Source organism: Homo sapiens, chromosome 2 (assembly GCF_000001405.40).
Source record: "Homo sapiens chromosome 2, GRCh38.p14 Primary Assembly".
NCBI lineage: Eukaryota > Metazoa > Chordata > Mammalia > Primates > Hominidae > Homo > Homo sapiens.
In genome coordinates this window covers 177,058,756-177,202,934 of record NC_000002.12, presented here as the reverse complement: position 1 = coordinate 177,202,934, position 144,179 = coordinate 177,058,756, and the positions used below count along the sequence as shown (strand labels likewise).

General features: G+C 39.3%; 1 long non-coding RNA gene and 3 pseudogenes across 3 annotated transcripts, besides 8 other annotated features; 1 reads left to right on the top strand and 3 right to left on the bottom strand.

Moving 5' to 3' along the window:
* On the bottom strand, positions 4,190-4,948 carry KRT8P40 (keratin 8 pseudogene 40; annotated as a pseudogene).
* Positions 4,359-4,896: an enhancer, noted in NCBI's record as "H3K27ac-H3K4me1 hESC enhancer chr2:178062767-178063304 (GRCh37/hg19 assembly coordinates)". NCBI's record gives its function as "activates a minimal SCP1, AML or CMV promoter by ChIP-STARR-seq in primed H9 embryonic stem cells {active_cell/tissue: H9 hESC(primed)}" and the evidence as "EXISTENCE:reporter gene assay evidence [ECO:0000049][PMID:30033119]".
* Positions 14,710-15,909: an enhancer, noted in NCBI's record as "BRD4-independent group 4 enhancer chr2:178051754-178052953 (GRCh37/hg19 assembly coordinates)". NCBI's record gives its function as "activates an origin of replication core promoter dependent on BRD2, P300/CBP, MED14 and CDK7 cofactors, and independent of BRD4, by STARR-seq in HCT116 cells {active_cell/tissue: HCT116}" and the evidence as "EXISTENCE:reporter gene assay evidence [ECO:0000049][PMID:35650434]".
* STUB1P1 (STUB1 pseudogene 1) lies at positions 24,477-25,238 on the bottom strand (annotated as a pseudogene).
* Positions 32,236-33,435: an enhancer, noted in NCBI's record as "MED14-independent group 3 enhancer chr2:178034228-178035427 (GRCh37/hg19 assembly coordinates)". NCBI's record gives its function as "activates an origin of replication core promoter dependent on BRD2, BRD4, P300/CBP and CDK7 cofactors, and independent of MED14, by STARR-seq in HCT116 cells {active_cell/tissue: HCT116}" and the evidence as "EXISTENCE:reporter gene assay evidence [ECO:0000049][PMID:35650434]".
* Positions 32,488-32,657: an enhancer, noted in NCBI's record as "active region_16795". NCBI's record gives its function as "activates an Ori minimal core promoter by ATAC-STARR-seq in GM12878 lymphoblastoid cells {active_cell/tissue: GM12878}" and the evidence as "EXISTENCE:reporter gene assay evidence [ECO:0000049][PMID:35858748]".
* Positions 34,320-34,614: an enhancer, noted in NCBI's record as "tiled region #4751; HepG2 Activating DNase unmatched - State 5:Enh". NCBI's record gives its function as "activates a minimal TATA promoter and a strong SV40 promoter by Sharpr-MPRA in HepG2 cells {active_cell/tissue: HepG2}" and the evidence as "EXISTENCE:reporter gene assay evidence [ECO:0000049][PMID:27701403]".
* Positions 35,616-36,134: an enhancer, noted in NCBI's record as "H3K4me1 hESC enhancer chr2:178031529-178032047 (GRCh37/hg19 assembly coordinates)". NCBI's record gives its function as "activates a minimal SCP1, AML or CMV promoter by ChIP-STARR-seq in naive H9 embryonic stem cells {active_cell/tissue: H9 hESC(naive)}" and the evidence as "EXISTENCE:reporter gene assay evidence [ECO:0000049][PMID:30033119]".
* On the top strand, positions 37,425-138,681 carry LOC105373760 (uncharacterized). Of its 3 annotated transcripts, none has more exons than XR_001739795.1 (6): positions 37,425-38,587; positions 105,766-105,912; positions 108,307-108,360; positions 112,668-112,784; positions 138,161-138,228; positions 138,458-138,681. It is a non-coding gene; the product is annotated as an uncharacterized LOC105373760 (long non-coding RNA). The 3 variants fall into 3 exon arrangements; XR_923622.2 differs by lacking the exon at positions 37,425-38,587 and adding an exon at positions 99,146-99,184; XR_001739796.1 differs by lacking the exons at positions 37,425-38,587; positions 105,766-105,912 and adding an exon at positions 85,313-85,521.
* Positions 53,837-54,560: an enhancer, noted in NCBI's record as "NANOG hESC enhancer chr2:178013103-178013826 (GRCh37/hg19 assembly coordinates)". NCBI's record gives its function as "activates a minimal SCP1, AML or CMV promoter by ChIP-STARR-seq in naive H9 embryonic stem cells {active_cell/tissue: H9 hESC(naive)}" and the evidence as "EXISTENCE:reporter gene assay evidence [ECO:0000049][PMID:30033119]".
* RNA5SP112 (RNA, 5S ribosomal pseudogene 112) lies at positions 64,138-64,236 on the bottom strand (annotated as a pseudogene).
* Positions 140,845-141,025: a silencer, noted in NCBI's record as "fragment chr2:177926638-177926818 (GRCh37/hg19 assembly coordinates)". NCBI's record gives its function as "represses an EF-1alpha promoter that drives an FKBP-Casp9 reporter gene in an ReSE screen in K562 erythroleukemia cells {active_cell/tissue: K562}" and the evidence as "EXISTENCE:reporter gene assay evidence [ECO:0000049][PMID:32094911]".

The following is a 144,179-nucleotide window of genomic DNA, read 5'->3' as shown; positions in this document are numbered from 1 at the left end:
CTGTCACCCAGGCTGCAGTGTAGTAGGATAATCTTGGCTTACTGCATACTCTGCCTCCCAGGTTCAAGTGCTTCTCGTGCCTCAGCCTCCCGGGTAGCTGGGATTACAGGTGCCCACCACCACACCCAGCTGATTTTTGCATTTTTAGTAGAGAACTGGGTTTCACCATATTGGCCAGGCTGGTCCCGACCTCCTGGCCTCAAGTGATCCTCCTGTCTTGGCCTCCCAAAGTACTGAGATTACAGGAGTGAACCACTGCCCCTGGTCTCCAAGTAAAGTGCTTTTATTTGTAATTATTCAGCTAAGCAAACAAATATTCTGGTTACTATTACAGCATATATTAGACACGTTCTGCAGCCTCCAAAAGCTTTCATAAAAATTAGAATAAGTCGGTATAGGAATAGACAGAGATGATTAAAGGGTTTTGGGATAGGCATCTTTTCCTGTATTCTTTTAAGAGGCTTTTTTTCTAGCTTTTATCTATTTTGTGGTAAAAATATATAATATTAAGTGTGCCATTTTAAGTATTTTAGAATTACAATTGTCATTAATTGTAGTCACAATATTGTCTAACTATCACTACTCTCTATTTCCAAAACCTTTCCATCATTGCAAACAGAAACTTTGTACCCACTAAGTAATAATTCTCCATTCTTTTTCTCTCAGCCCTAGTAACCTCTATTCTGCTTTCTGTTTCTACAAATTTGTCAGCCGTTTTAAAAAGATGAGCTTTGGCAGCTGTGTAGATGGGAAATGGCCTAAGGCAGGGTCCCCAACACCTAGGCCATGAACCAGTATTGGTCCATGGCATGTTAGCAACCAAACTGCACAGCAGGAGGTTCATCTGTATTTGACTGAATTATTATTTCAGAGAGAGAGAGTGGAGCTTCATCTATATTTACAGCTGCTCCCCGTTGCTTGCATTACCACTGGAGCTCCGCCTCCTGTCAGATCAGCAGAAGCAGCAGTGGCATTAGATTCTCATAGGAGGCTGAACCTTATTGTGAACTGCACATGCAAGGGACCTAGGTTGCATGCTCCTTATGAGAATCTAATGCCTGATGATCTGTCACTGTCTCCCATCACCCCCATATGGGACGATCTAGTTGTAGGAAAACAAGCTCAGGGCTCCCACTGATTCTACATTAAGGTGATTTATGTCATTATTTCATTATATATTACAATATAATAATAGAAATAAAGTGCACAATAAATGTAGTGTGCTTGAATAGTCCTGATAACCATCCCCCCACCCACTGTCCCAGTCCATGGAAAGATTGTCTTTTATGAAACCCATCGCTGGTACCATAATGATTGGGGACTGTTGGCCTAAGGAATGCAAAGGAATGAAACTCTTTTCCTTCAGGTAATTGTAACAACATAATGTTTTGAAAACCATTCTTGTTAGTTTCTTTTTTGCTTTTCTCAGAGCCCAATCTTTGCTCTAGTTGGCAGAGATGTTGATCAGGCTGGCAGAACTGGGATATGGAAAGGATACAAAAAGAAAATGTTACATGGTATTCAGCTTCTGAAAACAAAATAGTATTATGCATGTCAGTAGCCTTGCAAGCAAGCTGAGTTTTCCTTTTTTTTCTTTTCTTTTCTTTTTTTTTTTTTTTTGAGGTCTCACCATGTTACCCAGGCTGCAGCCCATGTCGCCCAGGCTGCAGCCCAGCGGCCCAATCACAGCTCACTGTAGCCTTGACCTCCTGGGGTCAAGCTGTTCTCCCACCTCAGCCTCCTAAGTAGCTGGGACTACAGATGTGCACCACCACACTCAGCTAATTTTTTAAAATTATTATTTGCAGAGATGAGGTCTCACTATATTGCCCAGGCTGATCTTGGATTCCTGGGCTCAAGCGATCCTCCCTCCTCAGCCTCCCAAAGTGCTGGAATTATAGGCATGAGCCACCTCACCTGGCCACAAGCTGAGTTTTTATCTTAAGATATGATTTTTTCTAAATTCCTTTTCCCCCTTTAATATATCACTTGCTGAATCAGGAGGGACCGACTCAAAAGTTTCGTGTTATTGAGAGGATATTCTTCTGTTTATGTTAGCAAAGCCACAAGTCTTGCTGATCAATGGTAGAAAGAGGCCTGACACGGTGGCTCATACCTATAATCTAAGCACTTTGGGAGGCCGAGGCAGGAGGATCACTTTAGCCCAGGAATTCGAGACCAGCCTGGGCAACATGATGAAATCCAATCTCTACAAAAAATATGAAAATTAGCTGGGTATGGTGGTGCACGCCTGTAGTTCCAGCTACTCCGGAGGCTGAGGTGGGAGGATCCCTTGAGCCCAGGAGGTCAAGGTTGCAGCAAGCCGTTATGGCGCCACCGCACTCCAGCCTGGGTGACAAAGTGAGACCCTGTCACACACACACACACACTAGAGGGCAAATAGGCTAAGTATGCCTGCAAGTAACAAAAATACTGCAGATAATAGTAGCCTCAAGGTAAGAGTTTGTTTCTTTGCCATATTCCAGAATTCATTAAAATAACTGAAGTCTGCTGGGCACGTTAAATTTGCCTGCAAGTAACAAAAATACTACAGGATGATAGTAGCCTCAAGGTACAAGTTTGTTTCTTTGCCATATTCCAGAATTCATTAAAATAAGTGAAGTTGGCTGGGCACATTAAATTTGCCTGCAAGTAACAAAAACACTACAGGATAATAGTGGCCTCAAGGTACAAGTTTGTTTCTCTGCCATATTCCAGAATTCATTAAAATAACTGAAGTTGGCCGGGCGCAGTGGCTCACGCCTGTAATCCTAGCACTTTGGGAGGCCGAGGCGGGGGGATCACTTGAGGTCAGGAGTTCGAGACCAGCCTGGCCAACATGGTGAAACCCTGTCTCTACTAAAAATACAAAAATTAGCCAGGAGTGATGGTGCACACCTGTAATCCCAGCTACCCGGGAGGCTGAGGCAGGAGAATCGCTGGAACCTGAGAGGCCGAGGCTGCAGTGAGCCGAGATTGTGCCACTGCACTCTAGCCTGGGTTAACAGAGTGAGACTCTATCACAAAAAAAAAAAAAAAAAAAGGAAAAAAAAGAGTAGGTTAGGCTTTGAGTACATCAAGAGGCTGGGAAATGGGTTTTGCTAGCTAAGAAAGTAACAAAGACATTTTCTCTTTTCTGTGACTGTGGCTAAGACTAGTCCTGTCCTGTCTTTGCCATAAACTATGTGGGAAATGGCTTTCCTTCACAAAATGAGTCCCTAAAGAGAAGGGAGACTGATGGCCATCTCTCTCCATGTGGCCTGAAGAGCCAGGAGGTAGGAATAAGGGGAGTCAAGCAAGGCCTTAACCAGACTCTAATACGCAAGCTGGCCCTGTTGCCTTGGGAAGAATGTGGCTCCGGTGAGTAGCAGCAGGTAGAGGTGTATAATCTGGGATATGTGCAGCTCTGATGCCTTCCGTTTTAGAAAGGACTCTGCTTTGCTCTGGCCTTTAATTTATGCCACATAGGCACAGGGGCTACATAACATAGTGGTTTACAGCAAGGATTTGGGATCCAGACTGGCCAGATTTGAACTCCAGCACTATTCCTTGATACCTCTGAAACTTGGGACAAGTAACTTAGTCACTATGTATGAAAAGAGATAATAATACTAGTACCTTCCTCATACTACAAGACTACAAGATGTGGTCAAGACCAGAAATATATAAGCACTGTAAAAACAATGTAAAACCAAATGAAAATTCTTCATTTGTATCTTCCAAAAATAAAAAAATAGCTATTTGGGATTCTTGTCTACTTTGTCCCTGTAGTCCTATATATTGTTTCTCTTATGTCAGATTTCTAACTAGTGGTTCTGTTTTGTTTTTTTACAAAATTTTAATAAGGTTTTTTTTTTTTTTTTGGCAGAGCTAGCTGAGGTTTTATTTTGGACAAAAAAAAAAAAAGCCAGGTATGGTGGCTCACGCCTGTAATCCCAGCATTTTGGGAGGCCGAGGCAGACCAATCATGAGGTCAGGAGTTCAAGACCAGCCTGGCCAATATGTTGAAACCCCATCTCTACTAAAAATACAAAAATTAGCTGGGCGTGGTGGCGTGTGCCTGTACTCCTAGCTACTCGGGAGGCTGAGGCAGAAGAATCACTTGATCCCAGGAGGCAGAGGTTGCAGTGAGCCGAGGTCATGCCACTGCACTCCAGCCTGGGCGACAGAGCGAGACTCCGTCTCAAAAAAAAAAAAAAAGCAATTGAATTGTTTTGTAGCTGGAGGCATGGGGCAAAGGGGGTCCCCCGCGGTGGGCTGAGGGTTGGGGCTGAGCCTCGGGTGGGTTTCCTGTTGCCTGTGCTCCCCTGCACAGTGGCCTCCCTCCCGGGCTCTGGGGCAGCCGCAGGAGGGGCACGCTGGGAGGGGCTGCCGCAGCTGTTCACTTGCGCAGGACGTCAGAAGACTCGGACACCAGCTTCCCATTGCGGGTCTGTATCTTCTTCACAACCACGGCCCTGGTGGAGCTGCTGTGGCTGAAGGAGCTGGAGCCCACGCCAGAGCCAAAGCTGGAGCCCAGGCCGTAGCTGAGGCTGGGGCTTGTGAGGCCCCCATAGGCCGAGCTCAGACCACCTGCATAGCTGCTGGTGGTCTTCGTATGGATACTCATGTTCTGCATCCCAGACTCCAGCCGGCTGTCCTTGCCCTCCAGCAGCTTCCTGTAGGTGGCGATCTCCATATCCAGGGCCAGCTTGATGTTCATCAGCTCCTGGTACTCATGCAACTGCCATGCCATGTCTTGCTTGGCCCGCTGCAGGGCCGCCTCCAGCTCGGACAGCTTGGCGTTGGCATCCTTAATGGCCAGCTCCCCACGCTGCTCAGCATCTGCGACGGCGGCCTCCAGGGAAGCCTTCTGGCCTTTGAGACCCTCAATCTCAGCCTGGAGCCAGCTGATGTTCCGGTTCATCTCGGAGATCTCAGTCGTTGTATGCCGCAGGTCATCGCTGTGTGGTTTTTTTTTTTTGTTTTTTTTTTTTTTTTTTTTTTGAGATGGAGTCTCGCTCTGTTGCCCAGGCTGGAGTGCAATGGTGCAATTTCAGCTCACTGCAACCTCCACCTCCCAGGTTCAAGTGATTCTCTGTCCTCAGCCTCCCAAGTAGCAGAGATTACAGGCACCTGCCACCACACCCGGATATATTATTATTATTTTTGAGATGGAGTCTTGCTCTGCTGCACAGGCTGGAGTGCAGTGGCATAATCTCAGCTCACTGCAACCTCCGCCTCCTAGGTTCAAGACATTCTCCTGTCTCAGCCTCCTGAGTAGCTGGGATTACAGGCACACGCCACCATGCCCAGCTAATTTTTATATTTTTAATAGAGATGGGGTTTTGCCATGTTGGCCAGGCTGGTCTTGAACTCCTGACCTCAGGTGTTCTGCCTGCCTCGGCCTCCTGAAGTGCTGGGATTACAGGCGTAAGCCACCGTGCCCAGCCTTTTTTTGTATTTTTAGTAGAGATGGGGTTTCACCATGTTGGCCAGGCTGGTCTCGAACTCCTGACCTCAAGTGATCTGCCTGCCCCAGCCTCCCAAAGTGCTGGGATTACAGGCATGAACCACCGCGCCCAGCTTGTTTTCCTTTTTGAAAAACACAGGCAAACAATCTTCATTTGGTAGGATTAACCATGCTGAATTTACAATAACACATTTCTGGCCTTGTTTACATCCTGTAGCTTATTTGTAGAGCATACTAACTAGCATATGTTGTGTGTTTACTTCAAGCTTATAATATCAGCTGTGAATTTTGTTCAGTTCAATACTATCATAGTCTTTTGAAGATATAAAGATATATTATCTTAAACATTATAGGGTATACAAGTGAAGCCAGAGTAATTTGTTTCAGTCCAAATTTCTTCAATTTTTTTTTTTTTTTGAGATGGAGTCTCACTGTATGGCCCAGGCTAGTGTGTAGTGGCATGATCTCAGCTCACTGAAATCTCCGCCTCCTGGTTCAAGCAATTCTCATGTGTCAACCTCCCAAGTAGCTGGAACTACAGGCACCCACCACCACACCTGGCTAATTTTTTTTTTCCTTTTTTTTTTTTTCTTTTTTGAGACGGAGTCTCACACTGTCTCCCGGGCTAGAGTGCAATGGCATGATCACAGCTCACTGCAAGCTCTGCCTCCAAGTTCACACCATTCTCCTGCCTCAGCCTCTTGAGTAGCTGGGATTATAGGTGCACACCACCACACCCGACTAATTTTTGTATTTTTAGTAGAGATGGGGTTTCACTATGTTGGCCAGACTGGTCTCAGATTCCTGCCCTCATGATCCGCCCACCTCGGCCTCCTAAAGTGTTGGGATTACAGGTGTGAGCCACCGTGCCTAGCATTTTTTGTATTTCAGTAAAGACAGGGTTTTACCATGCTGGCCTGGCTAGCCTCGAACTCCTGAGCTCAGGCAATCCTCCCGCCTTGGCTTCTCAAAGTGCTGGGATTAATTTTTATTATTTTAATTATCTACATGTTGTAGCTGTATTCCTACTATACTTTTTCCAGCAGATTATTTCTTGGTGAAATGTCCCTTAAATCAGATATGAACCATGTGAAAATAATCATTATAAATATTCTAATATGCAGTTATTTATTTTTTAAAAATATGGGTACATAGTAGGTGTACTGATTTAGATTTAAAGCAATTTTAGTTCTGGAAATATGTTATTCCTCTATTCATACTATTTTAAATTTGAACTTGTCTTAAGCATTAACTGTTATTAGGTACAAGACAATTGCAAAAGCTGAAAATACTATTATTAAATAATAAAGCAATAAAAATGTTTTTTGTTGGGGGGAGAGGAGAAGGAAAGTTCAAATACACCTAGTCAGGGACCCAAGCATCCTAATAAAAAATCATTTAGCATCGAGTCTCTCAGAGTGTGCTCACATGTTCAGAACATTCAAAACACTTGATTCCATGTATCTGAGGGAGAGTTATCACACATTTTGTTCCTCCAAATTGAAATAATATTTTATATATTTTTTGAGACAGAGTCTCACTCTGTTGCCCAGGCTGGAGTGGAGTGGCGCAATCTTGGCTCACTGCAACCTCCATCTCCCAGGTTCAAGCAATTCTCCTGCCTCAGCCTTCTGAGTAGCTGGGACTACAGGTGCATGCCGCTATGCCTGGCTAATTTTTATATTTTTAGTAGAGACAGGATTTCACCATATTGGCCAGGCTGGTCTCGGACACCTGACCTCAAGTGATCTACCCACCTCGGCCTCCCAAAGTGCTAGGATTACAGGCGTCAGCCACTGTGCTGGCCTCAAATGGAAACTTTGAGTTTTTTCTCTTTTTGGCTGACAAATGACTTTGATTTATCAGTTTTGAAATTACACATTCCTTAATCTAGAGCTAATAAGTAACAAACTGACCCCATGGTATAACTTGAAATTAGGACTGTATCATAAAACAGATATCATATTATCAGTTAATATGAGTTAAGTTTCTAAAATTTAGAAAACTGACTTTCTTTCAATGAGTACTGCTATTTACTGAAGGGTAAAATAAGAGTTACATGGTGTAGTTGATGGAGTGTGTTAGCACACCTCCAGCAGGTGGGTGCCTACTACTGCACTGAATCAGAGCCTCCAATGCCCCTGGGTTTCCCATTTGCCTCTCATGAAGCGTTTTAGGTTGATTAATTCCAGGATAGGCACTAATATCATTGTTCCCAGTAATCTAGCAACATAAAGCCTTGTAAACCAAGACCTTAGACATTTCCATGAAGTCTTTTCAAGTGCTGCTTTCTACTCGCTGGCTGTCATAGATCATTGCAGCTCTACAGGCAATCTTTGGAATATATTTCCAGCCATTTTAGTCTCAGCTCTTTTTTTTTTTTTTTTTAAAGACTAGTGAAATACAATAGTCAGATGAGGGGAAAGAGTAGAACAAGGAGGTTGATCTGTAACTGACTGTGACCCATCAACTGAGGTAACTCACTTCCTTCGGACCAGCCTCAGCTCTTTTTGTGAGTAAGGAATAGAAATCTACCCACATTAGTTCAAATAAAGGAGATGGGGATATACAATAATTTTGGTAATTAAAATCAAATACTGTCAGCCTTCATGAGAAATAAGCCTGTACACTGAAGTTGTCAGGGACCAAGAAATCTGTATTCTCCCTTTTTTTGTCTTTCTGGGGCCAACTGGTGTCTCCTTTTCCTTTCTCTTAGCACATTTACTCCATTTTCCTCTTTCATTTAGTTGGCAGATTGAGGCACTGTTTTTAAAATGGCAAACAGACTGCAAGTCTTTGTGACCCTTTAGCATAACTACCTTCAGGCTTTAGGTATCTGTTTAAAATCTTGAGAAAGAGGGACAGCGGGAGAAGGAGACTGGGAGAGTGGAGGAAGATGGAGAGAATATGATTTCATGTGGGAAAGCCAGTAACGGACTTTGTTTTACTTCAAGTATCTATCTTTGATTCAGTCAACCTTGGTTGTAGGGCTGTTAAAGATCAATCTTGTTCATCAACAACAAAGAAATGAAAGATAAAAAACAATCATTATATTTTTACACTCCCTGATATTTTCTCTTAGAAGGTTAGCTGGATTTTATGATATTCAGTTGGCAAGAGCTTAAAATAAACAATTTGGCGGAGCAATATTGCAATGTGGATGGAGTTGAGAAATAGACTATCACTTTCTCATACTATGTGCCTGTTTCTATGTGTATCTTTTTCTTTATTTTCACTAATCAAATATAAGCACTGAATTTCTAATTATAGTCCTAGATCTGCTAGAGAGGCATTTGATAAACCAAAACTTTTGAAAATATTTAGAACTTTCAAAAGGATCAAAACCTCATTAGTGGTGATGAGAGTGTTTTAAAGCTCATAGGGGCTTTATAGCTTCATTTAGTTCAATTCCATAATTTTACAGATAAATGAAGAACAGACAAGGGAAGTAAGTGATGCAAGGCCACACAGCTCACTGGAGATGGAGCTGGACTCCACTTTCTGTCATTATGTTTCTTAATTCACTGTCATTATGCTTCTAATTAAAAAATACTACTTAGCAAACAATTCACATTAACAGAAGGGATAATTAAAATCTAGTAAAGTTATTAAAGGTTTTTCTCTCTTGATATGTGATCATTTTAACAAATTAGTACTAGATTGAGATGTAACCTTGAGTGTGTTGCTTATTCTCTAGGGATCTCCAGTTCTTTTGATTTACTATAATTCCCTTTACAATAATGAAGTTCCATGCCTGATTGGATTATCAGAAAGGATTCTACCCCTCAGGCGTTTCAATTAGTTCATTGTTGCTGTGATTATATTTTTCTCCTCTCTATGTATTATTTATGAAATTTTATTATAATAGAATTTAAAATATTAGACCTCGAGGAAACCTTAGGAATTACATAGTCCAGAACTCCCTCATTAACTTATACCATATTTTATTTTATTCTTCTAATTATTGATAAACTACGGAGGTGGCAAAAAGAATCTGGGACGATGAATATGAAGCACTTTCTGGATGACTACTTTTGACCTCTGAAGAGAAAATGAAACTCAAATGAGGCCTCATCTTTGTCAATGAAGGCTTATTTACTTACACCATAATTATTTCTTGACTGTTTTTACAGAATAGATTTTTGTTTTAACTTGCATTAACCGAATCATAATATTCACAGATATAAAATAAGAAAGTGGCCATGTTTATGTTTTTATTGCATGAAATAAAACCAAGTTCTAGGTCATTCTCCTATATTGATAATTAGTAGAGCATAAAATATACATAGACATTAAATATGTCATTGATGTTAAGGTTTTTCTACAAGAGACTTTCTCTTGTAGAAAATCTCATAAAAGATCTTAAGTTTTATGATACATTTTGAACATTATCTATAATATATTCATTAAATATTTACAGTGCTCTCATGAACAAAGCACCATCTCAGATATAAGGAATAGGTGTTCTGAAGTCCTCAAGCCTAAAGTTCTCTGTCAAACATTTCGGTTTTGTTTATGTTTTAGTGATGACACACCTTTAAGAACTGGACAGAAACTAGGCTACTTTTACTTGCCAAGAACATCACATTCTAGCCAATACATTTTTTTACATGATAGTGTGAGCCAAGTCCCAGGTGTCATTAAAGTATCCCTTAATGTGTGGAGCAAAGATTGTTTCTAAAAATTGTTCAAAGAGCCAAATTCCTAAATAGTAAAAGATTTTAAAAGTATATATAAAAGTAGATATCTAAAATTTAAAAAATTTCTTCTCATTCCTTTAAAAACCTATTTCTATTTCTCAGGTAAGAACAGCGCAGCCTTCTTCCCATTCCTGGCTCTCTATCAATTTCAGTATTAGATTCTGTGCTATTTCCTGTACTGTGAGTTTGAATTTCTAAGCAACAAAGATGAACAAGGTAGGAACAGTGTGTCTTCCCATTTTCATCTATATGTAAAAGGTAGGAAGTGAGACCGCACGCAGTGGCTCATGCCTGTAATCCCAGCACTTTGGGAGGCCGAGGTAGGTGGATCACCTGAGGTCAGGAGTTTGAGACCAGCCTGGCCAACATGGCGAAACCGCGAATCTACTAAAAATACAAAAAATTAGCTGGGCGTGGTGGCAGGCTCCTGTAATCCCAGCTACTCAGAAGGCTGAGGCAGGAGAAATGCTTGAACCTGGGAGGCAGAGGTTGCAGTGAGCCAAGATCGTGCCATTGCACTCCAGACTGGGTGACAAGAGTGAAACTCTGTCACAAAATAAATAAATAAATAAATAAATAAATAAATAAAGTAATCCCAGCACTTTGGGAGGCCGAGGCAGGTGGATCACGAGGTCAGGAGTTCAAGACTAGCCTGGCCAACATGGTGAAACCCTGTCTCTACTGAAAATACAAAAATTAGGCCGGGCGCGGTGGCTCACGCCTGTAATCCCAGCACTTTGGGAGGTCGAAGCGGGTGGATCACGAGGTCAGGAAATCGAGACCATCCTGGCTAACATGGTGAAACCCCGTCTCTACTAAAAAATAGAAAAAAATTGGCCAGGCATGGTGGCAGGCGCCTGTAGTCCCAACTACTTGGGAGACTGAGGCAGGAGAATGGCGTGAACCCGGGAAGCGGAGCTTGCAGTGAGCCAAGATGATGCCACTGCACTCCAGCCTGGGCTACAGAGCGAGACTCTGTCTCAAAAAAAAAAAAAAAAAAAAGAAGGTAAGAGGTGGTGTGGAAACTTAGATTAGATTAAGAGCCCACTAGCTGCCAAAAGTGTTTACATACATTGTTTCAATTAATTACTTTATAGACCACAGGTAGGCTTATTAACTCCACTAAGAGACCAGGACACTCTGGGTAAGAGAAGTTAAGTAATTTGCCTAAGATCATATGGCTAATAAAAGACTGGAAGAGAATGCTGGGTCTGGCCAGAGACAGAGATTGTGGGAGATAAACATCTCACTCTGTAAGCAACTAACCTGTGGTGTTTTTATTTATTTATTACTGATACATATTAATTATTCATATTTATGAGGTACAATGTGATGTTTTGATCCATGTATATCTTGTATAATGATCAAATCAGGGTACTTAAGATATTTTTCACCTTAAACATTTACCATTTTTTTGTGATGAGAACATTCAAAAACCTGTCTTCTAGCTATCCTCAAACATACATTATTGTTAATGCTAGTCTCCCTACTATGCAATAGAATACCAGAACTTATTCCTCATATCTAACTGAAGCTTTGTACTTGTTGACCAATCTCTTCCCCTTCTGGCCTTGTCCGTCTTCTTCTTTCTCTTCTTCTTTTTTTATAGAGAGATGGGGTCTTACTATGTTGCCCAGGCTGGAGTACAGTGATGTGATCATAGCTCACTGCAGCCTTGAACTCCTGGGCTCAGGGATCCTCCTACCTCATCCTCAGCTGGGACTATAGGTGCCTGCCACCACACCTGGCCTCCTTTTATTTTCTATTTAATTTTTAGTAAAATTCTCCAAATGGAGTTGCCACTGCTTAAGATGGCAATGCTGGGCACCTGTAGAAGAGCTGCTTTCTCTTCTGGTGACCTTGAATAAGTCTTATAGATTTATTATTGTGCCCTTTTCCTGTTTGGTTCTTTCAATTAATGGACAATTCTTTTAAGACTCAGAACTGAAAGTCAGGCGCCATGGCTCATGCCTGTAATCACACCAGTTTGGGAGGCTGAGGTGGGTGGATTGCCTAAGCTCAGGAGTTTGAGACCAGCCTGGGCAACATGGCGAAATCCTGTCTCTACTAAAAATACAAAAAATTAGCTGGGCGTGGTGGTGAGTGCCTGTAATCCCAGTTACTCAGGAGGCTGAGGCATGAGAATTACTTGAACCCAGGAAGCAGAGGTTGCAGTGAGCAGAGATCATGCCACTGCACTCCAGCCTGGGCAACAGGGCAAGACTATGTCTCACAAAAAAAAAAAAAAAAAATTGGCTGGGTGCGGTGGCTCACACCTGTAATCCCAGCACTTTGGGAGGCCGAGACAGGTGGATCACGAGGTCGGGAGATTGAGACCATCCTGGCTAACATGGTGAAACCCTGCCTCTACTAAAAATACAAAAAATTAGCCGGGCATGGTGGCGGGCGCCTGTAGTCCCAACTACTCGGGAGGCTGAGGCAGGAGAATGGCATGAACCCGGGAGGCAGAGCTTGCAGTGAGCCGAGATCATGCCACTGCACTCCAGCCTGGGCGACAGAGCAAGACTCCGTCTCAAAAAAAAAAAAAAGACTCAGAACTGGCTTTCAGCAAAGATTTTTTTTCTTTCCAAATTGGTGTGAAATAGGCTGGGCACGGTGGTTCACGCCTGTGATCCCAGCACTTTGGGAGGCCGAGGCAGGCAGATCCCCTGAGGTCAGGAGTTCGAGACCAGCCTGACCAACAGGGAGAAATCCCGTCTCTACTAAAAATACAAAATTAGCCGGGCATGGTGGCGCATGCCTATAATCCCAGTTACTCAGGAGGCTGAGGCAGGAGAATCACGTGAACCCAGGAGGCAGAGGTTGCGGTGAGCCAAGATCACACCATTGCACTCCAGCCTGGGCAAGAAGAGTGAAACTCCGTCTCAAAAAAAAAAAAAAAAAAAGGTGTGAAATTTAGATATTAATTGTGTTTTGTTCATCTAATTAGATGTGTGAGTTAAGGAGTATAAAATAAGCCACTAGCTACTTTCTCACAAGATACAATAAATCTATCAGACTGAAGAGCAAAACAGCATCAGTTGTAATCAAAATAATATATGATATCATGTCATGATGTCAGAAGAATACATTACGTTATTTCCAAGGGCTCTCCTCAGAAATTAGATTGGGAGATTGGCTAAATCCTCAGATCCTACCTGTCCCTCCACAAGAAAAGCTAAGCAGGTATCTTGCAATACACAATTTAAGGTGAAGCCATAATGATTACCTAGTTATCTCTCACTGTACAATTCGTAACATCTTTTTTTTTTTTTTGAGACAGAGTCCCACTCTGTCACCCAGGCTGGAGTACAGTGGTGCAATCTCGGCTCACTGCCACCTCCACCTCCCAAGTTCAAGCAGTTCTCTGCCTCAGCCTCCCAAGTAGCTGGGATCACAGGCGCCCACCACCACGCCTGGCTAATTTTTGTATTTTTGTTAGTGACAGGGTTTCACCATCTTGGCCAGGCTGGTCTCGAACTCCTGACCTCATGATCTACCCGCCTCAGCCTCCCAAAGTGCTGGAATTATAGGCATGAGTCACAGTGCTTGGCCAATTTCTAACATCTTTACACCATTCGATTTTATCTTTTCTCTGCTCAAAATAAGCACTGCAGTATAAGCTATTGAATGTCAATAATCAATTCCTTGGCAAGATTACCTGATAGAATAACAAAAATTGCTCTACAACAAACAAAACCTTTGATCTCTCATAAGAGATATATGCAGCCACTCACTTCCAAACATCAGTATGTCATCAGTAATCAACAAGCAATATTGACAATGTCCCTAGAAACTCATGGAAAGGCCTCTAGGCCTAAACAGAGTATAGTCAGTCCATTGCCCTCAACTGCCTACAGCAAGATATGCAATTCTGTGATTTTTATTAGGATAATCCCCTTGTAGACATTGTTGTGGCTTTTTGGGACTCCCGAATTCTTTGCCCAGTGTGGAACATGCATCAGAACCTTCAGTATCCCTTTCCAATATCTGTCCTCCCTAAGGTGCACCCCTCCCATTATGTGCACACCCCTTAGATGGATGTGCAGGAGTGTCCTCACAAATATTTGAGAGGCCCCTTCTGGTGTGTGGGTGAGCAGGAGGTCAAAAGAGAAGGTGGAGCCAGCCTGTAGGCAGTGGCTTCCTTTTGTACTTATGCCCCAGGTCCTGTAAATATTACCTGTTTCCCTGGATGGAACTGGAGTGGGCCCCACAAGGGGCTAGGCCTAGAATAGAAAGTTGTCACTGCATAGAGAAACTGAAATGTGTTGTTCTTTTTTAGGGTTCATGTAAGGATCAATTTGCCACTAGCCTACTTCCTTGTGGAAGCTGCATATTTGAATCTTCTGGTAAATTTATATGATTGCCATAGAATAAATTTTTATTTAAACCATAGGTTATTTATATATCGTGTCTTACATAGAATTTAGAAAATCTATTTCCAACTGTTACCCTTATATGAGATAGATGGACAGACTGAATGTCTCTCTATCTCAGACATACTATAATCTAATTCCATTTTAGGGAGCAAAGATTCTTGTTATACGCACACAGAATGAAAGTTGGGGTGTTCCATTTGATTACTATAATTAACGTATCACACTGCTTTTGAGAATTCAAGGAAAGCACTCTCCTCAGAGAAAATGAGAGATGGCCTTTCTGTTCTCCAAACTTTATGACAGGCATATATTTATCAGAGACATCGTCTACATTTCCTGAGATTCCCTCTGCCCTCACAGGACTAGCTGCTGTCTCAGCCATGCGCTCAGCTATCTGACCACTTTGGGACCTGCATGGTTTTGCTGTGAGGGGCTGACCAGTTGCTTATCCAGGATGTTGGCCCTTCTTGGCTGCTGCCATGCCAGTCAGGCATTTCGAGTTTCTGTCTCCTTTCATCACTTGAGACTTGGATGAAACACCACACTAGAGAGCATGGTATCTGGCTTCCCAAATGACTGCTGAGGGATCCGGATGATGCAATGCAGAAAGCTGGGTGTTAACCACACTCGGGATGAACTTTGGCCTGTAGAAATAGGAGATGCTGGGAGTGTGACAGATCAATTACCCCACTTCCTCCTCGTTGCCTGACTGCCTTCTCCTTAACAGTTTTTTCATGTAGCCTACCCATGCATTGCTTCCCATCCTTTCCTGCCACATCTCCCTTTTTCTCACTCTCACATTCCCAGGCTTACCCCTAAACAAATAAAGCAGTAGCACCCAATCTCCCTCAGAATTTGTTTTCTAGTAAACTGGGCAAAAAGGCTCACTATATGAATTGAGAAAGATAAAATTCTGAGACTGTAAGGTACAAACTCAAGTAGCCTTAGGAATAACTGATAAAGACCTATTTTTAAATCAGTATCTTCAAGTGGCATGTATAATAATAATTGTTTCAATATTATTTTGGAGGCACTATAGTGCTTGGATATAAATTTCATTTCTTTTCCCTTTGACTCCTAAGACTCTCCCGTATATCATAATTAATCAAGTATAGGTGCAGCAATATGCAAAGCCTTGAAAACACTAAAAGGGGTTATGACATTTTCTCTGTCCCCTGTCCTCATAATATAGTTATTAGAGGGAGACCACATATAAGTAATGACTTGCATGGTTTACATTAAAGTGCTGTGCTGCAGAGAAATGGGGAAATAAATGAAGGTCTCAAGTATCTAGGAAGACTTCATGATGGAGATGAAACTTTCAAAGGGAGTTTTAAAGGATGAATAATACCTGAATTGGTAGAGGGGAAACAGAAAGGTGCTCCTGGTGAGTTTCAAGTCCAAGTGAAGATGTGGAAATGAAATTGCGTATGGTACTTGTGATGGACTCACTATTTCTGGATTCTTCGTAACGGCATCCCACAGGGCTGCAGATCCTCTAAATCTCATTTATAGAACCTAGGTTAATCTATATGATATAAAGAAGATTCATAATCTGATCACTTTCTTTTTCTTTCTTTTTTTTTTTTTTCAGACAGAGTCTTACTCTGTCACCCAGGCTGCAGTGCCGTGGCACAATCTCAGCTCATTGCAACCTCAGCCTCCTGGTTTCAAGTGATTCTCCTGCCTCAGCCTCCCAAGTAGCTGAGATTACAGGCACATGCCACCAGGCCCCACTAATTTTTTGTATTTTTAGTAGAGATGGGGTTTCACCATGTTGGTCAGGCTGATTTCAAACACCTGACCTCAGGTGATCCACCTGCCTAGGCTTCCCAAAGTGCTGGGATTACAGGCATGAGCCACGGCTCCCAGCCACAATCTGATCATTTTCTTAAAACAGCAACAATGTTCCAGTATATAATCTGTGAAGTTTTGTTGGTCTGTGATTTGGTTTGGCTGTGTCCCCACCCAAATCTCATCTTGAATTCCCACTTGTGGGAGAGACCCTGTGCGAGGTAATTGAATCATGGGGGCAGGTTTTTCCCCTGCTGTTCTCATGATAGTGAATAAGTCTCACGAGATCTGATGGTTTTAAAAAGGGAAGCTTCCCTGCACAAGCTCTCTTATCTGCTGCCATGTGAGACATGCCTTTCACCTCTCGTCATGATTGTGAGGCCTCCCCAGCCACGTGGAACTGTAAGTCCATTAAACCTCTTTCTTTTGTAAATTGCCCAATCTCGGGTATGTCCTTATTAGCAGCGTGAAAACAGACTAATACAGTTTGGGAGTAAAATTAGAGAATTTAATTTTGGCTGGGCATGATGGCTCACACCTGTAATCCCAGCACTTTGGGAGGTCGAGGTGGGCAGAATGCGTGAGTTTAGGAGTTTGAGACAAGCCTGGGCAACATGGCGAAGCCCTGTCTCCACAAAAAATACAAAAATTAGCTGGTTTTGTTCCTGCATGCTTGTAGTCCCAGTCACTCAGGATGCTTGAGGCAGGGAGGTTGAGGCTGCAGTGAGCCGAGATTGTTTAACTGCACTCTAGTCTGAATGACAAAGCGAGACCCTGTCTCAAAAAACTTTTTTAAAATTTTATTTGAGGACAGCTTATTTGAGAACTCCCAATTCAGCATAAAAAGCTTTACTTGGCCAGGTGCAGTGACTCATGCCTGTAATCCCAGCGCTTTGGGAACCTGAGGCAGGCGGATCATGAGGTCAGGAGATCGAGACCATCCTGGCTAACACGGTGAAATTCCATTTCTACTAAAAACACAAAAAATTGGCCGGGCGTGATGGCGGGCAACTGTAGTCTCAGCTACTCAGGAGGCTGAGGCAGGAGAATGGCGTGAACCCGGGAGGTGGAGCTTGCAGTGAGCCGAGATGGCGCCACTGCACTCCAGCCTGGGCGACAGAGTGAGACTCTGTCTCAAAAAAAAAAAAAAAAGTTTTACTTGAATTTAAATCATTGATTTCAGTACAATTGTGAAACTTAAAAGAGCAATTTATGAAGGGAAGGAAAATAGAACACTTAAAAAAAATTCCTAAAGATTCCATGAAAAACTCTTATTGTTAAGGGGGTAGATTGTGTTCCCAGACTATCAGCTACAAATTTCTCCTCTCTTTTCCTGAATGCAACTAAAATTTCAAAAAGTCAGTACATGAGGTATGTACTGGATGGAAGAATTTGCCTCAGTATACTCCGAGAAAAAAAGCTGGGAAGGGAGTGGACAGGAGAAGGAATATAGGTGATAGGTAATAGAGGTTCATTAGTCTCTTTCTTTTGTACATACTTGAATTTTTTATAATATAAAATTCTTATAAACTCCTACATTGTTTCTGTAGATGACAACTGATAAATCAGGTCTAAAGTTTCTGGTTTTAGCTGGGTGCAGTGGCACATGACTGTAATCCTAGTACTTTGGGAAGTTGAGGAAGGCAGATGACTTGAGTCCAGGAATTCAAGACCATCCTGGGCAATAAGGCAATACCCCATCTCTACAAAAAATACAAGAAATTAGCTCCACATGGTGGCAAGTGCCTGTAGTCCCAGATACTCCACAGGCTGAGATGGGAGGATCACTTGAGTCCAGGAGGTCAAGGCCACACTTTGCTGACATCGTGCCACTGCATTCCCACCTGGACAAGAGAGAGAGACCCTGTCTCAAAAAAATAAATAAATAAATAAATAAATAAATCTGTTTTCATCAAGAAGTTTATAAATATACATTAATAATTTCATTTTGGTTATACATGCCCCATTATTGGGGGTGGGGAGTGGGATAGGGATAGATTTGGCAGGAGGACTGGTGGGGGCAGAGTCGTTAGATGTAGGGAAAAATAAGAAACAGAAGCTTTCAGAGAAAGAGTTTACAGGAGTCAACCACTGATTGCATAAAGAGAGGTAAGAGTTGAAGTTTCTGCAAGTGAGTGGATAATGGCGCCATTACAGATGAGGATGTAGGAATAAGAAGATGTCCTTCCTTTAAATGGGTTTGTGTGCAGTCTTCCCATGGACAGCCTCAGAAAGACTCAGGGACCCCTGGCTAACATCACGTTGCTGAGGAAACATTGTTAACTTTTTCAGATTAAGAAACATTTCATTTACATATAATCACAAAAACAAAAATTAAAACTACTAAATCTTGATCACATTGGTATCTGGCAACAGGGTACTTTACAACCAGTTATTATCATTTCCTCCCAACTCAGTCATAATTGCTGTCCTTGTTGTGGATTGAGTAATTTGACCAATGCTAGCTGCTAAACACAGGCAAAGTCCAAGTTAAAACTCTGCATGTTTTTTCCTTATCCCATTTACTTTATCTGTCAAAAAATCTCCACAGCTGTTACAAAATAATAACATATCCATGAAAGCAGCATATTCTTGCACATAGTGTTTCTCAGCTAAGCTCCATGTGACAGAGATCAGCTGTCCCTACCCCTCCCATGTACCTTCATGGAGTTTTTCCAGTAACAGAATGTCCATCTCTGCTTATTTCCCTTCAGTTCACTAGTCCATCATCTTGCAGGTTAAATGAAGGAATTTCAGTAGATTATTTTTATGTATCTATATATGTATGGTGGCTTCCTCTCCATTCTCAGCACAAATTGCCAGCACTAACCATGCACCTTTTCTGCCTTCCTTACAGAGAAAGATTTTTGTGAATATTTGCTTTGTTATTACTAGGTAAAATAGAAAATTTTACTTTTCTGGTTGATTTGGCTGTTTTTAGTCTTTACTGGGTTTTTTATAAGTTACTTTACTGCTGCCCTAAAGAGGTCATTCCTAAAATAAAGATAGTTCTTTTGTTTTCCCCACTTTGGCAGTTGTTTAGCCTTAGGTCCTTCTCCTGACACCTCTGGTTAAGGGCCCAATTAAAGCTAAGGAAGTTTAGATTCTTTTGAGGTTGTGGACAATTCTGGCTTTGAGATCTTATCTGATTGGCCACATGAAAGAAGATAATGAGAGAGAGATGCCTGGGAACCTGAATTAGGCTCCTGATTGATCTAGTGTCATGGGAAAGAGAGAGAGGAGCATCATCTTAACCACACAGTGAATCTGCTTGACAGCAAACTGGGCCTAATTCAATGTCTCTGGCTTAGACCAATCATCAACACTTTTCTTTGGGGGTTAGGTTGGGCACAGGCAAGAAATGAAATTAGGAGAAAGAAGCAGAGACCCTCAACTCACCTACACCTAAGGAAACAGAATGCGAGATGGTTTTGGTGAGGGTGGAAGCCTCTAGGTGACAGTATCAGGGATAAAGTTGGAATGACAAACCTGGGTAGGGCAATTCCTGAACATCAAGAAGAAGCTTGGGGAAAGGGAGCTCTGGTGGAAACGGGTGCTAAAGGGAAAAAAGGGGGTACCAAAGACAAGTGTTCCTAGGATCTTACCTAGGGCAGGTCCTAAAACAATCATTAGCTTTGGCATAAATAATACATGCCAATGTAAGATATGCATTACTCCACTGACATTTTGAGTTTCTATAAAATTTAATTATAAAATAATCAGGAAGCAAAACAGAACAAATCAAGTTACATTTTATTCTATTTGATGCCTTAACTTTTTCTTTTTAGTGAGCCAGGATACTGGGACGTTTGAGGATAAACTTTTAAAGGAGAAATGTAAATGATCTGTGGGATAAAAGAGCAATTTTGTATATGATCTACTATAAGGTATGGATCAATCAAACAAGTATTTATTGAGTTCCTTCTCTGAGTTAACAAGGTGGGTATATGGATCAGACTTCACAGCAATTCTTGCCTCAATAATAATTCTGAGCGAATGATCAAATTTTTTTTGGAAATGCTCACAAATCATCTGTTTAACTAATTGTGCTGTTGACCTTTGCCCAGAATTTGTATAAAAATCATAGATCTTTAGCATTGATTACCCTTAAATTTTTTTCTCTTCACACTCTCCTGGTTTTAATCTATCTTTCTAAAGATCTGATTTTCTTTTTTTCTTTTTTTTTTTGAGACAGAGTCTCTTGTGCTTGTCATCCAGGCTGGAGTGCAGTGTTGTCATCTCAGCTCACTGCAAGCTCCAACTCTCGGGTTCATGCCATTCTCCTGCCTCAGCCTCCCAAGTAGCTGGGACTACAGGTGCCTGCCACCACACCCGGCTAATTTTTTGTGTTTTTTAGTAGAGATGGGGTTTCGCTGTGTTAGCCAGGATGGTCTCGATCTCCTGACCTTGTGATCCGACTGCCTCAGCCTCCCAAAGTGCTGGTATTACAGGCGTGAGCCACCACACCCAGCCTCTAAAGATCTGATTTTCAAGCAATTGACGATTTCTTCTCTTTTCTGACTTGGAAATTTTCTGATTTCCTTATTTAAATTCAGGAAAATTAGATTTATTACAAAACATATAATTTTGGAAGTAGAATAATATCTTTTGACAAGTTAAGACTTTAATTTTGAACTTGGCTAACCTATGAATCAATAACAATATCATCCTAATAAATACATGATTCTCCATCCTTTAAAACAACTTAGTGTTATATTTTAAGTCCTTTGCACAGCTTCATAGATATGTAAGTTGTTTGTTCCATAGCCTATATTTTGAGAACTGTCTCTCCCTTGCTCTGAGTGATTATGGTTGGCCAGTCATGGTACCCTACTCTTTTGGAAACAGAGATTGATCTAAGAATGAGCTTGTGACCATGGACAGGGCCAACCATGTTTTCGGCAGCTGATACAGATGTTCAAAGAGGGACCCTATAAGAGCTCTGTGAACTGCAGGGGCCACATTTCCCATCATACGCAGAAAACCTGCCTGAGAATAAAGCTAATAAGGAAAGCATGCAGGAAGGGAAGCTAGAGAGAGAGAGCGAGTGAGATAGAGAGAGAGAGAGAAAGTATTCCTGAGGACATCATTTGAGCATCTGGAAAGAGCTATGCTGAAGCCAGCTTGGAAACTGGAATTTTATTTTATTATTATTTTTTTGAAACAGGGTCTCACTCCATTACCCAGGCTGGAGTGCAGTAGCGCAATCTGGGCTCACTGCCATCTCTGCCTTCCTGGCTCAAGTGATCTTCCCACCTCAGCCTCCAGAGTAGCTGGGACTATAGGTGTGTGCCACCACACCTAGCTAATTTTTGTATTTTTTGTAGAGATGGGGTTTCGCCATGTTGCCCAGCCTAGTCTTGAACTCCTGGACTCAAGCAATCTGCCCGCCTTAGCCTCCCAAAGTGCTAGGATTATGGGCCTGAGTCACTGCACATGGCCAGAAACTGGAATTTTATATGTATCTAGTTTTGTGAGCAAAAAACATTTTCCTTATTTGCCTAAAATAAGCGGAGTGGGGTTTCTGTCATTTGCAACCAAGAGTCCTGACAATATACACAGGACTACACAGTCTTAATAATCATCATGATTTTAAAATATTTGATTTTCTATGCAAAGACCTTATTTACAGCAAGAGTAATAAATTTGGCCAAAACTGTAAAAAGGGATTCATACTAGAATTTGTGAAATGCTCACCCATTGATTTTCCATAACATATCCCCTTCCATGTATTCTAACTAAACATTTACTAACCGATTACTCACCTTGTGTCAGTCAGTAGTGCTAAGTGCTGCACATACAACATTGAGTAAAACACATTTGGGTCCCTGCCTTTGTGGAACTTAGGATCTCACTGACTTTATTCTCCCGAATTGTACAATATAGCATTGGTGTTTTAGCATTCTTTTATGTTCTATTTTGAGTCATAAATGGAAATGCTTTTTCAAGCCTCAGGTCATATTAATATACTAACACTCTTTTTAAAGGCCTTTCATGATCCTGAGATCATTTATAGTAATGTAGGCGTTAACCAAACAGCATAAGTCAAATAACTAGAAGCCTTTGAAATTGATGAATGTTATAAATATTTATGACACTATATATATAACCTGTTGACTTTTTTCGCTTTCGAAATATACATGCCTTAAGTTCTGCTTTTATTGGTGTCTCCTAGACAACAAATCATTTCTCACATATTAAGTACAACAGTAATAAAACTGGTACACAGAGAAATGCCACAGGTACAGTGTATCTGGAGAGTGGGAATAAGTACAGTGAACTTTATTCAAAGAAGAAAATTTTCCCAAGGTTTTTGCATTCACCCTTAGAACAATGTATAATCATTTGAAAATGTTTTGACAAACAAGCAATGGGGAAAGGATTCCCTATTTAATAAATGGTGCTGGGAAAACTGGCTAGCCGTATATAGAAAGCTGAAACTGGATCCCTTCCTTACACCTTATACAAAAATCAATTCAAGATGGATTAAAGACTTAAACGTTAGACCTAAAACCATAAAAACCCTAGAAGAAAACCTAGGCATTACCATTCAGGACATAGGCATGGGCAAGGACTTCATGTCTAAAACACCAAAAGCAATGGCAACCAAAGCCAAAATTGACAAATGGGATCTAATTAAACTAAAGAGCTTCTGCTGTCTTGCTCTGTCACTCAGGCTGGAGTGCAGTGGCATGATCATGGCTCACTGCACCCTGGACATCTCTGGCTCAATCAATCCTTCCACTTCAGCTTCCTGAGTAGCTGGGGCTACAGATGCACCCCACCATGCCTGGCTAACTTTTATATTTTTTGTAGCAGTCTCACTGTGTTGTCCAGGCTGGTTGTGAACTCCTGGGTTCAAGCAATTTTCCTGCCTCAGCCTCCCAAAGTGTTGGGAGAGATTACAGGTGCCTGGTCTCAGTAAATTTCTCTTGTTAGGAAGGCTACCAATCGAGGACTGGTTCGGGTGAGTTTACAGAGGCTGCACAACTTGAGTGTCTTTATGTCCTGACAAGACCTTTTGATGCATAGGTCCTAATTGTAATACATTTAAATGTTAAGTCTCCACCCCAAGGTAAACATGGGTCATCTGTAACATGCATATTTGTTCAGTAGGCATGCATCAGGACTATCTTCATGAATATTCATAGCTCATCCTACAACCGATTGAATATGTGTGTTCGGCCACTCAATAAACTTAAATTCCTGTCTTACCTCTCACTCCCTCTGAATGTTTGTCTCTGGTCTTTGCTGGAGGCTGTGCTTCCCAGCCTGCAGGATGGCCACTTTGCAGGCTGTCACTCTTTACAAAAAATAAAGCCTCCTTTCTAAATTTATATATCTTGTGATTTTTTTAAAGTTAACATTGTTCTGTAATTATTCTTTTCATTCTTCTTGGGTCATGTTTACACATATCTACTGGATCGTGGTTGTGTGTGTGTGTGTGTGTGTGTGTGTGTGTAATGAGACAAAACATCAATTTTGAGGATAGTTCTGGAGAAAGTGCTACCTTTACCTGCCTTAGGTTACTTTGTGTTTCCACCAAAACAGGAATCAAAATGGGGGATCCATGACTCAAACTGCCCCAGGCTTTTTCACCAGCCTGTAAGGGAAGAGAATATTGAGATCAGTTTGCCACCTGGGAGGGAGCTTTCTAACAGAAATGCAAATAAAGTTAAGGGCTTTACTAAGTGGACTTCATCCCACCCCCAACACTAGGTGAGGAATTAGGTAAAGGTCTCCATCATACCTTAAGTCTTCCCTGAGAATGCCTTTACCTTTAAACACCCTCAAAAAAGGAGCAATTTAAAGGAGATATATATATATATATATATATATATATATCCTTTATATATATATATCCTTTATATATATTATATATATCCTTTATATATATATTATATATATATCCTTTATATATATTATATATATATATCCTTTATATATATTATATATATCCTTTATATATATATTATATATATATCCTTTATATATATATTATATATATCCTTTATATATATAATATATATTTTATATATATTATATATTATATATAATATATATAATATATATATTTATATATATGTTTGAATGCTCACGGATTTTATTAGACAGTGGTGGCAGTGGCCCCAGCCCAGCCCACCCTCACCTGCTTTTCCAGCCCAGAACAGGGGACGGGGAGGATCACGGCCTAGCAAGAGCTATGCAGAGAGGGGAACAGTCCTGAGCCCAACAGCAGAACTTGGGGGGAAGCGGGCGGGGTGGCCAGGGACACAAACTGTGTACAGGGGCTGGGGGCTTCTGCCCAGGGCCCTCCTGGACCAGGACGCCCGACAGGGCTGGGTGCCTCAGTAGTCCTCAACCCAGCCGTTCTCAGAGATGAATGCGTCAATGACCTCCTTCATGGCCAGGTTGGGGATGAACTGTTTCTGGGTTAGGGGGCTCCAGGTCACAGGGTCAAAATGATCCACGCGCTGCAGGTGCTCCTCGATGTCCTTGCGGTCATAGGAGATGCCAGTGGGCGTGATGCATAGCTCCCGCATCAGCTCAAAACTGATCTTACAGCACAGGTATTTGGGGATGTCGTACTTCTTCCTCTTCTCGTCCACCTGAGAGAAGAGCTCATCCATGTCCGCCATGTATTTGTCATGTGGGCGGGGGGCACCCTCACGTGCTTGGCCTCATTGCAGGCCTGCTGGGCCCGGACCTGGCTGTCGTCTTCATCACCCTTATGGTTCCGTTGGCACTCTTCGAGCTCCCTCTCACGCTCTGCCGCAATGAGCCTCGAGAGGTAGGAGTGCAGCTCGCTCTCCTGGTGGATGCGCCCTTCCTCGATGCTGTTTCAGCGCTGCTTCGCGATTCGAAGAGCGCTGGGAATGTCGTCCCCAAAGTTCAGCCAATGCTTGTAGGCCAAATATTTTTTTATCATTAAACTAAATATATATACACACATATATATACATATATATACATATATATATACATATATACATATATACACATATATACATATATACATATATATACACATATATACATATATATGTATATATACGTATATATACATATATACGTATATATATACACGTATATATATATGTGTGTGTGTGTGTGTATATATATATATATATATGTATGTATTTTTTTTTTAAGACGGAGTCTCTGTCACCAGGCTGGAGTGCAGTGGCGCTATTTCGGTTCACTGCAACCTCTGCCTCCCGGGTTCAAGCGATTCTCCTGCCTCAGCCTCCCAAGTAGCTGGGACTACAGGCTCGAGCCACCACGCTCAGCTAATTTTTGTATTTTTAGTAAAGATGGGGTTTCACCATGTTGGCCAGGATGGTCTTGATCTCTTGACCTCGTGATCCACTTGCCTTGGCTTCCCAAAGTGCTGGGATTACAGGCATGAGCCACTGCATTGGGCCACGTATTTTCTATAAAGACTACTTCAGAACTAGCAGGCCTTTGATCCAACATGGCCCTGCTCCCAAATCCACTCCCTGCCCAATACACATATGGACTTTTTGTAAAAATTCACATATTCTAACTACAAGAAAAATTGTGATTATGATTTAGAAAGTCCATGGAGCTTTAGTTCACTATCACTGACTTTCATCCTTTTTACAGGATTTCTGTATTTCAGTGTAGAGCCACAAGGGAGCATGAACTTTCCTATCAGAAGGATCTAGATTTAAATCTCTGCCACTTATTTACTCTGACTACAGCTAATTTTTTTAACTTTTCAGTGCCTACTTTTCTTCATCTTAAAATAGGTGCAGGGTTATTATAGCAACATTGCAATTACCTGTGAAGTTTTTGGTACATGATGAGTAATCAGTAATAGATAGTGTTTAAAATTAAAGTCAATGTATTTTTTTTTAAACCTGAGGTTTTGTTTTGTTTTGAGGCAGGGTCTCACTCTGTCCACCTAGGCTGCAGTGCAGTGGCGAAATCTTGGCTTATTGCATCCTTCACCTCCTGGGTTCAAGCGATTCTTGTGCCTCTGTCTCCCAAGTAGCTGGAACTGCAGGTGTGCACCACCACACCTGGCTAAAACTTGAGGGCTTTTATTTATTTTGCGTTCTCCAGTAATAATTTGTGACCATGAAGTTCTTGCACTTAACTGTAAATTCCAGGAATTCCTATCATCTAGCCTAAGGCCTGGAAGAGGGAGGTGACCAGTAAGTATTTGCCAAATCAATGTATATGTTGGTTGTTGTACATTGTGCTCAGAATCTGTCGTGTGAACAAATGCCTTTGCTATATATGAAAGAATCTCAGAGCACAATATACTGATGGATGAGGTAAATTGTAAGAATACAATTTCATGTTACTCACTAGGAAACATTAACTTGTTCTTCCCAGTTTTGGTCTGTATGCTGCTTCTTTGGGTTATGTGATAGGATGCTTCTTAAGCTCATGAGCTTCGTGGTTTTGCACCCAGACTACGTTACTTACCAGCTGTATATGCTTGGTTTCTCAGTTTTTTCTTCTGTAAAAGGGGATGCTAATAACCTCCATGGCACAGAGCTGTTGCTGGTGGTTAAACAAGCGAACACATGAAAGTGTTTAGAATCATACCTGGCACATGGTGTGAATGTTAGCTCTTCCAGCCTGTCCCCTTAGTCTCCCCTGCTGGTTACTGTGGCATTCTTCTATTCCCAGGTTTAGGATGAATTGGCTCTTTTGGCTCTTTTGTTCCTGGTTAAGTGGGCTTTTGCCTGAGTGCTCTAGTGCACCAGATTTCCTTTCCAGTATTGACACTGCTCTTTCCCCAGCCACCTGACTGGCACATCACCGGCATATCTTGGGCTCTAGTAACTGGAATTGCTTTCTGTCCTCTCCTATGTTTGCTCCTTGTTGGAACCCTCCTTTCCTAAATTAGCACATTCTAGAACCTCTCCTATGGTTCCTGTTGAAAGTCTTTAGCCCTTTAGAAGCCCCTCTCCCCAAGTCCTCAATATACCCAGCCTGATTCAGAAGACACATTCCGCTTCCTCCCTTGTCTGCTTTCTCTTCCTAGAGCCACTACCTGCCCCCCAGGCAGAGGGCACAGTCTCAGATAAGTCCCTGCTTGGTGAAGGCAGGGTGTGGTATTGTTTTTTTTTAAGACAGAGTTTTGCTCTTGTTGCCTAGGCTGGAGTGCAATGGTGCGATCTCGGCTCGCTACAACCTCCGCCTCCTGGGTTCAAGCGATTCTCCTGCCTCAGCCTCCCGAGTAGCTGGGATTATAGGTGCCCACCACGACATCTGGCTAATTTTTGTATTTTTAGTAGAGACGGGGTTTCATCATGTTGGCCAGGCTGGTCTTGAACTCCTAACCTCAGGTGATCCACCCCCTCCTCGGCCTCCCAAAGTGCTGGGATTACAGGCACGAGCCACCATGCCCGGCCAGGGTGTGGTATCTAAATATTGTCTGGAATGAGAATAGATCATTTGGCTCCTTGCTTTCACAAAAACAAACAAACAAACAAACAAACAAACAAACAAACAAACAAACTGTAAACTGAGGGCAGCCTGGGGCTGCAGGCTAGGAAGGATAGCCTAGGGCTCTGCTCTTAACTGCAGTTTGGGCTTCCCACCTTTGGTTAGCTTGGTTAGCTCAATCTGACCTGCAAGTATTTCACCGTTGATTCATAGCATGTGTGAGGAAATGTTTATTTCCAATTCCCTGAGAGCATAATCTATAATATTACAAACAAAAACAAAAACAAAACCCAAAACCCAAGAAGTTGGCTACAGAGAGTCCTGAAAAGAAGAAAAAAAAACCCCAACAGAGTGGTTATTTGCTAACAAGAGAGCAAACACGTAAAAGGAGGGAAAAAAAACATAGCTATTGCCAAGAAGTGGCAAAAACTGGGTTTCCTAATCAGTTCCTCCTTTTATCCTTTTGAGGATTATTCCCATATGTGACTGTCATGCTTTTCCTCAGCATTCTCAGACTGGGCATTTGTCTGTCATGTGACCGTAGCAGACCATTCCGACTCCCTGGGCTTTCTCAGACACAAACAGTAGAAGGAGGGTCACTTGCTTCTGGCCTTCTCTCTAGACTCCCCCAAGTCAAAAGGCCCGTATCTTTCAATTCTAAGGCTGGGAATGATAAAGGCTTGAAATTCACTCTGCTTCCTCGTTCAACAAGGCTGAACTTCTCCAAATTTATTATAACTTTCAGAGAGAGACAGTGAAGGAAAGGGAGGGAGAAAGATGAGAGAAAAAGAAGGAAAAGGAGACAGAGGAAGAGGGTAGGGACTAAGATGTCTGTGTGCCCCTATATAATTTTAAAAGCAAATTTCTAAGAATTAGTTTATGTGCCCTTTTTAGAATTCCATACAACATTAAATTTGAGGAAAAAATATGTCTAAAGTATATATTGGGAATGTCATGGCATGAAGGTCAAAAGGTTATTTAAATGAGCATGAAAAATCTTCTATTGGTGTACTAAATTCCTACTGTGTATTTTATAAGATCTTCATTAAAATCATAAGACTAGGAAAACAGTATTTCCAACTATCGATAAGCAGCAATTTATCAATTTTAGAGATAACCATCAAAGAGATACCCTGCACAAAGTTATCTTACAATGAGTTTTCAAACTGTGCCCCTTGGGGCATTAAGATAGCAGGGGGAAAGAGTTCTGAGGGTGCTGGTCTGCGTGGAGGTGTGCCACTTACAATACTAGAATGTATGCTTCCTTTCCTGACTCTGCACTGTGTAATGGTCATGGTGGGAGCATTTACACCATAGAAAGCAGCAAACTTCCAAATCCATTTCTCTTAGAGAGCTCCTTGTTAAACATTTACCAGCAAAACTGATGCTTTTATTTGTATTTCTAGGGAATTATTATTTCTAGGGAATTATTACCAGATCTGCTTTTATTGCTTTTATTTGTATTTCTAGGGAATGTCTGTGTAAAGCATAGCTTTTTTTTTTTTTTTTGAGACGGAATCTCACTCTGTTGCCCAGGCTGGAGTGCAGTGGCAGTTCATCAGTGAGCAATCTCAGCTCACTGCAACCTCCGCCTCCTGGGTTCAAGTGATTCTCCTGCCTCAGCCTCCTGAGTATCTGGGATTACAGGCATATGCCACCACGCCAGGCTAATTTTTGTATTTTTGGTAGAGATGGGGTTTCACCATGTTGGCCAGGCTGGTCTCGTACTCCTGACCTCAAGTGATCCACCCTCTTGGCCTCCCAAAGTGCTGGGATTACAAACACGAGACACCACACCCAGCCAAGCATAGTTTTTGAAAAAGGTTTTATGGATACAAAAAAGTTTGAAAACCATTTCCCAGTTGGATATTTTCCTTTTTTCCAAGTTAACATACATAGTGAATATTATAATTTGAAGAACAATGAATCATTTTACATCACTATTTAAGAGACTGCATTAATTTTATTATTTATTAAAACTATAGCATTACATATACTACATAAACTAAAACTATTACATTACATACCACTAGCATTCTAATAACTATATAAAATGACAGTTTAAAGTACTTTAAAATGTTCTAAGATACCTCAGAAGAAAGAAAAACTCTTGGTTGTAAACTTGGAGTTTAGTAAATTTAGCCGTATTGGATTAGTCAGTTAAGTAATTATAGAAATGGATTTGTTCCAGAAAAAATGCTACTCCTCTATATTTTATGGACCAGAGAGCAAGGTCAATATTTAAGTTCTTGCTAACATTTTTGTTCCTTTTGGGTTCTGGTATTGGAATACTGTATTGACTTATCCCACATTACTTTTGGTTTTCTGATATTTTCTTCACCTGCTTAGTGTAGTGGCTCCCTAAAATTGCATTTTGAGAACTCACCATCAACTATGTTATAATAAAGTGTTGGTGATTTAATCATTAAATCACTCTTCCTTAGGTCACCACCCCACCCTTCCCAGCTCCTTTATCAGGCTTTGCCAGGTCAGATTTCAGGTCACAATATAGCTATTTTTTACTTTCTTCTCTTATCCCAAGAGGCTAACTGGTGTAGGAAGATGCCAAAACTGGGCTTGGGCTTAAGGGGAGGGAGAGAACCCCTTTAGAGTATAAATTGTGTACTTTGGCCTATTAGCCAGAGATCTCTGTATTGGGATTTTAGGTGTATGGTTCTGGCTTAGTCAGCTAGGGATGCCATAACAAAATACCACAGGCTGGGTGACTTAGACAATAGGAATTTGTTTCTCACAATTCTGGAGGCTGGGATAGCCAAGCCATCAAGGAGACAGCTGATTTGGTTCCCTGGTGAGGGCTCTTTTCCTGTCTAGTGCAAAGCCACCTTCTCCCTGTACCCTTACATGGGGGCTGGGGTGGGGTGGGGAGGAAGCAAGTTCTCTGCTGTTCCCTCATAAGGGCACTTATCCCATTATGAGGGCCCCACTATCATGACATCATCTAAACCCTCATCACCTCTGCCAAAAGACAAAGTTACAACAAATTTAGTTTGAAGATCAGATTGGCTTTTATTAGCAATTCACAAATAAGAGAGCATCTCATTTAACAATTTAGAAAAGGCACTCTGCTGGGCATGACAGAGCAGTTTATTTTTGTAAGGTGGGAACAAGGAAACAATGATTTAAAAAAATTTTAAATATACTTTTCAAAAAATAATAAAGACAGAGTTTCGTGCTGTTGCTCAGGCTGGTCTCAAATTCCTGCAGTCAAGTGATCCTCCAACCTTGGCCTCCCAAAGTGCTGGGATTACAGGCATCAGTCGCTGCGCCCAGCCAAACAAGAATTTTTAAGAAAGAGGAATGGTTAACATCAGGTTACTTCATCAGGTTACCTTTCCTTGTAAGGGTTAAAGTAGAGGGAACTTCCTTTTCTTGCCAGCTCAGGTTGACTGGGGCCTTTCTGATTGGTAGCTGTGAACCTTCTGTTTTCGGGATAACACTCTGTTTGGGGTTTTCCCTGCTTCCTTAAAGTTTTAGTTTGATTATGTGGCATGAGTGACTCCATTTTGGTCTAGCCTTTTGGGGCCTGGCATAGAAGCTGTCTGTTACTGGGGCAGCCCTGATGAAATAACTGGGAAAGTTCCTCTTTTAAATGCTTTCCTTTAGTCGCTTTATTTATAGGCACAGCTGCTTAAAGAAACCAGACAGGCCAGAATGGCGCCAGAGCTTTTTGACCCCTGGCAAGATACCAGAAGGAGATAAGACCTGCTAACCAGCGCAAACTGCAACAGTGATCCCTAGTTGCCTTCAGATCATTAACATATCATTATAATGCTAAAATCCCTCCCCTAAAAGAAAAATCTCTTCCATTTTCTGTACATGCATTGTATGAAGATGTATGTTTTTGAATTAAGCCTGTGTGTCTGGAGTCCCACCCTGCACATGCTAACATCCCTCTCCCTCCCTATACCCAGTCCCTAAAGTACCCATAACTTCTACTGTTCAGGGAGAAGGGGCGTTTAGAGCGAGAGCCTCCCCTTCTTCCTTCTTGGCCAGTGAATAAAACCTGATTGCCTTTTCCAACTGGACATTCTTCCTTTGCCATCAATACAAAGTGGGGAAAAAACTCAGTTTACTGGCAACAAGTCCAAACCAATGGCCTCATGTAAATTTTATTTAATACCTCCCAAAGGTCACCTCTCCAAATACCATCACACTGGGGTTCGGGCTTCAAGATATGCATTTTGGAGGGGATACAATTCAGTCCATAGCAGGTTCTTTGATTTCCCATTTCTCATTGATTCTGAGTATCTTTCCCAGGTAACTGCTGGGAGGAGAGGTGCCTAGGTCAATGCAGGAGTTAAATACTTTTGGTCGCTTGTCTTAACAGCATGAATTTCAAGCAGAGCTTCTAGGAGTGGCTGCTCAGTTTTGGACTGCAGTTACCTGCCCCCATCTCTCCCTTGGCCGGGCTCTAATGCAGGGCATCTTTTCCTAACGTATACAAAGGCTTGTTTCTGGCTTGTTTTTTGAACGGATTCCAAATCTTACAAGTGTAACAGTAACGATCCCATTAGATACGCAGATTCTGACCCAATTTCCTAGGACTGAAAAAAAAAAAAAAAGAATGATTTTGAAAGGTGAAAATAAATCAGTCCTCATGTCATGCAGCTGAGGTTCTCCCTCTTCCCCAAGAGTGATTTTTTTTTTTGTTGGGACACTTTTCCACATCTCACACATACCCTGTTCCTCCACTCCCTACTCATTTGCCTGACTTGTCTGGATATGTTTAAGTAGCACACCCAGTCTGAGTCCATTGTCAAGGGCCCCTCGAGGCCTCTGCAAGGCCTGCCCTGCCAGTTTGACAAACATGCCCAGGCATGCTTGAACTCCAGCAATGGACAACAGATTTTCCACTATACAAATAAAGGGAGGAAGCAGGCAAAGAAGTATTGCAGAGGTCCAGGAAAAGAGAGGGAGAGCACAGTGCCACTGTGCCACTGCCTGCCTCAGGTTCTCTTTTGATTTGCATTTTTAATGGTAAATTTTGGTACAAAAGTTGCCATATACTCAGCGGTCAGCCTTTCTCCTCTCCACATCTTGGGCCATAAGTCCTTGGCGTGTCGGATTCTATTTCCTTCCTGGTCTATGTGTAGTGCTCACCAAAAATGCTTAAGACCCATGCTTGATGATGAAAAAAAATTCTATTTAAGGAATGGTGACCAAAAATGAACTTAGATGTGAAACTAAAACAAACAAAAAGCTTTTCACTTTGCTTTGAACTGGGCACACTCTTTTAACAGTAGGGCACTTCCTGCGTGTAATGTAGCTCTGCTGTGACCAGTTTCACCACGTCTGTTCAATGACTGCCTTGGGAACCAGATCAATCGTGGTCTACCCTTTAAAGGTAGCAGCACTAATTCCTGCTGCCAGCCTCAGCTCAGACACAATGGAGAAACAATTCCCCAATGTTAGACTTAATCACATTGATCTATTTTTCTGTAGCTCTGGTCTTTGCAAGAAACAATGAATGTACAGCCAAACTCACTTAAATGTGATTATGTCAGCCGTTCTATTATCTCTGTATCTTGTATTTTGGGGGCTGTTAATGATATATCATAGCAGATAATAGAAATTTGAATTTGTTTCTTTAAAAGTAGCCAGATGAGCAAGTACATGAAATGACTACAAAGAGTCCATTTCAAATCTTGTTGAAGGTCATAATGAAGATGGTTGTCTTATAATCTCTTACCAACGGAGGTGTTGGGGAAGAAAAAAATCCCCCTTCCAACAACTAAATTAGTTAGGGTGGCCTCAATCTCTCATCATCCACATTGATCAATATTCTCACTACTTCTTTATTTTTATGAAAAATGGGGAGGGACAGTGCAATCCTATCATCTCCACATTTATACAAGGAGTTCTTGAGAGTTAAGGCAGAATGCAGTCCTCCGGGTCCCTTTATGTGGTCAAATAACCCACAATTTTTGGCTGGCCTCACCCAGTCTTCGTTGATTCCCTTTCCCTTGCAACTATAGGTGCAGCCATGGGACCAAGTTCTGGCCAAAGGTTTCCAAGTGGAAGAGAGCTTCTGGGAGCCTTCCTTGACGTGCAGCACACCCTTTGCCTCTCCATGCCTTCCTGCTTCCTGCTGCTTAAAGCTTGAGTGCTGTAACCATGAAGCATGAGCATGCCAAGCACAGCTGAACAGCAAGACAGAGGACCTTGGGTCCCTCAAACCATGAATCACTGTATCAGTCCTAGCCCCACCACTCAGACTTTTGTGTGAGAAAGAAATTTAACCCGTGACTCAAAACAACAAGTTTATTCTATTTTTTTTTTTGAGATGGAGTCTCACTCTGCTGCCCAGGCTGGAGTGCAGTAGTGTGATCTCAGCTCACTGCAACCTCCTCCAAGTGATTCTCCTGCCTCAGCCTCCTGAGTAGCTGGGATTACAGGCACGCGCCACCACACCTGGCTAATTTTTGTATATTTAGTAGAGATGGGGTTTCATCATGTTGGTTAGGCCGGTCTCGAACTCCTGACCTTGTGATCTGCCTGCCTTGGACTCCCAAAGTGCTGGGATTACAGGCGTGAGCCACCATGCCCAGCGCAAGTTTATTCTTGATCACACCACATGTCCATTGCTGGTCAGCAGGGGGACTCTGCTCATTGTGGGTACTCAGAAAGCCAGGCTGACAGTGTCCATGTCAACCAATGCTTCCACCATTGCTGACAAAGACAAAAGGAATGTAGTGAATTGTATACTGATAAGGCTTGGAACTGAAAATAACACATGCCATTTTGCTGACTAATGCAAGTCACATACCATATCTAACTTCAAAAAGGTAGGCAAGTAGTCTATTTGCCCTAAAAGCAGGAGAACCAGAATGTGTGGATAATCCCAATAATGACTATAATTTCTATCTTACCTAAGCCACTGTTATTTTGGGTTTTCAGCCAATTGCATCTGCACTGAATCCTAATTAAGAGAGGAATGATCACATCAATGCTGTGATAACTATGTCCTGTGAGGAAGGCTGTCACTGGGTGTACACCTTATACTCGGAAGGATTTGCAGGGGTCACTCCCTGTGGCTTTTCTGAGAAAGAAGAAGCCACATCTTTCTTAAGATCCTCAGTCATCCTTCAGTCATTGACATCTACTACACTGCAGGCAAATCACTAAGAATTCCTATTCCTAAAGTTCAGGCTACCACCTCTAGCTCCTTCTAAGTCTACGAAATATTCCCTATTCTTTTGAAAACACAACTCTAGTCTTTTTCTATTCTGCTTTGTTCCGGCATTCAAATCTTAGTCCTTGAGATCTGTCATCTTTCCCAGAGGCTCTAAATATGTCCTTACCTCCTTCAATTTGGCAAATATCTTCACTCGACCCTATGACATTTTCCAAATCTATAGACAAATGAGTCGTTCTATACCTATTGTCTTTTTGTTTTCCTTTTCTGAAACCCCTGTGATGAGGCTTCTGTTTGTACCATTCTACTTAAACTGTCTAAAAAGCCATTAATGGCTTTTATCAAGAAGCGTTTGTCTAAAACTCTGGAATTTCCTGGAAACATGCTTTCGTATATTTCATATAGTGGGATGGATAACAGCAGATAAAAACAGTCATAGGTTTAGTAAAACATAGTAGAGCCCTTTCTGCATTTGGGTAGTATGGGAATGCCTTCTGATCTGCTACAGGTAAAATCATATGTCTGTCTGCTCCTGCCCTAAAACACAGGAGCCATCTGCAGTACAAGGCTGACATATTTATTTATTTTGCAACACACACATTCGATCTTTTTTTTTTTTTTTTTTTTTTTTGAGACGGAGTCTCGCTCTGTGGCCCAGGCTGGAGTGCAGTGGCGCCATCTCGGCTCACTGCAAGCTCCGCCTCCCGGGTTCACGCCGTTCTCCTGCCTCAGCCTCCGGAGTAGCTGGGACTACAGGCGCCCGCCACCACGCCGGGCTAATTTTTTTGTATTTTTAGTAGAGACGGGGTTTCACTGTGTTAGCCAGGATGGTCTCGATCTCCTGACCTCGTGATCCGCCCGCCTGTGCCTCCCAAAGTGCTGGGATTACAGGCATGAGCCACTGCGCCCGGCCACATTCGATCTTTAATCCAGTGTTTTAGTGGGTGTAGGTGTGACTTAGAAGCAGGCACAGTTCATTAAAAAACAAAAAACACCAAAACCTTTTACAGGTTATTCTCACAGATAAAAATTCTATAGGCTACCAACAGAGGAAGTCTTTATTGTTCCTGGGCGCTAGACCATACACAGAAGGACCATACTTGCTCTTTGCAGTCTCATTCAGAAGCAGGAAAAAGGGGCTGTATTGGATTTGAATATGAAGGACAAAAGAAGCTCTGGAAACACCAAGTAATAGTCTATGTTACAGGTTTAACACACCCATTTAATCTCATTGGAAAAAATAATGAAACTGGTGAAAAGCATTTATGGAACTGGAGGAGAGCATATTTTGCTGGTTTTACTTTTATGTTTGAAGTTTTGGGTATAGCTATGCCCATAAATACTGAAATGCCTAGCATAAAGAACGCAGCCTGGGGCATACCCCATAAAACGTACAGTGCAATTAAATGAGCAATTTCCACTGGAAATAAAACGGGCATGTTGAGTGGAATATGAATTAAACTGCATATGACTCAGGCCTGCACTAGGCTTTAGAGAGAGATCTGCTGGTTTCAGTAGCACCTGATGCCGTCCATCTAAAGGTCAAGGCCAGTAAGTAACAAAAGAAAACTGTAGTTAGCATGAAGATTAGGGCATACCAAATTGTGGTTAATGTAGTTTCCCTGTCATGATGTCTCCTGAAAGGGACCAGCAAAATTACGACTGATAACAAAGGATTAAACCTGACCTTTCTTTACAATGCAGACACATTGAGCTTCTGCGTCATTTGCTATGCAGCATTTTTGACTTCCTCAAACTTCATTTTCACTTTCTGAATGTTCTCTCCCAGACCAAAGTCACCCAGGTGCCATAATAAAAGAATTTCTAAGGGAGATTTCAACTAGAAAACCAAAAGGCCATCAAAACAAACATTGATTTGCATTCCAGATCACTTTCTGCTCTTGTTCATTTCTGGGATCTTATTTGGAGATTAAAGGGTAATGATTCACTGATATCCTGTGGGAAAACCAGTTCAGGAGCAGCCTTTGACAAACCACATGTAGAAATCTGGCTGATACAGGGAGAAAACAAGTTTCAATCTTATTTTTAGTGTAGGGTAAAGGAAGTCCACCCAAGATAAAGCTTAGCATTCTTTCTTTGAGGAATTAGGGTAAGGGTGAAGAAAAGAAAGCTTGATATTTTTCTGCCTATGAAAGCCAGAAGAAGGCTCAGAGAAGCCCGTTCCTTCTTTTCCTCTTTTTCCAAGTGCCAGACCTCCGCAGCTCCCAGAGGAAATGAGGGCATGGGGTGGGTAATAGGGCATGTGATTTGAATGAGTATTCCCAGCCATTTAATATATTCACAAGTCAAACTATAAAGTATTTCTTTAAAAAAATTATAGTATTTCACTGAAGTTTGAATGTACTTTCTCTTGCCAAAATAATCAGAGTCTTTCATTTTTCTAATGATAAAAATGTGCTACATGTGTAGGAAAATTTCCCAAATGAAAAATAACATTTTCTATGGCAGCACATACAGTGCTTGAATTTTTCACCTTAGATTTTATTCTAGCCAGACCTAAACTCTGTCTTACTTGCATAATGATAATTCATGTCGTCAAACCAAACGCACTGTTTGCTGCTCGTTTGTCCAGGAGCCATCTTTTCCTAAAGTGAGCAATATTACGTGCATTTTGTCTGGCTGGCCGAGGGCTCCTCCCTACAGCTTCTGCAGCCATGGAAGAGTCTGGAAGGACAGTGTTCGCTTGTACAAGAAGAGGGAAGGATAGGATGAGAAAAGCAAAATCTTGGAGAGTCTGTGGTCGGAAGAAGAAAGCTGAAGCTGGTTAGGAGGAAGGAGTGTGTGAGTGAATTAGGAGCTGAAGCAGTAAAGTAGCTTTCCCTGTGACCCTGATGTGTCGGGCATTTCTGTCTTAGACTAAAAGCATAATAAAAAAGGCACTTTGTTTAGGTTAACAGAGCATTATATAACTGGAAAGTTTTACAGTTTTATATATATAGTGAATAGTTTGTAGAGGATAAAAAGACTTCCCTTTGGTTTATTATTTGGGTAAAATAAAAACCCACGAATCATTTAAGGATGCATTTCTTTTTCTTTTTTCTGCCTTTTTTTTTTTAAGACAAAAGCTTGAAGGCATAAAATGGAGTTATTTTCATCGGGATATCACCCTCGATGCTGCTGCTTTACTACATGTTCATAGTCAAAATTATTTCATGTTTCCCTTGAATAACTACGATCAGTTTGAAAACAGCTTTGTTAATTAGTAAGAGATGACGCAATATATCACTGCATCTTTAGGGCTCTGGCGCCAGCTAGTGGTAGGAGAGGGGAGCCGCCCTGTCGCTCTCAAATCTGGGAAGGCGTCGGTCTTCTCGCGTCCCCTTATCCCTCATCCTCCTCATTTTTTTTTTCCATCAGCATAATGGGGGAATCATTGCAGTGTGGCCAGAGAGGAGCAGACGAGATTATAGATGAAAGTAGAGAAAAACGGTGGGCAGGGGCAGGGAGAGGAAAGGCCAGACAAATGCAATCATTTCTCCAAAGGATTTGAGAAGAGATCATTTATTTGAAATATTCCTGCCATGTTGATGGAGCAGCTCAATCTTTTGCCAGTGAATCTTTAGCGTTTTGTTTTTCATTTGTAGATATGGTTGAACATATACTTAGGACACGTAATAACTATGGAACTTCATCACAAACACAGCACTGAGGACATGTTGTAAGTGTAAATTTGTGTTCATTTTTAAGTAGCAAATATTTCTACTGTGAAGAGGCTCTGTTACCTCCTCACACGTATGACTCTGAGATGAATAACTCTCAAATGGTTAATAAAGGAGAAACCTCTTAAGATGGTATTTGTAGATGGTACACTATGAAAAAAATACAAAATTTCCAGGCAAAAGAGACTTTATTTGGGAGGTATGAAGTAGATGTAGGTTTGGAGCCCTATCTATTCTCAAATAGAAATAGGCTGTGATGATTTGCAGGAAAACAGAAAACATACAGTATTTATTTTAAGAACAAAGAATCTTTGGCAGGCCATCTTTCTCATTTAATTAAGCCATAACTGATCTTACTAGGGTTATGGAGGGACTTCAAATGCTAATAAATAAAACCTGAAGCTGAGACATTTCTTTCACTAAACAGCTGGAGCTGTTTATAACTCTATTACTTATTGCTAAAATCAATTATTATTACTAATATTCCCGGTGGAATTTATTATGAAAACAAGCTGAAGGTTATAAAGAAGAACTTTTCTTTTTAAATGTCATTCATATATCTATATTTATGTCAGTTATAGAGAATAAGGATAATCTGAACCAAGACTCTTGTAATAATATTTTTGGAAGGTAGATCTAATTTAAGAGGAGGTTTCAGGAAGGAAGAAATTGTCATAGTCTTACCTCAGTCTAATTTATATTACTATGCTGTTGGAGAAATAACATTTAAAACCTTGTCTATGTGAGACATTAGATAGTAAAATAGCTGGTCATGGTGTTGGTGTGTGAGATTTACATAGACTACTATTTTGAGCATATTTTAAACTTTTGCTAAAGCCTGCATATTTGATATAAGAAATTCACCTAACCTTGTTATCAACCAAGTCAAAATGTTGACATTTCCCCCTTGTTTTTAATCATGTTATAACTTTTCATATGTAATAAGGCCCTGGTTAAAAATCTTAAAAATCTTCAGTTGACCTTGTCTCCTCTATGTCTCTTTTATCTGTCTTTTGATATAGAAGCCGAGCTCATACAATTAAGAGTTTCAAATCAGTACCTGAAAAGGGGTATTGTTACTGTTTTTTTTGTTTTAGAAAAAGCAAATTAACTTTAGTAAGGCTCAATCAATGACAGTGGATTAATTGAAACACGTGAATGCTAGAGTTGAATTGCCATAAAATTTTGAGAATTACAGCAAAATAAAATAATTTATACTCTTAAAACAGCTTTGTAGTATGTAAGTACCTACTTTAAGTGCTGAGTTTGTAATTAGGTCTATCTTTAAAACTGTTTAATGGTTGCCTTAAAATATTTTGATGCCTACTATAATCCTTATATAATTTTCCATATGCTACCAAGTAAATGCTTTGAAATGTCATTCCATCTTAATTTGAAATTTACTCATTAAGATTTTAAGATTTATCTTTTGAATTTAATTTCTTATTACTTTTTGATATTATAGAATTAGAAAGTAACTCTATATGGCAATGAACACATTTGAAGGAAGGAAGGGAAACATACCTGAACATATTTATAATTTTTCTCTTTAGCAATTGCTCTGATGACTTTGAAATAGTGATATCAGCAAATAAGTAGTTCATTTGATTCAAATCCTCCTTTCATTCGAAATAGTGCATAGGATTTTTGCAAAAGAAATAACCATAGGATATCATACGATGTCCCTGAATGTGAAAACATAAAGACAAACTTACAAATAAGGAAACTCACACATTCATTCTGATATTCACATTTGAAAAGACAAGGCATACTAAAATGTGTATATGCGAATAATTAAATATTTGGCCTCCAGATTACATGCTTGTGAAATAGCACAATCTTCCCTCGCAGAGCGATGCTGGAACCCTCGACAGACCCTCTCCTCAGGAGACATTGGCACAGTATGAGGGGGACACATCTGCCGGCAAAGTACTACAGATGGTTCCCCTCATTAGCCTACAGAACTCCAAGCAGCCATCACGGAGGAGGCTTGGGAATCTCACTTGGGCAAGGTGTTAAGCTAGCCTCCTGTTCAATGTCATTACGGTTTCTCCAAAATAATCTCCTTAGTGTGCTCTGTTGGGCTGGGGCCGGTGTACATGTCGCACTTGCAGAGATTGGAGATGGCAGCACCATATCCAGTTTGCCCAAGGGCATTACATGATTTTTAGATTTGGAAAAGTTTCACAGCAAGTCAGACTTGGAAAACTTCTTAATCTAAATGCAGTGGCAGGACAGCCTTCATGCTCCCTGGAAACTCATTAGCTTTTGGAATCCAAGCACTACTCACCTTCATGTTCACGCTTCCTTATTACAATAAATGCGTTGGCACTCCCATTTCTCCTCTTCCCCTCAACCGCTGATTTATTGACCTAGTGGTATTTTAATTTTGTTTTATTTACCCTTTGTTTATGAATCAGCCTTAAAATCAGGGCACCAAGCCCTGGCAACCGGAAATGTTAGTTAAGTTTACCAGTAGAAACAGCAGGGGGAGCCCATACTGTTTTATGGTCTGCGGTTTCTCTGGCTGGATTATTATAATAATAATTATTATAGTCGTTGTTTTACGTTTATAACATAGATACTTACAATCTGTGTACATGTATAACATACATGTTTAGAACATGGGCAATCACCATGTGCTAGACTGTTGTAGTTTTAAGTCACAGAGGGTCAATTTTTATTCTTTAATTATATGAAATGATCAGGATACCACTAACAATAATTGAGAAGACAAGAACTTGGCAGTAAGAGTTCTTTTCCCTGTTTTTTGAACTAGAGAGAAATCCTGTTTCACATTTCATTATTTCTCAAAAAATAAAATAAGCTAAAATCCCTGTGTAATCTCTGCAGCTGTTTTCTGGCATTTCCAGCGGCAGCTTTTTGTTTTCTGAAGTAAAGAGATGTTAAAATGTACCATCTGATATGTTTTTAAGATTGTGATAGTGAGGAGAGGTTCTACTGCAATCACTGGGTATTCTAATATGAGCCAGACTTAGTTTTCCATTTTAAAGCTAATAAAACGCAGAAGCCCAGTGGCCTTTAATATTGGTTTCTTATGCTTGATGAGATCCTTGGGTCAGTAGGTTTTCAGTAACGTAAAATAATTCAGACAATCTCAATTACATTTTGCTCCCTAAATAAACCATGGTAACATCTCTGAGCATACATTTTATATATTTTGTATTGTAAAAATACAAAAATTAGCCAGGCATGGTGGCAGACGCCTGTAGTTCCAGCTACTTGGGAGGCTGAGACAGGAGAATCACTTGAACCCGGGAGGCAGAAACTTCAGTGAGCCGAGATTTGCACCACTGTACTCCAGCCTGGGCCAGACAGAGCGAGACTCTATCTCAAAAAAAAAAAAATTGAGAATAATTATTATTTTTTCTTTTTTGCCAAAATAGTGTAAGGTTTAAAATTCTATGATGAATCAACAATTCTGTGGATCGACATTTCTGGTTCTTTCCATTTTGAAATTAAAAAATGCAATCTTGGGGTGATCAGAAAACCTTAGGGAGGAATAGCATTTGAAGAGGACTTGAAGGTTGAGAAGAACTTTATGGGGATGGTAGTGGATGGGATGTGTAGTTGTGAGAGGGAAAGATACTTCGGGTAGAAAGAAGATCATAAGCAAAGGGGTAGTATTGGAAAGGGGTCCTAGTGAGACTAAGATATAGGAACCTTGGGTATATACAGAGGAGCAGTGGGCTATCTGTGAAGTTCTGATGTGCAGCTAAGCAGTTAGGACTTTATTCTAGAGGCAGTGGGAGCCAGGGAGGGTTTTAGAGGGAGATATAATAGGAATTACATTCTAGGAAGATTGATTTGGTGCCAGGGTACAGGGTCCTTGAAGACTTAATTCAGTTGATTTAGCAACATCATTAGAAAGCAAAATAAAGAAGATCTAATTTAAAAGTCACTCTCCACATAATTTTAGAATATGATATAAAATGTTTTTATGTCACCTTCCTTGACTAATATAGTCAATGCTAAAATCCAGGAGAATACCCAGCTTTATGGGTCTTTTCTTTCCATGAGTATTGGTAATAGCATCTTACATTTGGGGAGCATAATTTATTCTAAATGCTTATTATTCAAAATAACATAATAAAGACATAATAAGTCTCTCCCCCACCATGATCTCCCTTTGATGGCATATATAAATGTAGATTTAGAGATAAGATGGAAAGTTTAGGTCTGTTTCAGTGTTTCTATGAGTAGTTGAAATTAGGCCGGGCACAGTGGCTCATGCCTGTAATCCTAGCACTTTGGAAGGCTGAGGTGGGTGGATCACCTAAGGTCAGGAGATCAAGACCAACCTGGCCAACATGGTGAAACCCCCGTCTCTACCAAAAATACAAAAAATTAGCTGGGCATGGTGGCAGGCACTTGGAATCCCAACTACTCAGGAGGCTGAGGCAGGAGAATTGCCTGAACTTGGGAGGCAGAGGTTGCAGTGGGCCGAGATCACACTACTGCACTCCAGCCTGGGCAACAAGAGTGAAACTCTGTCTCAAAAAAAAAAAAAAAAAAAAAAAAAGAAAGAAATTATCATTCTATGGCTACTTGTTTTAAATTAGCACTGAATTTCCTTTTGTAGGTGTCTTACACTGTGGTACCATAGTTGACTCAATTATGCACTCATAAAGCACTTTTTTGAGAAAATAGTCAACCAGTTGTGTGTGAGTGTTGTTTAGTAATGTCTTTCTTTCTCTAAAAAGTTTTACAGTTTGCAGATATGATATATTAATGCCGTATTCTATTTGATCCAGAGAGAAAGAGAAAAGGGACAATAACGTGAAGCAAAAGGGGGCCCTAATTACAGAGAAGAGATTTAAATAATTTTAGTAAAATATAATATTTTAAAAATGTTTCAAGAAAATAGTTTATATCAATACATTTTAAAACCATATAGTATACTTTAAAAAGTACCATTGGAGTCGGGAGGAAACCCAATAAGACAGTTCCTTCTAAACCATTTGACAAAAAGCGGGAACTTAGAACAGTTACCTAATGCAGTCCATTTGTTTATCTGTTGAACTAATAGTACCATGTTTCAAGTAACACACGATTTCTGGCTTATGTAGCCAAAATTACCATCTTCGACTTCCACGTCAATGTGTGCTTCCATCTAACTTCGTATAAATATATAGGGCTCTTTAGACTCTGTGTTTGGCATTATCACAATTTTTGCTTGGCTCAGACAGGGCAGGTTGATTATCATTAAAGTGTTATTTATTTCTATTTTATTAAGCCCCTTTTACATTCATGTTACAGGTTAATTTATAATTTTATTTCATGCACTACTTGGCTTTACTGATTAATATGCCCCATGGCATTCAATAAAGTCAGGCAGTGGAGGAAATAAGAGTGGTATTAATTTCTAACATTGCTATAAATTTGCCTTAATAAAACTAGCTCAATAACATTACAGAAGTAATACAATGGATACTTCCAAATTGTTAGCAAAGATGCAACTAAACAATTTTCCTTCCTGAATTTCACATAACACTATTGCCTTTTCTTTGAAGTGTGGAAATGAAACCTGCCATATATTTTTTCTCTTTTTAAAAGGTAATCTAATAGTTGGCATGATAAGACAGTGCACAGCTCTCCATTTGACTTATTCCAATATGCCTTATTCAGACTTTAGGTTACAAACTGTGCAAATTAACACAGGCTCACAGGCTCCTGGGATGGGGGAGTGAAACTTTATTCATGTAAGAGTTTTCATAAATATTAACATTAGGTCTGCAGAATCATTTGTTCTTCTCTAACCTATTAATGTTCAATTCCAATAATAAATATGATTACTACAAAATCTGAAAATACAGAAGGGCTAGTGAAAGTCTGCATGCTAGGTTTTTTTTTCCAGTTAACCCAGCTCTCCCACCCCAATTGTTCAATGAAATAAGATTAGAATTAGGATTTATAGGAATTTGTAAAAACGAGGACCCACTGCCAGCCACTGAATTTTGGCTCACAAAATTTTGATGATAAAGAATGTATTCCATTATTAAGTAACCAAATTCATGTATTAGAACACTTATTCTCTCCTTTTCATTTAATAGATTATAGCCAGGCCAGCCAAAATATTGTTACAAATTGGAAATTTGCCTTTATCTCCATTATTCCAAAAAAGTAAGGGCACTTTACTCTGATGTTTTCCCTTAGCTTTTCAATAATGTCTTTGAATAGCATTTATGGGCTGGAAGGAGATTTGACAGAGAAAAGCAACAAATGGAAATGTGTTCATTTGACAGGTATTTATTTATCAGCCTTTGTACCAGGGTGGGGATAGAACTGTGAAACAGTTTTACCAGTTTGTCCTCTGTTCCCCTAGAATATATAGACTTTTTTGTTGTTGTTGTTGTTGTTTTTTTTTTTTGAAGCAGGGTCTCTCTCTGTAGCCCAGGCTGGAATGCAATGGCGTGATCATGGCTCATTGCAGCCTCAACCTCCCAAGCTCAAGCTATCCTCCCGCCTCAGCTTCACAAGTAGCTGGGACTACAGGCACATGCCACCATGCCTGGCTAATTTTTAAATTTTTTGTAGAGATGGGGTCTTGCTATGTTTCCCAGGCTGGTCTCTAACTCCTGGAGTCAAGCAATCCTCCCACCTTGGCCTCCCAATGTGTTGGGATTACAGGCATGAGCCACCATGCTCGGCCTAGTCTTGCTCTTTTACTTACTTTAATAAATGGTGAAATTTCATACCATTAGTAAGGAAGCTATTTTGGGACAGAATTTTTTTTTTTCTTCTGTTTGTCTTTGAATGGATGAAGAACTTCTGCATTCCTTAAATCCCCCTCATATCATACCAGACAAAGCAGTAGGCACCTTTGCTCACCAAACAGCTCAAGAAATGGTGGTAGGGTGAGTCATTCTTTTTTTTTTTTTGAGACAGAATCTCACTCTGTCGCCCAGGCTGGAGTGCAGTGGCATGATCTTGGCTCACTGCAAGCTCTGCCACCCGGGTTCAAGCTATTTTCCTGCCTCAGCCTCCTGAGTAGCTGGGACTACAGGCACCCACCACCACACCCGGCTAATTTTTCTATTTTTAGTAGAGACAGGGTTTCACCGTATTGGCCAGGCTGGTCTCGAACTCCTGACCTTGTGATCCGCCCTCCTTGGCCTCCCAAAGTGCTGGGATTACAGGTGTGAGCCACTGCGCCCAGCCAGGTGAGTCATTCTTATACCCACTCAGCACTCCGAGCATTTTTTTTTTTTCTTTTGAGACAGAGTCTTGCTCTGTTGTCCAGGATGGAGTGCAGTGGCACGATCTTGGCTCACTGAAACCTCTGCCTCCCCGGTTCAACTGATTCTCCTGCTCAGCCTCCAGAGTAGCTGGGATTACAGGTGCCTGCCACCATGCCTGGCTAATTTTTGTATTTTTCATAGAGACGGGGTTTCACCATCTTGGCCAGGCTGGTCTCGAACTCCTGACCTCAGGTGATCCACCCACATCGGCCTCCCAAAGTGCTGGGATGACAGGCGTGAGCCATGGTGCCCAGCCACTCTGGGCATATTTTGAGACTTCTACCAAATCAGCTTAATAGAATGATTAAACACCTCCTCCTTTGCCCCAGCTCAAATGAATCCAAGCCTATTAGATAAGTGGATTTGATGTTTTCATGTTTTCCTTTGCTCAGCTCTTGGCTAAAATTACATTTTCAGATAACTCACATAAAAAAGATGTGCCTTTTCATGTTAATGTATTTATGCAACTTCCAGCTTTATGAGAAAGTAAAAATTTCATTTTTACTGTTTCTGCTACTAAACCCAAACTGATCTTCTTTGCTTTAAAAAGGAGATATTTAGAATAAACAATTCTAGGCTGGGTGAGGTGGCTCACGCCTGTAGTCCCAATGCTTTGGGAGGCTGTGGCAGAATTTAGTCCAGGAGTTTGAGACCAGCCTGGGCAACAGTGAGACCCCATCTCTAGAAACAAACACAAACAAGCAAGCAAACAACAACAACAACAAAAAGCTGGCTCATGCCTATAATCTAATCCCAGCAGTTTGAGAGGCCAAGGTGAGAGGATCACTTGAGCCCAGGAGTTCAAGACCAGCCTGGGTAACATAGCAACACCCCATCTCTACAAATAATTAAAAAATTAGCTGAGTTTGCTGGCATGTCCCTGTGGTCCCAGGTACTCGGCAGGCTGAGGTGGAAAGATCACTTGAGTCTAGGAAGTTTCAGTGAGCTGTGATCATGCCACTGCACTCCAGCCTGGGTGAAAGAGCAAGGCCCTGTCTCAAAAAAAAAAAAAAAAAAAAAAAAGAAAAGCATTTCTAAATCATTCCTCAAACTAGTTTTTAGTAAAAAGCTATCTTCAAAGTAATAATCTACATCCTGGATCCTGAGAATGATCATTCAAAAGCAAAGCAACAATTTTAGAGACTTGGGAGTCCCATTTTAGAAGATTTGTTTCCAGAGTCCTCCTTATTTCCTGAACTAGAAAATAAGAGACTTCCATTGGCTTATCCATCTTCAGGTAACCATTCACTTATAAACATGCTGATGACTCAGTGAATTGAATCAATCTACACAGGCAGTCATCCATACAAGCCTTTATTTGCTTTAGGAAATCTGTTAGCTAATGAATTTTGATGTGTTTTTATAAATTTTTATGAAGTAGACAGACTAAACTTAGTTTATTATATTTCAGTATGGATTTGACAATGCCTTTGATTGACCTCGCAGCTGCTCATCACACAAAAGTACCTAAAATTGATACACTTCAGTCATTAGGATAAACTCCAGGAAAAGTTTTCCTTTCTTTCCATTTTATTTTATTTTTTGAGACGAAGTCTCACTCTTGTTGCCTAGGCTGGAGTGCAATGGCATGATCTTGGATCACTGCAACCTCTGCCTCCCAAGTTCAAGTGACTCTTCTGCCTCAGCCTCCCAAGTAGCTGGGATTACAGGCATGCGACACCATGCCCGTATTTTTATTTTTAGTAGAGACAGGGTTTTGCCATCTTAGCCAGGCTGTTCTTGAACTCCTGACCTCATGTGATCCTCCCGCCTCGGCCTCCCAAAGTGCTGGGATTATAGGTGTGAGCCAGCATGCTCAGCCAAAAGTTTTCCTTTCTAATCAAATGAGGAAATTTTATTGAGATAAGAATGGGCATGGTGGCTCAGTGCTTAGGGAGGCTGAGGTGGGTGGATCACTTGAGTCTAGGAATTTGAGACCAACCTGGGCAACAAGGCAAAACCCCATCTCTACAAAAAATATAAAAATAAAAAAAAATTAGTTTGTTGTGGTGCTGTGCACCTTTAGTCCCAGCAACTTGCGGGGCTGATGTGGGAGGATCACTTGAGGCTGGGAGGCAGAGAGGTTGCAGTGAGCCTGGATTGCACCACTGCATTCCAGCCTGGGTGACCAGAGCAGGACTCTGTCTCAAAAAAGAAAAAAAAAAAAAAAAAAGAAAGAAAAAGAAGAGATGGGAAAGTCAGACCTGTTGGTGAAATGAGTTAGGCAGTGAATTGAACCAAAATGTAAAGTTCTATGTTTTTAGCTAATAGGAAATAAAATATACTGAGGGTTTGGTAACCTCTTAGGACTTTGAACCCATGTATAATTACATTGCTTGATAGTTTTCCCCCCAATACCATCTAATCTGAAGTTATAGCAAATAAAATACAAATTAAACAATGCTAAAAATATTTTTATCTTAAATCTCTGTTCCATAAGTAAATTTAAAAACTTTAGGAGTCTGCAAAAATGTACTATTTTAATAATTCACTCTTTTTTAATCTTTAAAGTGAAAGCAAGTTTATTAGGAAAGAAAAGGAATAAAAGAATGGCTACCCCATAGACAGAGCAGCCCCAATAATTCATTCTTTGCAAAGCTTTCTGGGGTATGATGATGCTTAACAGACTGGGTCAGTTGCAAAAATAGTTTTGCAAATGTTGGTATAAAAATAAGTAATATATGTAGAAAGCAGATAAAACTTATTTGGTGACAACTAGATTATAATGATGCAATTTTAAGTTTCAGATAGTCTCAACTTAAATCTTTAGTGAAATACATTAGTTTTTCAAATGATCAGAACTCAGCAAAATATATATGAATGTGAGATGAAGGGTGCTAAAATTTCCCCCCCCTGGATTTTTTTTAAAACAACTACATTAAAGAGTTACTACCCTTTGAGAATAAGGATATTATTTTCTTTTTGAAGGGAAACACTGTACTCTATAGAATGACTTGTACTGTCTTTTGTGCCATTATTAATACATTTCCTGTTTAAGGAAATGACTTTTTTTTTTTAACATGATAGTTTAAACTTCAAAATAAGTGCTATTGACTTTTAAAATGTCTTATCTTACTAATGTCATTCTGGGCATGAAGAATAAAGTGTGGAAAATGCTTGTCATAATAATCCTATTGTCATGAGATTCTCCTTTTTGAATAAAATAGCTCACATTTGTTGTTTCTTTTCTGGGGAGTGGCAATTGGGAAAGGGGAAAGTAAGTTTTGTAGATAAAGCAAACAGATCCCTCACTTTTAGATTAGTGAAGGATATGGTGATTTTTAAAAATACAAATATATACTATACCTATAATATATATTAAATGTCAGATATATCTTCCAGAGATCTTGCCTTCTTATTTACAATGGCCATACAAATGTCCTCATATAGTTCTATTTAATTGATTCTGTTTCCTTCATTTCTGTTTTTCTGTTCTTTCCTTTCAGTCAGCTTCCTCAGGTTGAATATTTTTCTGTTCTTATTGCCTTCTTCAAAACCACCATTTAAACTTTAATAAGATTCAAATTGAGATATTAAGCACAGAAAATAGGAAAAGTTTTAACTGAATTTTTTACGTTATATACTTGAAGCATGTTTCATGAATGAATAACATATGATTTACATGCATTTAAAATAGTATGTAGATTGCACGATGAAAATGCTATCATTTACTGAGTGGAATCTATATTTTCATTTAATTTAATATTTTTCACTTATGAAATAAGCAAGGTAGTTATGCAGCATATGTATATATATATATGCATATGTTTTATAAAAGCATACGTTTTAAAGTTTTTCCTTTTGGGAAAAAATACATACTTGAATATAGTTATTGAGGCCTTACTCTTTTTTTTTTTTTTTTGAGGTGGACTCTCACTCCATCACCCAGGCTGGAGTGCAGTGGGACCATGTTGGCTCACTGCAACCTCCATCTCTTGGGCCCAAGCAATTCTCCTGCCTCAGCTTCCCAAGTAGCTGGGATTATAGGTGCTCACTACCATGCCCGGCTAATTTTTTTATGTTTTTAGTAGAGATGGGGTTTCACCATGTTGGCCAGGCTGGTCTCGAACTCCTGACCTCAGGTGATCCACCCGCCTCGGCCTCCCAAAGTGCTGGGATTACAGGCGTGAGCCACCGCGCCTGGCCGAGGCCTTACTCTTAAAACCAAGGTGACCCTTAGTTTTGAAAAGTACAGAGCACTATAATGAATGATTAACAAATTATGCTCTGCAAAACAAAACTTAGTTGTGCATTAATACTAGTAGATACTATTTCTGCATTCTTATTTGTGCTAGGCAATGTGCTAAATGCTTTATGTACATTAACCTCATTTTAGTTCATTTAACTTCACAAGAAAGCCGTTGGTTAGGAATTTTTACCCTCATTTTACAGGTGGGAAAACGGAAACAGAGTTGAGTGACTTACTCAAGGTCTCAGAGTTAGTCAGTGGTAAAGTTAGTATTTGGATTCATGGCTATCCAATTACCCATACAGCATATTGAACAAGATCAAGAGGTTTAAAATACCTGTAAAATTTTTGATTAGTTAAATATGATGTGGAAAAATATAATAATGATGGCAATAAATAACCAATAAATGTTAGAAGACAGAGTTTAAGAGACAAGGATATGATACATAACCCCTTTTCTCCTGTAGAAGTAGATGAGGAAGTTATAGTAGAGGAGATGCGATGATAGTTCTGTAAAACTGTGAAGTAAGCATTGATTATTTGCTTGATTCATTAATTTACTTAACTAGGTTTTTGTTGGCCACTCTGTTGGGTGGTGGTATAGAAAGATCAGTAGGAAAGGTGCCTGCCTTTACAGAGTTGGCAGTCTTTTGAGTATGTAGACCATCCATGGGTAAATAGTGCAGAGGTTCAAGAATGATCATAGATTGTACTGATTACAAAGGAAGGTATATAATGTAGAAAGAGGTGCATGGTGGGTGGGAGGGAGACCTGTCCTGAGTTTTAAAGTTCATTATGTGAGGCAGGTAATATGGTCAAGATTCCAGGTAGAGAAAACAGGTGGTAGAAAGCCAAGAAGGTCCAAATGAGAGTGGGTAGGTTAGTGCAGTAATTGATGAGCCCGAAGACAGACAGATAGAAAGACTAGATCTTCCATGGCTGAACAAGATAGAGGTTGCTATAAGGCTGTGGGGAAGAGGCATGGTGAGATCCACATGTTAGGACAAATGCACTGGCTGCAGTGTGGAGAGAGGGTTGGAAAGGGGCCATGCTGGAGAAAACCAGTTAGGAGGCTGTTGCAGACAGGAGGAAAGTGACAAGGGCCTGATAGTGGGCAATGATGGGGGTTTTAGTGAGAAGGGGACAGCCCAGGTTATCAAAGAAAACGAGAAGAAAAGTTTCAAGGAGGAAGAAAAAGTAAATAGTATCAAATGATGTAGAGAAAAGATATTCATTGGGTTGAATAACAAGATCTCTGGTGACTCTTGCTAGAGAAGCAAGTGTTAGTGGTTCACAGAGAAGCCCATGGGGTGGAGGAGTGACCCAAGGGTGAGTGGGAAGGAAACACAGTGAGTGCCCAGTGTTTTCCTTTGCTACTCCCTGTGCTGATTTCCTCCTCTACTTCCAATCTCGGGAAAGAAAAAAAACACTTATTGGACAATTAGTGAAAACTAGTGCGTGCTGTAAGCCTCAAAATGACCCTATGATGTTGGGCCCACTGTGATCTTTATTTTCTAGGTGGGGAACAAAGAGCTTGAGAGATTTATACCCCAGCCCAAGATCCACAGTCATTAAATGGCAGGGCTCTAGTTCAAATCCAGGTCAGTGTGATTCCAGAGCTCACAGTCTCACCACTACTCTCTTCTAGAATTTACAGTCTTCATGCTTTGCTCTTCTCTCCTTCCCTCTCAAGACTGCAATCATGGAGCTGATAGACTTATTTTCACCAAAACATAAATGATGGGCACAGCTTATTATGTTTTTTTTCTGGATGCATTTTGAAATGACCATTGGATGTACTTCTTTTGCATTTTTATTGTGAAATACAGAACCAGTTTTGGCACTTTATGTAAGTGGAATCATTTGTATTCTTCTGTGTCTTGCTGCTTTTGCTCAAAATTGTATTTTGCGATTCATCCATGTTGAGTGTGGCATTAGTGCATTCATTTTCAATGCTGAATAATATTTCCTTACGTGAATTTACCATGTTATTTGCCATGCTATTTTATTCTTTAGGGACTTGTGGGTTATTTCTAGTGTTGAACAATTGTGACCGATGTTGTCTCTTTTTTTAAAAGTTCATTTTTCTGTTCAAGAAGGTCTAAGAATGTGATTTTAAACATCTTTAAATATTTTAGGAGGTCAGGATCCCTTTCCAATTCCCTTGAAATGAAACCTGACAAGTGGTTCCTGTGGGTTCCTGATTTGCTTACTCATGAGACCAAACCTGAGAAGTCTGAGGAGCATTTCTAAATTAAAATGTTTAAATAGGTCAGGTGAACTGAAAAAACAAAGAAACAGTTATTACCAGATCTCCCATTTCCCCTAGCTCTTCCACTTCATTGTTGCAATCTTAGCGAAATGCAGTCAGCTTGCATATTTTCCTGCATCGGTCCTTTGATCAGTAAAGTAATTTCTTTTCCTTCCTTTGTGCAAATCTTTTGATTATAGTAAGTTCATTCTTTAAAGACCAAACGTGGTAAAAAATATTAACAACTTGAATAATTTTAGCAACTATCTAAAATAACTTATTTTGCAGGGGATAAAACTAGAAATATTTACTTTTATAAAGTGAATCATCAAAATATAATACAACCAGTAATAAGATCATAGTGTATCATATATTTTAATAACAACATATAAGATAGACACAGTGTAGTATAGAAGTTCAGGGTATAGGCTCTGGAGTCAGAAAGACCAGGTTCAAATTTCAGTTCCACTTCTTACTGCCCATGTCAATGTGGTGAATTTCTTAACCTTCTAGAAGTAGCTTTCCTCAATTATAAAATAAGGATAATAGTAGTATCTATTTTAATAGGGCCATTGTGACCATCAAGTAAAAAACCTCAATAAATGTTAGTTGTTGTTGATATATTTAGCACATCCAAAGGGTAGAATAACCAGAGTATTTATTAACAAATCTTGTCAGAGATAGTTATCTGCTTATGTTATAGCTATTTATTCAACATTTAATAGGCTCCTCTTCTGAGGCAGAGGTTGTGGATCAGACAAAAGTACAATTTGTGGAGGTAAGACAATTAGAAAATTATGATCAAGTGGCAATGTTAAATAAAATATATTTGAAAACATAAAGTAGGAAGTGATTGCAGAATGTGGATCAATTGAAGGTACAACTTTCTAGGAATTGTATTTTGAATTTGATCTCAAACGAGGTAATAGCCACAACTTTGCCACGAAGAAAATTGAAGTTCTTTCTTCCAGAAAATGTGTGCATGTAAAGAATAGAAGGAAAAATGAGTACGACCTCTTTTGGGGGATAATAGGAATGGAAACTGTGAATGGAATGGGTGAAGAAGGGAGACATAATTGGTGGAATATTTTATAAACAGCTTTTCTTAAGACTCATATTTATTAGATGGTAGGAAAAATAAAAATTCAGTTCCATTTGGATTGGCTTACTGAATTATAAACTTATTAAGGCAAAATGTGACCAATCTGGCAGATTAAAGAAAAGTGGTAATATTTTGGCAAAATAAACTTTCTATATTTTCCTTTTCTTAATAAAGATATAAATAATAAAGCACTTTGACATTTCAGAGATTTGAAATTTATATTGAAAAACCACTCTTGAAATTCCTGTCAGTCATTTGAATCATTTGCTTCTTTTGTCATCTTCTTGTTACTTTTTTTTTTTTTTTTTTAAAGATAAGACTCCTTCCCTATTGCTTCGACTATAGTTAGTATTTTCTAGGTTGGCTGTAGGGATTGTTCCCTGAAGCTTATATACCTCACCACGCGTTGACGACTCCCCCAGGTCAATAGAATCCACTAGGTGGCGCCCAGGTCTACTGCCGCGTCTCGTCTCCGCTGGGCGCAAATCTTGGAACAGCTGTGGATGTTCGAGGAGTGGTTGGAGAGATCAATATGATCCATGTGGAGCAGCTTCCCTACCGTCTGCTCCAAAAGGCTGTAAGCCTGGTGTCCTTCAAACTGTTACTGTAATGAAATACCCGAATATGGACAATGATGGTGTGGTTTTGAGTACGAGAAAGCCTGCGGTTTTGCTTCGTGAGACTTAAAGACGAGCAGGCAGACAGGCATCCATCCAGCTGCAGTTCATAGCCGATGCCCCCGACAAGTAGCAGGCTGGCGACTGAGAAGCTCCCCAGAAGCTACCTTTAATGCCCAAAGATTGATTTAGGCAATGACACTGCAATGTACGGAAGGGGAAAAAGGGACGAGAGGAAGGTATCAAAAAGAGGGAGATTATTTCAATATTAACTTGAGTGCAGGCATAATTCGCTCTCATTTCTGGCAGGCAATTGAGCACTCTGCTTCATATGCAAAATCGAGGGTACATTCTGATGTAGATTTCAGATAGCGGGAAATGAAGGTATTTTGTTTTTCTTTTAAATTGCATTGGGCAATTTCCTTTCTTATATGAAACGCTGTAGGCTTTGTACAATTATTTTATACGTTATTACCATTCTTCTAAAAAGGGACAGCTTTTTTCTTTCCAATTTAAAGTAGTGGATAATGACTTTGGCAGCATTTTCCTGCCTTTTTCAAGTTTATGGAACCCATTCCTCATCATTAGGCTGAAGATGCAGATAAGAAAGGACGAGCCTTTTTCTGGAGCTTGTCACATCAATGTTGCTTCTTAGGTGATTAAAAAGAAAGCAGCGAGGATCTTGGAGAAAACGTCTGACAAAAGGTAATGGAAACCCAGAAACAGACGAAAACCGGTGATAGATTAGGCAAACCTTCTCTGCTAAGTGCATGTGTGCATTTCAGCTCAGGAACAAAAATAAGACCCTGTTCTACGGAGGCTCTTAAAAAACTGACCTGTGCTGGCCCCACACGCTAAGGTTTATTTGAGGCGCCCGAAGGTGATTAGATCCAGGAGGAGGCGTTTTTCTGCAGTTTAGCTTAGGAACTCAGAGCCAGCCAAATGCTTACTGCAGCTGCTTGTTGGCTGGTTCAAAGGTATAGAGCTGCTTTAATTAAAATCGGCAGGCGCGTTTTGATTTTGGTCAAAATAGATTTTGTTATTTTTAAACTTCCTGTGGAATTAAAAAAAAAGTATTTTTATTCCCTTTTCTTTTGTCCAGCATTCTTATTCCCATTTCCATCCTCTGCTATCATAATAATGGGAGGGGGTTCAGTATGGAATTCTAAAAATCTCCCCAGGTTTATCTCTTCAGGGATACGCGATGGTCCAACAAAAACATCTTTAGCACAAATGTAGCTTGGAGTATATGGAAATTGTGTAGTAGTCACAGAGGTATTTCTTAAAAATATCTTTGCTAATAATTTTGGTAGGCTAGAAGTAGATGAGTGAACATGATATTCAACTATGGAAGGTATTTTGCCTGGTGTTCAGTTGGTTTATTGTTTTGAAGGAGGGAAATTGGCATGCAATTTAATAAAGAAAGTACTTTTTCTAAAACGAAACATTTATTTCTATTTATTAAAATATGGTATTTCAATATGCAACAAAGAAAAAATGATTTCTGGTATGATACTAGAAACAAATCTGGAAGTGAAAAAAAGGATGACTAAAAAACATTGTAGTTAACAATATAAATCTCTAGAAGCAATATACTTTTCACCTCTGGGTGCCACTGTTCAACTGCTTCTCGTTTTTATGACTGTTTGAAAGCCAGATGCTTCTTGTAGATGTATTCTTAAAAGAATCTGTTAAAGAGACATTTTCTCTATCTCTAGTTATCTGCTAAATAACTTTTTTGGCACCTGGAGTAAATTCAGCATGGTTGTGATTTTCCATTTTAATTACCAAATGATGACCAAATAATATTGAAGATTGTTTATATGGGCAATTGGCTAGGTTAAAAGCCTGATTTCATCTCTTATGGAAATGAATTTTGTATTTGCCTTTCTGGTAGGCATTTAACCAGAAAAAGCCTTTAAAACACAAGGGAGTTTTAGGTTAAATTTGTTATCATTTGTAGGTATGATTTTAATTCTGCACAAATGTTTCAATACAAATAAATTTTATAAAAGAGAAGTAATGGGTAGACATTGGAAGGAATTAATCAATGAAAATATAATTTCAAGAACCTAACTTTGTTAACTGAAATATTATTTTTCACTTAATTTTAAAGCTTAATTCCTTTAGCAATTCCATGAAAAAAACCCTACAGGAATTTGTCTACATATTTTCTGAATTCTTCTCAGGTGTGATTATTTTAATAAAAATAACAATATTTGTAATTTTGCAAAATGTATGAGTAATTTTTTTTTTTTTACAAACTAGGCAGTGAATTAGTATTTTGTAACAAGAAACAAATGCACATATTCGGTTGGTTTTTAAATCTCTAATTACTTATTTTAAACTTGGGGCTTATCAGAAATGCGAGAGAAAGTGGTTATAATGCCAAAGTTAATTTTGTTTTGTCATATACAAAGTAGTTAATCTAAAAATTATTGATTGATATTCTCCCTCTTTTAACTCTTTTAGGACTCGATATTTAAAGCAAAACTAATTTATCTAGGTGTTCTACGGCACAAAATTAATTCTCCTGGGACTGGTCCAGGCCAAGCCTCATTATGGAACGGTTCCTCTTGCTGAACTAGTCTAAGCCTGATTCTTACTGGGATACTTTTTTAGAGTTATTTGCAACAAAGAATTTAACCCTTGAGAAGCTACAGAATTGACTTTCAATATTATACATATTAGGCCATTTGAGGGGATCAGGAAGACATTAAAATCAGAGTGTGTTTTTTCCTTGTGGGTGCTTCCTGGGACTTTGAAGTTAGGCAATTGTATTTGTGTATACTGCAGGGATTTTAGTTTTGTAATCATATACCAGAATTGAAGTGTTCATTTAAGACATTTTTTACCCTTCCCTAATCTGCATCACAACAAGCATATTACTGACCCTGTCTTTTTCATTTATATATAAGTGGTGAATTTACCTCTTTGCCTGGGTGCCCAAATAGTTGTTCAGATCATACAGCAAGTTTCACTGACTTTCTTTGCTTAATGTCTAACTGAATCATTTGGTTACTTGGTGTTTTTGTGCATACATAGACCCCAAGATTGTAACTGTTAAACAGCTACAAAAGTAGTTCAGCATCATTCATCAGTTATATTTCCTTTACTGTGTGTGTGTGTGTGTGTGTGTGTGTGCGTGCGTGTGTGTATAATATCTTTGCAAAATATTATTGGCGAATAGATTTTTTAAATGTCAATTTTTGTGTTGACTTTTTGCCTTTTGTGTAGCAGTTAGTTCATAAAGATTAGGCCATTTTCCACTGGAGAATCTCTTGCATTTTAAGGTTCTTTGCTCATTGTGGGCATCTTACCAAATTTTTTCACTGAAGTAGTTTTCCTCATTCAAAATGCCACATTTTCTATTAGAATGTTACTAATCTGGCTCAATATATTTTCCCTTTGTGGCTGGTAAGGAATATTTATTTGATGCTAGTGAGGCGGCCCAATCTACCAGCCAGGTCTTTCACAGAGAACAAGATGGTGGTCAACTTGAGGATGGGTAAGTGTCTTTGTGATGGAAAGCAATAATTTAGTCTTTAGTAGGCTGCTTGCTCTACATGCTAACAAACCGACACCTTTCCTCACTCCCCTTCTCCCAGACAGATTTCTGTTGGATTAGTAGTAGGTTGACTTGTTCCGTCTCACATAGATATACTTCCAGAAGGTGTCGCGGTGATGCTGTGAGACTTAACTTGTCAACCTAAACTCTTTTTATCTGAAATGCAATAACAATTGCCAAGTTTTCCTAATATAAAAATAGTCTAAATCAATTATCCAGGCTATTGTTAAGCCACACTAAATTATGGGATTAATAAGCAAACATTCAGGTAGTTCAGTGGCATTTGATAAGGAAATTTAATTTACTCACATAAGATTACACTTAGAAAATTATTGGCCAGGCGTGGTGGCTCACTCCTGTAATCCCAGAACTTTGGGAGGCTGAGGCGGGGGATCACCTGAGGTCGGGAGTTGGAGACCAGCTTGACCAATATGGAGAAACCCTGTCTCTACTAAATATACAAAATTAGCCAGGCGTGGTGGTGCATGCCTGTAATCACAGCTACTCGGGAGGCTGAGGTAGGAGAATCGCTTGAACCCAGGAGGCAGAGGTTGCAGTGAGCTGAGATCACGCCATTGCTCTCCCAGCCTGGGCAACAAGAGCGAAACTCCAGCTAAAAAAAAAAAAAAAGAAAATTATCCATATAGGTCCCATTGTTTTCAATAAAGTAAAGGTAGGTTTTTAAAGAAAAACTTTGTAAAAACATACTCTGGCCAGTGAATTTAATTTCTCTGTAAAATAATAGCTTTTTTTTTTTTAAAAAGAGTCTTGCTCTGTCACCTAGACTGGAGTGCAGGGGCAGGATCTTGGCTCACCACAATCTCCTCCTCCCAGGTTCAAGTGATTCTCCTGCCTCAGCCTCCTGAGTAGCTGGGATTACAGGTGCGTGCCACCACATCTGGCTAATTTTCGTATTTTTAGTAGAGACGGGTTTCACCATGACGGTCAGGCTGGTCTCGAACTCCTGATGTCATGATCCACCCTCCTTGACCTCCCAAAGTGCTGGGATTACAGGGCGTGACACCGCGCCCGACCTAAAATAATAGTTTTAAGAGAAACTGCTGCCTTGTGAAATTGAATTCTCAGTCTATAATGTGGCGTATGCTTCTGTTTTAAATTCATTATAAAAGGTATTTAAACTTCATAGATTTCTTCCCCCTGTGTATTTTTGTCAGCCTAGACGCACAAAGAAAGAAGAATGCTCTATACCTTGTGGACATTTAATAAAGATTAATTTTTTTAAACTAACAATTTAAGTATAATCTCCAAATGGAAGCATATCTATGTTAGTTTAAATCCTTTCACAATAAATAACAGAATACAGGAAACTTTTAGGAAGGTTTATGATTTTCCATAAGAAAAATGTGCTTAGAGCTTAGAGGGGAACATTTTACAATTTTTTTAAAAAAATCTACATCTTCCTTCTGCAGATATCAATACAATCAATTGACAGTAAATGAAAAAGCCGAAAAAAAAGAATGCCCCCTCTCCAGTCTTCCTTTTTTTTTTTTTTAATTTCAGTTGGAAAATCCCCACTGAATGAATTTTTTTGAAAAAGTAAATGTATCCTGGGAACATGCCGTTCAGGATTTTGGAAAAGGAACTTCAAACGAAATTGGTAAGGGAGGCAAATGCGTAAGTGGAAACTTTGAGGAAACTGGCAATGAGAGACTGGAAATCAGGCAGTCATTTACGTTTTACTTCACCACCCTTTGCTTATGTGAGTACAAAGCAGGGAGCTGGCAAGGCTGTGAGTCAGAACTCTCCTCTCAGGAACTGAGCAGAGAGATTCCCAGCATCTGTTTCCTCAACTATCACCCAGAGGATACTGGTGGTAAATCACAGGGAATAAAAATAGCCTCAGAAGTCTAGTTCCAGACAAATAAGGCATGCTGGATATTCGATAGTGGTTTGGGGTCTCAAAATTCTTCATTAGCTAAATAACAAATATATTATTTTTTACATTAATGAGCATATTCCTTACATTGTTCACCTAAATGTTGAGCACAACCTTGGCATTTCTACTGACGTGAGTTGAAGTATTACCTAAATTACATTATGTTTGATGTTACAGTCTGAACCATTTAGTGTATAAAGGTGGGTCTACAATCAATAATCACAAATGTTAAAGCTTTATTTTAGATACAATAAAACATTTATTTCTAAGATGTTAAAAAAAAACCCATAAGCTTCTTACCATAATGTCAATTGCCAATAGATTGATAAGATCTTTCTGCATTTTGACTGCAGGAAATTTTATGGCTAGAATCTTACAATTTACACAACTTACAGTCTTTTTAGGTTATATTTCACATATAAGAAAGTATTTTTTAGGTCTGCCTAGAAATGTTGTAATTTGATATTAAGTTATAGCTTAGATTTTCAACAAAAACAGCAGCTGTAATAGATGAGATTAGCAAGTGGTGAAAAGTTCAAAGCATTTAATGGAATTGATCTACTAAATTAGCATTGACAATTTTTAGTGGCTATCTTAAATATACATTATTATCATGAAAGAATTAGTCCAATTAAGCCTTTACATTTGGAAGATGCCCAGTCTGACCTTGTTCTACTCAATGTGAAAAGTGAGAGGGTCTTTGGGTTTATTTAAATTTGGTGTTAAATCAATTGGTTTGGGGGACCTTTTACTCCTTTTTGGAATGGAAGAAAAACTCAAAGGCTATTTATAGTGACAAATGGGTTATTAGAACAGTTAATATATTATATTATAATTTATAATTATAAATTATAATTAATATAATATATAACAGTTTTTATATTGCAAATAAAAAATGATGACCAGGAGTTGCTCTGAACCTATTCTGGTTTAGGGAGCTGCCCAGCTAAAAAAAAAAGAAAAAATAATGATTGAAGAATAGAACAAAATAATATTTGATACATAGGTGAGAATCAATTAGAGTGGGATTCTTTTCTCACAATTTCTTACTAAAGCCATATTTACTGGGTATACTGGATGTATTTTGGAACTGAAATAATTATATTGTATTTAATATCAGGTTTTATTTAGAACACTCTCAATTAAGAAATAACCAGCTAATAAAAAAATAGAAATCTATGCAAATATACATGAAGAAATAAGTATGGGATTTTCCAGAAATCTAATTTCTATACATCAATAGTATATTTTATATTCTGTTGATACAGACTTCTATGATAACTTGAACATAAATATCATGAAAATAAAATTGAGTTTTGAATTGTCAGTTTAATTGTGCAAACTCTCTGATGATGGCTGGTTACTCATTTATCATGAAATTGTGGAGTCTTGGCTCTTACGTAAGGGGCTTGGTTGAAAGGCCAGCTTCTTAATTCACAGCGGCTTATACGTGAGTCTTCATTGGAGCTCAGGAGCTAGCTCTTTTGTGAAAGCATTTAGTAAAATATATTTTAGTTGAGGTTTTTTTTTTTTTTCTGTTGTTATCCATTCCAATATTTAATGGTCCATTTCCCTAATCTGGGCTTCTAACCCAGACACTTTTGGACATTTTTAATAGAAAAAGATGTCTTTTGCGTAAGATTTCTTCAAAAAGAAAATTGTAACTAATTTACCCCCCAGCTTTCTCTTCTATAAACGGAAAAATCCAATTCTCATTTATCAACTCCCCACCTTTTTAAGTTCTCCTCTGAATGCTCAGCAAATTATTCATATCCATCTTTAAATATAGCACTCTGAGGGGAGTTTAGTGCTTTATTAAGGTATCTGAGGAAGATGGGAGATGATCTCATTTATTCCTGAGGATGTATTGAAAAATCCTCTCTCTGCCAGACTCTGCTAGGTGCTGGGAATACAGTAAGATTTAACAAAAACCTTGAGGGAGAGAAAGATTTGCCAACAAGTAATGGCAATACAACATGTTAAGTGCTAACATGGGTGTAGACAACATGCATTTGTCTGTCAGTCCTAATTCGGTATTCATTGTCAAAACAGTATTTTAAACTGCTACAGCAATGCCTACTGACAGTCATATTTCTATGCAAACAATTTCTAATTAGCTCCTGTAATTCAGGTGTGTACTTTGAACACATTTTTCCATACTACGTTTAATCTACATTTTGTTTCTTATTTGTACAATTTTATCTTAAATTGTTATTTTACCTTCTAAATTTCATTTTTTGGCCTCTTCTGTCTGTTATTCGGGTTGATATCAAAAACACCATTTGTCGTCTCCTCAATTTGAATGCTTTAGTTAGAACTCCCCAGCCAATCTATAGTTAATGAATCAACAGTTGTCTGTTCCTGGTCTATTTTCCTAGCATGCCTTGTAGGAGAGAATCAAAAGCCTTCCTAAAGTCCAGCTTAGGGTTCATCAGTTAATTTTCTGTGATCCATCAGGCCTTCCACTCTGCTATGTAATAGGATGACTGTCTATTATCTACATAGGACAAGTTCTTTGTGAAGCTATATTGATTATTAATGATTGTGTAATTAGGTACGCTCTCAAGAGTTCTGGTTATTTTGGTCCTTTTTTGAATCTCTAGGCATCTACTCAGTTCTCTGAATATTACACAAAGGTAGGGACAATAATTTTGTACCACTCATTCAGTGTTGTCAAATGGAAACAAATCAGAGCTGGGGCTATCAGAAAAGAAGTGGGCAAGTCATGCATCCTGGTCATCGTCTATCACATGTCAGCATTAGCTTCTGCATAGTGCAGCACTGATCATGGCATGATGCAAGCTTTATTTGGTCACCATGGACAAGTATTCCCCTTTTATTGATTTGTAATACACCATTAAGCTTCATTGTAATAAAATTGGACATGATAGATAGCAAAATGATAAAAACCACCTGTAATTCCCCTAACTAGAGACTAGCATTGTTAGCAGTTTGGTTTACACATGCACGTTGGTGTATGTGGATGTGTGTGTGTAAAATGTGTATAATAAACATACATACTGTTTTGCATCAACCCACCTTTTTCACTCAGTACTACATAGAGTTCATTTTTCTAAGATAATGCACATCATATAACCATAGAAATTCAACTTTTCAGTATTGAATCACAACTGTGTTCTTTTTGTTGTTCAATAATACTTCTCTAACTCCATGAGTAAAAAGAAACCTCTCCTTCACTCATACCTCTCTTATAGCATTATCTCTTTTTAAATTTAGGTAGATTCCTTATTATCTTAGTAATTGCAGTCTCTGAGAGTAGGATCTATACATGATTTATCCTTATGTTTCTTACATTTTAGCTGCATAATAAATATTTATTGAATAAATGAATACATGAATTTTAGTAACGGGAACTGAAATCTTGGAACTTCATGTTTTGCTTTTAGTTCTGTCTCTGATTTCACTTTGTACCTCAGTTTACCCAGGTACAGAAAGGATATAAAGCAATTTGTCACTTACCTGAAATCACCAAGCTATGAAATATACCACGAAGCTAATGTGCCACACAGCTGGAAATAGTTCTTTAATATTAATCATTTTGAATGAAATTTTTCAGATGCACTACATACTTTATTACTATTTTTTAGCAAATGAAAGATATTAATGTAAAACAATTGGAAAATACAAACAAAAAAATTCTACTAGTAATTCTACTACCTAGAAATGAACATTATTATTTTGATGTCTGTACTTCCAACCTTTCTTTTCTATGTATACCCATGTATGTGAAATATAATTTTCACTATAGATTTTTATCAAATTGTGATCCTAAATACTATCATTACTTTTTCTCATTAATATAAACATCTTTACATGACAATAAATTATCCCTAATAATCAATGTTGATGATTATATAGTATTTCATTATGGGAGTATGCCATAATTTACTTAATCGCTCCTCCCCTTATTGAGTATTTAAGTTATTATCTACTTTATATATTATAAATTATAAAAAGCATTGTAATGAATATCCTGGTTTACAAGTCTTTGGACATTTGGCAAGGAAAAGTTTTAAATATCCTCTTTTAAACAATCAAGTTTAGGCAAGTGAAAGTCCCTTTTTCTTCCATCACAAGATTAAACAATAAATATAGCTTATCTGAATAAATTTCTTTAGTGTATGAGATGGACTAAGATTTTTAAAATTATTATAAAATAAGGGCATGCTACCCTGATTGATGATAATGGAATTACTTTCTGTCTCAAGTTGATTCTAGAATACTTGTTTGGCCTCATTTGGTCTTTTGTGGCATGAAAAATGTACTTCTTTATTAGATTCAGTCATATAATGGAAGAAATGAGATTCTAAATGTTCATGTTTCCTGGAAGAAGTTGCTACCTAGCTGTGTCTTTGTATAGTTTCATAAAACTATAGGTTGGGAAGGAGACTGGTTTCTGTGATTAACTCTGTTTCTCAGTTTCCATTTTGTAAGTGGGACAGAACTAATCACTCTAAACATCTAGAAATCTTTTAAAACTTTAAAATCCAAATGCTTTACATTCTGTTCCCCCTGCTTTTGTGGTTGTACTGCAGCAATTCTGTGTTTTGGAGCTAGTTAGTAAGCACTTTGAAAACCACTATCACAGTGTTTACCCATTTTGATGAAGCTTTGAGTATCTCGGCTTTGTTTTTTAAAAGCCTATACATGGCATTTTCAGGTGGTCTCCCATCCAATATTAACTGGACCATTCCTGCTTAGCTTCTGAGGTTAGATGAGATCAGGCAGTATGGCCATATATTGGATATCTATGATTTGGCATAGAGGAAGCACTAAAGTACCATTGTACATTTTGGGGATTGATGAGAAAAGAAAACTTTGCCACTATTTTTGTATAAAATAAATCACTGTTAATTGGAGATTGTGGGATTTTGCGATTGGGAGCTAGAGAGTAAAGAGAGATCATTATTTTTATTTTAAATAAATCAATGCTGTTAATTCAGATATCCTATTCAAAAGCTAAGAAAAATTGGAGATTACTATTTATTTCTATCAAGTAACATGAAATAATATTAATTAAGTTTGGTTGATGGGAGGGTTTTCCTCCAGACAATCTGCTAAAGAGGATGTGGCCCATGTCTTGACATCTTGGAATGAAATCCAGAAACTGATAAAATTTTATCATAGTTTTAGTTACTTGTAAAAATTGTTGTGTTAGTAGAAATAAATCTACAAACGCATCCTGGATTTCCACATAGTAATTCGAAGTATTAAAGTAAAAGTGGTGCATCTGGTTGTTCAGGAATTACACTCTTCAGCAATTGAGTGGTGGTGTGATTGTTGGTGTCGTTTGTCCTCACACACCACAGAAGAATGATCTACAAAGCAGATGCTACAGAGGAAATAGGTAGGAGGCAAGGAGGAAAGAAAAGAAGCGTGGTTTACCAATGCAGTCTGAAGAGAAGGGTGAAAGACATCTGAGCCTTTGGCCAAAGAGTTTTGCCAATTCAGGTCTGGCAAAAAGGCATTGTGGGATGTTTGGGGCCCTACAAAGCTGACAGGGCCTCTGCTTTATAGGTCTCATTGGGATGACGTTCATGCATTAAGTGGTTTTGGACTTGAATTTAATCTGTCTTAGAAGGAGGATACATTAACCTTGCTTGAGTCAATGAACTGATGGCTCCAGAGAGCCAGCTGCGGGAGGATGAATTATGGTGTAGACTTGAAAAGTTATCCGACCCACGGCCCGTGGGCTGCATGCGGCCAGGATGGCTTTGAATGTGACCCAACACAGGTGTGTAAACATTATGATATATATAATATATATATATTATATAGTATTTCATTATGGGACTAGGCCATATATATTAGCTGATGAGCAAATATATATGTTATATTATATATTATATATATTATATATATATTATATGTTATATGTTATATATATGTTATATATAACATTATGTTATATGTTATATATATATGTTATATTATATATATTAGCTCATCAGCTATAGTTAGTATTAGGGTATTTTATGTGTGGCCCAAGACAATTCTTCTTCTTCTAATGTGGCCCAGGGAAGCCAAAAGATTGGACACCCCTAGAGGAAGAACCCAGAAGATGGGGAAAGGGGCTGGCTGGAGTCCTAATGCCAGTGCTGCTGACTGCTGGCTGTGTGGCCTGGGCAAGTTCCTTACTCAATCTGTGCTCACTTGCATGTTATATAAAACAAGGAGCTTGATATTGAACTCTGAAACAGTGATTTTGAGGTCATTCCCAAATTTGGGGCATTCTGGTCTCGGGTAGCCTGGCTCTGCAGGGCTGAAGGTTTTGTTTGTTCTGGATGACTGCAGGTACAGTGGCTACAAGCAAAATTTTGTCCTGAAGCTTATGCTTTATGTCCCTGGAGTTCCCCAGGGAGTGCCTATTGACATTAATGCCAAGATTTTTTTTTAAAGCTTATTTTGATATGTTGGTACATTTTATTCCTTCTTAAATTCTAAAACTGTTCATCTGTGTGTACTAGCAGCACATATTCCCTGTGAACCTACTTATCTTTTGAAACTTTAATAGAAAGGAATGCTATCAGTCAGTATTTGAGGTTGATAGGCATTCTGATAAAAAGGAGTTACTTTTGTTCTTGATCTGATTTTTAAGTAATCAAGAAACAATAAAGTTATGCTAACATAATCATCAGGAAACTATCTATAAATAAACTTTGAAATTTGATTTCATGAAGTATGATTGTTAGGCAACTTTATCCTTTACCTTTTCACCATTGGAATTAAAGTATTTACAATCCCCAGAAAATCATATTCTTTCTATAACAGCGTGATACATTATTTATTAAAAACAAGCCATGCTAGTATAGTATCTAACAGTTCTATTGAAGAGATGCTTATTTATTTGAGAAATTTGGAAAACAGTGTGTCTTTACTTGCTTATGTAAAAATGACTAACTGATTAATCATGGGTTTTTAAACTGGTATAGATCCAGAAATGTTTCTTATGAAAAATTCTAGCTTTGCCTGCAAGTTCTTCTTGATCTAACTCTACATATAGAGGAATGGCCAGAAGCTTGTTCAGACCCCTCAGTGTTCCCAAAAGATATCAATTTTGTATCAGCTCATTTAATCACTGATGCCTATGAATATACTTTAACTACCAATCAGGCATATTTGTGTTTCAGGTCACTGCCTAGAAGTACCTGTTGCTCGATTCTTAAAAACTCTTATCAGTTTGAAACAGAGGTGAGCAAACCTTTTCTGCAAAGGGCCAGGTAGTAAATACTTTTGGCTTTCCCATTCATATGTCCTCTGTTGCAACTATTTGACTCTGTTGTTGTTTAGTACAAAAGCAGCCATAGACAATATGTAAATGAATGAACGTGGCTGTGTTTCAAGAACATTTTATTTATGGAGACTGAAATTTGAATTTCATATGTGTCACAAATCATTATTCTTCTTTTGATTTTTTTAACTATTAAAAAATACCAAAACATTTCTTATTTTGTGGGCAGTATGAAAACAGGTGGTAAGGTAAATCTGGCCTGCAGGCCGTAGTTTGCTAGATCCTTGTTTAGAAAATTGAAATTATAAAGAAATGTTTGAAAGACACAACTGATAATTTGTGGTTGGGTATTAAATGTTCACCTGTTTTCCCCTTTTCCTGGGTACATACCTTTAGATTATACCACCAGTCTCCCTCATAGTTAGGACTGGCCATTTGACCAAGTTCTTTTTTTCTTTTGAGACAGAGTCTTGCTCTGTTGCCCAGGCTGGAGTGCAGTGGTGCGATCTCGGCTCACCACAACCTCTGCCTCCTGGGTTCAAGTGATTTTCCTGCCTTAGCCTCCTGAGTAGCATGTGCCACCATGCCTGGCTAATTTTTGTATTTTTAGTAGAGACAGGGTTTCACTATGTTGGCCAGGCTGGTCTCAAACTCCTCCCAAAGGGCTAGGATTACAGGCTTGAGCCACTGTGCCTGGACTCATCTGACCAAGTTCTAGCCACTGGCATGTGGGCAGAAGTGATGTGTTGTTGCTTCCAGGTCTGGCCTATAAAAACCTCCCATGCATGGTCCTCTATGTTCTGTTCTTGTGTGTAGAATATGGAGGGACCTCAAGAAGGAAGGAGGTTGGTGTTTTGGTTTTACATGAGTGAGAAATAAACTTCTATTGTGTTGAGACACTGAGAGTTTCAGAGTTTTTGGTTAGAGCAGCCAGTGTTATCTTAAATAATATGTCATTACTTTTACCAGATATTTTTGGTTTGATTCTTACACTAAATTGGACTCTCAAAGATTGCATATTTGGATGGACTTGTTTTTCTTCTCCTCTCCTCTTCATTTTCTCCTTTTTCTTTTTCTTTTTTTTTTTTTTTGAAATGGAGTTTCACTCTGTTACCCAGGCTGGAATGCAGTGGTGCGATCTTGGCTCACTTCAACCTCCGCCTCCCAGGTTCAAGCGATTCTCCTGCCTCAGCCTCCTGAGTAGCTGGGATTACAGGCACCCGCCACCAAGCCCAGCTATTTTTTTTTTTTTTTTTGGTGTTTTTAGTAGAGACGCAGTTTCAACATGTTGGTCAGGCTGGTCTTGAACTCCTGACCTCAAATGATCCACCTACCTTGGCCTCCCAATAGCCACCATGGCTGGCCTATTTCCTCCTTTTTCACACTTAACTGGCAGATAATAGACTGGGTTGCCTTCTGTGTTTTAAGCAATTAAAGTTTGGTGGCCATTAGCTTTCACTGAGATGTTACAAGAAACATGAAACATCATTTTTACCCTAGAGATGTTAGTGAGAAAACAGTCACTGACATGAAACCCACCTGAGGAATTCTCTTGGAACTCAGGGCCAGGAAAAACTTATCTTCCCCTGAGAAATTTGTGTTTTCTTATCAACAAAGAGAATATCGTTGAATGTACCTGATTGTATTCCCTTTTCCCTTTTCCCTCTGGTTGCCAAGAAGCTCAGAGCCAAATTTTTGGCTCAACATTAATAACTTCGTAGGACCCTGTGGCCTACATATCTGCATTCTTAGTTTCCTACTGGTCTTGACCTTCTATTCTGCTGTGTTTTCCTTGTTCCTGATTTTTTAAATTTATATTTTTTAATTTTATTGCTTGTTTTTCTTATAAGCTTCCTCAGATCCTTTGTGGAACAAAATGGCGTAAGTTAAAAAAAATGGCTTCAGCTTATTAATAGAATACACCAAAAACATTCCTTAATCACCAATTTAGTGGTGTGGGAATTAGAACTTCAAATTTATTTCTCGGGCTCTCTCCTTAGTCATTATGTCTCACGGTTTGGTGAAGGGTTGGTTTTGCAATTATGAGAACTGAAGGCCTTCACATTTCCCCAGTCTACTTTAAAGGAAAAAAAAAATGTCATTTTACCAAAAGTCCCCATGATTTGCCATGGAAAATGGAGACAGTTCATAAGGAAGTTTAACAGACAAATGATAGACTGGGAAAAGATGTTTGCAATGTTTAAAACAGCAGCAAATTAAAGTAAATAATATACAGTGACCTCCCGCAAATCAAGAAGAAAAAGATAACAAACTCAACAGAGAAATGGTCGAAAGATAGAAATAGGTTATTTTCAGATGCTGAAATTTATCCGTTATCAGAGAACAGCAAATTTAAACAAGTTATCACTCCACACTCATCCAATTGGCAAAAAAATTTCTACTTTATTTTTTTACTCACCATTATACTAATGAAGACAATCAGCAAATATTAAAAGGTGGACAATGGCAAGTATTGGCAGCCTGTGGGTGATGGGAGTCCCCATGCACTGTTGGTGAGTGTCTAGACTGGTACACCTATTAAGGAAAACAGTCTTTCAGTATTTAAACTACATAAATACATTATGACCTCTTCGAGGCATATCTTCTAGATATATTCTTCCTTAAGTTCAGTAGAGGATACACACAAAAAAGTTCATCACAGTCTTGTTTGTGGTAGCAGGATATTTGAGGCATTCTCGTGTCCATCACAAGAGAAATGGGTGAGTAAAATGTAGTGGATGCATGTTTTCCAGTAGTTAGAAGCAATATAGCTTTACAGTAACATCTTATGATTTAAAAAAAAATAGTGTTCAGTGGGCTGGGTGCGGTGGCTCACGCCTATAATCCCAGCACTTTGGGAGGCCGAGGCGGGTGGATCACCTGAGGTCAGGAGTTTGAGACCAGCTTGGCCAACATGGTGAAACCTTGTCTCTACCAAAAATACAAAAATCAGCCGCATGTGGTGGCGTGCGCCTGTAATCCCAGCTACTCAGGAGGCTGAGGCAGGAGAATCGCTTGAACCTGGGAGGTGGAGGTTGCAGTGAGCCGAGGTCTCGCCACTGCACTCCAGCCTGAGTGACAGAGTGAGACTCCATTAAAAAAAAAAAGTTTTCAGTGAAAAATGTATGAAAGATTGATATATTTAGCATAATACCATTTACATAAATTTAACACAGCCATAAAGAAAATAACACAACATGGTTTAAAAGGATTCAGACGAATTAAGTTAATGTATCAAACTCATTGAAGTACCTATGTTTAGGGTGGAGAGGAGTAGGAGGGACAGATGATCATTCACCATGAACTCAACTATTTGTACTGACATGAAAAAAAAGAAGAGTGTGTCATCCTGATAGGAAGTGGGTACTGTAGAGTTGCCTTTATATGTCCTAAGGCATCCACATCTCATATGAGAAGTCACTGGTGGTGGCTGCACAGAATATAAGGGTGGATTCAGACTCACTTGGCTTTGATCTCAGCAACAACTTTGAATTTACTAGCATTTTACAGCAGCTTGAAAGTAAGAACTTTGGAAAAATCTCTATCTCAGTAAAGGAAGTACCTCTGACTTCATTTATTCACTCAGAGCGTAGCGTGGTGGCTGAGAGTGTGAACTCTGGAGACTACTCCTGGCTCTGCCATTACTTACTGTGTGACCCTGGGCAAATTACTTCTTCTGACACGCCTCAGTTTTGATTGGTTTTGAAAGATGGGGTTAGCAATGGTTTTTACTTCATAGGGTTGTTGTGAGGATTAAACAAGTTAATATTTTGAAGCACTTAGAATGGTGCTTGGGTACATAGTAAGAATTATGTAAGTATTCATTAAATAAATAAAGCCATTTAACAAATATCTGAGTACCTAACATGGGCAAGGACTATGCTAGATTCTGGGAATACATATCAGAAAAGAGGATCTTTTTTTGTTTGTTTATTTTTCATTTTTTGAGACAGGGTCTTTCTCTGTCACCAAGGCTGGAGTGCAGTGGTGTGGCCATGGCTCACTGCAGCCTCAACTTCCTGGGCTCAAGCAGTCCTCCTGCTTTGGCCTCCACAAGTGTTGGGGATTACAGGCATGAGCCACTGTGCCTTGCCAGAAAAGAGACTGTTTACTACCTCTCATTCTGCCCTGCCTAGGTTCCAGGGTCATAGTCCTTGCTTCATTGCTTGTGCCCAAGCTCCATCTATTGCTATATCTGTGTCTTTTTTTTCCTTCTGTGTTTGAGTGTCTCTTTATTCTCTGATACATATCCTCATTACTGAAAGATTGGGACCTGGGGAAATGCACTGGTGTTTGAAGCTTCAGTCCAGGCTGCTAGATCCTCTTAATGCTAAATGCAAACCTGGATGTCTGCTCCTGCCAGGCTCCTGGCTCCTCTGACATTCTACCTGGTGGTTCCACTTGCCCCTTCCCCTTTATTGCTGGGTGGTTGCCAGAACACCTCAGCAGGTCTGTTCAAGGACCTTGTCTTTGCTAGTCTTTCCCATTATGGTAAGTGGCTCTCTCCAGAGGTTCAAGCCAGAATCCTAGGAGTTATCCTTGGTTCCTCTTTTTTCCTCCCACCTTATTGAATCCATCAGCAAGTCCTGTTAATTCTACCTTCAAAACATCTCTTGAATCTCACAGGCTTTGTTGATCCTCGCTGTCATCACCCAAGTCCAGCTTCCCACCATCTTGTTCCTGGATCCCCGTAGTCACTTCTGGACTGGTCTGCCTGCTTTCACTTTTGCCACCTGCATTCTATTTGCCACACAGCAACCAGAAGGGTCTTTAAAAAATGCAAATTGGATTACGTTTGAACTCTACTCAAACCCTTCAATGACCTCCCATTGCACTTAGAATTAGTGCTACTAAACCAATGATTTAATTTATAAGAGCAAGTTTTGAAATCAGTGTTTTCTAACCCTTGGGTCAATCTCAGAGCATTTTGCTATGAAATTTTCAAAATTAAAGATTACAATTGCAACACTTAATTGTTTAATTTTCTTCTGTGTTATTAGATATTTTGCTGCTAAAATTAGTTGGAGTTGGGAGGAGGAGCACTGGGGCATAACCGTCAGCAGCTGCAGCTTGGAGAAGCTGGTTCTCTTGTCTTCAAGAAGGCAGATCTCTCCCTAGCCTGCTGAGCCTTCTGTGTTTTGGGGAAGGTTTGTATTCTTTCTTCCTCGGGATTATGGCCCTGAGAAAGTGTCTTCTAGTTCTCATCAGGACCAGGATCGAGGACCAGCCCTGGGTCAAAAACATAGGATGTGGGTGAGCACACAGTGGGGCACTGGGCAGTACGGACTGAGTCACCAGACAGTACCTGAGCCATAGAGGGCTGCTGCTGGGGAGGAAGCAGACAGAGGTGCAATGGAGGTGAATGTGCCACGCTAGAGTCAAGCGCCTTCATCAAGATTTAAGGAGAGGGGGAGTGAAGGACTGGAGTAGAAACCACAGGTACAGACATGGAGAAGGTAAGGCCGTTACAGCCTGAGGAGAACAGCGGAGGTTTTAAACGCCTGGCAGGTCTCAGTGGAACTGCTTCCTCAACTCACAGATTAGCTTCTTTTTACCGACTCAGCTTCCTTTCCTGATAAGCCCAGTTGCCATGTAGACTTTGTCAGAATTTAATGCTCTCTTTAAACCAGTGGGTCTCAATATCATTAGAATCATGTGGGAAGCTTTGTTAAAAAGAAAAAAAAAGATGCCTGGGTTCCACTCACCTAGGTCAACAGAATCAGAATCTCTAGGGAGGTGGAGGTGGCATAGGGTTGGTGGAGTTGGGCCCAGGCATATGTGATTTCTTTAGAAGTTCACCATGTGATTCTGATGCCCAGTGAAGGTCGAGAACCATTGCCTTCAGCACTCTTACTTTGAGTAAACAGGATCATTCCCCGCTTTTGAGATTTAAAATTTTAGAATGCTGCAGCTAGATAATACTTTGTGGCGGTGTTTCTCAAACTTTCATGTGCATGTGAATCACCTGGGGATCCTGTTAAAAAGCAGATTCTGGTTTAGGTGACTGGAAGTGGGGCCTAAGCTGTGGCATTTCTCACTCATGTCCCTGTGACATGGGAGCTGCTGGAGTGAGGACCACCTTGATTGCAGTGGAGCTTTAGATCGAATACAGATGGAATGCTGCCTCTGTGCCAGACCCTGTGCTTAGTGCTGTACATTCAGTGCATTCTCACAGCCTCTGAAAGAGGTACTGTTTATAATTCCATTTTACAGGTACGTAAACTAAGGCCTAGATAAGTTAAGTATCTTGTTCAGGATAATAATGCTGGTAAGTAATAAGAGGCAGAATCTGGATCTAGATGGTCTGATTCCAGAAACTGTGAGCTGAACCACAATGTAATACCACTTCAAAGGCAGGATGGGGCTCAGGGGAGGACCTGCAGTTGGAAGAGGTGTTCAAGGACTTGTACTGAAGCTGTGTTTGTATAACAACAAGGTTTTGTTTTCATTTGAGATAGCCCCTGGAAGAGGCGAATAAAAACAGGTATTACAGAGGAGCTAAAGCACTCTAAGCCACTCCTTGGCCTGTCCCTGTAGGCCATGCCTTCATGTTGCTGGGCAGGAACAGGAGTTCATTGCAAGGTGTATATCGCAATTCAGTGGCAATATATTTCAGGTGTCACTGTATATCTCATAGATAGCCAGGTGGCTTCTGACCTTGTGATGACTTTGTTGTCAGAACTGAGGCCCCTTGGATTGTCATGACCTGGCCCTTGCCTGCTTTTCCCCCTCCTCTTCCACAGCTGCCTCCCTGACTTACCCAATGGCAAGCTCTAGACACATTAACTGCTTTCAGTTCCCTGACGGTATCACAATTTTATACTTCATGAATGTTGTCTTCTCTATTGGATGTCTTTGTTATCCTTTTCTTGCCAGGTTAAATGCTACCTTGTTCAACATCCCGGACAATGTAGTTCTTTCAAAAAGAATTTTCTAACCCTCCCAGCCAGGATTAAGTAATTCCCCTCCTCCTTTGGTCTGTCATAGTCCCCTGTTTCTTTTAATTAGAGCACTTAAGTAATTTACTTTTCTATTTAGTCAGACGGTGAACCTCTCTAGGGCTGTGCTTCATTTATCTTTGCATCCCAGGGCTTAGTATAGTATTCAGTAGGTGGTGAGAAGGCTGACAAGCATGTGTATTGAATGAATGAGTGACCCTTTTATTCCCAGTCCAGTGTTCTTTCCAACTGATGATTTGACTAAACTAGTAGTTTTCAATCCTGACTGTAGGGTTTTTAAAATAATCTGGATCATACCCAAGTCAGCTAAATCACAATCTCTTGGGGGTGAGGCCTAGGCATCTGTGTTTTTAGCAAAGTTCCCCAAGTGATTCTAAGATGTAGCCAGGTTGAGAACCAAGGGATTAACCTTTCAGAGTTACTCTTGCTGTGGTTGGAGCATAATAGTTGAAAGTAACATAGAGGAAAATTGTTGTCTGTCTTCAAAACTGAAAAGGAGAAATAGAAGGAAATATATGGGTAAACTGATCACTTACCTAGGCCTTTTGAAAGTAAATATATAAAACAACAGCATTTTAAGGCTGGGATAAGGAAATGTCATAAAACCCAATAATCAATTACGAAGTATGACACTTCTAAAAAGTTGGGAATCATTTTTCTAAAATTATATTAGTATATCATCCCAATCTGTGCTTTTTTGGCTATTTTTATCCATATATCATTTGCCTTGAGTGCTAGTGAATGATCTTTAAAGGCTTTCAACAAATGACTCACCATTCTCTTACTTTATAATATAGTATGCTAATTGGCAGTCATCTTAGGAGTGTTAAAATATGGCAACAATAACATGAAGTTAATTGTAAAGAAAGGGAGTTGGCTCTTTGTGGCTCTAGATCATTCCAGGTATGAGCAGACTTGTAAATACATCTGTTTATTCATTCTCCATGCAAACATTTGGTACTTATCTTCTCTCGGACAAAGTGCTACATATTGGAGGAAAAAGGGTAATATAAGACACCCTCCCAGAAGTTCTCTGTCTTAAATATGAATAATTAACAGTGCACCATGATATGCACAATGGAGGTCCACTCCAATGAGCACAGGAGGGAAGACGTGTCAGGGAAGGTTCACATGAAGCTCACCTACACGCACATAATATACAGCAGTGGTGTCAGGGCACGGATGACATTTCAGATGGTACTGAAAGGACAGCTCCAGGCACACAGCCCAGGTTGGTGGGATCTTGGCTCATTGCAGCCTTGACCTCCCTAGGCTCAGGTGATCCTCCCACCTCAGCCTCCTGAGGAGCTGGGGCTACAGGTGCCGCACCACGCCTAGCTAATTTGTGATTTTTGGTAGAGAAAGAGTTTCAACATGTTGCCCCGGCTGGTCTCAAACTCCTGGGCTCAAGCAATCTGCCTGCCTCAGCCTCCCAAAGTGCTGGGATTATAGGCATGAGCCATCACGCTCAGCCTGATGTGTTTGTGTTTGATTAAATCCATGGCACAAGATTTAATGTGGCATTACAAATGCTGTAATCTCAGCATTTTGGGAGGCTAGGATGGGAGGCTCAGCATTTTGAGAGGCTGAGATGGGAGGCTCAGCACTTGAGTCCAGGAGTTTGAGATCAGCCTGGACAACATAGCAAAACTCTGTTTCCACCTTAAACAAAAAACAACCATAGCACATCCTAATAGAGTTTTATTGGAGACTCACTCTCAAAAAGAGCCCTAAAAGAATTAAATAATGGTATTTAACTGACAGACACATGAAAAAATCTGGTTTCATATCTCAAAGTAACACTAACAGTTTCTTATGCCAGCAGAGGAAGATCATGTTTTAGAGAGATGGAGGTTTGACCATCTTCAGATAGTGACCTGCCCTTGCAGTACTTCAGAGCTCATCAAAGAGAGGAAGAGAAAAATGGAGTCACAGACTGCCAATTACTGCTTTTGCCTGGAAACAATGCATTTCACTTCCTTTTCTCATTTCATTGGCCAGAAATAATTACATAGCTATGTATAAAATAAGGGGGATGGGGGAATTATAATCTTTGTGTGTCCTGAAGTGGAGAACACTTGAATACGGGGGAATGTTACTAATGTCTACCATAGTCAGTCTCTTCAGCTTCACCCATGTGTGTTGGAAATAGAAGGGTGTGCTCTTCAGACATGAAGAAGAAAAAAATGACTTCATTACTATTGGTTATTATTCTTTTTATATTCTAATATATGTAGGATTGTTGCCAATAAGATTTTTATTTAAGATTGGTAGCAAGACCGGTCTTCATCAATATTAAAACAATTATTTTAAAGCTTTGAAATTAAGTTAAAGGCTATTACTTAAAGCAGCATGAATACGAATTCCAAGTAACAATCAGTATGATGATTGCCTTACTAAAATAACTTCAATTGAATCAATGTGCCCATGTGGAACACCTAGGGATTACAGGAGCAACTTCCATATAGAAGTTACCTCAGTGAGCTGGTTTCAAGCATGAGCCAGCAATGCAAATGCAGGCATATCACTTAAAAAAAAAAAAGAGATGAGGTCTGTCTCTCTCGCCTAGGCTGTAGCACAGTGGCAAAATCACGGCTCACTGCAGCCTAGAACTTGTGGGCTTAAGGGTTCCTCCTGCCTCAGCCTCCCAAGTAGCTGGGACCACAGGTGTGTGCCACCACACCTGGCTAATTAATTTTTTTTTTTTTTTTTTTTTTACAAACAGGGTCTCACCATCTTGCTCAGGCTGGTCTTGAACTCTTGGCCTCAGGTGATCCTCCCACCTTGGCCTCCCAAAGTGCTGGGATTACAGGCATGAGCCACTGTGCCAATGTGCCTGGCCCATTCGAAATACAAGATATATGCATTGTTTTGGTTTTTTAAAATTGCTTTCAAAATCTCTCACACACTACCACTTCTTTCCCCACTGTAGTCAGGAAGGAGGCAAGATTTGGGGAAGAGAAAGGATGGAATCCACTCAGGCTAGTTTTGGTGGAAGTAAAACAGTTTTCTAAGGAAAAAAGGGAACTACACTGTTTCTTTCTTTCCTCCTCCTTGGCTAACGTGTCAAGTGGTTAGGGGACCGTTATTCCCCTCCTTAGCTGGCCCTCTGGAGACTAGCGCTGTCCAATAGACCTTCCTATCCCTGCAATAATGAATATGGTAGCCACTAGGCACAGACGGCTATTGAGTACTGGAAGTGTGGCTACTGCAACTGAGGAACTAAACTCTAATTTTATTGAATTTACTAACTTTAAGTAGCCATGTGAATTCAGGTGATAGGAGAGAGGGAGGTTGTTCTTATTCCTGTTTTCGGTGTAGATTTTTCTGTACATCACAATGATTTTATCTTCCACACAAGATGTTGAAGATGAGCTGAGTCAGTGGGGGATCGGGTGGGAGTGAAGCGTGGACCGAGGCAGAGCCTGCTGCAATGCCTCCCTTCCTAGCCAGTGCAGACCAGGCTCCCTTCATGATCACTGGCGGACAGGACCAAGTGATGCCCAAAGACGGCACAGACACTAAAATGGGGACGATTACATGAATCTCAGACCTGATTTTGTTTTAAAGCCTATGACTTAGGATATGAGAAAAGAAGAAAGAGGCAAATAAACCTAGTGTGGTAACCTTTTAACATAGCATTAGCATCCATTTTTTCATAATATATTTGGATATAAAATCTTTATTGTGCTCAAAATTCTTATTAAAAATGCAGTGAACTGTAGTTTGTACATTTGCAGCCTCTCATTCCTCAAATTGTTCTTTTGTAAGAAATAATTTCTTTGATGGTCATTGTTTAATGAAAGACATGGGCAGTTATAAAAGAAAACTAATGTCATCAAACATTCATCTGGTGACTCCTATGTGCTGGTGCTATGCTAACAATGAATGGCACTTTGCAACACTAATTTTTAGCAAAATAACGACTTCTTAGCTGTAAAGTCCCCATGGGTGTGTGTCCTAGAGGCATATATTCTTTTCTATCTTTGTCTACGGTTCATTTTGGAAAACACCTACTTTTATTACACGATTGTAAAAATTAGTGCTCATATTAAACAATTTAATGAACCGAAGTGCCTCAGTCCTTTCGAAGCCTGACTGGCCTCCTCTAGATCTTTGGGCAGAGGTCAATGTAGAGTGATTTGCTGAAATGCTTGGATTTTATTCTTGAGATTTAACATGAAGGCAAGTGAGTGAAGTGAGGTAGGAAAGCACGTATGATTTCAAGATAATCTGATTTTTTAAAAGATAGAACATTTCACTTTCTGAATTAAAATTATCATCTTAAATAACCTTATCTCAAAGGAAGTCCTATTCCAAACATAATATCTAACAACATCAAATTTTTTTCTACCAGTACATACGTATAAACAGGAAAACTATTTTTTAGCGGAAAGTTAATTGTTGATACCACCATATTTGTACTCAAATGCAAGACCATTTCTAGTTCCACCCTCCCCACCGTACATTCCAGAGCCCACCTTTATTTTACCCTGACATTGTACCAGCATAAAATTCCAATATGCTAATTACTTCTCCAGATCATGCCATAGTTCTGATGCCATAAGACAAATATTAAAGGTTTACTTTTTATGTTCAGAATAATTGGGTAATTGTCGTCATCCTGTGACAGGTTTCCCTTTTTCCTGAGGTCTTTTGACTAATGGTTCTATTGTTATTGTTGGAGTGGCTCATGCCCCATTGTGTCATGACGCAAAACTTGATCTGTGGTAGAAATGCCTTACACATTTATTCCCTCCAGGAAACCAAAGGGCAAGAAAGTAACATTCCAGATTGAGAACCTGGCTTTTTGCACCATGACCTAACCTGTTCCAGGTGAAAAATATTAGGCCAAAAATAGTTTCATGAGAAAATTTTTACGTGAGTTCCTGCAGTGGTTCTCAGTACTAGCTGCTTGTTAATTAGTTAGTTAATTGATGGGCAGCTTAAAGCAATCACTATGTGGGCCCCACCTGAAACTTGTTAAAAAAGACTGATTTCTGGGGGCCCCATTATATGCTGTTGAAATTTAGACTCTCCACAGGAGGGTCCTGGGTATCTGTACTTTAAACAAAACTCTCAGATTATCAAATAAATTTGGTCAACTTGATTTAAGGTATTGATCTTGGGAAAGAGCACTTCATACTTTTTTTGAAATAAACTTAGTGGCCTTCAAGACATATTTCTAATGCCAGTATCTTACTTGTCTTCTTTTACTTATTTGCATATGAATACTATTAAAGAAGGAATATTTAACCATAGAGAAGGTTTGTTTACATTTTTGTCTTCAGCCAAATCAAGCCTTTCATAATTTTATGTATTAAAAATAAAATTTAGATCAGACTCCCATCTCTACAAAAAATGCAAAAATTATTGTAGCCAGGTGCGGTGGTATGTGCCTGTAGTCCCAGCTGCTTGGGTGGCTGAGGAAGGAAGATCGCTTGAGTCCAGGAGTTTGAGGCTGCAGTGAGCTATGATTGCATCACTGCATTGCAGGCTGGGCAACAGAGTGAGAACCTGTCTAAAATAAATTGCATTTTCAAGTTGTACTTTCAGCAGCACCAGATAGTATGCTGGAGCTCAGAGGCCAGGAGAGGAGCACTTTCCCTCTACTTATTATAAGAGGTAACTTAATACTGATGGAGGAGTGTCTTGGGTTCTTACACTTGGAGACCAATTTGTCATTCCATTCAACACAAAATAACAAGGGATTCACTAGTTCATACATTATTTCTATTCAACAAATGTCGTTTGACTGTCTACTGTATGCCATACTGTGTTAGGTATCAGGGATACAAAATAAAGTAAATTGGGATTTTTTTCTTGTTAGAACTGGTAGGTTAGAGCAGATATTCTTAAGGTGTGATCTCTATCCAGCAGCATTGGCATCCCTGGAAACTTGTTAGAATTGCATATTCTCTTGCCTTACCCCAGACCCACTAAATCTGATTCTCCATAAAGCTTGAGAACCACTGGCCTCTAGGAGGAGCGATCAGTTCAGCAGAAAATTAGAGTACCTTGTGGTAGATACAGTGGAGATGGGGAGGAGGCTAGGACTTTAGGAATGTTTCTGGGAGGAAGAGATGCTTGAGCTCTCTAAAATATTTGGTGCAGAGTGGGGGGAGGTGTTCCTAGAGAGGTCAGCAGGAGCCACACAAAAAGCCATGTTGCATTTTACTCTGAATGCAACATGGAATCTTTTGGACCCTATAGTCAGTTCATTTACAATTATCATCAATGTGATCTTTTGACCAGACTTTTAGCTAAGTGGTGCTGGTCTTGAGCTCTGTGTTTCAGGTGCTTCCTCAGATATGGGAAGTTAGAGAAATGCAGGTGTAAAAAATTCCTCTCGCATTAAAATCTAACACAGTAGTGTTAAATAAAGATTTGGTGAATAAACACAAATAAATGAAAGAGTGGATAAAGCTAGGATTTGGGGAAGGTAAGGAAAATGTGTAATGAAAACATAGCAGCATAAGCACTGGTTTTTGAGTGAATTGAAAATCCCATGGCATTCAAAAAATTACACAGACCTTCAGTGGTTTAATCAAAGAAAATAAGTATCTCTCCCATTTTTCAGCAGCCGGAGTTCAAAGGCTCAGAGTCACTACGTAGGACGGAGTGGGAAGAGAAGCAAGGAGAACTCTGTCAGTTCTCCTGGATTGCCTTCCTCCTGTCTTCCTGAACATTTGCGCAGTACGGTTAGTGGGCACTAACTGTGTTCCAGGGACTCTACACATATTATTTATAATACATTCAACACCAATAGAAAGTAGATGTTTTCCTCCCAAGTTTTAAAAGGATCTAAAATTCACAGGGCTCTGGAGTCTGAGGAAGAAAATGGTTTATCTAGAAATTTCTGGGAAAAACATGGCTATTCACTCATGGTCAACTTGAATTGAGGAAATTGGAATACCAAGAGGTTAAGTGACTCGCTCAAAGTCAACATGCTCATAACTAAGGATATCTGGGATTCAACACCAGGTCTGTGTAACAGCAATTTGTTCCAGTGATCTGTGTGACCAGGGGAACCCTGAGTGTCCTACCCCAAGAGATGGCCTGTTAAATGTCCCGGCTCTTCAGGATACCTTATACATTCCTCAATTGACCCCACAAAGCATTTTCCCTTTCCTGGAAAATTCAATTGCCAGAAACACTTACCCCACTATGATCACACATCACTATCTAAACTCATGCAAAAGACACATATTGCCTGTTTTCAAGTACAATGAATATTGAATTTAAGCTTTTACCATATGGTAGCTAACCCAATGATTTATAGAACTTATTTTCACTTTCTGTGTCTAAACAATAAATGATTGTTTTATATTTATAGCAACATAGGAGCAATCTTCACAGATCTCAGTAACAAGTTTTTAATTTTATTGGCCTGGCATTATGTGGCTCTTGAAATGGCCATAAGGTCTAGGCACAAAATGGACTGACTTCTCATGACTAAGGATTTTATAAGTAGAATTTAATTGTTGCCTTTAACTCAATGAATAAATGTTGAAAAAAAAGTATGCATATGTATATAGACCAAAACTTTATTTTATAGCAAATTCTTGTACCTAGCATGAATTATGTACCACATATAGGTTTTTTATCAAAACTGACAGAGAAGGGTAATAAATCACATTTACCTTAAAAACCCAACTCACCCATTTAATTTTGTGTTCTTTCTTCTTATACTTAACAATAAAGTGGTTAATAAACAATAAAAGAGATGGACTTTGGTTTTAAAAAATGAAGCTTTCTATAATTTAAAGAAGTTTTATAGAAGACATGTTTCCTAACTTCCTAGATTTCCCCTCTGGTTTATTAAAAAACATGACATAAAAAACATGATAAAAGCCGAACAATTATTAGTCACTTTCTATCATTTCAGTTGAATTATAAAATTTTTTTTCTCCAGACGCTTGTAAATAATGTCTGTTTTTCTATATTTGTCTACTATAGACGTTGTGGAGAAAATATAATAAAGGGAAAATGAGAATGGGGGGAAAGCAGAAAAAATAACACCACTCTCAAATATGGGAGCAGCTGCTTCTCAGATGTATGGTGGAGTTTCCTTGGAATCAAGCAGAATTTGAGAAAGTCTGCCTCTGTCTCTTGTTACATGGCTCTTGTCATGAAGGATAAACAAAAAATGAACTCAGTGCAGCTCAAGAGAAGAGTTTCCTTTTCTTTTCTTTTCTTATCCTACTTACCTTTTCTGAGTTAAAGCCAGCAGATAGTAACTCAGATTAAAACCCACTCTCTAGATATAAACAACAGTGCTGATTAAATGGATCACTTTGCCAAGGGAGATGCAGCCAGAGTGCCCATTTTTCATTCAAATGTTCCAGGCTTGTAGAAGTAGCTTCCAGCTCTAAATATATTGAATCACCATTAACCTACTGGAGAAAATAGGAATACGAACACACGCTTTCTTATTAGATGAGCATGGCAGGTTTTCTGATAATGCAAACAATTAAATGGAAGAATTTATATCTCTCAGAGTCTTGACAAAATTCCTTCTGTCAGTGAATCACAATTCCTCTCCCTTAGAGCAGCCTAACTGGAATCTTGAGGTGGGAATCCTTTGGAGTTTAGGGATGTGTGCTGATTTGTTTGTTTTGGATATTGGTTAGAGTGCTCAATAAGGAGTAAATGTTACAAGTAGGTCCCTGTCACTCAAAGAATGATCAGAACCACCAGTATCCAGTATTATGTGGCATTTGTTATAGCTGCAGAATCTTGAGTTCCTACTGAACTAGAATCTGAATTTTTAAAGATCCCCAGGTGATTTGTATGCACATTAAAGTTTGAAAAGCACTGTTCTAGCAGTGGTTCTTATACTTTACCATGCATCAGAATCTCTTGAAGGGCTTGTTAAAATGTAGACTGCTGATCCCTATCCATAGAGATTCTGATTCAATAGGTTTGGGGTGGGATTTGTGTTTCTCATATGTTCCCAGGTGATATTGATGCTGCTGGTCTAGAGACTACACTGAGAGCCATTGCTCTAGGGCAATGCTGCCTGATGGAATTATAAGAGCCACATATGCAATTAACAGTTTTCTTTATTTTTCCTTTTTTTTTTTGAGACGGAGTTTTACTCTTGTTTCCCGGGCTGGAGTGTAATGGTGCACTCTAGGCTCGCTGCAACCTCCGCCTCCCGGGTTCAAGCGATTCTTCTGTCTCAGCCTCTGAGTAGCTGGGATTACAGGCATGCGCCACCACGCCTGGCTGATTTTTTGTATTTTTAGTAGAGACAGGGTTTCTCCATGTTGGTCAGGCTGGTCTCGAACTCCTGACCTCAGGTGATCCACCCACCTTGACCTCCCAAAGCAGTTAACAGTTTTCTAGGTTGGCTGCCATGGCTCACGCCTTTACAGCACTTTGGGAGGCTGAGGTGGGCAGATTGCCAGAGCTCAGGAGTTCCAGACTAGCCTGGGCAACATGGTGAAACCCTGTCTCTACCCAAAATACAAAAAATTAGCTGAGCTTGGTGGCACGCGCCTGTGGTCCCAGCTACTTGGGAGGCTGAGATGGGAGGATGGCTTGAGCCCTGGGTGTGGAGGTTGCAGTGAGCCGAGATCGCACCACTGCACTCCAGCCTGGGCAACAGAATGAGACCTTGTCTCAAAAAAAAATTTTTTTTTTCTAATATCTTTTCTTTAACTCTGAATACATAAAATGTTATTTCCACATCTAATCAGTATAAAAATTATTAGTGAAATATATTCTCTTTTTTGGTAATGAGTCTTTTTTTTTTTTTTCTGATTGAGACAGGGTCTCATTCTGTGGCTCAGGCTGGAGTGCAGTGGCGTGATCCGAGCTCATTGCACCTTTGATGCCCTGGGCTCAAATGATCCTCCCGCCTTGACCTCCCCAGTAGCTGGGACTGCAGGCATACTCCACCGCGCATGGCTAATTTTCAGAATCTTTTGTAGGGATGGGGTCTCACTGTGTTGCCCAGACTGGTCTCAAACTCTTGGGCTCAAGCAATCCTCCTGCCTTAGCTTCCTGAAGTGCTGGGATTATAGGCCTGAGCCACCATGCCCTTTGTAGTAAATCTTTAAAATCTAGTGTGTATCTTGCACTTAGAGCAAATCTCCATTTGGACTAGTCATATTTGGAGTGCTCAATAACTACATGTGGCTGGCTGGCTAAGGCTAGTTATCAGAAAGTTTCTAAATGTTACTTCAGAGACATTGTTACTGTTTGTGAAACTGACCTGGGAGAAGTAGAAAAAATAAAGCTAAATTTACTTAATTTAATTGATTTTTTTTTTATTCTGAGATTGCCTCTTGTCTTCCTTTTTGCTCCTGAAATGTCCTCTCTTTAATGCAGTGGTTTTCAAAGTGTGGTTCCAAAGAGCAGTGGCAGCAGCGTCACGTGGGAATTTGTTGGAAATGCACATACTTGGGCTCTGAGACTCACAGAATCAGAAGCTCTGCAGGTGGGCCCCAGCCATCTGTGCCTTAACAAGCCCTCCAGGTGATTCTGACACATGCTAGTTTGAGAACCACTGCTTGAAGGAAATGATGGTAATAAAATAAGTTGTAGAGTTTAATTATTATTTTATAACTGTAATTGGCAAAATAAGAAATTGGCAAAGTTATGCCAGTTCCTTAATTAAAACATTTATTTTTCTATTGGTTATGAAATCTGAAAGCCAGAAAACCAATGTGTTGGAGGTTAGTTAAATAATACTTTGTACTGCTGTGGAGAAAATACAGTTTAAAAAATAGGGAAAGATTGGAAAAATGGTGTGTATATAAGCATTCAAATGAATCCCAGGAAGTCAATGCTTGGTTCTCATTAGTGGCACCTTTATGTACTTACTACTGGAAAATGAATACACTTACTAAACAACACTGACTAAGAAAACTCAGGTTTCTCATGCAAAATACTGAAAATTAATCAGAAGAAAAAATCCCATAAATATTGATGATCTCATTCTCTAGTTCTCTGTTAATTAGTCAATATTTGGCTTTTATTGCTACAAAAGTCGTTCTACAGAAATTTTAATAACTGGTCTTTAAAAAATAAAGAAACAAAACCTTTTGGCAATTGTATATTTCCTCTTGGAAACATTACTAAGTATTTAAGGCCAAGACTCAGCATATTAAATTTGGTTCCTTCAGACAACTAAGGGGTGGGAGAATATTGAAATGAAGTAGAGTGGGTGAAATATGAAATAATATAAGGAATTAACTGTGAATGATTGGAACCAAAAGAAAATCTAATAACCCAAAGGAACATACATGTGTGCTCAGGGTGTCGGCTCAGGGGAGCCGTGGGGCTCCGAATCTTAGACCTTGGTTCAGTTTCTGTTTCTAGATGGGATGTTAGCCATTCTCTTCTAAGGCTTGATTTTTCTAAATATACATAAATTTAAATGGCAGAGTATGTCTAGACTGTTGTTAGTCTGTTGATTAATGAACCAGTATTCTTAACATTTTTTAGATTCCTGAGGAAAATGGGTTTAAGAACTCCAAAGCATTATTATTTCCCGTTTACAAGAAGTTCCTGTTAGGCCTAATTCAGAGGAAATTCAGGGATATAAAGAGAAAAGATGTGATAAAAATGACCAGTTCTATTGTTCTGTGTGAATAAGGTACCTACCTCTACTTCATGCTAAAATTAGAAATCTTTCTTGTAGTTTGGAGACCTAATAGACCCCGAGGCTTGGTGGGTGGTTCTCTCCTGCTAACTTCTAAAGTTGAAGCTAAGGGGATCATTATTTATCTGGAGACTATAAGGCTGTGCTGTCCAGTATGGTAGTCACCAGCCTCATGTGGCTGTTGAGAACTTGAAATGTGGCTAGTCCGGATCGAGATGTGCTGTAAGTGTAAAATACACACTGAATTTTGAAAATTGAGGAGGGAAAAGAATGTAAAATATTTCATTAATAATTAGAAAAAATATTGATCAGATGTTGAAATGTGGCTACTAGAAAGAATAAATTACATAGTTGGCTTATGATATATTTCTATTGGACAGCACTGCTCTACAGTGTTATTTCTTGGATAGCATGAATGCAATTAAGAATAAAAGGGCTATGATATAATTTTCGAGTATACTTTGAGTGACTCTGAGAACCTACATTGCCTAATTAAAACCTATTGCTAAATAAACAAGGATTGTGCATACAAGTACTTATTTGAATTTTGTAATAGGGAACACCTCAAGTTCTGTGACTCTCTTTTTCAAGCCCCAGAAGAGGAAACTGAAATAATTATTCTTGTAATTCAGAAAAAAATTTTGTCCGGAAAATTCAGACAAATGTTATAAAACATATTTTATAGGCAAATGTTATACAACTTTTTTTTACTATAAAACATAGCAGGCATACAGAAGAATGTATAAAGATATATGCATTCAGTTTAAGAAAAAGAAAAGGGATTACTTTAGATCTAGTATCCAGGTTGAGAAATAACACTTTACAGGTACCATATTCCAGAAGCAATTTGTCCCTCTCCTTCCCTGAAACTATCCACGATTCTGAACTTTGCTAATCCCTTCCTAACTTTTCTTTATGCTCATTACTACCTATTTATGCCCCTAAAAATTGCATTGTTTAGTTTGGATTGTTTCTGAACTTGACATAAATAAAAGCATACTGTACATATTCTTCTGCGACTTGTTTCTTTTAATTTAACATTTTATTTTTGAGATCCATCCATGCTGATGATTGTAGCTGTAGCTCACTAATTTTTATGCCTCGATGATATTTTATTATGAAAATATACCACAGCTTATTGATCCAGTCTGTTGAATGCATTTAGGTTTTTTCCAGTTTTCTGCATTGTAAACAATACTGTTATACACTGTCTTCTACATGTCTCCTGGTACACATATACAAGATTTCTCTAGGATATATACTTAGGAGCGGGAACATTGAATCATAGAGTACCTGAATACGCACATTTAATTTTACTCGGTAATGTCATGCTGTTTTCCAAAAGTGCTGTACAAATTTACATTCTCACTAGCAGGGTATGAGCATTCTCATTGCTCCTCAACCTCATAAACAGTTAATTTCATCACACTTCTTACGTCTGGCAATTTTCGAATGGTCTTTTGTGGTTATAATTTCCCTGATTTGCCATGAGTTTGAACATCTTTTCTTGTGTTTACGGACTACTTATGCCTCATTTTTCTGCTTGGTTGTTTGTCATTCCTACTGATTTGCAAACATTTAAAATATTTTTTGCATTTTAATACTTTGTTAGCATGTAGCAATCATCTCTCAGTTTGAACTTGTCCCTTCACCATTTATAATGCTTTTTGATAAACAGAAGACATTGATTTTAATGTAGTCAATAATTTCCTTTATAACAAATCTTTTATGTCTGGTTTAAGAGCTACCTTAGTTTGAAATCATAAAGGTGTTCTACTATATCGTCTTCCAAAAGTTTTACATTCTTGCCTTTCACATTAGGTCTTTAATTTATCTGGAACTGATTTTTGTTTTTTGCATGAGGTAGGAGTCAATTTAATTTTTTTTATATTGAAACAAATTGTTCCAGCACTATTTTTTTAATGCATTTTTTTCCAACTGACCTTCAACAGCACCTCTGTCATATGTTAAATGGCAATTATGTGTGGGGTTGTTTCTGGACTTTTTATGCTGCTCCATTGGTCTGAGGTTCTGTGCTCCCATCCCTTCTTGAAAAATACCTATTACATTGTATATCTCTTCATTAATTAAAGTCTTCTTTAATATCTTTCAATAATGTTTTGTACTTTTCTCCCTGAAGTCTTGTGTATCTTTGGTAGATTTATTCCTAAGCACATCATATTTTTGATGCTATAATAAATGTCTTTTAAATTTTTTCTGCTTATTATGGATGCCTAGAAATACAATCAATTTTGAATAATGATTTTATTTTAGCATATTTATTTAACTTTTAATTTTAATAATTTATCTTTATGGAAAATCATATCAATTTTGAATAATGACAGATTTGTTATTTCATTCTGAATCCTTAGACCTTTTATTTTTTTCCTTGCTTTCTTGTATGTACTGTATTGAGTATCCAGCATAACCTTGCGTCAAAGTAGATAGAGATAGTACAGAAACTTACTTATGATATTTAAATGGAATGCTTTCAAAATTTCAAAATTGAATATGATGTTTGCTGCAAATTTTTGGGTAGATGTCTAGTATCAGAGTAAGGAAGTTCACTTTAATTCACAGTTTACTATAAATTTTTACTATAAAGGATTGTTGGAGTTTTATCAAATGCTTTTTATGCATTTGTTGAGATAGTCATATGATTTTCTTTCAATAGTTAATGTAGTCAGTTATATTTTTTTCTTCTTTAATTCACTTTGATTTCCGAATAAACCCATTTGGCCATAGTGCGTGCGTGTGTGTGTGTGTGTCTGTGTGTAATTTTAATACTTTGAGGGATTCAGTTCGTTAGTGTTTTATCTGGGATTTTTGCATTTATATTCATGAGTAAGATTGGTCTGCAAATTCCTCCTTTTGAATGTCAGTGTTGAATTTTGGTATCGAGGTTATACTAGCTTTAGAAAATGCGTTGAGTAGTATCTTTTTTTTTTTTTTTGCCATAATCTGATACAGTTTGCGTAAAATTGAAATTGTTTCTTGAATGGTTGTTATCAATAAACTCTCCTGGACCTCATCCTTCGTTTAGGGAAAGATTTTAAACTAATGACTAAATTTCTTTAGGAGTTATAGGACCATTCAGTTTTTGCTTTCTTCTTGAGTCAGTTTAAATAAATTCTATTTTATAGGAATCATTTCAGCTACATTTTCAAGTTTATTGGAATAATGCTCATACATCTCCTAATTATCTTATGTCTCTAGCATTAGAATTTATGCCCCCTTTTAATGTCATACATTTATGTAATATTATCATTTCATAACCATACTATTTTAATTTTCATTTTGGGGTCATCTCTCTTGTTTCTTATTATAAGAAGTTTGTAAATTTTACTAGCTTTTTCAGAGAACCAACTTTTGACTATTAAATATTTTATTTCCTATCCATTAATTTTTATTTCTATTATTTCCTTCCTTCTCTTTTCTTTGGGTTTATTCTGCTCTTCCTATACTAACTTCTTAAGATGTATATAGTTTTCATTACTTATTAGATTTTCTTTTTTTATACTTTGAACATTTAAAGCTATACATTTTCCTCTAAGTTTCCTTTAGCTTCTTTCTTTCACTTATAATGTAAGTTTTGATGTGTAATATTTTATTTGTTATCAGGTCTGAATGTTTCCTGATGTTCATTATGATATCTTCTTTGATCCTTAAGTAATTTAGAAGGACATTTTAAAATTTCCAAACATATAGGGATTTTTCTAATTATGTATTTTTTTGGGTTGCAAATCCATTGTGGTCAGAGAGCTTGATCTGTATGATACTATTTATCTTTTCAGAAACCCAGTCTGTGTGTGATACTATATACATATTTATATATAATATATTATATCTTATAAGATATATAATATATCTTATATAATTATATAATTAATATATATCTTATAAGATATATATTATAAGCTATAATATATAGATATATATTTATACATATATTTTAATTTTTGGAAGCTGCTTTATAGTTTAACATTTGATTAAAATATTCCATGAATGCTTGGGAAAAATGTTTATTTTGAGTCATTGAAGGCCTGGTGTGGTAGCTAACTCCTGTGATCATAGCACTTTGGGAGGCTGAGGCAGGCAGATCACTTGAGGTCTGGAGTTCAAGACCACCTTGCCCAACATGGTGAAACCCTATCTCTACAAAAGTACAAAAAAAATAGCCAGGCATGATGGCATGTGCTTGTAATCGCAGCTACTTGGCAGGCTGAGGCAGGAGAATCGCTTGAACCGTGCCACTGCACTCCAGCCTGGGTGACAGAGTGAGACTCTACCAAAAAAATAAATAAATAAATAAAAAAGAAAAAAAGAAGAAAAAAACAGTGTTGAGTCATTGAGGACAGTTTCATATATACCCATTAGTTTACATTTATTTATTGTGTTGTTTGAATCTTCTATAAAACTACTAGTATTTATGCCTTGTTTCAGTAGTCAGTTTCTGAAAGTGTGTTGAAATCTCTCAATATGTCAGTTTCTCCATGTGGTTCTGTCAATTTTACTTTATATATTTTGGGGCTGTAATTAGGAATAATTACATATATGAATATGTAATTAATATCTCCCAGATGATTAAAATTTTAATAATTAGGTCATGGTTGTCTTTGTGTTCAATAATATTTATTTGTCTATAAATACATTTGTCTACTGGAACTGGCAGGTTTCTTTTGTTTAGTATTTGCTTCGTACATTCTTCTCTACATTTTTACTTTAATATCTTCAATCTTCCTGTATTCTTAAGCTTTACACTTGTCTCTTATAAACAGAATAAAGCAAGATTAAAAAAAAATGGCTTGACTTTGTCTTCCAACTGAAGCAGTTAGTCTATTTATATTTATTATAATTGTAGACATATTTAGATTTGTTTTTACTGCCTTCTATGTTTTATATTTTTTCCACATTTTCTATACCACTTATTTTCTTCTTCCTTGTCCTTTTCTGAATTGATTATATTTTTTCATATTCTATTTTTTTCTCTACTAGTTTGGAAGTTATACCTTTTGTTTCTGTGTTTCAGTGGTATAAAAAATTTTAGCTTGCATGCTTAATTCATTAGTTGCTTTATGGTCTCCCCAATAATATAAGACTTAGAACACTTTAAATTCAATTATGCCTTGTGTGCTATTGTTGTTATGTATTTTCATTCTATCGTGTTTTTTAACCCCGCATAATATTGTGTTTTATGTAGTTAACTTTTTAAATATTTACTGCTTTTTTTTCTCTTTATTCCTTTGCAAACATCTTTAGTGAGGGTGTGCTAATGGAAGATGTTTTCCGTCTTTATTTGTCATAAAAATGTCTTCTTAATTTGTTCTCTTAAAAAGTATAATTTACTGTATATAGATTACCAAGTTAATAATTATTTTCTCAGCATATGTTATTCTACTCCATTCTTGATTACATTGTTATTGGTGAAGTCAGCTGTCAGTCTCACTGTCTTTAAGGTAATCTATCTTTTTTTCTCCGGCTGCTTTTAGTATATCTTTGTCTTTAGATTCTGTGATTTTACTATGATGTACTTAGGTGTGAATTTCTTTTTATTTTTCCTATTTGGGATTTGTAGAAATCTTGAATCTATGGGTTATTTTTTCTCATCAGTTGTGGAAAGTTCTTAGTCATAATCTCCTCAACTATTGCTGCCACCTCCTTCTCACTCCTTTCTTATGTTTTGGAACTCTGTTTAGACATAAGTTAGCCTGTCTTACTCTAATATCATAATCTTTTAAGTGCATTTAAAGCCTACATTTTCCAGCCTTCCTTACATCTTTGTGTGGCCATGTGCATGAACATTTTCAGGCCAAGGCTTTTAGGAAGTAATGTGTCCCCTTTATGCTCTTTCCCCTAATGTTAGCTGAATACAGACAATATGGAGGCCTCAGGCTCAGAGGATGGCAGAGTCTTCAGATGGATGGAGGGAGCTGCAGTCACTGAACCACTGCAGGGAGAGAAGTACTCACAGACCAGGAACGCTCAACTTGGACTGTTATGTGACAGAGTAATAATAAACTTCTATTTTGGTTTGAGTAATGTTGTGTTTTGGGTTTATCTGTTTCTGCAATCTAGCTTACTACCTTAATGAATATAAGCTTTCTTTCCATTAAAAAATTTATTAATGTATAAATCACATACCATACAGTTCACTCACTTAAAGTGTACTATTTAATGGCTTTTGATCTATTTCATTGTTAATTTTTAGAAATTATGTTAAAGTATATATAACACACAATTTTTTATTTTAACTATTTTTAGATGTACAATTCAGTGGCATTAATTACAGTCACAATGTTGGACAACCATCACCACAATTTCCAAAATTTTTCTTAGATGAAAATTCTGAAACCATTATGCAATAACTTCCCATTACCCACTCCTTCCAGCTCCTGGAAATCTTTAATTTACTTTCTGTCTCTATAAATTCAACTATTTTAGATATTTCATGTAAGTGGAATCATGCAATATTTGTCCTTTTGGGCTTGGCTTATTTTACTTAGTATAATGGTTTTAAGATTCATGTTGTAGCATATATCAAAAATTCATTCCTTTTTATTATTGTCTCTCTCTCTGTCCATATATATATATACACATATATATGGGTTATTTCCAACTTTTGGCTATTATGAATAATGCTGCAGTGAACATTGCCCTACAAATATGTGTTTCAGTCCCTGCTTTCAGTTCCCTTGTGTATATAACTAGGAGTGGAATTGCTGGTTCATATGATAATTCTATGTTTAGCTTTTTGAGGAAAAATGTTCTGTTAAATTTTTTTTTTTTTTTTTGAGACGGAATTTTGCTCTTGTTGCCCAGGCTGGAGTGCAATGGTGTGATCTTGGTTCACAGCAACCTCCGCCTCCCGGGTTCAAGCCATTCTCCTGCCTCAGCCTCTGGAGCAGCTGGGATTACAGGCATGCACCACCATGCCTGACTAATTTTGTATTTTTGGTAGAGACGGGGTTTCTCCATGTTGGTCAGGCTGGTCTTGAACTCCCGACCTGAGGTGATTCGCCCGCCTTGGCCTCCTAAAGTGCTGGAATTACAGGCGTGAGCCACCGTGCCCAGCCTCTGTCAAATATTTCTATAGCTGCTGCATCATTTTACATTTCTACCAGCAATGTGTGAGGGTTCCAATTTCACCACATCCTTGTTAACATTGTTATTTTCGGTTTTTAAAACTGTAGCCATTCTAGTAGATGTGTAGCCATTCTAGTAGATGTGAAGTGGCATATCACTGTCCTTTTGATTGAATTTCCCTGATGACTAATGATGTTGCGCATCTGCTTATTTTGTTTTCAAATTGTCATTTTATTTTTTATGTTGTTGGTTGTTGGAAATATAGTTAGTGATTTTTCATATGTTTATTGGCCATTTGTATATGTTTGAAGAAATGTCTATTCAAGTCCTTTGCGCCATCCCCCCTTTTTTTGTTTCTGAGATGGGCTCACACTCTGTCACTCAGGCTGGAGGACAGTGGCACCATCACGGCTCACTGTAGCCTCAGCCTCCTGATTTGCATGTTTTTAAATTTTTTTGTCTTTTTTTTTTTTCTATTGAATTGTAGGAATTATTTGTATATTCTGGATATTAGGCCTTTATCAAATTATGATTTCTAAATATTTCACCCATTCTGTAGGTTGCTTGTTCCCTTTCTTGCTAATGTCCTTTGATACAAAAAAGTGTTTTTAAATTTTGATAAAGTTCAATTTATCTGTGCTCCTTTCAATGTTTAAGTTCTTTTGTCTCCTTGATCTTCATTCTTGATAATTTCTTTTTATCTTCTAGTGACTAATTCTCTCTATTATGCTATGTTTTATCTGTTGTTAAATCTGTCAACTGAGTGCTCAATTTCAATTGCTACTTTTTAAAGTTTCTGATATTAAACATGTTAAACATACTTTTTAATACTCTGTATCTGATAATTCAAGTATCTAACATTTTTTGGGTCCTATTTTGCTATCTTTTTTTTTCCTGCTGGTTCTCACTTATAACATTGACTCCTGTGTATTACTAATTTTGACATTTGAGTTGTTTAGTTTTCCTTGAAATTTTATCCATGAAGATATTTTGTGTCCTGAAATGAAAGGGGACAATCCTTGTAGGAAAATCCTTTTCTTACAAGGATTTACATTTGCTTTTGTTAGGTACCTGGGATATACTAGCTTAAGACCCCTTTGCATAATATTGACTTCATGTTAGAAAAATTTTTTTTAGATTGCTTCAAAAGTGTGAATTTCTGTGCAAACTTGTGTGAGGGTCAGCTTTTGGTTACAAATTCTTAGGGTATAATTTTCCCCCACTCTACACACTGCCAAGTTTTGAGACTGTTAGTTTTCCATGCAATTTCCAGCAGGGGTGAAAGTGGATAGTTTATTTTAGTGCCCTCTTTCATTGAGTGTATGCCTTTGGGCCCCTGTTTTATGAGGATTCTAATATAGGATACTCCAACTTGGGTGGTCCCTGAGTTGTGTCTTCTGTCTCCAGAGCATAAAACTCTATGCTCAAGTTCACTGAGTTCGGCAAATGCCCTGAGAATATAGCTGATTCAGTGTTGCTTTCTTAGGTACTGCTTTCTCTTTTGCTTTCATATGGATGCCTTCTTGAAGATGTTTTTATATTTTATCCAGCATTTTTAGTCATTAGTTGGGAAGATTGGTCCTAATACTTGGTCAGCTATATTGCCAGAAACTCGACTACTTTTTTTGAACTAGAATTACCCTGATAAATCTTCACATTCAATAAAGACTTGCTTATCAATGGTAGGTTTGTGGAGGGTGTTGGTAATAGACAAAGTTTATATAATCATAGGTTCTCTGCATTGCTCAAACCTCCAGGTATAGCTGTCAAAGGAAGGAAAAGTAAAAGCAATTCAGGAAAAAATGATCAGTAATCCTATGGTCTTTAAAAGGCAAGTGTGGAAGCTGGGTATGGTGGCTCATGCCTGTAATCCCAGCACTTTGGGAGGCCAAGGCAAGAGGATCACTTGAGCCCAGGAGTTTAAGACCAGCCTGGGCAATACAGGGAGACCCCATCTCTACAAAAAATTTACACATTAGCCAGGTGTGGAGGCACATGCCTGTGGTCCCAGCTACTGGAGAGGCTGAGGTGGGAGGATTGCTTGAGCCTGGGAGGTTGAGGTTTCAGTGAGTTGTGATCATGCCACTGTATTGTAGCCTGGGTGACAGAGTGAGACCCTGCCTCAAAAGGAAAAAAAGGCAAGTGTGGAGAAAAAGAAAACTATATATTAATCCTTTGGTTAATAAATATTAAATCATTATGCTAGTACTTTACCTATGTTATCTTATTACAATATCCCAGTAAAGCAGACATAATTACAGATTATTTTTACAGATGACATAAGAGCTAATATTAATGTTTACTGCATGTTAGGTAATTGCCAAGTAAATTACATGTTTTTATTTCAATTAGTACCATTTTATAGATAAAGAGACAGAGGTTTAGGGAGATACTTGCTCAATGTCTCTCAGCCACTGACCACATATCCAGAGAGTGCTTTTAAATTTAGGGTAAGATAATGGTATTTAGTATACCATTAAAAAACCTTGCTTGCTTTGCTGCCTCACATCCTCAGCAGAATAGCTTTAATTTCGTTACAGGTATTACTCATTTAATCCTAACAACAACCCTAAGGAAGTTTCTATTATTATTACCACCCCCTTCCAATAATGAGAAAACTGGAGTTTAGAGAGTTTAAGTAACTTGCCCATGGTCGCCCAACTGATAAGTGGGGAAGCCGGGAGTGGAGCCTGGGTGATCTGTTTCCATGGTGCATGCTCTCGACTGCAGTGTTATGCCACCTCTCAAAACGTGAACCAAGACTTTGAGAATGGAAGGAGTGGAGATTCTGCTTTGCAATGGAATTAGGATTTCTTGCTAACAAGCAGCCCAGACATATTCACCAGAATCAGGGAGTGCTGAAACAAGTGAGGGGATAAAGCAAGGATTGGTATCATGTTTCAGGACTCTTGATCTTAAACTGTAGTATGCATCTTAGTCCATTTTATGCTGCTGTAACAAAATACCTGAGTAATTTATAAAGGACAGAGATTTATTTCTTACAGTTCTGGAGGCTGGGAAGTCCAAGGTTGAGGAGCTGACATCTTGCAAGGGTCTTCTTGCTGTGTCATCCCCTGGTGCAAGGTGGAAGGGGAATAGATTTCTAGAGGGCAAGAGGGGGCAAAAATTGCTTTTATATCCAACTCACTCTCATAATAACTAACCGACTGCCAGAATAACAACATTAATCCATTTATGAGGGCAGAGCCCTCATAATGACCGAAATCACTTCTTATTGGGACCCACTTCCCAACATTGTTGCATTGGGGATTAAGTTTCCAACACGTGAACTTTGGGGGACACATTCAAACAATAGCAGAATGGAAAGGCTACCTGCCATTGCTAAGATTGATAACCAGTTAGAAAACCACTGTGCATGTTGGGGAATAAGTGTATAGAAATAAAGAGCTCAGCAGAGAAAAACAGCCTGAGACCCACTATCAATTACTTCTTGTACTTGCATTTAGCCAGGTAAAAATTATCAGGTGAAACAGAACTCTTGTGTATGTTATTAATTTCTAAGTTTCTTTTTCTTTCCTTTTGAGTAAGAGCCCAAAGGGTTACCAATGAATTAAAATATTTTGCAAATCACTTATGACACCATTAAATATAAGTGTTTCTGTTTGCCTGGTTTCAGGTATTCATTTACTATGTGAGAGTAGGATTTCATACTTTAAATTATTTTGGTAAAATTATATAACTAGTGAAGAAATATAATGACTTGCTGTAATCAAAAAATTATCTCTCTCAAAATAATAAACCCCAAATCTTGATTAAAGAGACCTTCTCTAGAGGAAACTAGTATGCGTTGAATATGTGTACATACATCTAATAGATGCATGGGCCAGCACCTAAAGTAAAATATTTGTGAAAGGTACTGAGGAGCCTCCAAAGATACTGAAGAGAGGAAGAGCCAGGCACCACTGACCAGTAATAGAGGTCTGGTTACCGTGAGGAGCAAGTTGCCTGTAAAAATTAAACCACAAACAAAATCTAAGATTTTGTAGAACAAAGTCACAGAAACATCATGAGTTTGGTACCTTTGAGTGGGTTGTCATGTCCATGTTAGTCAACATTAGGCAGAGCTCAGGCAATGTCTCTATCCCACCACACATCTTTAGCACCTCTGGTGGCAGAAGACCAGCAGTGTCTCCTGGCAGAGAGTGCATGTGGGTAATGGGATAGTAGTATCTGGTGACATGGATGCTGGAGAGAGTCATAGGAGATGCCCTGCCAGAGTGGGAGTATTCACGAGCACACCTGAATTCACCTGACTTTAGAGAGCAACTGACTTCAGAGAGCACCTCAACTTCCAGAAGCACTTGAGAAATTCTTTTATAAGGTGCTGAGGTTCTGCTAGGTGGCGACAAGAGCCAATAGAATTTGGGTTCTTATTATTAGTGTGATTCCGTTTGTATTCACAGGTTGGGGAGGACTGGGGAAACTCAGCTTACAGCCATATTTGTACCAGAAGATTTTCGGTACAACTAGAGAGCACCCAGTGTATATCATCATGCTGCTGAACATGCAGGTGTATTAGAATTTGGTATACTAAAAGAACTTTTGGAACATGTATTAATTGGCACATTACTGTTTTGAAGTTTAGCAGTGTTATATATATATTCTTAGGTTTTGTGTTTGAAAATAGAATTCATGAAATATGAGTAAATTAAAAGCATTATGTTAATAACTTTTAATACTTACATATTACTCCTTTTCATCTCATTGAGTAGAGAAGGCTTTGAGGAAGAATGTCTAATGGCTAAGAGTCAGAAAACGAATTAGTGGTTTCTAAATTTCTACTGGTGATATAAATCATTTCCAGCACTTATTTATTTAATAGTGCATGTGAGAGAGTAGTTGGTTAATAAATATTTACTAAATAATTTTTTTCTAAGGTCAATGGGCCACAGGAAGTTTGATCTACCAGTTTCAGGTCAGCTAGTGATGCAGAGGTCCATAAACAAATTAGGAGGACTATTCCTTCTAGTGTGAAATTTTAAAATACATCAACATGTCCCAAACTGAAAGAAGCAAACATACAATGTGAAATTTGTTAGTCTCTTGTTATGTTCTTATTATGCATCTTTTGCTAATACAGAAACCAATGCTCCATAGATTGTGGTATAAACTTTTCTTAGTTGTTACTTTTAATTAGTGGAAGTATAAATATATCTGATTTATATTTAATTTTATTTACTACACTGTTGTTGAGCTTTACATAATTATCCAGGGAAATTCTTGTTAGAGTTGACAGCAAGCTCTGGGTGATCCCTAAGTGTCCATTTATTCTGGGGGAAGTTGGGGCTGGAAGGAAGGCCTCTGTCATTTCTGCATAAAGACTGTGGGCAGCAAGGATTAGATTATTCCTGGTGACAGCAGGGACTATAAATTGTCATTTCATTACCACTTGGTTTAATGATGGAAAGAATAGAAATAGAAATTTTATGACAAAAGGGAATTTACCTGTTGACTATATTGACTGAAAATGGAGAATAGACTGATAGTGTAGGAGACTCCATCTTACTTAGTAAATATTGTTAAAGTAATTTTATCGTCCTGTTAGCATTTATGAAGTAGCTGCAGTGCTAAGATCTATAGAATGATGATTTGAAAACTTGTGTAAGAAAAGAACGAATCTGCACTCAGTGTCCTTCAAAAATGTCACAGTAATACTGTGTAATTTTCCTTTTTTATTTGTGTTTGCCTGTTTTGGACTAGTAATCAAAATTGTAGGTCAGGCAAGATGGCTCATGTCTATAATCCTGGCACTTTGGGAAGTGAGAGGATCACTTGAGCCCAGGAGTTGGAGACCAGCCTGGACAACATAGTGAGATCCTATCTCTACAAAAATTAAAAAATTAGCCAGGCATAGTGGTGCCTGCCTGTAGTCCCAGCTACTTGGGAGGCTGAGGTGGGAGGATCTCTTGAACCTGGGAGGTCGAGGCTGTAGTGAGCTGTGATTGCACCACTGCACACCAGCCTGGGCAACAGAGTGAGATTTACAAAAAAAAAACAAAACAAAACGCCGGGCGCTGCGACTCATTCCTGTAATCCCAGCACTTTGGGAGGCCGAGGTGGGCAGATCATGAGGTTAGGAGATTGAGACCATCCTGGCTAACACAGTGAAACCCCGTCTCTACTAAAAATACAAAAACAAAATTAGCTGGGCGTGGTGGTGGCCGCCTGTAGTCTCAGCTACTCCGGAGGCTGAGGCGGGAGAATGGCGTGAACCCGGGAGGCGGAGCTTGCAGTGAGCCGAGATCCTGCCACTGCACTCCAGCCTGGGAGACAGAGCAAGACCCCGTCTCAAAAAATAAAAATAAAAATAAAAAAGATATCTTGAAATGCTCCTCTATTGTACTACCATACTAGTAGTGTCAATTGAAAGCCATCTTAGATGTTTTTTGGGAAGCTTTGGTAGAGAGAATGTACTGCACTTTTTTCACTTTTTTACTTTATCCCATAAAGCAGGGGTCCCTAACACCCTGACTATGGACCGATACTGGTCCCTGGCCTGTTAGGAACCAAGCCACACAGGAGGAGGTGAGCAGCAGGTGAGCAAGCAAAGCTTCATCTGTATTTACAGCCACGTCCCATCGCTTGCATTGTGGCCTGAGCTCTGCCTCCTGTCAGATCAGCGGCGTCACTAGATTCTGACAGGAGCTCAAATCCTACTGTGACCTGCACACAATAGGTTGTGCGCTCCTTATGAGAATCTAATGCCTGATGATCTGTCACTGTCTCTCACCATCTAGTTGCAGGAAAATAAGCTCAGGGCTCCCACTGATTTCACATTATGGTGAGTTGTATAATTATTTCATTATATATTATAATGTAATAATAATAGAAATAAAGTGCACAATAATTGTGATGTGCTTAAATCAACCCCAAACCATATCCCAGCCCGGTCTGTGGAAAAATTCTCTTCCACGAAACCAGTCTGTGACGCCAAAAAGATTGGGGACCACTACCATAAAGTAAACTTTCTCTGGGAAAGTCCAAGAAAGTTACCTAATACTTAGGTTTCTTTAATGTGTATATTCCGCTTTAGTAGAAAAGTCTATGAAGTCCATGTACACTGTAAACTATGTTTTATCATCTTTATATCCTGAATCAGAAGGCACTGCTGTATCCTTTCTTTTCTTTTCTTGTTTCTCTGCTTTTGCATGTCACAGTCTTAATCACTTGCTCCTTTATTAAACAAACAAATGAACCCAATTAACCAAACAGTTCCCTAATTATCAAAATGATGTAAACTTATTAATGTAACAATGAAACAATCATCCATAGTGTCATTTCCCAGGAATAACCACTGCTACTACTTTAATTTTTTTCTTTCCAAATGGAATGAATGTGTAATTTTTGGTTTTGTTTTTAAACATCAGCATTGTAGGGGGTCTATGATCTGACGTTTGCTCCCGACTGGTTCAGTGTCATTACATCCGAAGTGGGTCTTACTTTTCTTGGGGCTTTTTAATCCTAAAACCTACTTAGAGAAGTGGAGTGCAATTATTATTAATTCATCTCCTTTCTTATGCTTAGGAAGATAAACCTGCACCAATAATAAAAGTCAAAATGTTCCTTAGCCAAGTCATGTTGATACATGAAAGTTTTCTCTAATTTATTTACTCAAAGCAGAGCTTTATAGACTAAAACATGTTCATTATGACTAATAGTCTTTTCCTAAGGCAAGATAATCACAACAGTGTCCTTAGGAAATCCTCTATATAATTGGGGTCAAACTCATATTCAGTTTTGTGTCAGTGTTTTCACTAAACTTTGCATTACCAGCATTTTCCATGTCAATAAATATTTTTCAAAAACATTATTTTTAATTGCTTCAAATACCATTATTTACTTAATGACCTTCCAGTTTTTGGATATTTGGGTTGTTTGCATGTTTTAAACACTTTTTTTTGCTTTTATAACACTGTGGCAAAAACACTTGAATATAAACCTTTCACCTTAAGATGATTTCCTTGAGAATATATGCCTTAAGGATCCAGTAACCTCTTAATTGGCCTCTATTACTTCAGAGTTTATCTCCTGCCCGTTGCTGCCAGATGAATCTTCCTAAAACATTAATTATGTTGTATCATTTCTTGCTCAACAGCCCACAATGACTTCTCATTGCCTAGGGAAAGAAACTTCCAAATTCTTTAGCTTGGGGATTGAGGTACTTGACAGTCTTGTTTCTTTCAATTTCTATAATCGATTTTACCCAAAGTAACTGGGCTCTTTGGATGGCTTTGCTCTCACCTAGAACCCACCTAGAGGACTTTCACTGTTATCTTCAACCTTGCCTCCCTTATTTTCTGTTCCAAATCAAACACATAATACAGCTTCATCTCCAATGCTGATGTATGGGTTACACTGCCTATCAGAAAATAAAATATTTTAATTCATTCTTAAACATCTCAGTTATTTCCCCAAAGTTTCTCTCCTTTTAGTTGATGCCACATCTATTTCTTTTTCTTTTCTTTTTTTTTTTTTTTTTGAGACAGAGTTTCAATCTTGTTGCCCAGCCTGGATGGAGTGCAATGGCCTGATCTCAGCTCACCATAACCTCCACCTCCCAGGTTCAAGTGATTCTCCTGCCTCAGGCTCCCAAGTAGCTGGGATTACAGGCATGCGCCACCATGCCCGGATAATTTTTGTATTTTTAGTAGAGACAGGGTTTCTCCATGTTGGTCAGGCTGGTCTTGAACTCCTGACCTCAGGTGATCCACCCACCTCAGCCTCCCAAAGTGCTGGGATTACAGGCCTGAGCCACTGCGCCTGGCCAGCCATGTCTATTTCTAATCAATCTCCCCCGATACACCCCACCTGCCCCAGCTTTTCTTTTCTTGATATGCCAGGGCTGTTTCTCTCTCTCTCTGTGTGTGTGTGTGTGTGTGTGTAAATGCATTATAAAACACCTGAAAGTATATGAAATTCATGAAGAAGATTAAGGAAAACCTTTACTTTCTACTCTATATACCTCTGTGTTGTTTGCACTTTTACAAGTATTTATTTTTAGCTGAAAAACAGTCACATATATATTTGTTTTTTAAAAATATTTACAGGTTTGTATGATATAATGGAGGAAGGGTTTATGAAACTGCTTTCTAGATTTTTAAAGCTCAGAGCAAATACCAATTTCATCCATGGCTTTGTTCTGATCATCTAAAAGCACTCTGCTATGTAAGTTCAACTGCTACCATCTTTCAAAGTCCAGCTGGGTTTCTGTAGCTTACAAGAGTTGGCCTTGATTACTGAAGCCCACAGTTGCCTCCACCAATTCAAAACGTTGTATGAAATTGACTTTCTTGGTCTTCATTTGGGGCATATGATGATGGAAAGAAAAGTTCATTTGATGGATTAAAAAAAGATCAATTTAGCAGCAGCGTGAACCATGAAAAATGGTTCAGAATAACTTTCTGTTCATGTAACTCTCTTCTTTTTTAATTTTACTAAGTATAGATAATTTATTCTTTGCTTTTTGTGTTTAGTGAGAGCAATGATTGTAGGTACACTTCTCTCTATGTGATCCTGGCAATGTCACAAGTCCTTTTGGGATTTCTTTATCCAGAATATGAAGGAGTTGAGCTAGGCATGTCTTCTAATGCACCTTCTGGTTCAAAAATTGTGATCCTGTTAGATGACATGATTTTGCCTGATAACTGACTTAATTTGAAAATGGTGGCCAGGCATGGTGGCTCATACCTGTAATCCCAGTACTTTGGGAGGCTGAGGCAGGAGGATGGCTTGAGGCCAGGAATTCTAGACCAGCCTGGGCAACATAGTGAGACCTCATCTCTACAAAAAAATAAAAATAAAAAATCAGCTGGGCCTGGTGGTATTCACCTGTAGTCCCAACTACTCGGGAAGCTGAGGTGGGAGGATCGCTTAAGCCCAGGAGTTCAAGGCTGCGGTGAGCTATGATTATATCACTGCACTGCAGCCTAGGTGACAGAGTGAGGACTCTGTTTCAAAAAAAAAAAGAGGGGGGGGAAGGAAAGAAAATGGTTACATTTTGTTTATTTATTTATTTATTTATTTTGAAACAGGGTCTCACTCTGTCACCCAGACTGGAGTGCGGGGGTGCGATTATGGCTCATTGCAGGCTTGACCTCCTGGGCTCAAGTGATCCTGCTGCCTCAGTTTCTGAGTAGCTGCACTACAGGCATGCATCATCATGCCTGGCTAACTTCTGTGTTTTTTGCAGGGGGTTTCATCATGTTGTCCAGGCTGGTCTTGAACTCCTAGGCTCAAGCAATCCTCCCACCTTGGCCTCCCAAAGTGCTGGGATTACGGATGTGAGACACTGTGCTTGGCCTTTGGTTAATTTCTCTTTTAAAATGAAGTTATTCTAAATCTTTTTACCCCAAAACACTTATATATATATATAATTCCATATAATTAATCTAGTTGATGTAGTAGAAACTGCATTGACTTTGAAATCAAAATAACTTGATTTTGAATTCTAGCTCTACCATTACTGAATTCTGTTATCTTAAACATGTTACTTAGTATCAGTTTCCTTACATATAAAAACAGGGTAATAATCTTCATCTCCCTGGACTATACATGTGGAGGCACCCAAGACAGTGCCTGATATATAGTATGCTCTCAGCGAATGTTAATTTTCTTTCTTCCTTTATCAGTAACTGATTTGTGAAAGACATACTTTAAAAAGCAGCAAATGCTATTTTATACATCTAAATATCTACAAAGGAGATTCAGAGAGAACAAATCTCTGGCTGCTTTAAAACAGTGATATGATAAGTATGAGTATGTGCTAAGAGTTATGTAATCCTTGCTCTAACTGTATGCAGAAATGCAGAGCTTTTTCCTTGTATGTTGTGGTTAGTAATAGAGGGTTATAAAAGTCAAGTGCATCTTTAATGCCTTATAATTAGTTGGTTAACATATTTAGCAACTAGGAACCTTAGATTGGGGTTTATGACAACTTGGCCTAATATCAAATACTATATAGTATATAGTATAGTATATCATATATATATAGTATACTATATATTTGACATAGTATATCAAATACTATATAGTTAGATGCGGGCTAACATCTAATTGGCATAGTAGACAAAGCGTCTTGGGCCTACAATGCTTTTAGAGGCTTATGAAATTGTTTTAATTTCTCTTATTATTTATTTATTTATTTATTTATTTTTGAGCTGGAGTCTCACTCTGTCACCCGGGCTGGAGTGCAGTGGCGGGATCTCAGCTCACTGCAGCCTCCACCTCTGGGGTTCAAGCGATTCTCCTGCCTCAGGTTCCCAAGCAGCTGGGACCACAAGTGCCCAGCACAGGCGCACGCCACCACACCTGGCTAATTTTTGTATTTTTAGTAGAGACACGGTTTTACCATGTTGGCCAGGCTGGTCTCGAACTGCTGACCTTAAATGATCTGCCCACCTCAACCTTCCGAAGTGCTGGGATTACAGGCAGGAGCCACCGCACACAGCCTGTTTTAATTTCTTTTAAAATAAGAAGAAAAAAAATGAACTTTTAGGTCAAATAAAATGTTTTGATATATAGCATTAATATATTCATCTTTACACCAATGAGTTGTAAAATATAGTTTTATTTCTTTACTTTTTTGTGTAGGAAGGAGCCCAAGAAAGTTATAATATAGTCCTGGATACTTTAATGAAGGTTTAGACTTTCAGGAAACACATCTTCTGACCTGGTCAGGCTGAGTGGTGTTTATGTGAACTAATTTCACCCTTTCCTGAGATGCACCAGAGAAGGAGGCTTGTTGGTGTGGTCAGAGTCCCATCCCAGAACATGGGTCTTTTTATTTTTTATTTTTGAAAAGTTTGTCTTAGTTTTGTTTTAAAAAAATTATTTTATTTATAATTTTTTTATTATTATGGATATATAATAGGCATATATATTTATGGGGAACATGTGATCTTTTGACACAAGCACACAATGTGTAATGATCAAATTAGGGTAATTGGGGTGTCTATCACCTTAAGCAGTTATTTCTATTTCTGGCTCCACAAGAAGGTAGGAGATAAGCCAGACATGAAAGCAAAACAATAAAAACAGATATTTATAGCAAGCCATAGAGTCTTCTAGCATAAGACTAGAATCTTAGGAGCAGAGAGTTCTCTCTTATCTCATACTTATGTAAATTTAATATATAAACTCCTTCATGAATATTAATGAATTTGTAAATGAAGGTTTGGGAAAAAATGCAACAACAGCCAAAACAATTGGTAATCTAATTTTCGCTGAATAAAAGAGAAATATGAACTGCTTAAAAACAGGAAATGCAGAATAGAGCTGACTTGCTTAGATATGGAAAATGGATGTTGTGGGAGGGAAGCTATGATGCAGAATGCCTCATTATAGAGCAAGCTTGTCCAACCCGTGGTCTGTGGGCCACATGCAGCCCAGGACAGCTTTGAATTCAGCCCAGCACAAATTCATAAACTTTCCTAAAGCATTATGAATTTTTTAAAAAGCTCATCAGCTATTGCTAGTGTTAGCATATTTTATAGGTGGCCCAAGACAAATCTGCTTCTTCCAACGTGGCTCAGGAACCCAAAACATTGGACATCCCTGATAGAGGGTCCCAATGTAAAGAGGAACATTTAGTCAGTAAAGAAACTGACCTCAGCTCTGCCTCTTAATCTGTTGGCATTAAGGGGTGGAGTAAAATGGGAATCAGCCATTATAATTCTATAATCTAACAAGTCCTTGATAGGACTTGATAGGACAAAACGAACCTGAGCGCTTCGTCTTGGGAGTCCTTGTTAATCTAAAATACAGCCATAAGTGGAGGGGCCTGTAAGTTGGTTGGAGAGGAAAGATAGAAAGTGTCTTCTCCTACGACTGGGTCAGTGAGCTTTACTTTTCAGTTTAAATGTATGATTTTAGGTTAATAATAATTCATGTTAATGATAACTAACATATCAGGAGCACTTACTTTGTGCCAGACACTAGGCTAAGCACTTTATATGGATTGATCATTTAATCCCTTCAGCAATCCTGTGGTGTAGGATCTATTATCATTTCCATTTTACAGATGAAGAAACAACAGAATTTAGGGAGGTTAAGTGACGTCTTTTCAGTCTCATAGCCAGCAAAGGGCAGATCTGGAGCTTGAACCCAGGCAATTTGACCCTGGAGCTTGAATTTTAACTTCTGCCATTACCCAAAGGATCCCATCTATGGCAGGACTTTTAAGCAAAATACAAGAGTATTATGGGTTGAGTTGCCCCCAACCCCAAATTTGTATTTTATTAAAGTCCTAACCAAAATACCCTAGAATGTGGTTGTATTTGGAGATAGACTCTTTACAGAGATAATCATGTTAAAATGAGATAATTAGGGTGGGCTCTGATCCAATATTACTGTTGTCCTTTAAAGAAGGAGACATGCATACAAGGAGAATGCCAGGTGAACGTGAAGACCATCATTTGCAAGCCAAGAGAGGCCTGGAGCAGATCCTTCAGAGCCCTCAGAAGGGACCAACCCTGCTGGCACCTTGATTTTGGACTTCCAGCCTCCAGAACTGTGAGACCATACATTTCTGTTAAGTCACCCAGTCTATGATACTTTGTTAGGCAGATGTTTAGGGGCTAAAACATCTTCTGTGTGGACTAGTCCTATAGCAAGATAAAGTCCCCCAATACTATTTTGGAAACCCTGAATGCATCTTTTATCCTCTTTCTAGGTAGAGAATAATCAAAATGTGGGAAATAGGATTTTGCTTTTTGTTCTTTCAGTAATTTTGGACAAATTGAAAATAAAAGTAGTCCAATAATTTAGGATCAACAGTGTAAGCACCTTGAATTCATGGCAAGTAAGACTTGGTGCATAGTAAAATTAAGTTTTCTTCTGTGCCTCTCAGACTAATATCAGACATTGTTGCCAAAATGAATTTCCAACTCAATCCAAATAAATGGCAGTGGTGATAGTAAAGTTGTCGAGCTTAAGAACATTTAGACACCCTTGGCGAAGAAAGCTATTAGACTGAGCTGAAGTGTCTTAATCACATTAAAAATATGTCCAAAGATATGCCCAATGATACTGGTTCAGATTGCATCAGATGCAGAGTTACTTTGGCACAAATCATTCAGTGGAAAAGTTGGTAGGATAATAAAAAAGCTATTTCAGGCAGATGATTTTAAAAAATTTCTCTGTAAGACAGACTTAAAGTATTATAACCATAGTTGCAGCATTGCTCATATTACTTTCATACAAATAATTTATTTGTATACTATGGAAGGGAGTAGTTTATTCTTCCTAAATTTCTCCTTCTTTCTTCTGTCACAGCAAATATATTGCTTGCATGACTCTGTTGAGGAAGTCGGAGTCTTTCCTAACCACCTTTCTGACAGGTGGCACTTTGAGAGCTCACTTGGTTTCTCAGTGTTTCCTTATAAGCCCCGATATAATATTTATTTAATTATGCTAGTCTCAAGGGGCTTTAACCAGTGAAAGTTCTCCAGAAGGAGATCAAATGCTTTTTTTCTGGCCAGGCACAGTGGCTTATGACTGTAATCCCAGTGCTTTGGGAGGCTGAGGTGGGAGGATAGCTTGAGGCCAGGAGTTCAAGACCAGCCTGGGCAACATAGTGAGACCCTGCTTCTAAAATAAAAATCAAAAACTAGCTGGGCATGGTGGTGCACGCCTGTAGTCCTACTACTTGGGAGGCAGAGACAAGAGTGCTGCTTGAGCTGAGGTGTTCGAGGCTGCAGTGAGCTATGCTTATGCCACTGCATTGCAGCCTGGGTGACGGAGCAAGACCCTGTCTCAAAAAAAAGTTTTTTTTCTTTATTTGTTTGTTGTTTTGAAACATTGAAATATAAATGAGATTCATAGGTGAAAATAATTTTTTAAAAAATCGTATATTATTACATAGGTCTTCAAAAGAAATCATTGATCAGAAGGCATTTTCTTAGTTGCTGACATAGTTTGGATATTTGTCCCCTCCAAGCATCTTGTTGAAATTTGATCCCCAATGTTGGAGGTGGGCCCTGGTTGGAGGTGTTTAGGTAATAGTGGCAGATCCCTCATGATGGACTTGGTGTTATCCTTACTGTAACGACTTAGTTCTCATTCTATTAGTTAATGTGAGATCTGATTGTTAAAAGGAGCCTTGCACCTCCTACCCCTCTCTCTTACTCCCTTTCTCACCCTGTGACACACTGGCTCCCCTCCCTTCTGCCATGATTGGAAGCGTCCTGAGGTCCTCACCAGAAGCAGATGCTAGTGCCTTTCTTTTTGTATGGCCTGCAGAACCATGAGCCAAATAAACTTCTTCATAGCAATGCAAAGTGGACTAAGACAGTTGTGATTTGAACATATAGGTAGGATGTGTTTAATTGTATGTAAATTTTAATTTTGATAGTCATATTAGACTAGGAAATGGCATAGAAGACATTTATTGCACATGATAAGTGTACCAGATGCCTCTTGTGTGCCACTTGAGATTTTCTGGCCTTCACCTGTCTCCCTAGAGCTTTGGTCCTCTTCTTCTACTCCAAAGGCTGCGATGGCAACTGACTTGTAAGGCCCCAGGATGCAGGAGATGTGAGGGAGTTGGTAGATAATCTCTTTTTCTGTTTTCCACCCCACGATGGACTAGTCCATGGAAAAACTTTCTGTGCAACCTATCCCAGTGAGCATGTCTGTTTGTGAAGTGGCTGATTTGCCATTGCAACAGTTTGTAGTTTCTTCCCTTGCTAACCTGCAGCAGTTCTCTTTCCCATCACTCACGCTGACCTGGGATCACACCTCCCAATAAAGTTTAGCATTAAGCCTTGCCTCAGCTTCAACTTTCAAGGGAACTTTGTCTGGGGCAATAAGAGTTCCATCAATGTTTAGTAAATGGAATGGAATACAAAATAAAATGTAGGCCAAATGGGGGCTTTTATTAATCATTTTAATTTTTCTATGTTTCAGAAGAACTTGATGTATACCTCCTGACCTGTTCATCTTGTAGCTGCCTCTTGACAGGTAAGTGTGATGCTAGAAATAATCAGCCAGTCAATGCCTATTTCACTGGATAGTGAGGGATGAAGTCACATTTCCAAAAGGCGTATTTAATAAGGGAAGGGTGAATTATTCTGGGTGAGAACAGTCCAGATTGTGAGCCTGAAACTCATGTTTTCCTCAGAGAAATAGCTCACTTTTAGCTAATCCATCTTCTCTAGGTACCTCCAAGGTTAGGCAAAACTGCTGCACAAATTCTGACCTTCATTTTTCCTTGAAAAGAGAACTAAACTATTTCTCTAGTGTTTATCCAGTTTCAGTGGATTTGTGATGTGTACGTGAGACTTGAAAGACTGAAAATGTGAGGCTGCTCTGTGAAATGGACAAAAAAGAGAGAAGGCAACTTTAATTTAATTTTTTAACCACTCTCTTGCCTTTAGTAACTGAGAATTGTTAGAAATGCATAGTAACTAAAGGCAAATTGGTTAAGACATTCAAGGTGTTAAACAAAGGATACATAGCATTTGTTGTTTATTTCAGTGCCTGCCTGTACTAGAGACCCAGACGTTTATGCTCTTGGGGAGGCAGGCAGGCAGGCATTATTACTATTTTTATTGTCACAACTGTTATCAATAATAAAGAAAATGGTTACAGAAATGAAAGTAAGGAGGTGCCAGCTATGCTGACCTGTATGAAATCTTTTGCAATTTAATGAAAAAAGACAAGAAGAGACAATGTTTAGAGTATGACCTATTTTTTTCATGTGTATATTAAATTGGGTCAGGTAACTATATTTGCAGGTGACTTTTTAAAAGAATTATGTAGTCAATCATATCCATAGTAAATGAGCAAAAGTATAAATTTGAATAATTTGACAACTGAAAAGTATGAAAAGGAAAGCCTTGGTAGGGAACATTAAGTTAAAAAAGGAAACCTGAAAGTTCTGCTTTTATCAAGATACATGCAGGGGAGATTTACTATAAATCAACTGGTCAGACGTATGAGTCATACTCATGGATGTTACTGGAACTGGCTCTTTGGTTCTTACCATCACTGGAGGTAATGCTTGATCTTTTCACTGACCATAAAGATGTTTCAAAATCAGTGACATAAGCTGCACTCTACAATAGAGTCCACCGAGGCCAACCGCAGCTACAAATGTATTGAAGTATTGTCCAGCAAAGATGCGATGTTCATCTGGCTTTTACTTTTGCTATAAGGGCAGAAGTGAAAAAACATTTATTTTGACTAACATAAAGTCATTATAAATGAGGCAAGACAGCATTGGAGCATGAAGAATGAGCATCCCATCCATGCTAGTGGGAAAACTAAGAGATGGTGTGAGCTTCATGTCGGTGGAGGTGCAATGAGCAGGATTCACACGGACATCCATAGTGGTCATTTCGAGACTTTCTGGCAGGAACCTTAGACTGCTGCCTAGGAGCGTAAGGTTGTTGAGCCGTAAGTGCCACAGTGGGACAAAAAGAGAGTTTAAGCAGTAGGCAACATTGACAGCCTTCAGGTTCAAGTAGAGGAGAAAGTAAGGAGTGGAATAAACTGTAAAGGCAGACCATTCAACCTGGATTTCCCCTCAGTGAAGCAATCCCTTTCATAGTGTCCTGGAAAAGGTACAATCAGTAGTGTAGCCCAGTGGAAACCTAATGTCATTCTATGGGTTGGCTGCATCAGAAACTTCTAGGGAGCTTTAGAAATCAACACCTCCCAGAGGTTTTTATTCATTAGGTCTGAAGTGGGACCTGAGATTCTGTATTTTAAAAAAATTTCAGCCAGTGCAGTGGCTCATACCTGTAATCCCGGCACTTTGGGAGGCTGGGGCAGAAGAATGCCTTGAGGCCAGGAGTTTGAGGCCAGCCTGGGCAATACAGGGAGACCCCATCTCTACAAATAATAATAAAAAACTTAGCTGGGCATAGTGGCACACACCTGTGGTCCTAGCTACTAGGGAGGCTTAGGCAGGAGGATTGCCTGAGCGTGGGAGGTTGAGGCTGCAGTGAGTCATGATCATGCCATTGCACTCCAGCCTAGATGACAGAATGAGACCCTGTCTCAAAGACAAAAAAAATCTCTGCAGGTATTTCTTATAATCAGTTATGTCCGGGAACCTCTGATCTGAAGTCCACTTAAATGTCGACAGTAACAGGCCGGTGCGGTGGCTCATGCCTGCAATCCCAGCACTTTGGGAGGCTGAGGAGGGCAGCTCACCTGAGGTCAGGAGTATGAGACCAGCCTGGCCAACATGGTGAAACCCCATCTCTACTAAAAATACAAAAATTAGCCAGGCTTGGTGGTGCACGCCTGTAATCCCAGCTACTTCAGAGGCTGAGGAAGGAGAATCACTTGAACCCGGGAGGCAGAGGTTGCAGTGAGCCAAGATCACCCCACTGTACTCCAGCCTGGGTGACAAGGACAAGACTCTGCCAGGCGTGGTGGCTTACATCTGTAATCCCAGCATTTTGGGAGGCCGAAGTTGGTGGATCACGAGGTCAGGAGATCGAGACCATTCTGGCTAACACGGTGAAACCCCTTCTCTACTAAAAATTCAAAAAAATTAGCTGGGTGTGGTGGTGGGCACCTGTAGTCCCAGCTACTCGGGAGGCTGAGGCAGGAGAATGGCATGAACCCAGGAGGCAGAGCTTGCAGTGAGCCGAGATTGCGCCACTGCACTCCAGCCTGGGTGACAGAGATTCTGTCAAAAAAAAAAAAAATGCCAACAGTAACGCTGAGCTCATTATTTTTTGGTTGCTTGTTAACTAACGTGGTTATATGTTTCCATCTTATTTCAAACCAAAATCTGCATCTTTAAAACATCTACCCATTCTTTGGTTCTCTTTGGGTCTTGCAGAGTTATTTAAAAGTTTTAGACCAAGCTGGAGAATTTGAATTTGTGGTGGACCTAGTCATAATAGTTTTATGATCTTATCTAGCAGCAAGGTCATCTGGGAGTAGAGAATGAGAAATATGAAATAATCCAGATTTAGGGATTGGAATGATGGAAGATTAAGGAATTGAGGGATTGTAGGATGCTGCAGGGGGTAATGCTGAAATGACCATCCATTGCTGGGGAGAAAATTAAGGTCTTTTGAGCAGATATGGATTGGCATATGGGGAGAGACCATGTGGTTGAGGGGTGGGCTAGGCTGAGGGGTAAAACTCAGTGTTGCCTGTGTCCATGTCTAGCTGGTCTTCCATCTATTTCTTAGGTTCTCTATCAGTATTTTTTTTACTGACTGTGGCAAAAGGCAGATTGAACAGATACATTGGGAGCGGGAGAAGAAAGTGAGGAGATTGTTTCAGAAAGGGAGACTGACTAGCGATCTTAGAGGGGAGCAGTTCCTAGTGATGAGAAAATAAAAGTTGTGGCGAACATGCAACGGAGTTGAAAGAGCTGCTGGCAGATTCTGTGGTCAACGTGGATGGATGATGCTGTTATTTTGGGTAATGGTTAAAGACAGGAGAGAGAGAGGAACTGTGATTCAGGTGCTGAAGTGTTTGAGCACAGTGTTTGGAAGTGGGGTGGATGTGAAATAGAAATGAAAAGAGGATGGAAGGGGTGTGGAGTGCCCAGGTGTGGCCCTGTCCTCTGGGTGAGTTTGGGCAAGTCCCACATCCACTCTGGACCTCTGTAGTTTTCAAGTGAACAACATTCTATCTCCCTTACAGAGTCATTGGAAGCTCAAGTGAGACACAGTAATCATGTATGTAAAAGCCACATTGAAAAGATAGATAATCGTTAGGCTGGACATGGTGGCTCATTCCTGTAATCCCAGCACTTTGGGAGGCCAAGGCGGGTGGATCACCTGAGGTCAGGAGTTCAAGACCAGCCTGATCAATATGGAGAAACCCTATCTCTACGAAAAATACAAAATTAGTTGGGTGTGGTGGCGCATGCTTGTAATCCCAGGAGCAGTTCCTAGTGATGAGAAAATCGGGAGGCTGATGCAGGAGAATCGTTTGAACCTGGGAGGCGGAGGTTGCAGTGAGCTGAGCTTGCACCATTGCACTCCAGCCTGGGCAACAAGAGCGAAACCCCATCTCAAAAAAAAAAAAAAAAAGATAGATAATTGTTAAGGGCTGTCTTAGTTTTAAGATCGTGCAACACAATTATTCTAGTTATGACACATCAATGTTATGAGATGTCATAAAATGTATGTATTGCAAAGCTACAATTTCACTTGAAATAAAAATATGTAAAACCAGTACTCTATAGCAGAAACAGCCAAACAACCATTAAGCTAACTGGCTTTTCTCTCTGGAATTTATCAGTCATGTTTAGGGAAGATGATTCTAATACTTCTTTTTCTTTCATCTAGCACATGTTGGCACCTTTAGAAAGATCTAGAAATCCACGTGTTGTACGTAAATCTGGGGCTGTTGTTACTGCAGATGTACCTTCCACAACTTGATTTTCTGTGATGTCAATTATTCAGGTAAAAATAAGATGTCACTAAGTGGTCCTTTGATTTTGGCATTTCATTTTAAAATTTGTTAGAATTCGTTATAATTCTGTAACTCTGACTTGTAAGTTCTAGAGACTGGGTTTCTCTCTAGCATTTATTTATTTATTTATTTATATTTTTTGAGACGGAGTCTCGCTCTGTCGCCCAGGTTGGAGTACAGTGGCGCGATCTCGGCTCACTGCAAGCTCTGCCTCCCAGGTTCAAGCGATTCTTCTGCCTCAACCTCCTGAGTAGCTGGGACTACAAGCGTGCACCACCACACCCAGCTATTTTTATTTTTTTTTGTACTTTTAGTAGAGACGGGGTTTCACCGTGTTAGCCAGGATGGTCTCGATCTCCTGACCTTGTCATCCGCCCGCCTTGGCCTCCCAAAGTGCTGGTATTAGAGGTGTGAGCCACTGCGCCCAGCCTCTAGTATTTATATGTCTCTTGAGCCATTATTCTTCTTCTGACTTTGGAATATGCAAAACTCACACACAATCTGGGGGAAGATGCAGTTACAAAGGTAACCTAAGCATTTCTTATATTGGCTTTACTTTTCACATTATTGCTTCTGCTGTGAAGTACAATCTCCAAATCTCACTAAGTCCAAAGTTGGATTCAAATATGTTTTCTATTAATTAGTCTCTTGTGTCTCATTTCTAATGTGGTAGTGGCCACCTAGTCCTTTAGGAGGTTCAAGGGCTTAAAACATGAACTTTTGGTAAAGGAAGGAGGTAGTCCCAGATTCACAGTGTTCTTTCTTGAAGGATACCTGACAGAAACTGAAAGTCTGTTTCCAGGAGCCTAATCCTTGGCACAGGCAATATTTGTGGCCTAGGAACATCATAACTACTGTAGGTTCTTATTTAAACCCTTCCTGGATGGTGCTGGTTCTAAGAAGCTGAAGGACAGAGGTGAAAAGAGGAAAAACATTCTTCTGAGAATGATGAGGTCAGTTTTCTAATGTCTGGAAGACATTTCATCAATTTATAACTAACTCGTGCCCAATGATAATTACCATGTACATCTATTTCTCTCTGCAAAATAAAATGCAGAGGAGTTGGTTGCAGTTTATACCAAACCCTCTTGCTAATGAAGTAAAAGGCATAGAAAACTTGGGGGAATCTTGTACCTAACAGAAGAAACTACTTCTGTTAGGGGAAAAAAAAAGTTTAAATCACAAGGATTGAAACTGAAATTATGTTAATGGTAGCTTTCAGAAAAGGAGATTAAACAATGAAAAGATAATTTTTGCAGGATAGAATTGAATCTTTTGTATTACTTTGGTATTTTTCCTGGGCCTACATTGCTGGAAAGTGACTGTGTCATTTCCTTACTCTGTTTGGCTCAAGAGTTTTGCATCCTGTAAGCATGCAAAGAAAAAGATATGCTGAAGTCCTACCCCCTCCCCCCTCCCCGGCCCGCCCCATATCTCAGAACATGATCTTAAATAATTTGAAAATAGCATATTTACAGTGGTAACAGTGAAAATGAGGTCATTGGGATGGGCCTACTCTAATGGACTGGTAACCTTGTATAAAGGTTATACAAAAAGGAACTTTGGACACAGAGACAGACATGCATGGAAGGAAGATGGCATGAACACACACGGAAAGCACAGCCATATGGAAATGGAGACAGAGATTGGAACTGTACTGCCACAAGCCGAGGAATGCCTGGAGCCACCAGAAGCTAGGAGAGAGGCATGGAATAAATTCTCCTTCATAATCCTTAGAAGGAACCAACTCTGCCAACACTTTGACTTTGGACTTGTAGCCTCCAGAACTGAGACAATAATCTCCTGTTTAAGCCACCCAGCTTGAGGTATTTTGTTATAGCAGCCCTAGAGAATTGACATACTGTACTTGCATCAAACCTAGGAACTTTCGATGTTTACACCAATCCTTCACTGGTTATTTGAGAAACAAATTTTCCGAGCTTCTAAAATGCCCTGAACTCTATTCTCCACTCTATTTCCTCTGCACAGCTGTGGATGTATGACAGGTAAATATAGTCCCTGTTGGGAAGATTCTCACTTGTTCAGAAAGGTTGAACTGTGTAAGTGAAGTGAATTGCACGTGAATTGTGACGTAGATTACTTCACGTCATGACCGGTAAAACCTTAGACCTGAAGAATCTCCCAGATGAAGGAATATTGACAGATCTTATATATGGGGAGTGTGTTGCTGTAATAACCAATTCAAAGCAGAATATTGCTTTTCTCCAAAGAAGATTCAAAGAGGGAGTCAATAACATTAACCTTCACATCAGCTAGTCCAAGATGAAATACTAGCTCAGACATCGACTAATCAAGAATGTCTTGTCCCTTGTGTTCTTGTGTTGAGAAATAACTTAGTTCAGTATCTTTAAGATTTATTCACCTTGTATTTGCACTGATCACATACATTGAACTGCAAACTGGAGCCAAGAACTGTATTTCTGAAGCTGAGCTGGTGATAGACAGACTGTCTCTCAGTCCTTGGAGTCAATCCAGCCATCTTAAATATTGAAATGTTTCTTTATGATGCTCTAGAGACATTTTCATCATGCTGTATTCTTTAGGAGCAGCTGAACCTAACAATTGCATCTGAATGTTTTTCTAAGACAGGTAAATTCTCTTAGTAAAAATTACTTGAAATGCTGGTATGAATGACTGACAGAAAACACCTACATGGACATTTAAGAAATATAAATAAAATACACCTGGTGAAAAGGGGAAATATGAATATTTTAACTTGACATATCTGTATAAAATAAAAATATTTTATTAGATAAAATAAAATATAAATATTTTAACTTGACACATGCAGGTATGTGTATACTTGTGTGCATGTCTACATTTTTACTTAAGTTCAGTTTAAGTATCTATAGAGAGAAGATTGGAGGTGTAAAAGTCCATTTCCATCTTTATCAGCACTTTAAACCATTGTAGTCCTTTATCAGTCAGATATTGTTAATCACCATCGATACTACCAGTAGTGCTACTATTACTATAGTTACCAAGTACCAGGCAATATGATAATGGCTTCGTCTATGCAATGCTCTTTATCCTTTTGACAACTCCATGAAGTGTATACCTTTGTCTCTATTTTACAGATGAGGACACTAAGGTTTAGAGATATTAAGTAGCTTGGACAAGATCTCACAGTAAATGGTGGAGCTGTAATTAAAAACCCAGATCTTTCTGACTCCAGAGCTTGTATTCTCATCTATTTTGCAGTTTTGTCCCAAGCGTACTGTTGGGAGCAAAAAATTCTATTAGGACAAGTAAAGACCCTACTCTGAGAGCACAATTTTAAGTTGGCAAAGATCATGCAGAGCTGATATGTATATAAGGAAGCTGCAGAATGCCTCAGGAACTGAACAGTGCGAAAGCAGTGCCAATGGAGAGAGCAGCCATTCTTGGCACTAAACAAACAACAATAGCACCTTTAAACAAAATTAAGAAAGACTCAATACCTTAGTGTATACCTCATGCAGCCATAGACAAAGACTGAGAACCTTGTGTAATATAGGTCCTGATATAGGATGTGAACATCCAGCATGACACTGCAGGAGACAAGAACATGTAGTAGGTGCGGAACAGGCAGAAGAGGGCTAGCAATCTTGGGTGACATAAGAAGAGGAAATGGTTGGGACTGGAACAGAGGCAACTCTCTTGGCCACGGTTGGTCAAGAAGAGGAATTATAAATTAATATAAGAAACACATAACGTGGCTACGAACTCTTTGACACTCTTCTCATGGAGAGATAGAGCTCTGTGTCCTCTCTTTTTAAATCTGGGCAGACTTGTGACTGCTTTGCCCAAAAAAGCATGATGGAAGTGATGCCATGAGGCTGTTACTGAGGCTGGATCACAAGACCATGCAGCTTCTGCCTTATCACTCTTCAGCCCTGAGATTCCAGGTAAGAAGTCCGACTACCTTAAGGCTGCCATACTAGAAGGGCTGCATAGAAATGCTCTGGTGATAGTTCTGGCTAAGTCCAACTTTACAACAATCTGTCTTCCCTACAAGGTGTCAGACATGTGATTGAGGCCATTGGCCATCTGCCAGCTGCATACAGCAGAGTGATCACCATCAACATTTTGTGGAACGATGTGGGCTCATCAGCTGAGCCTAGTCCAAATTCCTGACAGGCAACATCATATGACATAATAAAATGGTAGTTGTTTTGAACCATTGGGTTTTAGAATAATTTGTTCCATAGCAATAGATAAGTGGAACCCCTGAGGATAGAAGTCATAGTTTATGGACCATTCCCACTCATTGGCCTGGTGGAATAATTGCATGTGGAAGTTTGGAGTGAGATGTAGAACTTCAAGGGTTTCCTTCATAAGTGGGATTGTGAGATTTCAGAATATCTTAATGTGCAGTTTTATTGAATGACATTGGCTATGTGGGAAAGTAGTCTGCCCGAGAAAGGAATGAGTAGTGAAAGTAGAGACTCAAGTACTGGGCTAGATCTTTGTGGTTTGGACTCTACCTTTAGTTCTCTTACTGATACACTGTCAGAACTTGGGCAAATCTTGCAACCTTGATAAAGTTTGGTCATAATATCTTTCCTACCTACCACATAGGGAAGGAGATGTGGTGTTGAGGAAAACACTATATGAAAGCAATTTTAAAAATGTGAAGTACTATGTAAATGTATAACTTCTCCATTCATTCATTGAGTTGCATTTATACTGCTGTTTAGCACTTATCACATTGTATTGTAATCAGATGAATGCATTCACCTCTTCCCTACTCCTTGTACTTAGAATAGTACAGATCTCATAGTAGGTGCTTATAAATATTTATTGAAAAATGGTTTCTTAGAATTAACACTAGATAAGGAAGACTGGAGAAAATTTAGCTAGAGACTAGTGCAGAATTTTACAAATAATGTTTGTAGTATAAAAGATGTTAGAGTAAATCTATTGTCATTTATCTTAATTTTCTAACGCACTCAATAGAATACCACATATTTGACCATGACAAATCTTAGTAAAAAGCCAGATGGGGGATGTAATCCAGTGGTTGTGGTGGGTACAGTACTTACCAGATCTGCTTTAAACTGCCAAGAAACTTGGTAGGAGAGGAGAAAGGGATTAGATAAAGATGGATCCCATTTCAATGATTAATGAATACAGCATTGTCCAGAAAGTTTATGACTTTGGAAATCAACTTGCTAGAAACTTTGAGTGTCCTCTACTGGCAAAGAAATGCCTGGGATGCTCTGAAGAGTTACATAGAAAGTTCATGGGCCAGCGCTGCCTTAGTTCAACTAAACAATCACCGTGAATCTCCTCTGTGGAGTACAGACACGCCAGGGACATGGTCTCTTACTTTGGGGAGGTTACAGTCTATTAATAGTGCAGGGACATTGCTTTCAAGTTGTCTGCAAACTTAGATTGTGAAAGAGTGTTTTTGATACTCTTCTTCCTTCAGCCAGTGCTTGCTTCCTTCTAGGATTTGTGAAATCTGCTTATAACGACAGAAAGCTATTGTGAAGCTATAGGGTTGGGGAGATTCTTTACATTTCATTTTCTTTAATCTTTTTTTGGTGTTCAGTTCCTGCTCTACAAAGTAGGGATAATAGTTTCTTTACTGTGTTGGGAATAATTAAAACATTTTAAGAATGCATCTAGAACCTTCCTGGAATGGCAGTCAGGCAATAAATGTCCTTCCTCAGTCTCCCTTTCCCCCCCACCTAAAATATAAAAGGGTTCTGTTTGTCCATATGTCCTATAACTCATGCAGACCTCACAAAGGTGGTGGGTACATTTCTGCGATTTGGCCCAGCTCCTTCCCTCTCTGCAGAAGTGGGCTGGTGGGTGAGGAGAATGGTCACTTGTGTAGAAAGATGGAAGGGTGGACTCCTCATCTCCAAGTAGGTTTACCTTTGCTGATCCCTGAAATTCCATTAGAAATTGATTTATGGGAAGTACTGGGTTTTAAGAAACTCTCTACTAAAATCCAAGATTTTGCCAGATGAGGTGGCTCGTGTCTGTAATTCCAGCATTTTGGGAGGCCCAGGTGGGAGGATCACTTGAGCCCAGGAGCTTGAGACCAGCATGGGCAACACAGTGAGACCCCCATCTCTCCAAAAAAAGTAGCCAGGTGTGGTGGCACACACCTGTGGTCCCAGCTACTTGGAGGGCTGAGGTGGGAGGATTGCTTGAGCCCAGGAGGTCAAGGCTGCAGTGAGTCATGATCATGCTACTGGACTCCAGCCTGGGTGACAGAGCAAAACTGTCTCAAAAACAAACAAACAAGCAAACAAACAAAACAACAACAACAAAATTCCAAGATTCCTTCATACTAGGGGGCAGTGTAGTGCAGTGAAAATGGGAGTAAGCTTTAAGCTACAGAGACCTGAGTTTAAACCCCCAAATCTTCGACTTTGTTGCCCTGAACAAGTTATTTAACCTCTCTGAGCTTTAATTGCTCCATTCATAAAATGCTTTGGAGGGTTGTTGTAAAGTGTACAAATGATATATGCAAAATGGTAGACAGTCAAGGAATAGTGATTATTACTCATGAGCCATCACGACAGGTAACACTAACTAAAGCTACTGCAGAGTGGGTACCTTGGGAAGGAAGGGACAGCCAGAAGAGTAAAGGGGCCAAAGGGAAAGGGGAGCAGGCCTTTTAAATATTGCCTCCATCACAATTTGTCTTGAGCGGGGTATCCATGAACTTGGATGGGAAAAAAACTTGTCTTTATTTTCACTGAACTCCAACTGAAATTTAACATCACTTTTTATGATGTATACAAGCAACAAGCCCCAGTAATATCAACGATATTTGTGAATTTGTCACCAAATTATAGATATGTTCATATAACATTATAATGGTTGCAGATATTTCAAAATATCATTTATACCAATCACTACTTTAAAATTGTGATAGTTGTTACTCCTGCCACTGACACTTGCTATTTAATGTTACTGAAAAAGCACATGCATTACTATGCACCAGAATGTTTTAGAAAATATTTTGATAAGAGTATATCAAGATAATTAGCTCCTTTTGCAATCCTATTCATTTGTTTTACATACTCTGAGAAGGGGTCCATAGGATTCCCCTGACTACCAAGGGGGCCATGCACAAAATTAAAACACTTTTGTCTAGAGCAAGAACCAGCTGGGTAGTGTAGCTACCAAGAGTCACTGGGGAGTTTGTCTCCTTTTCTGAGGGTTGCTGGTAAAAATTGAAACATTTACCACTGTGGCCTTCCATTACTCAAGCAAATGGAAAGGGAGATATCTGTATATTGATATCTATTCCTATGTGCTTTTCTCTTCTGATTTTCACACCCAGAAGTGGTGATTGTGGACAAAAAAGAGAATTGTATTAATGGTATTCATTACAAACAGAAAGTTAAGAAGATAGGTTGTTACTCTGTCTGACCTTGAATAACATATTTATTTCTTACCTGTGGGAAGGAAATACTAAATTAATCCATTGAGGGAAATGGGAACAAAACCAGTTTATTATTTTTTTCTGAATAAGTTGAGATGTTCAGCCTGTTTGTTGTAGCCCCCTCCTCTGTAAGGTGGTTGAGATGTTTGGGAGGTTAGGAGAGTGGGGGATAGGGCTGGATACAGAGAGAGGGAGAAAGAGAAGAGGCCAAGGAATTTCACAGGCAGTTTGACTTGACAAGAATTAATTAGACTTGTGACTTCAGACTTTTCTCATGTATTCCATAAAATAATTTTGAAAGAGTCTTTCCGAGTTGACATCTAAGTATTTTTTATCATAAATTTAAATAGTTGCAAAGTGTACATTAGATGATGTATCCTTTAGATATATCCATGATTAAAGTATATTTTCATCTGAACATTGGAGCTGCAGCTTTAGCTCATTAAATTCAAGGAGAGTGTGCATCATATAAATTAATTGGCAAAGCTAGTCCTTATTGTCAAGCCATTCTGCCAATTTGGACTCACTTTCTGTCAGAAAAAATCTTATTACATTTTTAAAACTCAAATAAAGGTATTAGAACATGGCCTTTTGGAACCTTCTCGCGTCTGAATTCTAGTTCTAAGAAATGAAAGAAGGGAACGAGGGAGACAGGGAAGGAAGAAGAAAGGAAGGATATTGGTGCAGAGGGTTGTCATGACTTTTTTGCCTCTCTTCAATATCCATATTTCCTTCTGAAGCCCCCTTGCTTTTTTCTCTGAGGACTCTCCCTCCAGAGGGAGCCATGGAGGTTTTTGCACCCCAGGAAAATGGTACCTCAGTCAGACTGTGGTGGCTGAAGACTGAGGTGGATATTAATTTTTTTTTTTTTTTTTTTTTTTACGAAGAAGGAAAAGGAATATTGGGGAAAAAGTATTTGTGGCACAATCTTAGGCAGATTAATTGCAGGAAAGAAATTTGCTGAAATGGAAGATTTGGCGATTGATTCTGCCCATGTGCTACTTGCAAAGTCTTAATGCTTCAAGGCATGTGTACCTGTACCCCTGTTTGAAGACCCCTGAGCTAGTTCAACCCCATCATGCTTATTTCAGTTTGCCCTAATTCATCTTAAATTCATGAATTAAGTGGCAGAGACCAGAACAATCTCCTGGTCCTGAGCTCTTTCCACTACTACATCCACCACTGTCCCAGGTGGCCCGCGGCCATCAGAGCTGAGGTGGGTGGGTCGGTTGAAGCACTGTGATCATGTGGCATTCACCAAGTTCAGTAGATTATTACTATTATTTTTCTTTGTAAATCCCACATTGTTAATCATCCTTTTTTGTTTCAAAAAACATCAATGTCCTGCCATATTTTTCTTTCTTTCTGAAAAAAACAAAAACAAAAACAAAAAAACACTGCCTTTGTTCCCGTAGCCTCACTGGGAAGGAGGGGACTACAGCTTCTCATCTCCACGTAGTCCTTGACACAGAGCAGCAGCGTGGAGCAAGCACCTCTTTTGAAACACAGAAGTCATTTATGTTTGGCACGCTCAGAGGGAGAAAAGCTGAACAAATAGATAGATTTCTTCAAGTCATGTTTCCACACCCCAGTGGAGTGGGAAGGGGGTGCACCATCAGTACAAGATTGTTGGGCCAATTGCATTTTCCCCCCACAGGCACACATTTGCATGGAAATTGCTGCTCTATGTTGTCAGGACTCTTTTAAACATTTCACCCAAAGAATTATGCCCAACTGGGGAGTTTGCCCTCTGGGCTGTATCTCTGTTGGACCAGGAAAGTGAAATTCCTCCATGAGAAAGGACTTGCCTTCAAGTCTTCAGCTTAAGGAATTACCAGCATGAGACTGCAGTAGATTTTATCTGTCTCCAGAGTTGCCTGTTTAAATATGGTGAATGCTGAGAGGTTGGGGAAGGTGGGTTAGGGTTTTGATCTTGTCTTAATGACTGGAGGAAGGTTAAAGTACTTCCCTAAATTCTTTTTTTTTTTTTAATTTTACTTTAAGTTCCAGGATACATGTGCAGAATGTGCAGGTTTGTTACATCGGTATATGTGTGCCATGGTGGTTTGCTGCACCTATCAACCCATCACCTAGGTTTTAAGCCCCACATGCATTAGCTATTTGTCCTGATGTTCTTCCTCCCCTTTCCCCCACACCCCCGACAGGCTCCAGTGTGTGTTGTTCCCCTCCCTGTGTCCATGTGTTCTCACTGTTCAACTCCCACTTATGAGTGAGAACATGTGGTATTTGGTTTTCTGTTCCTGTGTTAGTTTGCTGAGGATAATGGCTTCTAGCTTCATCCATGTCCCTGCAAAGGACATGATCTCATTCCTTTTTATGGCTGCATAGTATTCCATGGTGTATATGCACCACATTTTCTTTATCCAATCTATCACTGATGGGCATTTGTGTTGGTTCCATGTCTTTGCTATTGTGAATAGTGCTGCAGTAAACAGATGTGTGCATGTATCTTTATAATAGAATGATTTATATTCCTTTGGGTATATACCCAGTAATGGGATTGCTGGGTCAAATGGTATTTCTTGTTCTAGATCCTTGAGGAATTTCCACACTGTCTTCCACAGTGATTGAACTAACTTCCCTAAATTCTTACTCTCCTGCCTTGGTGGGCACATGCACTGGCTGAGCTCCAGGCAAAATAGTGCATAACCACCTGCTTCACCCCCTCTGTGGGGCCTTATACCTGCTTCAGGGGCCCCATGTCTTTTGTTTCTCCCACAATCAAGCTTGCTTTCAGGGACATGCCTGACATCAGTAGTTGCCCTTCTGTATGGCCTTTAGTGTGTGGAAGCTTTTCCCAGGACAGAGACTCCTGCACCTCTGTGGTGGAATGAAGAGGTTGGCCTGAGGTTTCAGTCATAGTGAACAGGTGGGGATGTTTTAAGTTTTTATTTTATTGTATTACTTGGGTGCGTCTCATTATATAGGCAACTGCCTACTCTCTGTAGCTGTAAGATTAGCCCTATTTTTGACATCCTAGCCCTGTGAAATGGCCAAAAATTGTGACAGACCCAAAAAATGAGGGCTGCACATGCCTTAGTGCAGGTGGAGAGTTGCATTACTGAGGTGCTGCATAAAGAGCTGCACCGTTCTCACGGAGAGCTCCTGATCACAGCAGGGCTGAAGGGACAGAACCACCAGGAGGCCAAGGAAGCCCCAGGCACCACTGTGGTCCAGCTCAGAAGAGAGACTTCTGAGGTGTTAACAGCTTTATATTTGCAGAGAGGAGCTGGGGGCATGAAGAAAGTGGAGTGGTTGAACAGGGGGCGCTGACAGGGCTCTTCACTTCAAGAACTTAAAGAGAAAAGACAGCAGACAGCATATGTATGAGGTGCCATCCAATAGGAATAAAAAATAAACTCAATTCAATCATGAGCATTTGAAATATTAATACTTATAAAGTGCCCATAGGGATAGAGGAGTCTACTGGGTACCTTTTAATGCAAGATTTGAAAGCTTTACTCATTTTGATTTTTCATAAGTTGCTTTGTTTAATTTGGGGATCAGGTCTTTTTATATCATCATTATAATGGAAATTTGACACGAGGACAGCATTAGAGGAGGGAGTGAGGGTGCGGGCTGAAGGAATTAGGATGACATGAGTCAGAACAGAAGAGAGGCAGAGGAAAAGCCAAGGGGAGGGGACAGAGGCTTGAGAGAGAGCACCATGTAATGGAGCAATGGAGTGACAGGAAAGGAGCAGCTGCCGCCATCTTCAGGGCTGAAGGTGGGAGTTGCAAACTGGCATCTATAGGTCCTATCTGCAGGCCCATAGTCAAGGGCATGTGTAACTTAACTCATATAATTTAAAAACACATTAAAATTGTCCAATTATGTTTAAAAACTCAGTGACTTTACACAAAAATTTGGGTTTCTGAGTTCTGTGGGAAAATCAGAGGAGCTGGCAACACTGGCCACCATCCCACGTGGTAATAATCTGCTTAGGCAGAGAGGTGGCATAGGGGGTGGAGGGCAGGAACACTACAGTTTCCACGTGCTCTCCTGATTGCTTCACACCCAGCCACCTCACTCAGTTACGTCACCTGCTCTGCCTGTATGGACACTTAGTTTGTAAGCTTTGGACTCAGCCCATCTTGGCCTGGGGAAGGGAGGCTGGCCCATTGCCTGGCTTCCTGAGGGAACTGCTGGTCCATACTGATGCTCTTGTTGACTCCTCAGAGTAAGCCTCTGCTGGTTGATGGAATCCAGATCCTGCTACCTCCAAATATGGTACCTTGGTGTTTAAGAAATCAGCAGAAGCACCTCACCTTCCCTTTGCCATTTTCCCTTGAAGCAGCTCATAAAGCCTCATTTTAGATGGACCCTCCCTATATCCAGAGGAAAGGAACATCCTTATCCTCAAAGACACAGAGGAAAATCTGAACAAGCAGGCCTTGCTAAATTCCCCCCAGTTTATTACCATTAGATCGTACCTCCTTTGTCTAATCATATACTTCTCTACCACCATCCACTCTTCTTCAAACCAAAGCATAAAAACATCCAGGTTTATCTGTTTCTTTGGGTCTTCATTTCCTTATGAAGGCTCCTATGTCACATAAAACTTATTAAATAAATCTGGTTGTTTTTCTTTTGTTATTCTGTCTTGTGCTATAGGTGCCTCAGCTATGAGCCTAGTGATGAGTACGGAAATAAATCCTTCTTCTCCTACAAGTACATGTCACAGTGTGGTGTAAGGAAAGCTAGAAAGATGTGTTGTAACATCAGGAAGGGCCCATGTAGTTGGCCCAAGCTGTGCTGGACATGCTTAATATCAGAAATTGGAAGTGGTGCTTAAGGGAAAGGAGTCTGACAAACTTAGACATAAATCACTGAAATAATGATTTTTAAAATAATCAAATGTATTAATAGAGCTACGGGAAGAGTAATTGTCCTGTATTTTATATCATTCCAGAAGTACTAGAAAAGTAAATATGTATGTCAATTATATATAATAGTAATCCAGAAAAATCATGTGTCTAAGAAATGCATCTAAGAATTCACAGATGTGATGAGGTGAAAATTCAGCCCCACATGTCTTGTTTACTAAGATGTTTTATTTTTATATTCATGGTGCTATGAATTTCACGCTTTGGCATTGTTATTGTTTTAATTGAACATATTCCTGTACCTCTGCATAACAAGTGATTTAGTCTCATCTTATAGCAGGGGCTGTGGACGTGTGTTTTCCTTATAATGGGATAGTAGGCATTATGGGCACTAAGATTAGCCTGCCCAGGATCTGAATTCAAATCCTGTTTTTGCAATTTATGACTTGTTAATCTTGGGTATATTACCTAAATTCTGTAAGCTAATTCCTAAAATGAAGATAATAATATATAACACATTGGGCTGCTGTGGGGATTAAAGGATACATATGTAAGGCACACAGTTTAAATAGGTACAGGACCTAGTCTCAATAAACAGTGGCTTTTATTATAATGGTGGTGATTTGTATTGCTCTTTCTGAAACTGCTTTTAGAAGGTCTCAGATTCTCTGGGTCAGACTAATTAAGAACCTATCAAGCTGTGTGGCATCTCGATAAACTGTGGGCAAAAAACGCAGATACATGATTGCTATCACCTTTTCATTCTCTCAACACCATCTTGTCTTTGCAAAACATCCATAAAACTTGTGTTTGCTGAGGAATCCCAGTGGGTAAAAACAGTGAAGAGAAAGGTTAAAATGGATGGTTAGCAACAGGTATGAAATAACAAAATAGAGAGAGAGTGAGAGAGAGAGAGAGAGAGAGAGCCTCCTTACAATCTTCAGAGAGCGCCTGGTGGAGAAGGAATTTACCTCTAGGCAGGAGAGAGTTGAGATGCTTGGGCTTCATGCTGGGGTTTTGCTGATTGTGCTAGGGGAGCAATGGCTTCAATGCCTAACTGTGGTTTGACCTTCTGCCACAGCCTAGAGGCTAAAGGAGCATAATTAAGCTACGAGCAAGCAAGCAAACAAACATTACTATCTGAGGGAGCTTTGAAAGGATGAGGGGCTGGGAGTGGAGGGAGCTGCTCAGTGACCAGGGAAACAGCAAGCAGTGGCTGTTTGCAGGTTCAGCAGTGATGAGGAGAGAGTAGCAATGTGGAAACACAGTCCAAGCCAGTGACGCTTGGTGGAGTCAGCAGCCCTGCCCCAGAGCAGCTGGGAGTGGGGTCTACCTGGGTGAGAGAGCTTACCCTGGGCTTCTTGAAACTCTGAATGGAAATTTCTTTTAATGGTAGTTAACTTTCTTTTAATAAAACTTCTTTGTAATTCATGTGACCAATATACTTGCAAGTGGAGGTGTTGGTTCTGGCTCCCTGGGCTGTGTAAATTTCTTCAGGTTTCTGAATGGCACTCAGAACATTAAATGCTGACCTGATCTGTGGAAAGGTGCCCTGAGAACCAAGTGCAAGCATTAGAGGAGGTGTGCTTTTGAGATTTGCATACGTGCAGAGACGACTCCTGCCTGAGAGTTCCGATGAGCGCCAGTACCTGGGCCAAACTGAAAGAAAAGAATATAAACGAATATATTTAAGAAACTCCTCCCCCTTCCCCATCTTAGAAGCAAGTTAAGTGCCTCAAATTCAGACGTGGTGATCCAAAGCATGACTTCTGTGCCAGTGTCTGCAAGTGGTCGTGGTCCCAGCTGTGCTAGAGATTGTTGGTTCACCCTTGCATATTCACTGTCCACACTTGCCCACCCTGCTCTGTGCTCTGAGAGGCTGTCTTGCACAGTGCATCAGTTCAGCTCCTCCCCTCCCCTCTGTTGCATCTGGCAACAGAATGCAGTGAAGAGAATCAGCAAGATAATTTGTGGTGTTTATACCTATGCTCCCTCACTTCCTGGCCATGTGCGGGCATTGACTGTGTTCCTCATGCAAGGCCATGGCTTCTGTCTGGTGGCCATCTCCTACAGCTACAGCTATAAACAACTTTCTGGGGAGAAGGTGGCTGCCCGTTTCTGCCCATCTGTCCTTCCTGCTATCTGGTTCTAGCTCCAGAGTACATTATTGTCTAGGTTGCCTTTAATTCTGCCTCTCCATTGAAAATAGTCTCTTCCTTTTGCTTCTGGAATTGCTCTCCCCTTGGTCTGATTGGATACTGTCATCCTGAGGGCCAAACCAGTGCACACCTCTGCCCCTACCCTTCCCTGGACCATCCCCCAGCTATCTTCTCCTGGTCTATCTTTTTCCATCCAGTCAATCCCCTGCCCTCATCTTACCTTGTCTTAGTGAGTCATAGATGGTGCTGCCCACTTCTCTCTGGTGTCAGCCGGAGCTGTGGTGGAGAGCTGGCTTCCAGAGGCTTCCAGTTGAGTAACTCAGGCAGAATGAGAGCTTTGATACCACAAAAATTGACCTCTGGAACTTCCCTTGAGTTTGGAATGAAGATTTATGAGATGAAGCCGAAGAGTTTAACAATCTGTCTAAAAAATCTGAAGCATTTGCCAGAAAGCACATAACCTCGATTTGGTATAATACTACTTGTTTCTGAAATTTGTGGGACTTTCTGAAATTTTTCCTAAAATTTGTGGAACTGAATAAAAATATCCAATGAATATAAGTTTATAAATATGTATATATAACAATCCATGATGGTATACCATAATGTACATTTTCTCCTTATTCCAAGTATGATTGTGTGCTCTTAGCCAATGAAAGCTAGCGGATGACTGTACTGTACCCTCTCAGCTAAGGGGCATTAGTTCACCATGCTGTAAATACAGTTGGCAATGAACCCTTTACCTCTCTATCTTGAGTGGAGCATGTTCTGCAATGTGGGTGTTTACTTCCTGTCATTTAATCTAAAGAATACTTTTAGTGGCTGACATAATGCCACTAGAGGATAGTGCTGGACTTGCTGCAATGAAATACAAGAAAAATTAGACCCTGGGTGTTTGTGATTGGAGGAAATTTCAAGCAAGTGGTAGAGGAAAGAGCAGGCTGGGAAGGACAGTCAATTAGGAATGGGTGGGAGAACTTTGACATCTTGAAGAGCCTCACAATCTTCCCTGAAGCCTGAGAGTATTTTCCAGAATAGTTGGCATGGTTGATGGAAGAAACAAGGCAGGAGACCTGTCATGACTTGAAGGGAGTCAAAGAGAACCAGGGAGGTTTTGTCCGTGGATAATGGCATTGGTGCTAACGCGCAATGTCATAGGTCTGCAAAGAGTCTATAAGCACCCAGTTCAGCAGCATGCCTGTTTCCAGCAGTGTACCCACCCTTTGCATTAGAAGAGCTCCAGGAGCCATTTCTTTTCTGCTCTTTGTAGCAGTTACCCTGAATATGCCCTGATAAATGAAACAAAGGGAAGAAAGAATTTCCATCTAGAGCTTTCCTAACAATGCTAGCTACAGCTTTGCAAAAGAGGCCAAAATAAGCAGCTGTCATGCATTCATCAAATTCAGGACTCTCCCAAGTATTAAATCAATCCTGTCAAAGCAGTTTTATTGTTGATGGATGAATGGATGGAAGGAGAAGCATTGCTTTAAAAGGGCTTGCCGTTTGGAGTAGAAAGCATGCTGGGAGGCCCAGTGGCTCAGTGTCGTTCTTTAGAGCCCAACAGTATCTACTGGGTAGGTTCCAGTTCTGTTGCTCCTGGGCTCACTTTGTTGAATTCTGCTACTTTTAGAATATTCTACTTTCCATGAACTTAAGATCAAACTCAGAATATTTCCATGATTCTGGTGGTTTGTAAGGAGCCCTGGTCATTCACTCAAAATCATTAATATTCAGTCCAGGTCTTGCCCCAGCTTAGTCTTTTGGTGACTGTAGCAGAAGGAATAGTATCTGGATCTAATTTTGTTATAATAAATTATCTTATTGCTTCTTTAATTAGCAACTTGACTCTTTAAATATGGGTGACACATGGACTGTCTCATCTTTGTCCATTATGTGGGTATTTCTTGGATTAGCTATAAAGCTGCTCAAAGAAGCCAAAGATTTGACCCCTGTACATATGTTAACCACAGAGGCATATTTTACTCAGATCTGAGAATGCTAGAAGATACTCCCCAACTCTCAGAAGATAGCTAGAAGTAAATGAGTTTAAATGTAAATAGACAAGAGAGAGGGTTTTTTTTTTTAAAAAAAAAAAGGAAAAATTGGTAACCACTAAAATCACCTACTTTGGAAAGGTATGGTTTCTCCTTCTAAAGACCTTTAAAAATAAGGATAGCTCTCTATTGTTCTGTGGAGTATTTAATTCATAGACATAAAGGAATGGGCTAGAGTAGGATTTTTCATTGTGTGCCCAGTGAGGGGCTTCTCAGGTTGGGGTGGAAGAGGGCCAAGTGAAGGGAGGGCCAAGCTGGTGGGACAGCACTGGCTCATCTCTGAGGCATGTGCTGCTAAACTTAGAAAAGAGATGCAATCTTCATCTCTTTGCTTATTTCCAAATCTTAAATTCAGACAAGAGATAATCAGGAAGCAAACATTTATGACTAAAAAACGTTGAGAAATTCGCTTTGAAATTAGAGCATTTCTTTTTTAGAAATTGTGCTTAAGAAAACTCTCATTCAGTTTTAGTCTATGACATTAGGGGTCTCATATAAAAAGGCTACCATGTGTACAGCTCATAGTGGGCACTTAATAAATGCTTGTTGAATGAATAGGTGCATAGGAGGAGAGCAGATACAACGAAACACATTTGGCTTATTTATTTCTTGAATGTTATTGGTGGAAGAAGCACTGAATATATTTGTTCTGTAGAAAAGGGGTCAGCCTAGTTTTTCTGGAAGGTCAACATAGTGAATTTTTTTGGCTTCATGGGACATACTATCAATGTCGCAACTACTCAGCTCTGCCATTATCATGAAAGCAACCACAGATAATATATAAGTGAATGGATATGGTTGTGTCCCAATAAAACTTTATTTACAAAAGCAGCATGCTGGATGTGGCTCATGGGCCATAGTTTGTTGATCACTGGAGTGGAGCACAGGTCTGATCAAAACTCTCAGTTTCAAGGCATATTGAAGTTCATCAATAAGAATATTAGGTGTGAGAATCATTATTTAATGGTGACTTATTGTTGGATCAACATTTTGTGTAGAGTGTTCTAGACTTTTATTTCAAAATAGCTGAATAGAAAACAACTGCATATATATGTTGGCAAATGTTCATTTCATTTTGTCATTTCAGCAAACTTTTCCTTTCTTCTCTTTAAACTCTTGTAATATACTTCTACATAATAAAATATTAGAAAAGTATTTTTTTCTCTTTCAGAGTGACAAGTTGTTTATGAAAAGTTTTGTGTGCTGTGAATGCAGGATTTTTACTCCTTAGAATTCAATCTTTTCATCTTAAGACATATATAATCTCCTTCCTTGGGAAGGAGCCAGCAATGATGAAAACAAATGAAGTCTGAGTGTTAATACTAGGTTATCCAACAGGACTAGATTCTAGCTGTTGAGCACATTTCTGGCAGAAGCCAAAATGGCTGACTCATAAATCAGCAAGGATTTTGTAAATGTCTCGTGTACTACAAAGCTACTCTATGGAAATCCTGACATATTTATTCTCATTCTCTCTTTGTTTCTTTCTCTGTCACTGTCTCTCTTGCTCATATATACACACCCCCCCCACACACACACCCCCGCCACAGGGTTCTGAATAATTACTGGCACTTTTTTCTTTTACTTAGCTTACATTTTATTATTGTGGCATTCCAGCACTTTTATTGACTATGATAAAACTGCATTAGTTCAAACCATTCCAAATTTGAGCTACTTTCTAAGAAGATTAGAACATTAATTGTTTTTAAATTGGAACAGTAAAAGGAAACAATCTTTATGCTGGGTAGACTTAAAATATAAGATTATCTCATTAACCTTATCTACAAAACCATTAGCACAGTAAAAAATAAAATAAGAAAAAAAACCTCCAGGACAATACAGCATTTCAGTGTACATTTTTTAAAGCAATCTACAGCTAACTAGGAATAAATTTCACTCAAGAAAATTCTTTTTTAAAAGAGTATCTCATAAGTAGCAAGTAGCTGATTATTATAAACTTTCAAGACTGTGTCTAGAAAGTGCCTAAAATCATTGCAAAATTTGGTCCTGGGATTTTCTGTGGCCTTAAGCAAATCTTTTAACTTTTACCTGCTCTTCCATTTGCCATGTGCGGTATCATTTTTAGAGTCACCAATTTAAGATGATAAGAAGTGGGAAGAGACCAACTTATCTGACCATACGCCTTCATTTTTATTTTATATTATTTTATTTTTACCAAGAATGTACCTGAAACTCATAAAATGACTCATTCATGCTCTCATATCTCAATGGAGCTTTGGGGGTTCAAAGGATCTTTTTCTATGCCAGCTTGGCCTGAGCTTTCCGAAGAAGATGGATTTCTTGGGGGAAGGCAGGCGGTCCACGCAGAAGGCATGAGATTAGTCATTCAGTAGGTCTCATCAGTTTCCCTGTGGTTCCATTGTCCCTGAAGTCCTCTCTAAGTTTAGCCCTCTACTACTGGCAGAGCTGTTGACAATGGGGAGGTTCTGTCATGGCTTGTACACTGGGGACTGGTGCCCTGATTTTCCTTAGTAATCCTTCTCAACACCTCAGTCATCTCAAAGAAACAGAAGCCATTTTGGAAGCACCATTTTGGAAGCAGAGAGCAGCTCTTACCAGACACTGAACCTGCTGGCCCCCAGTCTTGGACTTCTCAATGTCCAGAACTGTGAGAAATACATTTCTGTTATTTGTAAATTGCCTGTTTTGTTATAGCAGCCCAAATAGACTGAGACAAATGTAAAAGACCTTTTAGATCTTATGGTGTCTAATGGGTCTCTATTGCACAGTAGCGTAGAGATAGACAATGGAGGTATAGAACATTGAATGACATCTATATTGATTTGAACACAGAGGAGACAGATACTAAACATCTCTAGAATAAAGGTTACAAGTAGGTTTTAACATGCTTACCAATTGTTTTTGATTGGTAAGGGCTGCTGGGAGTATGGTGCTGAGATAGATTCTTATGGATCAGAATGAAAGAGCTTGTGAGCAATTTATATCTGCCACAGACACAAGAGGAGGGTGGTGGCCACTGGTTATGTATTGGTTATCACTGATTTAGAAGAATCTTCCAAGTCTGCTTTTCATTTAATACAACTAAAAGTGAAGGTCAAGGGCAAAAGTAACATAGGACATACTAAAGAAGATATAAGAACAAAAGTTGGTTTGAAGACAAGTTTCTTTAATCAGCATCTTTCCTTGTGATTTGGGTTTTATAACAATAGTATGTAAACAAAACTTTCTATAGGTTGGGATTTTTAGTTGATTGAATTCTTAATAAGTGTATATTAGTATTTCTGAGTCTTGTCTGATATTTATCAGATCAAAGTGACTGGAAATGTATTCCAGACCAAAATTATCCAGAATAGATCTCTTTTCACTGTTCGCGATTGAGTTTTCCAGGAACTCAGTTAAGACTCCTCTGAAGGAATACTTCACGGAATGAGGGATGGCCATGGCCCCACTTTCTGGGAGACAACCTGTCAGATGTGTGGAGAGACCCAGTCCCAATCCTCCTTCTTCTCTTACTAGATCTGCTGTTATTTGATGCCTTGGGCTAATCACATGGCTTCAGTGAGCCTCACTTGTAAGGTGGGGATACTCTTATCTACCTGAAGGGATTATGAAGATGAAAGGAAGAATCTTAGATTTACTCTTTCCTAGTGGTTTGGGACAAGAGGAAAATTACTTCATTTATCAGTGTCTCAGTTCCTCATCTATAAAATGGGGATAATAAAATAGTATCTACCTCATAGGGTGGTTGTGAAGAATAAGTTAATATATGTGAAACAGCAATGCCAAGCACACGGTATGCATTCAGTACATGTTAGCAACTTATTAGTATTATTATTATTACTACATAAAACTTTTGCAAGAAAGGAGTATATTAAAGCAAATAATTATTTATTAGCACCTAAATTAGACATGTTAGAATTGGGCTTAAGCACATTTCTCATGGTGTGGGAATTCATTAATACTTGGTAGAAAGGATTTGTTCCAAATACTACATCCTCTGTTTTCATTTTTTGTCTTGCGTTTTACCGTAGTTTTTTCCCCCTTCTTATCTTCTATTTCTCTTCAATTTTCTGCAAAATGAAAAGTGATCATGAAGTGGGAAAACGTATATTCTTTCAACTTCTCAGAAAAAAGAGGCTATAAAACTGCAAGGTGATAATGCTAACAATAAAAATGATATGTAGTCAAATCTGAAAGCTACAAAAACAAACTTAGCTTGGCTCTGTTTTTGGTGTGGTCAATGAAAGCCTCCAAGTTTTTCTGTAGTTTGCAGGATGCAGGGGTTATTCAGGTGGTGAGGCATCCCCACAGTTCCACAAAATTGTTGGGGGTGGAGGAGGACTTTTACAAATGTTTCTGTCCCATGCATCAGTAAGTTTGAAATCACACAGAGGTTTATTAGATAAATAGATAAAAAGTGTTTTCAACTGTGAGTGATGTACTGGCTGAGTCTAATACTACACATACAAACTATTGGGACAACTGTTTTAAGAGTGGGTGTTATAAAGGCAGACAATGGTAAGGATGTGGGTTATGTGTTACTGAGACTACTGGAAAGTGACTAAGAGGCATTTGGATAGATGTCCTACCAGTTCCTGGTGTGTGGCTTCTGCATAATTTACGTAGTTGGTTTTTTGGAGGAAGACACTTTAAGACACTTTGCCAGCTTTCTCTCAATAATGAATGGTTCTACATAGAGAAGAGGACTCTGAGACCACCAGACAGAGATTGGTACCCACCTCCACCTCCACCCCAACCCTATCTATCTATCTATCTATCTATCTATCTATCTATCCATCTATCTATCATCTATCACTTATTTATCATCCATCCATCCATCCATCCATCCATCCATCCGTGATTCATCCATCTGCCCATTATCTTAGAGTCAATTGAAATAAAAAGGGCTGTGTTACAGGAACTGTCAAGAATCTACGCTAAGTGAGGGGATACTAAGTGTCAATCAACATGAAGGATAAACTGGGAAATTGGTTTGAACAGTACACCAACAGTAATGGAGAAATTACTCATTTGCAAACTGAGAGTGTCCCTACTAAAGATATATGACATAACAGATAAGAGCAATACCCCAAATTACACTGGACTTGGGCAATAGTATACATATTTAAATCCCCCAAGAATGTGTTTATGCCCAAAAGAGCAGCAATGGCCTATTGAACCCATAATCTCCATGTTAAAGCGGCCCAGAGTGCACATTTACGCAGCAGAGCATGGCCTGACTTCAGTAGCAATGAGTTGTAGACTGAATCTCATTGAGAGCTACCAGGCACTTCCCCTTACTTGGTATAATAGCTCCAGAGGAACCCTTATACACTTAGGATCTTAGTGTAACAAGCGGGATGAAATGAATGCATCTCTGCTTTTAGTCTTACAAAGTCTTTTTTCTATTAAAGGCTTATTTCTAATGGCATTAAATAAACACAAAGATTTGCCACCTTTCAGAAGTCTAAATTCAAAATGAGAGTTAAAATCCATACTAACAATCCTATTCAGAATTGAGTCATGTTATGATATACCATATATCATAAATTGTCAAATATTGCTTTGGTTTGCAGACATAATTAATATAAGCTAGCCATTAATAGTATGATATATGATCCAGGAACCTTTAATATAACAAAAGCCAACTAATATTTATCTCTAATATGCTATAATCTTTACTCACATCACAAAGCATTAACAAAGGGTATATGCTTTAATGCTTTACTCTCGTGGGCTTATTTGAACTTTTTTTTCTGGTTTAATTAGCTTATTCATTTTAATTAAAGTACAGTGCAACATTTACATGGTGTTTAATCTGAAAGTTAATCCTGTTTTCTTAGAAGATTAAGTACAGTAATAAATATAAAATAATGGTGGCCGTATCTCATAGGACTGGCACTTTGACTATATGAACAACTTCTGCTGGAAATAGCAGAAACAGATTTTTCTCTAGAATTCTTTCCTTAAGCCACAAAATAGCTTTAGCCAATTAAGAGCTCCCACAAAAGCCAGACATGTGCCCCCATCCCTCCACCCCCACCCCATGGATGTTCACAACTTTTGAATCTGAGGCCAGACTCCAAAACCTCCTGCAGTGGCCCCACAGCTTGTATTTGTTTGCTATGGACTCCAATCCCCTAGAATGCTTCCTTCCCATGTTGAGTTCATCTTGACCAGGGGGTCTGACCTTTTCCTAGAAATGAGTATGCTTGTTGTCAGTGTTGTTTTCTAGCCTCACTCTTGTCTTAGCCCTTGGCAACTTCAATGCCTATGTGGACAACCTGTACAGTAGGCACCTTGTCTCTTAGTTGCCTGACCTCCACAGTGATGATGACTTTTCCTGCACTTTGACTTGGCCATTCACTTCCATGGTCACACTCTAGAATTGTCATTGCCAGAGACTGCCTTGCTCTGAAGTCACTTCCTCAAACTTGCCATTATTCAGCCACTACTTCTATTCTTCCCCACTTCCACTACAGCATTACTTCATTAAGAGCATCCATCCATCAACCTCTTCATCTCCTATCTTTATTTTCTTCCCAATTCACTTACATTTCATGTTCATTTAAATATCTTTCTTGCAGATACCCTCAGTTCCCTTGTCATATGCATTCTATAATAAAATGCCCATATTGGATTAATATAGGGCACTTTCCCTGTGTCTGTGCCCAAATTGAATTTTTCCCATCATCATTCCAACATGCTTTTGTATCTCTTATTTAAAACAGTTCTTCCTAACTCTACCTTCCCCTCAATCACCTCTTTCACAGTCAATTTTCTAAGAACTCTTGTATACACATTTATTTCACTTCCTCACCTTTTATTTGCTTTTGGGCTAACTCCAATTTGGTTTTCACCACCCTTCTTCACCTAAATTCATCTTGCTAAGGTTGTCAGTCACTTGGACATTATCAAATATAATTGACACTCTTCAGTTCACCTCCTATCTTGCTTCACAGCAGCATTGTCAGAGCTGTCAAGTCCTACATTTGAAATCCTTTTCTTTCTTGGCTTCAGAGACATCATGCTTAACTGGTTTGCTTCTACTTCTCTGGCCTTTCTTTCCAAGTCTGCCTTGGAGACTTCTCTTCTATCCAAACTCTAAATAGAATATCTCAGTGCTTGGTCCTTCATTCTCTTATTTTCTCAAATTCCTGGGAATTTTGAATTTTAAAGATTAAGATCCATCTACATGGAAAACACAGGTCCACGCAAAGACTTGTATGAATGTTCATAGCAGCTCCATTCACAGTAGGCCATAACTGGAAACAACCCAAGAGTCCATCCACAGGTAAATGGATAAACAAAGTAGTGTTATGTATACAATGGAATACTATTCGGCAATAAAAAGAATGAACTATTGGTGCATACAACACCATGGATAAACCTCAAATGCATTATGCTAAATGAAAGAAGGCTGACAGAAAGGAGCATGTACATACTATATGATTCCATTTATTTAAATTCTAGAATATGTAAGCTAATCTATAGTGGCAAAAGCTGATCAGCATTGTCGGAGGCTGGGGACGAAGGGAGGGATGGATTGCTAAGAAGTGCATTAAAAACAAACAAACAAAAACAAAAAACAACCACCACAAAACCCTTCAGGATTATGGAAGTGTTCTGTATCTTTATTGTGAGGTGGTTTCATAGGTGTATACATCAGTCAAAACTCATGAAATTGAACATATTAAGTGGGTGCAATTTATTGTAAGTTATACCTCAATAAAGTTGATTAAAATCTGTATGCTGGCAATTCTTGCATTTATGTCTTTAACATAGATCTCTCTTATGAGCTTCAGACACTGGATCTAACTATTCACTTGACATAGCCATTTTGATATTTCATAGGAATTTTGAGCTTAATAAGTCTAAAACTGAACCATGGATTTATTTTTCACAGGCTCTTTTTTTCTCACCTCAGTAAATTGCTGTCTCTAAGACACCTCAAAGTACAGTGGCTTAAATAAAATAGAGTTTATTTCTGTATCACAGGACAGTCTAGAGATGGGTGAGCCAGGGCTGGTAGGTGACTATCATCCTAACCCCTGGATTCCATTTCTGGGTTCCAGGAATGCTTCTGTTCTCATCCCAGACAGCAGAAGCAGCGAAAGGGTAGAAGTGCCTGCATGTTTCTTTTTAGAGGCATAACCCAGAAATGTTAAGTGGCCCTACTTCATAACAAGGGAGGCTAGGGACTGTTGTCTTTATGCAACCATGTACACTATTCAGCTAAAACTTCATGGTAGAAAGGGATAACTGATGTTGAGAGACAGGTCTTCTGGCTTTCTTTAGGATGTGTGGGGAATTGAGCAAATGTTTTTGTGGGACCCCTATCTATGCATTTTAATTAAAAATATATTATAAAATCCATGGGCCTCTGTGAAGTAAAGTGATTTGTCAGTGAAGACTTAGAAAAATGAGTATAGAAGAGATACTTACATATTTATATACTGTCCAGTCAGTGCATATGTTCAGGCATCTCTCATGTTCTTTATTATCAATGGCATTGTTTTTGGCTAATTTTGTATCTCCTATGCAAGAAAACTACAGCAACACTGCTATTACTCACAATGACATGGCTCTTCAGAACTTTTTGTATTGAAACAGTATAGATCTTCTCGTCACTGCAGTACCCTAATACCATTTATTTTAATGCTGGTTGTATCATTACTCATGATACGATATCATTTATCTACCTTGCCATCAGTGAATACTGGCTTCCAATGACTCTCTCAGAGATTGTTACTATGCTTCCTTGGTGGTGACTCTGTATGCTAGACTTACCCAGACTATGTAGAAACATGCAAATGATTATTTTCTTGTAGCTTTAAACCACCTATTCTTCAATTTATGGTATAAATGTAGAACAACACATCTCCCAAATGTGTCTTTTCTTCACCTCTTCAGGTTGGAATCTCTGCATTTGCAGAATGTGATCTCTTACAATGATGACTGCATCTCTGCAGGCTGCAGAGGTGAGGAACCCATGGGCAGAGTGAGAGGCGCAGTCCATTGCACAAGGAATGTCTGTCCTTCACCCAGCACAGCTTAAGACTGAGCTGAGAGAGTGTAACATTACCGCAGCCACCAGGGGCAAGAGAAGGCATCGTGTTGGGGAGCATGGTCTCTAAAGCCTTCAGAGGAGGTAGTCATGCCTCTAGCCTGAATGTGCTTGAGATGCTTTTCTTTTCTCCTTTGATGCAGGCCCGGGGACACATGCTTTCCTCTACTTGTAGAAGGAGGCACCAGACACCTCTTACCCTGGAGTTCTTTTCTCTAGAAGATAGCCTATACAGTGGGACATGGCGTCTTCAACCTCCTGACTCTAATCACCTTTGAAGATAAGCATCCAATCCCTTTACATTAAAGGTATGGGATTACAAGACAGACAAACAAAGGGAGACGCTACATGCTTCCAGAAAAATATTATGCAGTTCTCATAGTCATGATTCCTGGGCTAGGTACTATTCCTTTAGGGTATTTTAACTGGGCATCTCTTAAAATTCTTATTGTCAGTTTTAATTTCTAACAGTGGAATTTATCAAATCACTGGAAATACAGATGGCTTCTTCATTGCCTTCAGGGAGACTGTCAGGCCTGGACAGCCAGCCTTAGAAGAATCTTGGTTGTCATCTTATCTCCAGTGAGCTATTTGTAGTTCTGGGACTGCCGCGCTAGATTTTACCACTTTCCATTGGTGGTGGCCTCATACAGTTTTGAGTATAAAAGAGTCTGTAGATGTCAATGCAACCAGACTAATGAAATATATCATTTGGTACATTTTACAGTCATTCTGTCATGACCCCTCACAGCAACATCATGGAGTAATAATTGTTTTATCCATTTTAGAGATGAAAAAAATGAGATGTAGAAAAAGATAAATAATTTCCCAAAGTATGTCTGACTTCAGAAACCTCAATGTCTCTACCTCAGCTGTTCTCTCAAAGGGAAGGAACAAAATGCAGTTTATGTACCTTACCCTGATGCCTATAGAGAAACTGGTTTGGAGAAATTTTGACCAGCCAATGCCAAATTCTTGTCTCATAGGCCACTTGTTCTTGGAGGTTGTGAGCTGCAAAAGGAAATATACCTCCTTAGGAGATAAAGCTGGACACAGCCTGGCCATCTGTTCTCTTGGCAAGAGCTCACATAGGCTACCTTTATGGATGGGGAAATGGAGGAGGGCATGTCACCAGCCAACAGTGCTGCTGGCAGTGAGGCATGGAGACAGACGGACTTGAGGCAGACTGACTGCTGTCAACATCTTAGAGTCCAAGGAAGAGGCATCATGAGGACTGTACATCTTGCAGAAGAGGGATGCACTGGAGTCTTGGTGGCAGTGGTGGAAGTCTTAGCTCCAGTGGTGGAAGGAGATGCCTATTTGGCCAGCATTCCTGCTGGGTATTATGCTAAGTGCTGAGGTTAGAGTAATAGACAGGAGAGTATAGTGAGATAGAAAGACATTAAGTAAATATTAATGCACATAATTGTTTAATTATATTTGTAATAAACTCCCTGATGAAAGTAGGGTGTTTTTTGAGAACACATAATGGAGAAATCTAACTGAGTCTCTGTGTGGGGTGGTTTCAGAGGGCTCTTCTGAGAAGGTGGCATCTGTAATAACTCTATGAATTGTTTGCAACAGACTTTATAGATTACTCATCAAATATTCGTTTCCCTTCCCTCTTCCTTCATTAGAGGACCATCCCGTGCCTCCCTCTGCTTTTGCTTTTCAGGTGTCCACCTTCCTCTAGCCATGTGCTTCAAGGGAGGCAGTCCTGGGATAGGTGTCCTGATTGATCTGAGTCAATCATGGTGGTCTTAGTCCCTTGCAATTGATTGGTTTAAGCATGTGCTAGGTTAGAACATGTGATTGGTTAAGATATATTACAATTTTGGCCATTGAGACCCAAGGAAAGTCTATGATATGGCTTTTGGGAAAGGTTTCCTCACTCTTTGTAAGGAAGATGTGGCCCTTTCTGCCTCTCAATGTTGTCACATCTGATATCCTTGAGTGGAACTCACTTGAAGACAATTTCCATTCACCAAAGGCAGAGTAGAAAAATGGAAAGAATCTGGGTTCCTGCTGGCTTCCTTAACTGTAGATGTCAGCCGTGGAACATCCCTAGCTTTAGATTTTTAGATGTGGGCTGGGCGTGTTGGCTCACGCTTGTAATACCAGCGTGATATTACAAAGTGCTGGTATCACGCTTGTAATACCAGTACTTTGGCAGGCTGAGGCAAGAGGATCACTTGAGTCCAGGAGTTCAAGACCAGTCTGGGCAACAGAGTGAGACCTTGTCTCTACAAAAAATTTAAAAACTAGCCAGGCATGGTGGTTTGTGCCTGTAGTCCTAGCTACTCAGGAGTCTGAGGTGGGAGGACTGAGCCTGGGAGGCATCAGCCACAGTGAGCCAAGATCACACCACTGCACTCCAGCATGGGCAACAGTGAAATCCTGTCTCAACAAAAAAAAAAAAAAAAAAAAAGAAGAAGAAAGAAAGAAAGACTTTAAGATGTGTTCCTCATTGTGTGAGCCACTTAAGTTTGGGTTGCTGCCATGTGTACCTGAAAATATAAAAAGGGTTATCCAGGCAATGAGGGTAAGTGGGGAGGGCCACACCAGACTGAACAATAGATGCATAGTCCTGCATGGACACAGACAGGGCCTATATGGCTGGAGAGCAGTGAGTGAAGGGGAGTGAGGAAGAACAAGATGAAGCTGGAGAGTTGGCAGAGGTCAGATCATGCCACTGTCATAATTGGACAATGGCTAATAATTTATTAATATAGTTGGACTCCTCACAGACATATTCAGGCTTATAACTCTTCACTCACTTTGCATAGCTCTAACAGAGCACTGGGTGATTCTTACTTTCAAATCTGTATGGTGGAGAATGGGAATAATTATTATGTACCTTCATGATCTATGATATGAATTAAATTCACTAAAAATCACTCAGTTCTTTAACTTACTTGGCTCATGTAACTATAGCCTGATTTCTGTATCGTTGGCTTCTATATTTTTGCTCCTGGGCTTGCTGTCCGGTGGAACTGCCTGAGGATTGCCCAGTCTCAATGGAATTGAATTGGGTCCTCAGCACTTAAGCATTTTGAGCAGTAGTTTAGAGAGTAGTTATGCTAGTCATGTTTGTTATAATCAAGCTGGAGATCTTAAAATTCTTTAGTCTTGATGTCTGAGGGACAATCTGGGAATTCTCTAAGGTAATGAGGACTGAGTTCCAATAGCTCTTGAGAAGAGTCTTCATACAGTCCCAGCAGCTGAGAGACGTGCAGGGGGATAGAGAGTCCAAAATATAGGTGCTAGGGGTATGGTTTCTAATAAGCCCAATTAACTTAGACAGGAGACCTGCCTCTCAGCTCAACCTTGCCCATTGTCATGAGCTCTTTGGCACATGTAGAGTCTTTGCTCATTTCCTACCAGCCTCCCCTGGCTGTCTGGGTCTCTGGCTGGAGAGCCTGCTATGGATGACTGCCTGTGAGACTTGGACCCTGACTTCCCATGTAGAGGAGTGTTTAGGAGTTCAGGCTTTGGAACCAGACACCACTTAGCTGCTACATGAACCTGGGGCACAACATTTAACTTCTTCATGCTATGTTTTATTCATCTGTAGTATTGTAGTAATAATAATAATTGTAGTACCTAAGTGATCGCAGTGTTATGAGGAGGATTAAATGAAGTGATCCATGATGAATGTTCAGCACAACACAGATGTTCAACCTGTGACAACTATTATTTAAAATCTTTTTGTTTGATTTTTGAGACAGGGTCTCACTCTGTCACTCAGGTTCGAGTGCAGTGGCGCAATCATAGTTCACTATAACCTCGAACTCCTGGGCTCAAGGGATCCTCCTGCCTCAGCTCCAGAGTAGCTATGACCACAAGTCTGTGCTACCATACCTGGCTAGCTTTTTTTTTTTTTTTTTTTTTTTTTGGACATATGGGGGTTTCACTATGTTGCCCAGGCTGGTCTTGAACTCCTGGCCTCAAGTGATCCTCTTGCCTCAGCCTCCCATGTTGCTGGGATTACAGGCATGGCTTGGTCTAAAATCATTATTGATTATCATCATTGTCACTGGTATTTGTGGTATTTGTGGGCTGGGTCCTGATCCTCGAATGAATGCAGTACCTTACCATCTTTGCCATTGTCATGGCTAATACAATGCCACAACAAAACTATTTATTGAGCCATGTACCAGGCACCATGCTGGGGTCAGAGAACTTCAGAAAGCAAACAAACAAACAAACACAACAATAAAATAAACCCCCAAACCAAACTGAAACAAAAATACCCAAACAAAAAACCAAAACCAAAAATTCAAAAACCCAGTTTTCAGAACTCATAAGCCAGGAATAGTTGGACTTTAACATGAGCCTTCATTTCTCACAATAAGCTGTAATTTGAGAATATGATTGTGATTGTCTTAGTTTTTAAAACTATGACTGCAAAAAAACCCTTTTAAAACTTTCTTGCAAAAATATTTAATAATTTGATTTGTGCTCTTTGATAGGTATGTTAAACCACTTAATCTGTAGATTCATTAAAAGTGGCTCATATTCAGAGAGAGTGATTTTTTTTTTCTTTAGTGTGTGTGGAACCTTCTGGGATGTTTCCAGCCTAAGCACAGTTCTGAGCAAACCATGCTTTGCAAAGCCAGTTATTTGTTTTACTTCTGCCAGAATATTGAAAGTTTGCCTGGTGAACATTCCCTGAAATCAAAGTGACTTATTATCAGGCTTCCTTTGCTTTTGATCCTGCTGCAGGATGGTGTGTTTTCCTAATGATGCAGAATCTCTCGTTAAGTTCAGGAAACAGGATATAAGGATAAGTCAATTGACTCAATTTATGGACATAATAAAATGGTCCCTATTACCTTCAGCAGTCAAGGCAAGACAAGGTGAAACACAATGTTGTAAAGTTATTATGACAAAATAGTTTAGTATTTACCTGACCAAATAAAGTGAAAATACTGCATTTATTTTTGAAGCGGCATTTCAGACATTATGACCTAAAATTAATAGTGGTAGACGATCATTTATCCTGTCGCACAGGGATATTGCAGAGTTCACTCAAAGCCAGGAATATCTGCTATTAAATCATGGCAAACTAAAAAAAAATTGTTTTTGAAGTATTTCCTCGTGTCTGCTCTATGTCTACTGTTGGCCCCACGGAGCCAGTGTTAACAGCTAAGGCATTTCTTTTTCCATCTTGTAATATAATTAAAAGCAAATTTAGAAGCAGAATAGATGTTTTGTATGTTAGAACCCTGTTAGTTTTGGGGGAAGGCATTGGCAATGCACACAGTTGTTCCTGACGATTATAAACTCAGAAAACAAACAAACAAAAAAAAACAAAAGGAAAGAAAGAAACCAAATTGACCAAATATGGTTGCTTGTGTCTTCCAGTGGAAAGCAAGTCTTTTGGATGGCCATAGGAAAAAATAAATGTAAATCAAATATTTTTAACCTGCTGTGTTTCAAAAGAGATGGACATGAAGCTACAGGGGTATAAAGCTTTCAAGTAGTTAAAGGCAGGGACATATGATATTAGTAGCTTATGAAAATACTCAAGATTAGAGCTAAATTTCACTTTTGGTTATTCACTAGACTCTAGAATTTAGAATCTAAGACATAAAGTGTTTATGCTTCTGAATCAAAATAAGACTCCAAGTCAAGTAGGGAAGACTTTGTGGGCATAAAGCACATGTGAAATGGTTTCACTTTGACTATCTAATCATCTGTTTGCCTGTTGATTGTGAGTAGCAGAGAGACCAACAATAAAATCCTTCAGATCTTTGCTATCATCTTTTGCATCAGGCCTGCCTGCCCCTGACATCTTCATTTAAAATTGCATCTGTCTATGCTCACCTCACCCATCTTCACTACCAATCCACTTGCCCTTCA